Source organism: Jaculus jaculus, chromosome 2 (assembly GCF_020740685.1).
Source record: "Jaculus jaculus isolate mJacJac1 chromosome 2, mJacJac1.mat.Y.cur, whole genome shotgun sequence".
In the NCBI taxonomy this organism is placed as follows: Eukaryota; Metazoa; Chordata; class Mammalia; order Rodentia; family Dipodidae; genus Jaculus; species Jaculus jaculus.
The window spans coordinates 38,738,748-38,882,926 of record NC_059103.1 but is presented as its reverse complement, the minus strand read 5'-3'; the positions used below and the strand labels follow the sequence as shown (position 1 = coordinate 38,882,926).

The following is a 144,179-nucleotide window of genomic DNA, read 5'->3' as shown; positions in this document are numbered from 1 at the left end:
CCTCTTCCGCATTAGACCCTGAGCCTTGGAAGGTGTGATAGAGATATTGCAGTACTGAGCACTTCGGTCACTTCTTTCCAGCACCATGATACCTTCTGAGTCATCCCAAGGTCACTGCCATCTGAAAAGAGAAGATTCTCTACCAAAAGTGAGAGTAGCATTAATATATGGGTATGAACATTAAGGGAAGTGCTTACTGGACAGTTTGATAAGCATAGTATATACATTTAGCCAGACAGCAGTAGATGTTACACCCCTAGGGCTCTATCCATCTTATTTTCATAAGCTTTTTTTTGTTTGTTTGGTTGGGTTTTTTTTGTTTTTCGAGGTAGGGTCTCACTCTGGTCCAGGCTGACCTAGAATTAACTCTGTCATCTCAGGGTGGCCTTTAACTCATGGCAATCCTCCTACCTCTGCCTCCTGAGTGCTGGGATTAAAGACGTGCGCCACCACACCCAGCTCATAAGCTTTTTTTAAAAAAAAATTATTTTTAAGGACAGAGAGAAAGAATGGGTGAGCCAGGGCCTCTAGTCACTAAAACAAACTCCCGATACAAGTGCCACTTTGTGCATCTGACTTTACGTGGGAACTGGGGAATCAAACCTGGGTTGTTAGGCTTTATAGGCAGCCGTCTTAAGCTCTGAGTCTCTCTCCAGCTCCTCTCCATATTATTTTGGGACAGAATCTCTCACTAAAAACAGAGCTCACCAATTCAGTTAGACAAGCTAGCCAGGAAGCACTAGGATCTGCCTCCCAAACGCTGGGATTATAGGCACCCACCACCATACCTGGCATTTTATGTGGGTGTGAGGATCTGAAATCAGGTCCTAATGCTTGCATGGCAAACACTTTACTTACTGAGCCATCTCCCATGCCCCACAACGTGCTACATTTTTGAAAATCTTTCATAGGGTACATGAACCCTTGACAATAGCAGGCTGAAACAAGACTGTGCTGTGATATTGACAAATCACCTCATCCCTTATGCCTCAGTTTCTCCATCTGTAAATCTGGTATAGTAATAATATTCTGATGAATGCACTGTTTTGATGTTTGAATGACTTAACATGTGTAAAAGGTTCAGAACAGAAAATGCAGAAAGTATCACCGGAGCCTGAGGTGTGCCCCATCATTCAGTGAGATTTAATTCATGGTGTCTGGAAACTGCCTCAGTTTTCCCCCAGCCTGGAGGGTGGGGTAGACGGTGCCCATAAGGCCCAGCATGAGGAGGTGTGGCCAGGATGCATTGCTTTCTGTCTGTGGTAAAGCCACTGGGGACTTGGTATGGCTGATCCATAGCAACATGTGTTGTCCATGGAAAACAGTCACTGGATTCCAAAGACACTGTAAAAAGTGAATATAGGACAATTGATGTTTTTTTCATTGGCTACATGCTAAAATGGTACTTTTAGGGCTAGAGAGATGGCTTAGTGGTTAAGGAACTTACTTGCAAAACCTAAGGACCCAGGTTCAATTCCATAGTAGCCATGCAAAGACAGATGCACAAGGTGGCTCATGTGTCTACAGTTCATTTGCAGTGGCTAGAGGCCCTGGGGTGCACAATCTCCACTCCCCCATCTCTTTCTCTCTCTCTTTCTCAAATAAATAAATCAATACTTTAAAATGGTACTTTTAGATATATTGGATTAGATTACAATGTCTACTGATCACACTGACTTTACCTGTGTAGCTCTGTTGTTTGCAGCTGTGGAGCCCAAGCTGACCTCATGATTAATCATCTTTTTTTTTTTATAATCATCTTCTTAAGTTCTTGTGGTAAATATGTTTCAAGCAACCTAAGAATCCAAAGTAATATTTTTTTATGATCAAATAAACACAGAGCCCCCACTGTATATGGGGCTTATCATAAAGGCTGTTATACCGGGTGCTTGATCACGTTAACTGGGGCATACTGTGCTTATAAGAATTAGGCTGGGGAGATGGCTCAGTGCATAAAACACTTGCCATGAAACTGTGAGTCCACGTATTTGGACCGCATGTAGAAGCTGGAAGCTGTGGCAGGCTTCGATAATGCTAGTGTTCCTATGGCGAGAAGGGAGACAGAGACAGGATAATTTCCCAAAGCTCACAAACAAGACAAGCGACCTTGCCTCAAAGGTGGAAAGTGAAGACTGACCTGACAGTTGTTCTCTGACCTCTGCACATGTGCCATGGCACATGTACACACACACACACACACACACACACACACACACACACGCATGCACATACACACCAAATAAGTAATTGTAAAAGTTAGAAATAAGCCAGGTGTGGTCACACATACCTTTAATCCCAGCACTTGGGAGGCAGAGGTAGGAGGATCATTGTGAGATCAAGGCCACCCTGAGACTCTATAGTGAATTCCAGGTCAGCCTGAGCTAGCGTGAGATCCTATCCTGAAAAACAAAAAACAAAAAGAAAAAAAAAAAATGTTAGAAACAATTTTGGACAAAAGTGGAAAAATTAAAATAAAAAAAAGAGTATTGTGGTGGCTTGAACATAAAATGCCTTATGTGTTTGAATACTTAATCCCTAGTTAATGGGGCTATTTGGGAAGGTTGGGGAGCCCATAGATGGTGAAGCCTTATTGGAGGAAGTATGTCACAGGGGGTGGCTTGAGGTGTTACAGCTCAGGTCACTCTCTGCTTCCTCCCTGCTGATGCAAAAGCTCTTACACTAGAATCCAGCACCTAGTAAGTCCCCAATCAGTGTTACCAAAATTTATTATCTAAATTATGAATTCCTCAAAAGCAGAAACCCTTGAGTTATTTGTAGCTCTGCTAACATGTACAAACTGCTTGAGACTTTTTTTTCCTGGCTGGGATTGGCAGTATTAATTTATGAGCAGATGTGGGCATTGTCTTGCTTGCCACTCTCTCCATCTGCTCTAAATTTAGTTCTTAATAAAGACAGTTGTGCAGGAGGTTGTTTGAGCTATCTGTGATACAAATCCATTGGGCTTTCTGTTTTGTTCAAAAGCTGTAATTGAGAGCTTGGAAGCATCTGCTGAAGACCTTGTTTTGCAGAAGTTTGCAACATCTGTTTAGATCATGTGCCTCCTTATGTTGACTTGTCACTGATTTGCAACTAGCAGTATCCCTACATTGTTTAAACTTTGATACTTCTCTGTATGTGAGCATGCATAATTCCTAACTCAGATATTAATATATAAAAATATACTCACTTTTTCAATCATGGTGAGTAGACTAACCACAATCCCAGTCCCAGGTTGAATAAAGCTATTCAGGATCAGGGCATCATAGCTTTATCTTACATTTGTATATTCTGCTTAATTCTTGCAACCACTCAGCCAGCTAAACAGGCAGGGGAGTATCATGAGTTCCATTTTACAGATGAAGAAATTAGAAGCAAGAGTGTTCACTGACTTGCCTAAAGTTGCTCAGGGGTAGTACAGATACGCTCCTAGTTCCTGCTGTCCACCAGGTACTGGCAGAAGCTAATGATATGATTTCTGTTTTACCTCCGCTGTGTTTGTTTATTTCTTTATTTTTTGTGGTGCCAGGAATTGAACCCAAGGCGTCATGCATGGCAGGCAAGCATCCACTAAGTAGCATCTTCTACCCTTCCTCCAAGTTTTACAGCCTAATTCTGGGAAGGACTTGACAGTACTTGCCAGTGGCTGTCTGTGAGGAGCCTTTAGCAAAGTCTGTGCTCAGTCTCACCTTGTGAGTGCTGTCACCCCACCTCCTTGGAAATGGAAGTGAAACTTTCAGGTAACACTGCTTCACTGAATGTTCTAGAGTTGAGAAACTTTAGAATTGGAAGTCAAGCAAGGGTCTTCACCTATGAGAAATCAGCAAATCTTGTTCTTGTTCAAACTCACTGAACTTGTTGTAAGCCCCTTGAAATATAAAGATGTTTAACTATTTTACTAGGGTGCTATCTATAGTAGCTAGCTGAAGTAACTGGAATTATGGAGGAGAATCTTTTAGTAAACACCTAGCCTCTTTTTTCCTCATTTCAAGCTAAACATGCCTATAAAACTCTGCATAATATAGCACTTGCTTACAAGGCCTGCTGGCCCAGGTTTGATTCTTCAGTACCATGTAAACCCAGATGCACAAAGTGACATATGCATCTGGAGTGTTTTTTTTTTTTTTTGCAGTGGTAAGAGGACCTGGTGCATCCATTCTCTCTGTGTGTAAGATAAACCTACACATATGGCTGAACAGAAGTTATTTTGTACAAAGGACCTTGAACAAAAGCAATCATGGGTTTTACAGCACTTGTGTTCATTGAAAGAGAGAGCTGCTACTTCAGAATATTTCTTGCCATTACTATAAGGGAGGGAAAAGGGATCATACAGAAGAGATTCATCTAGAATGTAGAGGTTCTGGAGAATGAATGACTCCATGTTGGAAGCAGTTAGTGAGAGAGGAAGACACAGAATGCCAAAAGTCTCTGTGTAATTTGTACATAAATTCTGATCTTACCAGGGTAAGCTGACGAAGACTGGGATGGAGCAGTCAGCGTTGGGCTTGGAAATGAGTAAAGAGTAAGCAGACAATGTAAAGGGCCCATTCTCTAGCTGCTATAGATAGCACCCTCGTTAAACAGCTAAATGTCTCTATATTTCAAGGGGCTAAAAACAAGTTCAGTGAGTGTGAACAAGAACAAGATTTACTGATTTCTCAGAGGTGAAGAATGAGGATGGGCCCAACCACAGAGTCAGTGGCAGCCAGGGGCCCAGAGGAGCAGGGCTTCCCTTCTTTCCTGACGATCAACTCTTCTTCGCTCTGTTTCACATTTTCCCCTGCCACAGATATGTCTCCTTCATCCAGTCAGAGATGTCTGCCGGCCTTGGAAGCCTGAACTTCATTTTATTGGCATCTTTGGATCTTCAACCAAATTGTAGCACAAAGAATCGATACTCTTCTGGCTCCCATGCATGAATTCCCATGGCAAATAGCCAACATGGGGCATAAGTCCACCTGAGCTCGAGCTCTTGGACAATAGAGTGCCAGGCCTGGGAAACCCTCACTCATGTCTCCACACCTATGGCCAAAGCCAGTGGAGTTATCAGGAAAGTAGCTATGATGTCTATAGCCATAAGATCTTGAAAGCTAAGAGGGTCAGGCAGGCCTGGTTAGGACTTGGATGGGAGAAAAGTGGCAGTGAGACTAGTGGGCTCCCAAGTAGACCTGTGGAATCAGTAACAAGCGCCCCAAGTGCACTAGTTTCCTATTGCCACTGCCACAAATGGACACAGCGTGGCAACCTGAGACAACATGAGTTTATTATCTTTCTGTTCTGCAGATCAGAAGTTCAAAGTTGTTTCACTGGGCAAAAGTCAAGGTGTTATCAGGGCTGGTTTCTTCTTTAGGGAAAGAATCTACTTTCTTCCTTGGCTTGTGACTCCGTCTTTAAAGTACAACACACAGCCTAGCATGTGTGAGGCCGAGTTTTACACACACACACACACACACACACACACACACACACTTTAAATGTACCAACTCCACTCCTGTCGTCCACATCATGTTCTTCTCCATGCCCTTTGCATGTTCGTGTACATGGTGTGCCAGAGGACAACTTCAGATGACATTCTTCAGACCATACCCACTTTTTTTTTTTGAGACAGGGTCACTCACTGGCTTGGAATGTGGTAATTAGGGTGGACTGGCTGGCCAGCAAGGCCCAGGGATCCATTTGTCTCTGTCTCTCCAGTGCTAGGTTTCAAATGCCTGATGCCAGGATATTTTTTGTGGTTCTGGAATCAATCAAACATAGGTCATTGTGCTCATAAGACAAGCATTCTGCCTACTGACCCATCTCCTCTGCCCTCCTGTACTCTTTTATTTATTTATTTATTTATTTTTGAGGTAGGGTCTTACTCTGGCTCAGGCTAACCTGGAATTAACTATGTAGTCTCAGAGTGGCCTTGAACTCACAGCAATCCTCCTACCTCTGCCTCCTGAGTGCTGGGATTAAAGGCGTGCGCCACCACACCAGGCTTTGTACTCTTTTTTACAAGAACTGTTCCAGAATTTCCCACTTTGTGTACATGAGAACTGGCTGGAAAGTGCCGTGAGACTGAAGAAAGAGACAGACCATCCAACTTTAGACAGAGTGAAATGTTTTGGAAAATTAATGACAGAAGTGGCAGCCATCCTGCAGTCAAAAGAGAGGCTTACATAGTGGTCAGCATAAAATTGCATCCATGCTGAATGTTCTTGGTTTATCTTGACCTAATTTTCAAGATGCCAGGCACATTCCCGGCACTGATGACACTGGGCCAGTTTGTAAAGCTCCACACGCCACTCTAATGGCTCTCTAATTTTTGGTACACTGAGAAAGCATGTATGGAGAAAGAGACATGGTTACTCAGGGGTAGTCATGGTGGTCACAACTCAGCATGGCAGCCACTAGGTCAAACTTCCCACATCCTACCACTGGGAATTAATTCTTACAAAGTCACACCCTTCCCTCTTCTGCGATGTGTATGAAGCCTACAAAGGGGTTTAGAGCTGTAAGGGTGTCTGTTTGGCTTGTGAACAGTTCACAGCAGAAGTACAAGGACACATATGGAAAGAGACAAAGCAGTTATACAAATGAAAATAATCAGTTTTTCCCACCCCAAGATCCAGAAACCAAATCAACAATTTCATATGTCTCCTATAAAAGTGGCAGGATCAGACAGGGAATGAACTTGGGTTTTCTTTTTATTTATTTATTTATTCTCAATTTTTATTAACATTTTCCATGATTAAAAAAGTATCCCATGGTAATACACTCCCTTCCCCCCCCCCACTTTCCCCTTTGAAATTCCATTCTCCATCATATCCCCTCCCCTTCTCAATTAGTCTCTCTTTTATTTTGATGTCATGATCTTTTCCTCATCTTATGATGGTCTTGTGTAGGTAGTGTCAGGCACTGTGAGGTCATGGATATCCAGGCCATTTTATGTCTGGAGGGAGCACGTTGCAAGGAGTCCTACCCTTCCTTTGGCTCTTACATTCTTTCTGCCACCTCTTCCGCATTAGACCCTGAGCCTTGGAAGGTGTGATCGAGATGTTACTCGGCACTCCAGTCATTTCTTTCCAGCACTATGGTACCTTCTGAGTCATCCCAAAGTCACTGCTATCTGAAAAGAGAAGATTCTCTACCCAAAATGAGAGTAGCGTTAATTTAAGGGTATAAATATTAAGAGAAGTGCTTACTGGGCAGTTTGATAAGCATAGTATATATACTTATCCAGACATCAGCAGATGTTACACCCCTAGGGCTCATAACTACCCCTGTTTTAAGTTTTCAGGATCAGGGATGTGTTTCCCCCCATGGAGCGGGCCTCCAGCCCAATTGGAGGGCAGTTGGTTTCCAGCATGACAGACGTGCCACTACTGTACCCGTTGGCTCATTTGGCCTGGCTGGCCAATTATAAGGCTTGCAGTGTCCACTGTTGAGTATCTTCACTGGTGATTTCTCTCTCTCCCATCGAACTGCATGCAGAATGGCTTCTTCCAGCTTTCTGTCAGCTGGTCTACATGGAGGAGGTTATCAGCTCAGTTCCAGCAGGATTTCTCAGTGGTCTTGCAGCTGAACTTGGGTTTTCATTTGTGGTAGGAGAGTAGAAATATTAGCACTTGTATCAAATTCAATTTTCATGAAAATCATTATTCCTAATGAGGACATTTATACCCCTCCCCATAAAGCTCAAGGAGCATCCTGAAGAGTGGACAGAAAGAATGTAAGAGAGGAAGAGTGGGAAGGAGTGCCGTGAAATGCTGTCTCCTGGGCAAGTCGTGGCCATTCCACTCAGGACCTGACAGCAGGTGTGGCTTCCTGCACAAGACTGAGCCTTTCAACATTTCATCATGGGTGTGGAAGAGCTCAGGAGCTATTCCTCTAAGAGGAGCTATTGGCAGTAAATAGTAAATAGGAAAACAGAGTCATGTTCTTCAGTGGTGTGGTCATGGTGAGTTATGCATGCTAAATAACCCCCACCATGCTCATGCAAGCAACCCTAATTTAACTCAGTGGGTCACAAAAGAAGGCATGCAAATAGAAAAGAAATTATGTGAGAAGGGTTTTAGTGGAAGGGGGGAGGATAAGAGAGAGCAAGGGCGTGATAATGATAAAAATATGTCACACAAATACATAAAATTATAAACAATTTTTAAAACCTAAAGTATTTAAAGCAAACCAATAAATCATGAGTTACAAAGAACACAGAAGACCCCAAGTATAGATAGAAAAATAAATGCTTGGTAAGGACATTTAAAGGCAATGTACACCATTCAGCATGGTAGTAAGGCCTCTGTTAGGCAATACAGCCTGCCACACATGGTGAACAGGATGGGGGTTTGTCTCAGTTACTGCTTTTCTCATTGCTTTGGCAAAAAATACTTGACAAAAGCAACTTAAGAAAGGGAGTGTTTATTCTGGCTCATAATTTTTAAAAATTAATTAATTTGCACGTGTGTGTGTGTGGGGGGGGTGATGGTGGTTGGCATGGGCACACCAGAGCCTCTTGCTACAAATGCATACCAGATACTTGTGCCGATTTGGGGTCTGGCTTACGTGGTTGACAGAGAATTGAACCAGGGCATACAGGCTTTGCAAACACGTGCCGCTGGTGGTTGTTACCTCACAGTTTTGATTCTCCACCATGGCAGGGAAGGTGTGGCAATGAGAGTGGCTCTAGCTTGGTGGCAAGGGTGTGAGGTAGCTGCTGCAGTCAGGTTCGCATTGCTGGCAGAAATCACCTGACCAGGAGCAGCTGGTGGGAAAAGAGGTTTATTTTGGCTTACAGGTTTGAGGGGGAAGTTCCATGATGGCAGGGGAAAACGATGGCATGAGCAAAGGATGGACATCTCTCCCTAACCAACATCATGTGGACAACAGAAACTAGAGAGTGCCAAACACTGGCAAAGAGAAACTGGCTATAACACCCATAAGCCCACCCCCAACAATACACTGCCTCCAGGAGGCATTAATTCCAAAATCTCTATTAGCTGGGAACCTAGCATTCAGAACACCAAAGTTTAAGGGGGACACCTGAATCAAACCACCACAGTAGTGGTAGCTGGTCACATACCTCTGCGGTCAGGAAGCAGAGAGATGAATCCTGATGCTCAGCTCACTTTCTCCTTTTTATTTATCCAGAGATGCTGGTTTATGGGATGGTGCCATCTACACTCAGAGTAGGTCTTCCCTTCTGAGTTACACCTCTGAAAATGACTTCATAGATAGACCTAGAGATGTGTCTCCCAGGTAATTCTAATTCCTGTTAAGATTGACCACAGGCCTATAAATTCTTTTTTTTTTTTTCTTTGTGATGCCAAAGATTTCTCCCAGTGCCTGTATATGCTTGGCAAGTGCTCTACCACTGAGCTCCATCCTTATGAGTGATTTTTAAAATTGACCATAAAATGACATCCAAGACCAGGAGGCAATGACGCAGTGCCTGGAAGCATTTTTTTTTTTTCAAGCCCATGCAGGCTTAAGGTATGACTGGAAGTCCAGAGTCCAACAGGATCAATGAGGTCCAAAAGGGTAGGGCTCAAAATTCCTCATACTATAGTAAGAAACACTAACCTTACTGCAGGGAATAAGGCACTTGACCCCCACTGAGCTGTCCACTGTCTGGACTTTATGTGGTGCTGTCTGCCTGTGTGTCGGCTGTGGCAGGCTGGCACCTGGATGAACAGCTAGGACGTGGCTGGTCTTTGGCAGGGCCCGAAACTCCAGTGACTTCCTAAGGGGCAGGTATGCTGGCTGTATGCATATTTAATTTTTTATATATTTTATTTATTTATTTATTTGAGAGAGAAAGAGACAGAGAGAGAGAGAGAGAGAGAGAGAGAGAGAGAGAGAATGGGCTTGCCAGGGCCTCCAGCCACTGCAAAGGAATTCAGACACATGCACCCCCTTGTGCATCTGGCTTATGTGGGTCCTGGAGAAATGAACTGGGATTCTTTGGCTTTTCAGGCAAATGCCTTAATTGCTAAGCCATCTCTCCAGCCCATGGGTATTTAATTTTATTGGTGCTTCCCCAAGGAGCACAGTCTAGCCAGGAAAGTTGGGTTTGCCTCACAGATACTGTATCTTTCTGTATCATTCTTTCTCACTATCAACCTGTTGTCTGAGGGATGGCAGATTAAAGTGCCACAAAATATCCAATGTTCAGGCCCAATCTTATGCAGTGGGTGCCCTGGTCACTTCTCGAGACCTTTGACATGTCAATCTAGGAATGGCTTGTGTAAGGCCAGTCATGGTGTCTGTGTAGGTCACAGCATATTTATGTGCTTTGCTACTTGGCAAAGGGCCAAGAAACCAACCTGCCAACAGGGCTGCAGACAGGGCAAAGCTGAACTTGGGTGTCAGCCATCACCAAGTGACTACATTTATGTGTAAGAAGAGACAGAGAGAGAAAATGCAAATGAAAGGGCATCTTGCCATTGCAAATGAACTCCAGGTGCATGCGCCACTTTGTGCATCTGGATTTACATGGATACTGGGGCATGGAGCCAGGGCTGTCAGGCTTATAAACAAGTACTATTAACTACAGAGCCATCTCCCCAGCCCTAGTCACTATATTTTGAAGACAATCTTGTTCCTTTAGCCATGTTCTATTCTCCTTCAGCACTTTTCTGTCCACTCTTCAAACTTATAGGAAAAGGTACAGTGCCTGGGGCCAAGACCCACACTCAGAAAAATACATTGCCTCTGTGTTTCCAGAGGTGATCTTAATGTGAGTGGGTGCAGGATACACTGTGAATTTTTCTAAATAATGCCCATATAAATGTTCATTTGCTTAATTCTCCCATTCACACCATCAGTCCCTGAATATAATACCAAAACTTCACCAAATGTAGTTGATTCTGTCTGTCTATCTATCTATCTATCTATCTATGCTCAAAATTCTTTTGCTTTGGATATGTGCCCCCTAGGAATGTAAGAGCCAAATTATTTGTTTTTATTTTTTGTGTGTTGGGGATTAAACTCAGTGCCTTACCCTTGCTTAACAAGCAGTCTTTCACTGAACTACACACCCAGCTCCTAAAAGATTTGTTTTAGGACTGGAGAGATGGCTTAGCGGTTAAGTGCTTGCCTGTGAAGCCTAAGGACCCCGGTTCGAGGCTCGGTTCCCCAGGTCCCACATTAGCCAGATGCACAAGGGGGCACACGCATCTCGTGTTCGTTTGCAGTGACTGCAGGCCTTGGAGCACCCATTCTCTCTGTCTTGCTCTCTCTCTCTCTCTCTGCCTCTTTCTGTCTCTGTCTGTCACTCTCAAATAAATAAATAAAAATAAACAAAGATTTGTTGTGAAGTCTTTTGGAACAGCTCATCTCTGTGTACCACCAACTTGATATAGTAATGTTACATTTGCTTCATTTTGTTTGCACTTTTTAGGGCTTGCTTTTTGGTTTATATTTAATTTTGTACGATAATTATATAACCTTCTTATACAGTTCTAAAGTAGTTTTAAAAATAAGACATCTTACCTTGTGCCCTTCTTCATAAATTGCCTATTACTTTTTTTGTTTATTTTTATTTATTTATTATTTGAGAATGACAGACAAAGAGGGAGAGAGAGAGAATGGGTGCATCAGGGCCTTCAGCCACTGCAAATGAACTCCAGATGCATGTGCCACCTTCTGCATCTGGCTTACATGGGTACTGGGGAATCAAGCCTCGAACTGAGGTCCTTAGGCTTCACAGGCAAGTGCTTAGCCACTAAGCCATCTCTCCCGCCCACCTATTACTTTGTAATAGTTTAATCTCCCATTATTATTTTTATATTATTATTATAATTGTTACCTTTCGTTTATGAGATAAGGTCTCTCTGATATTCCAAACCAGGATGCATGAGATTTTTTTCCCTTAGGTTCACTTAGGATATAAGACTTGACTACAGGTCCAGAGTCCAGTAGGAAAGTCTTGACCTGCCTGGCCTATAACTCCCACTATAGCCCAAGCTAGCCTTGAATTGTCCAACCTGCCTCAGCCTTCTCAGTGCTGGGGTCACAGGTGCATGACATTATGCCTGGATCCTTCCTATTATTATTATTAATAACTTGGTTTGAGATAGGGTCTCTAAACTAGGCTGACCTCAAACTGGACATATAGCCAAGGATGACCACCATCATGCCTGGTTTATGCAGTACTGGGGATTGAACCCAGGGCTTTGTGCATTCTAGACAAGCACTCTACCAATAGTGCTACAGCCCCAGGCTCAATTATTTCAATATAAGTAAATATATGTTTATATATCCTGGACTGGGAGAGATCATATTATGATTTAAAATTATTTTAAGATTATTACTCTCTTCAAAATTTGTTTCTCCTTTTGCTATCTAGATATTTAAAACTGTTACAGTTATGCAGCCCTGTTATTTAGACTTTAAAATAATGAACACAAGGTACTCTATAATATTTTGGGAATGACAAATATGTCTGTAAATTATTTTCTTCTATTTAGTATTGTTTACTTATATATCTGCCTACTTTATCTTTCCAGACACAGTCAATTTTAGTAGTGTTTTCCACAAATCATCTTGTGATTTTGTTATTTTTATTTATTGTGCTTCTCTTCCCTTCCCCACTACTTCAATATCATTGATTTTTGCCTTCATCTTTAGTATTTATTTCCTAGGTATTTCTTTGAGCTTTTAGCATTGAATATTTACCTTATTTAATTTTAACATTGTTGCTTATTAACTACATGTAAATAAGCTGGACATGGTGGCACATGCCTGTAATCCCAGCACTTGGGAGGCAGGGGTAGGTGGGCCACCACGAGTTCAAGGCCACTCTGAGACTACATAGTGAATTCTAGGTCATCCTGAGCTAGAATGAGACCCTACCTCAAAAAAACAAAATAAATGTAAATAATAACAATATAGATCTTTTTTGTATCACATTAAACATATTTGCAGGTGGAAATTTCACAGCAAGAATTTCTTTTATTAAAATTCTTTTATTTTCTTTAAACGGCATCTTGCTGTGTAGCTGAAGTTGGCCTCAACTTTGTAATTCTCCACTCAGTCTCTTGAGTGCTAGGATTATAGGCATGTACCACTCTGACCAACCACAGCTCTCTCTTCTTTTATGTGTATGGCTGGGAATTGAACCTAAGGTCTCACACATGCTTGGCAAGTGCTCTAACACTGTATTACATCCCCAGCCACAAGTTCTTTTATTTTTATTTTTTTTGGTTTTTTGAGGTAAGGTCTCACTCTATCCCAGGCTGAACTGGAATTCACTATGTAGTCTCAGGCTGGCCTTGAACTCATGGCGATCCTTCTACCTCTGCCTCTCAAGTGCTGGGGTTGAAGTCATGAGCCACCACACCCAGCAACTCATGTGTTTTAAATGCTTTGTGATAGTAATTTGGGAGGGGGAGCCTTACTGGAGGAGGTATGTCCTTGGGGCATGGGCTTAGGGGTATTATAGCCAGTTCCCCCTTGTCAGAACTTGGCCCACTCTTCTGCTGTTGTTTTCCACCTGCTGTGGCACAGGTGATGTCCAGCCTCTGCTCATGCCATCTTTTCCCTGCTGTCATGGAACTTCCCCTCAAGACTATAAGCTGAAACAAATCCCTTTCTTGTATGAGTTGCTTCTAGTCAGGTGTTTTGTCCTAGCAACAAAAAGGTAAATACAACACCAGGCATGATAGTACATGCCTATGATCGCAACATTTAGGAAGTGGAGTTGGGAGAATCAGGAGTTCAAAATCATCCTTGGCTACATAGGGAGTTCAAGGCTAGTCTAGGCTACATGCAACTCTGTCTCAAAAAGCCCCTACACATTCACATACAAACCCAAACTGTTTGCCTATCAGTTTCTGTGTAACCACTACACATTGACAAGTTGTGCCAATGGAGCTCCTGATCTACCAGTTTCATAAGAGAATTCATTGAGCTATGTAAAGAGAGTTGGCTCTTCCATCCATTGTTGCTTTATATTTTGAAGTTATGTTATGAGATGGTATAGTTCATTATCTACATGGTTTCTTAATCTATGTTGTATAAAAAGTTTTCTTTTAAATATTTTATTATTTATTTGACAGAGAAAGAGGGAGAGAGAAATAGAGAATGGGTGCACCAGGGAATCCAACTACTGCAAATGAATTCCAGATGTGTGTGCCCCCTTGGGCATCTGGCTAACGTGGGTGCTGGGGAATGGAACCGAGGTCCTTTGGCTTTGCAGGCAAATGCCTCAACCACTAAGCCATCTCTCCAGCCCAAAAGTTTTCTTTTAACCATAACATTCCACCCCTGGTTCTAATAGGTTAATGGCAATCTCATAATGCAAAATGTACTTAGTCTAACTTCAAAACTCTCCATTGGCTTTATCAATCCCAACAGTATTCAAGAGTCCAAAGTCCAAAGTCTCTATTATGACTCAAGACAATATCTTAACTATGAGTCTCTATAATATAATAAAAACAAGTTGCCAACTTCTAAGTACAATGGTATAGAATAAATGTTTCTATTTCAAAAGGAAGGAATTAGCTGGGCATGATGGCTTACACCTTTAATCCCAGCATTCTTGGGAGGCAGAGATAGGAGGATCACTGTGAGTTTGAGGCCACCTTAGACTACATAGTGAATTCCAGGTCAGCCTGAGCTAGAGTGAAACCCTTCCTCACAAAAAAAAAAAAAACAAAAAAAACACACACACACAGGAGGAATTAATAGAGCTGAGGATGGATTTTAGCTGATAGAGTCCCTGCTTACCCCTTGCATGAAGCCATGGGTTCTCTTCTCAGCACCACATAAACTGGGCACCATGGTACACACTTGTCATCCCAGCACTCAGGAGGTAAAAGCAGAAGATCAAAAGTTGAAGGTGGGCTGAAAAGATGGCTTAGCAGTTAAGGCACTTGTCTAAGAAACTAAAGACCCATGTTCAACTTTCCAGATCCCATGTAAGCCATACACACAATGTGACGTAAGCATGCAAAGTTCCACATGCACACAAGGTGGCACATGCATCTGGAGTTCTTTTGCAGTGGCTGGAGGCCTTGGCATGCCGATTCTCTCTCTCTCTCATACAAAAAAAAAAGCTAAAGGTTATCATTGGCTGTAGAGAGAGTTCTGGGTTAATCTCAGCTACATGAGACCCTGCCAAACAAACAAATGCCATAATAAGGAAGATTGAGCCAAAGCAAGATAAAAACTTAACAAGGCAAACAGTAACTTCTGCAGCTTGCATCTGGAGCTCTTAGTGATGTCACTTAGGCTCCAGCAGTCTTGAGCAGCCACACCTCCCCAGTTTTGCATTCGTAGCACGTGATGTAACCTTTCTTTTGACCAGCTCCTGTCTGTGCCTATAGCTTTCCCTGAAAGCTGCAATGATTTGGCATCTCTAACATCCTGGAGTCTCCACTACAATTTGCTTTACCCCATTACTAGTTCACGCAATGCCATATCAGGGACTCCTTCAGGAACTCTGGCCCTGTTACCCATTGCCTGGCCTCAGTGGCTTCTAAAAACCTTGGTGCAGGCTTCTATAACCCAGTAAGTTTTGCATTTTGAACATCTGTATAAACAGCACTATTTGGGTGACATCATCAAGTTCTGATTTCAGCTAGATACGTAACCTGACCTCTTTCAACCACAGCTGTAGTGGCTTCTGTGCATCTTAGTAGTTGAACCCGGTAAAACACTTCCTGGGGGCAATTGTCTTCTAGCAGGAAACCCTCTTCATAGCATTTTCAGTTCAGTCTCTCTCCTTTCAAATGAATTTTCATTATTCATTTATTTGACAGAAAGAAAGAGGGAAAGAGAAAGAGAGCGAATGGGCATGCCAAAGCCTCCAGCCACTAAAAACGAACTCCAGACACATGAGCCACATTGTGTATCTGGCTTACGTGGGTCCAAGTGAACGGAACCTGGGCCCTTTGGCTTTGCAGGCAAGGGCCTTAACCATTAAGCAATCCCTCCAACCCTGAATTTGCATTTTCACAAGCTAGTGCCTTTAATGGGTGAGGTTTTGCTTTAAAGGAATATTTCCTATTGTCCAAAGCTTGAGGTTTCTCTTTAATTAGATTCATCTCTTTAACAATTATAAATGCTTTCTTGCCACTTCACCTGCAACTTTAAACTCATACTCCTTTCCTTCTCAAACTGCACATCTTTCCCCCCACTTCATTTTACCATAAATGGTAAGCAGTAACCATGCTACAGCCTGAACACTATGTTGTGTTGAAATTTCTTCCATTAACAAATTACTTTTAGATTCAGCCTCACTTAAGTTCTGAGGACATGGACAGAATGAAGCCAGATTTGTCGACTTTGCCAGAATATGATATGAATGGCCTCTAGCCACATTCCCAATAGAATCTATACCTACTTCTGAAGCCTCATGAGATGGGCCTTCACTGTCTGCAGTACTGTGGGCATCTGGTCTTCCACACATCCTGGTGGGCCAGGATGGCCCACTAAGGTCTGCTTACAGAATTTTAGGTCTTCTATAGGCCTGTACTTCCAAATACTTACATATTCCTCCTTACACAAACCAGTTCCAAAGGCCTACCAATTACAGGGTCAGGTTGGTCACAGCAATGGCTCCATTCCTTAGTACCTTAGTGTTTTATCGAAGTAGCATCTCTCTCTAGCCCAGGCTGACCTGGAATTCACTATGGAGTCTCAGGGTGGCCTTGAACTCATGGCAATCCTCCTACCTCTGCCTCCCAAGTGCTGGGATTAAAGGCATGTGCCACCATACCCGGCCTAGTACCAACCTTTTGTGTTAGTTACTTTTGTTGCTGCATTACCAAAAATCTGAAAAAAGCAACTTAATGAATGAAAGATTTATTTTGGCTCATGGTTTGAGGGTACAGTCCATTGAAGTGGGGAAGGAGTGGTGGTAAAAACAGCTACAGCTGTGGCAGCAGGAACATGAGGTAGCTGGTCACATTTTGTTCACAAAAGGAGAAGTGAGCACTGGAGCCTAGCCCACCTTCTCCTTCTTTTCCTTTCACCTGTTCTGGGACCCCAGGTCATGGGAAGGCCTTCCTACATTAAGGGTGTGTCTTCCTTCCAAGGTTAAACCTCTGTGAAAACACCCCTACAGGCATAGGCAGAGGTATGTCTCCAAAGATTCCAAATCTAGTTAGGCTGACAATGAATATTAACCACCACACCCTGCATATCATTTTTATCTTATAATATTTAAATAATTTGATAATAAATATTTAATAATGTAATAATAAATATTTAAATAATCACCCACTGAGCACTTTTTAGGTAGTGCTGTACTACAGAATGGAAAGTGTCAGAATGCTGAAAATTCAGCTTTTAAGGTTACACCAAGAGGCCTCAGCAGTCTCTGGTCATTTTCCTACCATTTCTCCCAAATCCATCATGTTCATTATGATATCCTTAGTTGCAGCATAGTGCCTGGCACATGGTAAGCACTCAGTACATGTTTGTTCAGTGAATGAATACACTCGGAGGACATGCAGTTAGGTCCAGTGGCCTGTTCCTATAATTCCAGCTACGTGGGAGGCAGGAGGTTCACTTGAGCTCAGAAGTTTAAAACCAGTGCAGACAACCTAAAGAAACCTTCTCTCAAAAAATCCAACTCAGGGGCTGGGAACATGGCTTAGCAGGAAAAGGTATTTGTTGGATGTCCAGCACCTGTGTTACATATGCCTGTAACTGGTAGAGACAAGAGGATCACTGGGCCTTCCTGGCCAGCCAGTCTAATTGAAAAACTATGAGCTCCAGGTTCAGAAAGACTCTCTCTCAAGGAGGTGGAAGAGTGATAAAGGAGGCTACCTGATGTTTTCCTCTGGCCTCTGTACATGTGCACACACATATGCACATCACACACACACACACACACACACACACACACACACACACGTAAAAAAAAAACCCAAGCCAAATCAAGAGTATGAGCTTTGTTAGGAAGGAAATCCATTACGATTTGTCATTTATGAAGCACTTACTGCATGCCAAGCCTCCTCCACACATACTGTCTCTAGTCTCACCTCCAGCTTCAAACCTTCTCCTTTACTTTGTCCTTTGTAAACCTTACTCATGTTTTGTGAAAACACTGAACTTACTTCTGCTTTAGGCTTTTAATACCTGCTCTTCACAGATCTATGCACATCTCAGGTCTCTGCTCAAATGCTATCTTCTCAGAGAACCTCCCCTGACTGCCCTGTTTTAAACAGTATTCCTTTTCCAAACATATTCACTATGGTCCTTTTTAAAATTTTTTGTTTATTTATTCGTAAGCAGAGACAGACAGACAGACAGACAGAGACAGAATGGGCACGCCAGGGCCTCCAGCCACTGCAAACAAACTCCAGACGCATGTGGTTTATGTGGGTCCTAGGGGATCAAACCTGGGTCCTTTGGCTTCGCAGGCAAATGCCTTAACTGCTGAACCATCTCTCCAGCCCATTATGGTCCTTTTGAAAATAGTTATCTAATTAACTTTTCCATTTGGCTTCATGTTCATCATGTGTATTACTCACTAGAATGTAAGCCCCTCAAGGGCTGGGAATTGCTTTGTATACAATACTACTATATCCCAGTGCCTGGAAAATGGTATAGATTCTTGGTAAACTTTTCTTGGATGAAAATTTCCACTGGGAGAATTAAATATGCAGATTAAATATACAAATGCATTCACTAAACTTATATGAGATAGTATATGAATACTTTGTCCATTTCACTTCAAAGCACATTGAAAATCTTAGCTGCTATGCCACTGCCTCCTATTTAAGAAGAATGCAAACATGTAAGACAGCAAAGTGCCAGAGGAGTGGCTTGTGCTTGTTCAGTGAGGTCAGTGGATATGGAGTCATTGGTAGGAGGAGAGCTGGGCTTTGTGGACAAATGAGACTTAGAAAGATGGGAAAGGGAAGGAGGACAAACTGCCTCCTCCCAGTCTCTCCCAGCCTGGTGAAAGTCTGCTGCATCCTTGGCTTTGGCTGCAGACTCCAGAACAGCAGCAAGGATGGAGAGCAGGCTGTAGGCAGGACCCATAGGTCCATAGTGCTGGTCTTTGTGCCACATTAATCAACAAAGAATGTTTTCCAAGGAGCCTTAGTGGATGGTGGAGTCTTCACCACATTCTAATTTAGGGTAGCCTTGGGAAAGTTCAGACCAAGTGCACAACTGCAGTGTTGCTCATCTGTGGCAGGCAGTGCAGGCCAGAAGGGGTTTCTGCCTTTGTTTTATTTTATTTATTTGAGAGAGAGAGAGAGAGGTTGAGAGATAGAAAGAGAATGGTTGCACCCAAGACTTTTGGTGCTGCAAACAAACTCTAGACACATGTGCCACTTTTGTGCATTTGGCTTTACATGAGTATACAGCAGTGCAAATGAAACCCAGATGCAGGTGCCACTTTGTGCATCTGGCTTACGTGGATACTGGGGAATAGAACTTGGGTCCTCAGGCTTCTCAGTCAAGCACTTTAACCACTAAGTCATCTTTCCTGCCCACCTTCCTTTTTTTTTTTGTATGTGTGTGTATATGTATGTGTGAGTGTGTATGTGTGTGGTGTGCATGGTGTGGTGTGTGAGCATGTAAGTACCTCATGCATGCATATGAGTGCAAAGGCCAGAGAACACTGGTTGTCCTCCTCTATGGCTCATCCCCATGTTACCTTGAGATGTAGTTTCACTGAACCCAGACCTGCTGTTTTTGGATAGACTGACTGACCAGTGAGCCCCAACAATTCTATGGTCTCTGCTACCTATAGGCCTACAGTTAAAGGTGTGTGGGCATGTCCTTCTGTTTATGTGGGTGGTAGGGAATCAAACTCAGAATGAAGCAGATCCTCTTAAGCCCTTATGCCTCTGGCCTTGTGCAGCAAGCTCTCTTACCTCCTAGACCATCTCTCTGGTCCCTAAACCCATTCTTCTTTCAAATTAGTCCTTCTTAGCTGGGCATGGTGATACACACCTTTAATCCCAGCACTCGGGAGGAAGAGGTAGGAAAATTGTCATGAGTTCAAGGCCACCCTGAGACTACATAGTGAATTTCAGGTCAGCCTGGGCTAGAGTGAGAACCTATCTCAAAAACAAAGACAAAAAAAAAAAAAAATTAGTCCTTCTTTTATTTGCATGTCTTCTTTTTGCCCTCCTTCACCATCTATGATAGAATGTTGATAGATCCAATATTGTGTAGGTCTTGTGCCAGTAACAACAGCTGCTGTGAGATCATGAATGCAATGGCCACTTCAAGCCTGGAAGACAGCATGCCAAAGTGCTTCTCCCTAACCTCTGCCTCCTACATTCTTTCCACCTCTTCTGCAATGTTCCCTGAGCCTTGGAGGAAGTGAAATATATAGATGTTTCATTTAGCACTGAGCACTCAACAATCATTTATTCCCAGCACATTAATGACTTTGAGTCTCCCTAGAAGTCATTTCCAATTGCAAAAAGAAGCTTCTCTGACTGAAGCATTAACATATGAGCATAAACAAAATATTTAGAGGCAATTTGATGGGTACAACATATCCATTTAGTCAAACAACAGTAGTAGTTTCTACCCTAAGGTCTATGATCTTTCCAGCCATAGGCTTTTGATTAAGTTTTCAGCATCAGGCATGAATTCCCTCCTGTGGAACAGGCCTCAAATCCAATCACAGAACAGTTGGTTACCCCATAACAGGGATGCCACTACTGGATTGGTGGACATATCTTCTTGCCCGGCTGGTTGCTTGTGTAGCTTGCAGGGCCCATTGCTTGTTAAGACTTAATGACTTTTCTCCCCCAGTAGGCTGATAGCACTTTTCAGCACTATGATAGCTATCCAGCAGGGAGTCAGCTTCCATCTCAGTTCCAGCTTTAGTCCTCAGGGTCCTGCAAATGAAACATGTGCTGTCTTCAGTAATAATGTCTTAACATCTAGTTCTGGTTTAGGGAGACTCAGGGGCTTCTGTGACCAACAATAGAGCATCTTTCTCAAAGAGGACAAGTGACACACTGTGGAACCGATAGGGGGTGACCTGGGCCCAGCATCCCTGGAAAGAGACAGGGAAATAGCTACAGCTAGTAGCTGGTAGGGAGGGATGCTGTGCAACTGAGGGTGTCATCTTCTCATTTCTTTCCTGACTGAAGATCCAGACATGAAGGCCTGCATATCTCAGTCCTGGAAGCTCCCTGGGCCCACGGTATCTTAGGAACCAGCTTCCTGGATGTGGAGGCAATGGCAGCCAAAAAGAAGGGTAGACAGCTGAAAGGCAGCAGGTCTAGCTGTTTGTGTGCATGCTGGAGAATCAAACTCAGGGTAAAGCAGGTCCTCTCAGGCCCTTATGCCTCTGGGCTGGCACAGCAAGATCTTAGTGAAAGAAGCTGGTGAAGCTGATGGGAAGTACCAGGAAGTGAAAGTCAGCCATGAAAAGGAAAGGGAAGGAAGCAGACAAGCAACAGCTGCCACTGTTGGGAGAAAAGGACTGAAAAAAAAATCTCAGAGGGGTCAGTGTCCTGGGAGCCTCAGACAGATGAGGGTTCTGTAGGCTGCCTTGTTGAGGGAGGCTGAGTCCCCGGCCCATCAGTCATCCTTCCCAATCTTTCACGTGGCTCATCCTGAGGAGATGTGAGGTACTGTCTGCTCAAACACACTCAGCATCCTGCTATCCAGGACCCACCTCTAAATGGTGGTTGATCTTAAAAAAAAACAGTAACTGAGTTTTGTCCTAGGAAATAGTAATTATTTTCTTCAAGGTTGATCCCAAGAATAATGTTTTCAAAACATGAAAATAACTTGGCATTTAGGATAGTTTTCCCCTTGAAGCTGAAGGGTAAAAATATGCCACACAAATATTTCAATAGAAGAATTTTTTTTAAATAAACTATTCTTTTGAGAAAGAGAGAAAGAGAATGGGCACCCAGGGCCTTCCACCTCTGAAAACAAACTTCAGATGTGTGCGCCCCTGTGTCACATGTTCAACATTGCATGCTTGCATCACTATGCATCTGGCTTACGTGGGACTTGGAGATTCAAACAGGAGTTCTTAGGCTTTGCAGGTGAGCACCTATACTACTAAGCCATCTGTCAAGCTCAAACTATTCTTTTTTAACATTTATATATTTGAGCAAGAGAGGGGCAGATAGAGAGAGAATGGGTGTGCCAGGACTTCTAGTCACTGCAAATGAACTCCAGATGCATGTGGCACCTTGTACATCTAGCTTTATATGGGTGGTGGTGAATTGAACCTTAGGTTCAATTGGGTCCTTAGGTTTTGCAGGTAAGCATCTTAATCACTAAGCCAGCTCTCCAGCTGTGGAAGAGTCTTTTAAACAATGTCAACTTCCATAATTATAAACAATAAGTTATGATACAACTGTTCCCCCCCCCCACTTTCCCCTTTGCAACTCCACTCTCTATCATATCCCCTCCCCCTCTCAATTAGTCTCTATTTTGTTTTGATGTCATCATCTTTATTTAAGTCTTTTAATGCCATAGCACAAATGCCAGCTTTCTCCCTGCTTTTGATAAACTTGTCATCTCTAGATCTCCTTGTGTGCAATATTCTAACTTGTGCTTGTGATTCTGAAACTGTTAGATGCTACATTCATTTCTTCAACTGAAAATGCCTAGGTTTAAGGCTGATTTGGGGTATCCTGGGAGAAGGGACTGGATAAACTATATACTGGATAAATTATAAGTTTATGTTTGTTGCTCACCAACATCCACTTCTGAATTCTAAAATATGGCCCACAATTGGCTCACCCTGAAAGTTTTCTGAAAGCAAAAGTGATGGATAATCTCCACTGTCAATTGGATTGGTACCAGAATCACTCAGAAGACAAATCTTTGGATATGCCTGTAAGGGAGTTTCTAGATTAGGTTAATTGAGGAGGGAAGAACCATCCTAATTGGGAGAAGCACCACTCCATGGTCTGATGTCCTGGCCTGAATAAAAAGGAGAAAGTGAGCTGAGCATCAGCATTCATCTCTTTCTGCTTCCTGACTTCAGGAGCAATATGAGCAGCTGTCTCTGGCTCCTGCCACTATGCCTTCCCTGACACAATGGACTGTATTCTGATGGACTACGTCCTCTTGAACTGTGTACCAAAAGAAACCTTTTCCCCTTTAGGTTGCTTTTATCAGGTATTTTGTCATAGCAACAAAAAACAACTCATAAAGAAAGCTTGTTTGAATAAAGAAAGCTCAGCTAATCAAAAATCACTTTAATATTTTGATCTATTTATTTATTTGAGAGAGAGACAAAGAGAAAGAGGTAGAAGCTGGGCATGGTGACACATACCTTCAATCCCAGCACTCAGGAGGCAGAGGTAGGAGGATCACTGTGAGTTTGAGGCCACTCTGAGATGACATAGTGAATTCCAGGACAGCCTGGTCCAGAATGAAACCCTACCTTGAAAAACCAAAAGAGAAAGACTGAGGAGGAGGGAGAGAGAAAGAGGTAGAAAGAGAGTGAGTATGGGTGTAATAAGGCCTCCTGCTACTGCAAACAAACTCCAGATGCATGTTCCACTTTATGCATCTGGATTTATGTGGGTGCTGGAAAATTGAATGCAGGCTGTGAGGCTTTACAAGCAAGCATCTTTAACCACATATCCATCTCTCCAGGCCACAGAAAGCATTTTAATTGGGCAGATTTGTGACTGTAGCTTCTTCTAGATCATTCAGTGCTTCTTTCCATTATGCCCCACCCCAACTAATTTTGAATTTGAAGCCCTGCAGATATCAGTCACCCAATATAAGTTTTTGCTTCTTGAACTACATGGTTGAGGGAATAGCAGTATCAACCCACTTGGGAAAATGTTAGAAAGGTATACTTTCTATACAGCCTGACCTCACACCCACCTTATAACAAGATTCCTGAATGATGTGTGTGCATGTTAAGTTGGATAAACATTGCTCAAGACCCCTGTCAGAACACCCTAGTTTTAGGCTACATCTATTTGGGAAGAACACTTAAAGAAGAGAAAAGGAACAGAGAACTTTCAAGGCTCTGCTGTACACGTTGGAGATTCTGGTGAGAATGGAGATGGTTCATGCAGAAAACCCCCAACAAATGTTGTGGTTTGGCTTTCTGAGTGGGTTTTGTGACAATGATCTTCAAAATGTCTTGCTTGCTGGTCTCCTAAAAGAACTCTGAGAAACTGTTTCTTTCTTATACTTTAAAGGTCATCTGAAATGTTTCATCATAACTTGGAATGATGACAAGTTTCATAATTTCTGTCATATTTTGAGTACTAGCATGTAAAAATAAGATTGTTACATCATTATTTAAGTATATCCAAAAGAATTTAAAACTCATAATGCATCCATCATCCATTTAAAAATACATGAACAAGCTTTTCTTTACAAGAAATTTTATATTGCTCTTTTGTCTCCTATCTTGTATTTCCACTACATGCATTTTTGTGTATTTTGGCATATTTTAGGCTGGACAGTCTCTTATTGATCAATATATAATAATATTACTCAATGATTTTTTTGTTGTTGTTTTCTTAGGTAGAGTCTCCTGCTAGCTTAGGCTGACCAGGAATTCACTATGTAGTTTCAGGGTGGCCTTGAACTCTCAGCGATCCTCCTACCTCTGCCTCCCCAGTGCTGGGATTAAAGGTGTGCGCCACCACTCCCGGCTAATTTTTTAAAAATTCTTTTAAAAACAGTTAAGCTTAGAAAACTCATTTCGAATGTATAATTAACCCAATGTTAATACCTAATTGATCTAAACAATATAAAATACTACTTATCTTTTTTTTTTTAAGTCTCACTATGTAGTTTGGAACTGGTTATGCAGCCCAAGCTTGTCCTAAATTCATCCTCTCGAATGATGGGATTACAGGCACATGTCACCATGCCTGGCTTATAAATTTTGATATCCTCTAAAAAACTTAAGTGCTTGCTAGAATGAGGTAGTATTCAAATTCACATTGGTGACTTCTGACCAAAGGAAGTAAGGTGTTAGCAGTGTGAATCTCTAGGGTGTTATATGACAGGTAGAGAGCAAAGCCTGTATGCGTTTTCCAGGGTCAACTGAGGAGGTCAGTGTAAGGGTCCAAGAATTGCAGAAGAAGGACCCCAGAAATAGTACATAAAAACAGTGTTTATTCTGCAGCATCAGCCAGCATGCGGGGGTCAACCATTCATGCAAAATGGCGACCCTGAGAGAAGAACTTTAAGCACAGCTAGAGGAATTTTAGCGGGCTTAGTCTTTTCTAACATGATTGGCTAATTTGAATAGTAACTGTACTTGTATTCTTTTGATTGGCCCTAAGGTTTTAGCGGGCTAGGTCTAGGGGAATTCCAGGCGGGTTATGTAATCTTTAAAATGATTGGCTAGGTAGGCAGCAGTCCAGGAACTGACTCAGCCTCTGGGCAGCTATCTTCCCTGCCACATGTCAAGGCAGGCCCTTTCCAGGAGTCCTGCCTGCCTCTCCAGGAAACTGAAACTTAGGCCTAGTTAGAGTGGTGCATTACTGAAGCCTGTCATGGCATCACTTTGGTCCCTTCAGTCAGGAAGGTTGGAACAGAGTGATCTATAAAAATAATGATAGATGACAGTAGAGAGGGAATGGTCAGTGGTGGGAGGGCCAATCTTACAAAACCCTGTTATAGGACTGGAGAGATGGCTTAGCTGTTAAGGTACTTTCCTGCAAAGCCTAAGGACCCATGTTCGACTCTCCAGATCCCATGTTAGCCAGACACACAAGGTGATGCAAGTGCAAGGTCACAAGGTGGCATGTCTGGAGTTCAATTGCAGTGGCTGGAGGCCACTGTGGGATCTGAAGAGTCAAACATGGGTCCTTAGGGTTTGCAGGCAAGCACCTTAAAGGCTAAGCCATATCTCCAGCCCTAACTTTTTGTTTATTTGAGAGAGAGTGAGAGAGAGTAAGCAAAGGCGTGTCAGGGCCTCCTGCTTCTGCAAATGAACTCTAGACACATGAGCCACTTGGTGCATCTAGTTTTACATAGTGATTCAGAGTCAAGTCTGGGAGACCTAAAACTTAAAGGTCACACAACTGCCCTGCAAGGTTATATTAATTCAAAAATGAAACACTCCTTCCTGTGGGGGTGGGGGGTAGGAAGAAAGTTCCACAGACTCAGGAAATCTACAAGTCTGGGAAAGTGTTGCAAGACCCCATCCTAAGGCTATCTAAGGGAAAACAACTGCTTAGAGAGAGGGACTCTCCCATGGAACTGCTTGCAAATCATGCTGTGTGCTTAAGAGTTCAGCGTGCTCCAGAGATGCAGCTCCCATCATCACCTATGCTGGGGTGGGTTTTTCAGTGATGCAGGTGCCCCTGAGTCATCCATTGCTCCTGTAGGCAACCCCTCACACTGCTCTGTAAGTAACCCCAATAAACTCATTGGTTCACCAAAACTGGTTTTGGTGTAATTATCCTTAGGTCTGTTATCTGTGCCCTACTTATGGAGAAGATGTATGCTTGCGTCACCCCCAAAGGAAAAAGTATCCCTCAACATTTGGTGCCCAACGTGGGGCATGACAAAAGTGAGTTTGGGAGGAATAATTTCATGCTCCTGGCCATGGGTAGTAAGGCATGCAACTGAGGCTAAGGGCAGAGCTATCTATGGTGTATGGTGATGTGCCTTATGGCAGTGGTGGTTGGTTTTATTGATTTTTCTACAGGTAGTGAGACATGTAACTAAGGCTGTGCCATGAGGAAGAAGAGTGTTTGTGGGAGGAATCCCAGGGAGACCATCTTGTATGTGTTATGAGGTGGCATGCATGCTTGAGGATTGGGGTCTGCTGTGGGACTATGGTGATACTCTGAAAACTGTTGGAGGGTTAGGGGATGCATTGAAGTCCCGGAGTGTGGCACATAAGGAACCAGAGTGTCAGCAAGCTGCTGCCATGGTAAATGACTGTTGTTATGGGTTATAAGGTATGCAGCTGAGGTAGAGATGGCTGCACAGAGAGAACTTGGTTGTGTAAGGGAGGAATTACAAAGGGAGCTAAAGTCTACTGTGTTAGCTTCTGATTTGGAAGGTATGTTGGATGTGCTGGCTTAACTTCTAGATTGAAAGATGAACAAAGCACAGATTAGATCTGTGCTGAAGAACCCTTCATGGGATACAAAAACTTGGAATGTGTAGGAGGAGTCAGATAGTGAGGGTGAAGAGAATGAGGTCAAGGTGATCAACCGAGTTTGATCTAGAAAGGATGAGAGGCAGCTCAAACAAAGGGATCTTATAGGGTCACTTGAAGGCAGATGTGGCAAGATTTGTATAGCACTGGAGTTGCTAAAGATAAAACTGACAGACAGATGTGCTACTGAGCTTCTTCAAGGCTTTAAGGCCCGAAGAGCAGTTCTCAAAGAACATGCATGATAGGACACAGAAGAGAACTAAGCTTGTCCCAGGGGTGGGCAATTATGCCCCCAGAGTGAGCCATGTGCATTTCCTGAAAAAAGGTGTGGTGGTGATGGAAATAGATTACTAGGCTGAGACTAACAGCAGCCAGGTGTGGCTGAGGAAGAGACAATGACCAAGGCTGCAGCTTCAGTGCCAGCCCCTTGGAGCCTGTCAAAAGAAGGGGAGAGGGGAGGCCAGTCCAAACAGCTGATACCACAGCATGCAAAAGAGCAATCTTCCTCCAGCACCCTCTCCCCTGCTTGGCCCTGGGTTGTGTCAAGCAGCTTGAGTGAGTCCCACTGAAACCCTTGGGGATGGGGTGATGCAAGGAAGCCCTATGGAAATATCCTAGGATAACAGGAGCACTCGTGGAAAATGTCTGCCTCCCATTTATGGTTCTGTCCCCAATATTGCCCTTTTGAGGAAGCAGCTGATACAAACAATGGACCCTTTTCATACTGTTTTGAACCATGCTGATATTCTCCTTTAGGATCTGCTTAGCTGCTGACTTCTGAGACCAACTGATGTTTGCTTGGAATGAATGGATGTGGGTCTTCAGAGATCCTGTCTACCCACTTGTTGCAGTCTGGTTCACATTGCTGGTAGAAATCACTCAACCAAGATCAGCTTCTGGGAAAAATAGGTTTATTTTGGCTTACAGGCTCGAGGGGAAGCTCCATGATGGCAGGGGAAAATGATGGCATGAGCAGAGGGTGGACATCACCCCCTGGCCAACATAACGTGGACAATGGCAACAGGAGAGTGTGTCAAACACTGGCATGGGGAAACTGGATATAATACCCATAAGCCTGCCCCCAACAATACACTGCCTCCAGAAGGTGTTAATTCCAAAATCTCCATCAGCTGGGAATAAACAACTAAATCAAACCTGAATCAAACCACCACATTCCACCCCTGGCCCCCATAAACTGATAACAATATGTGAAATAAAATTCAATGCATTTTATCCAAATTCCCCATAGTTTTTATCAATTCCAATGAGGTTCATGCATACCCATAGTCCAAGATGTTTTAACTGAGCCATAATACCAAAAAGTCCCCCCAAAACCCACAATGGCACAGAATACACATTCATACTGCAAAAGATGGCATTGGGCATAGCAAAGAAATATTCAACCAATACAAGATTTAAAACAACTAGGGCAAACATCAAACTCTGTAGCTTCAAGTTCAACAACTGTAGCCGGTGACAAATCTCCAAGTCTGATAATTCTAACCAACAACAAGTCTCTGGAGTTCCAATTCCACCCTCCAGCTAGGCTACTTATGGTCCTGGAAAACTTCACTGGGGCCAGCAGCTTTCCTTAGCAGCCATCTGGTGGTCCTGGCATCTCCACTGGGCCTCCACTGCAATTCACGGTTCACCCTCATGGCCCCATGGGGTCTCCATGCAGGCATCCAGGAAACCTGCTTCAAACTGCCCATGGCCATTTCCAAAACACCAGACTGTGTTGCAAACTCAATAACCTTCTCTTTCCTACATTTCTTATGCTCCACAGTACTAGGTAGAGTGCCAACTTGTTAATCCATGGAGGAATAAAGCAGACTTTGAAAGAACAGGAGCACTCAGGCCCCTTCAAAAGAGTCTACATTCTTCTGTTGCCCCAGTGCAGGTCAGCTGGCCCATTCTCAAACATTGTAATCTCTCAATTGCAGGTGAATGGGCAGCAGTTCACCCCAAAATTTTTTTTTCCTGTGCCATATCCCTCTGCTCACACCAGTTTATTTCTATGCAAAGCAACCCTGCACAACTTCTCAGGACACAGGAATAATAGCAAGTCTCACACAAACTGCTAGCTCAGTCCAAGTAAAGCCTTTTCTCACCCTCATAAGCCAAACCTCACGGTCCATAGTTCTTACTGCATTCAGGTCTTGCAGCTCAGACCAGAATAGTCAATCAGGTTGTACTTACAGCACTGCAAGGCATCTCTTAGGCCAAGGTTTCAAATCCTTCCATATTCCTCTTGAAAATCAGCTTCAAGAGGCCAAAGCCACACAATCAGGTGTCTAGCAGCAACCCCACTCTTGGTACCACTTTACTGTTGCAGTCCAGTTCACAATGCTGGCAGAAATCACACAACCAAGGGCAGCTTCTGGAAAAGAGGCTTATTTTGGCCTACAGGCTCAAAGGGGAAGCTCCACAATGGCAGAGGAAAACAATTACATGAGCAGAGGGTAGACATCACCCCCTGGCTAACATAAGGTGGACAACAGCAACAGGAAAGTGTGCCAAACACTGACAAAGGGAAACTGGCTATAACACCCGTAAGCCCGCCCCAACAATACACTCCCTTCATGAGGCATTAATTTCCAAATCTCCATCAGCTGGAAACCTAGCATTCAGAACACCTAACTTTGTGGGGGACACCTGAATCAAATCACCACACCACTACTTTTACTGCTGCTGTCTGCCTTGGTCGTGGAGAACTTGCATTTGGAACAGTGGTTGTGAAGGAAAAAACCCCAGCAGGGGGTCCCCCACGCTCTGCCCGGATATGACAACACCCCAAATCACTCACGAGAAGCGGTCTTGATGCAAACTGCAAGAGGATTTTATTCCAAGCGTGCTGGGGCCCACAGTCGTACACCTCACAGGGGTAGAGGACTGCAGAGCCCCGAATGCAGGAACAGGACAGTTTTTATAGGGTTTCTAACAAAGCCTGTGCATTAGACCAATCATTTTTTTAATATCAGGAGCCCGCAGGGTATTAGCCAGTCAGTTTGTGCCACCCCATAATTTCTAAGCCAATTAGTTTAATTTGTTGAAGCCCCTCATGGACCAATCATTCTCTTATGACCTTGGTGGTCAGCATTTGCGCAGGTCCTTGGGTGGGAGTAGCAGAGTGTGGTACCAGTCTCCTATGACCTTGGAGGTCAGCCTTTGCGCAATTCCTTAGGTGGGGGTAGCAGAGTACGGTATCAGCCTCCTATGACCTTGGTGGTCTGAGGCAGGCTGCTACGGCTTATGGTGCGGACTACTAAGGCTTACAGTGTGGGCTATTAAGGCTTATAGTGCAGGCTATTTACAGAAACCAAATAAGTGGTTCACTTCATTACTCATTTCCCATCCTTGAGGGCTATCTCATGCCCTTTTACCTAGTTTTATATTAGGAGCGGGCTCTGATATAATGAGAAGGGGGATTCTTCATTGCTTCCAACAGAGAGTAAAGCCTGGAGTTTGAGGTATGCAGGGAGCCCGCTTAAGCTCCCCTTGGAGCGTGATAGTATTTTTGAGCTTCTGAATTCTTGGGCCTTTCATTTCCCACTTTTTCTCTTGTTAATAGTTCTAATCCTAGAACTTGGAAGGACTAAATGTAACCTTTCTCTCTGCCCTGAAGGCCCTTATATTGTTGTCTAAGCATCATGATCTGGACCGCACTCACTCGTTCTCTAACAAAAGTAAAAATCTTATTAAGTATGCAAGGCCCAACTGAAAGCATCAGGAACAAAACCATTAAGGGTCCCATCAGGGTGGAAAGCAGAGTAGTCATCCAGGAGGACTTGTTAAACCATCCCTCAAACCATCCTTGGTCAGTTTCCCTCTCCCTTTGATGCTTTTCTAGTCTTTCCCTGAGTTTGCTCATGGAGTCTCTGATAGCTCCTGAGTGATCTACATAAAAGCAACATTTTTCCTTTAAGGCTGCACATAATCCACCTTCTTTTAGGAACAGTAGGTCTAATCCCCTCCAGTTTTGTAAGACCACTTCAGATAAGGAGGTCAGGGACTCCTCTAGATTATTAACAGATTTCTCTAAAGCTTGGAGATCCTCATTTATGACAGCATGTAGTTCACCAAGCCCTCTTTCTAATTGTTGTGGTCCCGTGACCAGGGCTGTGGTCCCCATCCCCACACCGGCGGCTATCCCTAAACCAAGTATGACTGCTAGGGTAAGGGTTACAGGCTCCCTTATGGATCAGGTGGGATGATAGTCATATTAATCGATGACTACTTCCTCAGGATGGTAGTAAACCCGGGGGACAAGCTGGACCATTATACAGAAATTTTTGAATGGGTTAAAAACTGAAGTAGAAACACAGGGAGTTAGCCCAGTATCACATGCCCACCACCTGTTATACCCTGGCACTAGATATTGGTTGTCTGAAGTCTGACTATAGGTCAGAGTAACATTACAAAGATGTTGGTGGGACAGGGGGGCCTTTCCTATACATGCCCCCCTTCCTGAGACCTCGGGGAGAGTCAACTTGTTTTTGGTCCCCCATGAACACCGGCTATTATGTTCTTTAGTCATATTAAACTCTCCCATAGTTGCCATCCCCTCATAGTAGGGTGGTCCTGAGGATAAACAAAGCCAGCAGGCAGAGGTAATGTTGGGGTTGGTGGCATTTATGGCGAGGAAGGCCCCTTGGATTAGGTTAAAGAGCCTCTGTCCTGTCCCATGTGGGGCTTGCGAGAGTGGGCTAGTTAGAGGGGTTCTAGCAGTCGTTATGTGATGGGTCTTGGCTGCCACTGTGGGTGGGAGCTTGGGTAATGCCACTTTAGGGGGTCCCTGTTCTACTAGAACTTTATTAGGTCCTACTGGTCTTGGGGTGGGAGGCTCTATCTTAAGTCGTATAGTAAAGGTTAGGCCCTTATCCCATCCTGTCATATGAAACCTGAGTCCCCAAGTTTTTTCTTTTATCCATTCTCAGGACTCTCAACCTTGGGGGGTGAAAGAGATGCTGAGAGGAACTGCTTTTTTCCCATCTAATCCTTCCTGCACAGTAATCAGGTCCCAGGAGGAAACTGGGTGCCAGTAGGTATTGTCTGTAGTTTTACAACCCCAGTATTTACAGTAGAACTGTTTTATCCCTCCACAACTTCATTTAGAAGTTCGGGGGCAGACATAAAATGGAGTATGCTGCATCTTACGTTGGGCTGGCCCAGAGCTGCACCCCGGGTTGTCTGCCATGTATTGGCCTTGGGAGATGACCCCTTGCATGAGTGCCCACTTAGCCACATGAGAGTGGACTTCTCTAGAGACCTCCTCTGGGGTGAGCTCTGGGATATCCTAAAATTCTACCCCGGCTACCAGGGCACATATGTCTGGGGTCAGGACAAGCCACCAAGTCCAGGGGGGGCGCTTCCCTAGTTGCAGTCCATATTATATCCCCTGTTTGAGAAAGCACTTGCCAAGTCAACTTTTGGGGGGCATGGGGATTGGAGGCATCACCTAGCTGGAGAAGGAGAAGCCACACGGCGAAGCCTAAGTTTAAGGGGATTGTCTGTCCTCTCGGCTTGCCATTCGGGGCCCAGTGGCAGAGCAGGCTTGACGTGAGATGCATGGATCCAGGCGGGTATTCCTTTAACTTTCACGGCCATTGGAGTGGTCAGTAGGACAAGGTAGGGGCCCTTCCACCGAGTCTCAAGGTTTCCTGCGCGGTGGCGTCTGACATAGACCGAATCTCCCACCTGGAAGCAATGTGGGACCTGTAAGTCTCCTTCTCCTGAGTAAGCCTCCCGGAGTCGCTTCCACACTTGTTGTCTCACCCACTCGAGCGCCTTGAGCCTAGAGAACAGAGGCTGGGAAAGCGGCACATCAGTACTATGTATAGAGGTTATTTCTACCAGTGGAGGAGGCCCCCCGTATAGCAATTTATAGAGGGTCAGTCCAAATTGTCCGGGTGTGTTTCTGACCCTAAAGAGCACAAAGGGTAGGAGAGCTATCCAATCATTAGCGCCAGTCTCTGCGGTCAATTTGGTGAGGGTCTCTTTAATGGTTTTATTTATCCTTTCTACCTGTCCTGAGCTTTGGGGTCTGTAGGCACAATGTAATTTCCAATCAATCCCCAATATTTTGGCCAGTCCCTGACTTACCTGGGAAACAAAGGCTGGACCATTGTCTGATCCTATTACCTTGGGTATCCCAAATCTTGGGAAAATTTCTTCCAGTATCTTCTTAGCCACCACGGTTGAGGGTTCTTTCTTGGTAGGATAAGCCTCTACCCATCCTGAAAAAGTGTCTACAAAAACTAGTAAATACTTATTACCATACTTAGCTGGTTTTACCTCAGTGAAGTCCACTTCCCAGTGAGCACCTGGGCTGTCTCCCCTTATCCTCTTCCCAGGAGGCATTCTTGAGGGATTAGCATTGACCATCTGGCAAGGTACACAATGCTTGACTACTGAGCCAGCTATCTCTGGCAACCTCAGAATATGGTAAGGAGACGTCTGCAGCAGTTTTTGTAGATGTTTGGCCCCCAGATGGGTTAGGCGGTGTATTTGTTGAACGTACTCTAGTCCCTTTGCTTGAGGTAGAATCTCTTTTTCCTCTGAAGTAAAACAGGCCCCCTCTGGAGTTTTAGAGAACTGGCCTAACTTTCTAACTTCTTGCCAGTCACCTGGGGTATATCATTGCTCACTTTTTTGGTTCTTTGGCTTTTCTATTATGGGCAGAAGGTTGACCCCCTGGGCAGCCTGCTTGGCCACTTGGTCAGCCATCTTTGTCCATCCCGCAAGGAGTACCCCAAATATGTTACCTCTCTTTTGAATATTTGGGCCTTCTTAGCCGAGGCGCAGTAACCAAGGTCAATCAGCTCCAGTAGTAATGCTTTTGTACCTTTTAGACAGTCCTGTTGGGTAGCTCCTGCCAGGAGTAAGTCATCAACATATTGAAGGAGGGTTACCTGTGGGTGTTGAACTCTAAAATTGGCTAGGTCCCTCTGTAGGGCTTCATCAAAGATGGTTGGGGAGTTCTTGAATCCCTGGGGCAACCGGGTCCAGGTGAGCTGCCCAGTCCTTCCTGTATCTGGGTCTCTCCATTCAAAGGCAAAAAGAGGTTGGCTGTCCAAATGTAATCTTAGGCAGAAGAAAGCATCTTTTAGATCCAACACTGTATACCAAATCCGCTCTGGTGGGAGGGCACTAAGGAGGTTGTAAGGGTTTGGGACAGTTGGATGTATATCCTGTACTCTTTTATTGACTTCTTTCAAATCCTGTACTGGGCGGTAATCATTGTTTCCGAGTTTTCTAACTGGCAGTAAGGGGGTGTTCCAGGGGGACTGAACCGATACCAGAATACCTTGTTGAATCAGTCTTAGGATATGGGGCTGAATTCCTTCTCGGGCCTCTCGGCTCATGGGATATTGTTTGACTGATACTGGTGTAGCACTGGCTTTTAGTTGAATGACCTGTGGGGGTACTTGTTTCGCCAAGCCCATGCCCGCAGTTTCTGCCCAGGCTTGGGGAAATTGTTCTAACCAGGGCTTTAGGTCTTGATTAGGCTCTTCCGGGGGAGAGTATAATCGATACTCATCATCTAGTTGGAGAGTCAACATGGTGATGGGTCGACCTCCAGCAGACACTTCTGGTTTTTCTGATTTGAAGGAAATTTGAACACCCATCTTGGTTAATAGGTCCCTACCAAGGAGGGGCGCTGGACATTCAGGAATGACTAAGAATTAGTGGGTTACCCGTCCCACTCCCAGGTCAACGGTTCTTTGGGTAGTCCATGAATATTGCCGTTGTCCAGTAGCACCCAGAACCCAGGATTTTTTATCTTTTAGCCCTCCCAGTGGTTGCAAGAGTACCGAATGTTCAGCACCAGTGTCCACGAGAAATTCGACTGGCTTCCCCTCCACCTTCAGAGTTACCCTGCACTCGGGGAGGGGCTCCGAGCCCCGTCCTCCCTAGTCTTCATCTTCTCCAAGGGTTAGGACCCTAGGTCTTATGCTGTTCTTCTTAGGGCAGTCTCTTGCCCAGTGCCCTTTCTCCTTGCAACAGGCACATTGATCTCTATCAAGTTGGGTCCTGTTGCCCAGGTTCCCTATCTGCCTAGGGCCTGTTCTAAACTTTTGAATATTTCTCTCCCTTTCTCCTTTTTTTTCTACCACTGTGGCCAGGATCCTGGTCAGATTTTTCACTTGTTGTCTATTGCGCCTATCCTCCCTTTCTTCTCTCTCTTTCTCACGTCTCTCCTCACGTTCTTCTCTCTCTCTCTTTCTCTCCTTTGGTCCTTTTCCTCTTCTGTCTCCCTTTTGTAATATATCTTTTCTGCCTCTTTTACTAAATCACGCAGCTCAGCTTCCTGTAATCCCTCCAATCTCTGAAGTTTCTTTCTAATATCAGGAGCTGACTGTCCTATGAAAGCTAATGTTATTGAGCCTTTTTGAATCTCAGAGGTGGGGTCAAAGGGTGTGAACCTCCTAAATGCTTCCATGAGCCTCTCAAGAAACACTGAGGGAGACTCCGTCGGCCCCTGCATCACCTCTCTTACCTTGGCCAAATTGGTGGGCCTTCTGGAGGCACCTCGAAGACCCGCCACCAGAGCCTGGCGATAGATTTTTAAGCTCTCCCTACCTTCAGCCGTATTGTGGTCCCAAACAGGGCGAGTCAGAGGGAACCCCATGTCTATCTCATGCTGCAGTTGCGTGGGCCGCCCGTCGGCCCCAGAGACATTTTTTCTGGCCTCTTAAAATTCTCTCTCGTTCCTCGGTTGTGAAGAGTGTCTGCAACAGCTGTTGGCAATCATCCCAGGTAGGCTGATGAGAAAACATAAGAGACTCCATCAGCCTCGTGAGGTGTTGGGGTTCCTCTGAAAAAGGGGGGTGATTAGCTTTCCAGTTATAAAGATCTGCAGAGGAAAAAGGCCAATATTGGAGGGGTTGTAGTTGGCCCCCCTGCACGGAAGGACCTGCCTCGCGTAGTGGCAGTGTTACAATTCCATTTGCTCCCTCTGTGGTAGCATCTCTCTGGCTCCACATCCTTGCAGCCAGCCCTCCCATTTCCAGGAGCTTGGGAGGGGCAGAGCGAGGAAGCCCGGGCAAGCTTGGAGGCGGAGGCTCAGGGGTGGGGGATGGAGGCTTGGGAAGGGTGGAGGAGGGCAGTGTTTCGGGAGGGGCGAGGGGCGGAGCGGTCATGGCAGAGCGCGGAGTTTCGGGAGGGGCGAGTGGCAGAGGAATGGGAAGGGCGGAGGGCGAAGCTTCAGGAGGGGCAAGGGGCAGAGGCATGGGAAGGGAAGAGGGCGGAACTTCGGGAGGGGCGAGAGGCCTCCCATCAGCTCCCAGGACTAGGTAAGTGGGGGGAGGGGCAGGCTGAGTCTCCGGCCAAGCTGGAGGCTCTTCAAAGGGGGAGGTCTGGCTCCCTCAGGAGAGGGCTTTTTTGCATTTTCAAGAGTTAGGACTCTGGGGATTGAGTTCCTGGGTTTATTCAGCCACAGCCTGACCCATGGCGGGGGGTTGTCCACCAAATCCTTCCAGGTGAGGATATAAGCCTCTTGGTTGGGACAGGAGCCTGGTCCATTCTGAAAAATAATATCTTTAACAGCCAGAATAGTCTCAGAATTAAAGGTTCCTTCTGATGGCCATCTGACCTCATAAGTTGGCCACTCAGAGGCACAAAGCGTTTGCCAGGGTCTCCTTCTAACCTCAACTGACAAATTATGGGCCCTAGATTTAACTTCAGTCCAATGGTCAAGAGTCAAGCTAAGGGGTGTTGTCACCGTCTGTCCCATTTTAGAACTATAGACAAAGACACAAAGAACAACAACAACACACACAACTGAGACTAACAAATCCAGACACCAGCGACCCGTCCGCGTCTTCCACAAGCAGGCAAAAGAACCGGATGGCCGTGAAGGAGGAAGCTTCCGCTCTAACAACAGTACCCGGTCCTCTGACCAACAGTAGGAGACTGCCAGGCGTCCCTGGCTCTCCTCACCTCCCAGGGCGTCCCCCAGGGTGGCAGCCGGTGATCCTCCTAGCACGTCTGCTGATCACGGTCCTCTGGTCCTTTACAGCCCTAGAGGACGGCTGCAAATCAAACCAAGCCAAAAGCGCACGTCCCAGAAACCAGATACTCAGAACGAAAACACCGGCCGGCACACATTCACTCCAGAGGGGGCCCCCTTACCTCCAAGTCAGTTCTCGGGTGTGTGGGGGGGCCTTCACATCCTGGACGAGCCCCCAATGAAGGAAAAAAACCCAGCAGGGGGTCCCCCACGCTCTGCCCGGATATTACAACACCCCAAATCACTCACGAGAAGCGGTCTTGATGCAAACTGCAAGAGGATTTTATTCGAAGCACGCTGGGGCCCACAGTTGTACACCTCACAGGGGTAGAGGACTGTAGAGCCCCAAATGCAGGAACAGGTCAGTTTTTATAGGGTTTCTAACAAAGCCTGTGCATTAGACCAATCATTTTTTTAATATCAGGAGCCCACAGGGTATTAGCCAGTCAGTTTGTGCCACCCCATAATTTCTAAGCCAATTAGTTTAATTTGTTGAAGCCCCTCGTGGACCAATCATTCTCTTATGACCTTGGTGGTCAGCATTTGCGCAGGTCCTTGGGTAGGTATGTGCGATCTGGTACCTGCCTCACCTTTGTGCATTTGGCTTATATGGGATCTTCAGAGTCAAATATAGGTCCCTAGGTTTCACAGGCATGTGCCTTAACCACTAAGCAATCTCTCTAGATCTAGAAAACCTTTTTTAAAAGCTTTGTTGTAAAAAATGCAAAGAAATGGATTTTATTTGACAGTAAAAATGGGCAGAGGGCTTCTCTTCTTAATGTTTTAAATTTTTTATCTATTTAGTTGAGAGAGAGAAAAAGAAGCAGAGAGAGAGAAGGAGAGAGGGATAGGGAGAATGAGCATACCAGGACCTCCAGCCACTGCAAATAAATTCCAGATGTATGTACCACCCTGTACATCTGGCTTTATGAGGGTACTGCGGAATTGAACCTGGGTCCTTTTGATTTGGTTTTGCTGGTAAGTGCCTTAACTGCTAAGCCATCTCCCAAGGCCTATTTTTTAAATTGGTTTTTCAAGGTATGCTCTCACTCTAGCCTAGAGTGACCTGGAATTTGCTGTGTAGTCTCAGGGTTGTCTCTAAAATCACAGTTACCTCCTACTTCTGCCTCCTAAATGCTCGGATTAAAGGCATGCGCCACCATGCCCATTTTCTTTTCTTTTCTTTTTTTTAAAAAAATTTTTTTTTAATTTATTTGAGAGCGACAGACACAGAGAGAAAGGCAGATAGAGGGAGAGAGAGAGAGAGAGACAATGGGCGCTCCAGGGCTTCCAGCCTCTGCAAACGTACTCCAGACGCGTGTGCCCTCTTGTGCATCTGGCTAACGTGGGACCTGGGGAACCGAGCCTTGAACCAGGGTCCTTAAGCTTCGCAGGCAAGCGCTTAACCGCTAAGCCATCTCTCCAGCCCCCATTTTCTTTTTTTAAATACAAAGCATTTTTATTTGAGAGAGAGAGAAAGAATGCCAGCACCTCTTGCCACATCTGATTTTACATGGGTGCTGGGGAAATGAACCTGGGTCAACAGGCTTCATAAGGAAGCATTTTTCACCAGTGAAATATCTCCCTAGCCCCTCAAAAAGAAGATCTTATAGGAGTAGGGGAATAATAGCTGGTTTTTAAGCTTATGATAACCAGAATGATTGGCAGATAATACAAAAGAGATGCTACAGTGATGTGGTGACTTTGATTAGGCAAGAAGGGATAGCTATACACTAGGAACATGGAAATCTATGTCATGAAGGGGAAGAGAGAGATGAGGCTGAATGTGGATGACAGGTAGGATTGTGTCTCATTGCTTCATTTTTCTTCAAGAAACTAGGAAGCAGGCTTATTCAGTGCAGAGGTTGTATAGATTAGAAGAAAGAGAAGGTATGAATCTACAAAGAATGGCAGGGAAATAGGGTTGCTGGGTAACATCTAGCACTGAACATTGACCTGAGTTGAAATTAGTGTGACTGTGTTTTTCTCTAGCCATATTCAGATACATGGGTGCTGGGATGGAGATAGAGAGCTGGCTTGAATCATGCTTGTGATTTTGCCAAGCAAAAAGAAAAAAAATGGGAGCTGGGGCATGTGCCAGAGTAACTATAAATATTGGCTAACTATTTAAGTTGAATAAGGGCATGAGGGAAGACAAGGGTTGAAGAACTGGAGTTAGAGTAATTTGTAGAGTGACCTGAAAGCAGGGAACGACAATCAGAGATGGTTGAAGCTTTCATTATAAAGAAACCCTCAAAAGTTTGATAAAATGGAGCTGGAGAGATGGCTTAGCAGTTAAGGTGCTTGGCTACAAAGTGTAAGGACCTGGATTCAATTTCCCAGATGCACAATGTGGCACTTAAATGCATCTGGAGTTCATTTTCAATGGCTAGAGGCCCTGGTGTGCCCATTCTCTTTCAAAAAATAAATAAATAAAATATTTTTTAAAGTTTGATAAGACTCCCAGGTTCACCACATGTGGCTAAGTTATAGCAGAAAACAAGCTCTTTTAGGGGGAAGTCAAGATTGAAGAGGCTAGAGTACTGGAAAGGTCACCCAAGTATATAACTGCCCTATGATTAGTACAGAAGTGGAACTATGATTATTGGCCCAAGTAAATGGTGAGAAAAGTAAAGGGAAAGATCAATGGTGGGTATACTAGATAATGAGACTTAAAGCTGCTGTTTTATGGTGAGTGTGGGATGGTAGTGGTGATCTGGAAGCATTTTGAGGCTTAAGGGCACCTCCTCTTAGTGTAAGATGGTAGAAAACACAACTGCATCTACTTGAAGAATGAAAGGGAAGAAGTGGAAGAAGAAAATCAGATTTCCCCTAAGAAAAAATGTGAGCAAACCTCAAGTAAATTCTGAGAAGAAGCTAAGCATGTATAAATAGGTGGTGTGGCTGACAGGGTAAAATGTAGAGCCACATGGTCCTCACTTCCTGGTATTCATGCCCTTATGTAGTTCCTTCCCCTTTATAAATGATACCTGTGCTTTGCTCGGAGGCCTGTGTGCTTCTGTGTATGTAATTATGTTATGATTGTAATAAGTGAGTTAGAGAAAGATGGTTTACTGGTTATGAGCTCTTGCTGCTGGGAGTCTTGCTGTATGGGGGTCTCTTTGGCCTGAGCCCTCTTGAGTTTAACTTAGAACTCATACAAAAAGCTGGGCTTGGCCATGCATGTGTGTAACCCCAGTCTGAATGTGTGTGTGGGTGGGGGGAAGGGGAGACAGAAAAGAGAATTGCTGGGGACCACTGATAGAAAAATTATAGCTATGTTGACGGAGAGACCCCATTTCAGGGAAGCACATGGATGAGCAATATAGAAGGGCACCAAAAGTTCTCTGGACTTCGCACACTTTTGCATGGCCTGTGGGCATCAGCACACACACACATGCCCATGCCACACATAATACACCATACAATACCACATATACTGTATGCATAATGCATGTGAACAAAAGAAAAGATTGAAATAAGCCAGGAGCCTGTAGTCACCACTACTAAGGCTCAGGCAGGAGGATCACTTACCCCTAGAAGCGTAAGTGACCAGCCTTGACAATATAGTGAGATACTGTCTATTAAAAAACAAAAACTGTCAGGCATGGTAGCGCATGCCTTTAATCCCAACACTCAGGAGACAGGGGTAGGTGGATCGCTGTGAGTTCAAGGCCACCCTGATACTACATATTGAATTCCATGTCAGCCTGGGCTAGAGTGTAACCCTACCTCAAAAACAACAATAAAATATGGTCTGGAGAGATGGCTCAGTGATTAAAGGCACTTTCACACAAAGCTTGACCTCCTGGGTTCAATTCCCCAGTACCCATCTAAGCCCAGATGCACAAAGCAGCACATGGGTCTGGAATTGTATGCAGTAGCAGGAGGCCTTTGTACAACCATACACATTCTCTCTGTCTCTCTATCTCTCAAATAAATTAAAAAATATAATAAGGAATAACACAGTCTGGATGAGACTCTTGATGAGACTTTCCCCTTTGCTGGATTGAAGAAGCAAGGGTTGCCCTATTGTGAGCTTCCTGTGGAGAGGACCACATGGCAGAGAATTGATGGGGCCTGCAGTAAGCAGCCAGTGAGGAACCTGAGGCCTTCCGTTCTGAAGTGTGCAAGGAAATTAATGTTGCTAACAACTGTAAGGGAACAGATTCTATTTCCCAGTGGAGACTTATTTTGCAAAGAAGCTATAGCTAAGCTATGCCTGGACTCCACAGAAATAGCTCTCTGTGGGGGAATCCAGTTCTGGCACTAGGATTTCCCAGTAAGAACCTATGGTTTTAGAGTTAAGTTTTCTCCACCTGCTACAGGGCACTTCTGCCTGAAAATCCTCCCCTCCCCTTATTAAGAGATTGTTGCAGTCAGGTTCGTATTGCTGGTAGAAATCACCCAACTGAGAGCAGCTTGAGAGAAAAAGAGGTTTATTTTGGCTTACTGGCTCAAGGGGAAGCTCCACGATGGCAGGGGAAAATGATGGCATGAGCAGAGGGTGGACATTGCCCCCTGGCCAACATAAGGCGGACAACAGAAACAGGACAGTGTACCAAACGCTGGCAAGGGGAAACTGGCTATAATACCCATAAGCCTGCCCCCAACAATACACTGCCTCCAGGAGGTGTTAATTCTCAAATCTCCATCAGCTGCGAACCTAGCATTCCGAACAACTAAATTTATGGGGGACACCTGAATCAAGCCACCACTTTCTGGCCCTGGCCCCTATAAACTGTAACCATCCATGATGAAAATGCCATGCATTCAGTACAACTTTAAAAATCTCCATGTTTTTTATCAATCCCAATGATGTTCATACATCCCCATAATCCAAGGTCTTTTAACTGAACCATAATACCAAAAAATAGCCTCAAAAAACCCATAATGGCACAGAAAAACATTCACAGTGCAAAAGATGGCATTGGGCATGGTACAGAGATACTCAAGCAATACAAGATTTAAACAGGGAAAACATCAAACTCTGTAGCTCCAAGTCCAACAACTCTAGCCAGTGACAAATCTCCAGGTCTGATAATTTTAACCAGCAACAAGTCTCTGGAGTTCCAATTCTGCCCCTCCAGCTAGGCTACTCACAGTCCTGGAAAACTTCATCGGGGCCAGCAGCTTTCCTTAGCAGCCATCTCATGGTCCTGGCATCTCCACTGGGTCTCCACTGCAATCCACAGTTTATCCTCACGGCTCCATCGGGTCTCCATGCAGGCAGTCCTGCTTCACACTGCCCATGGCCATTTCCAAAACAAACTCAATGGCCCTCTCTTTCTTGCATTTCTTATACTCCACAATACCAGGTAGGGTGCCAATTTGTTAATCCAGGGGGGAATAAAGCAGGCTTTGAAGACCGGGATACTCCTTGAGCACTCAGGTCCCTTCAAAAAAGTCTACATTCTTCCTGTTTACCCCAGTGCAGGTCAGCTAACCCAATATCAAAGGTTGTAATCTCTCAATTGCAGCTGAATGGACAGCAGTTCATCCAAAGATTTTTCTTCCTGTGCTATATCCTTCTGCTCACACCAGTTCATTTCTATGTAAAGCAACCTTGCACAACTTCTCAGGACACGAACATAATAGCAAGCTTTTCACACAAACTGCCTCTAGCCCAGTCCACACAAAGCTCTTTCTCACCCTCATAAGCCAAACCTCACAATCCATAGTTCTTACTGCATTCAGGTCTTGCAGCTCTGACCAGAATAGTCCATCAAGCTGTACTTACAGTACTGCAAGGCATCTCTTAGGCCAAGGTTTCAAATCCTGCCACATTCCTCTTGAAAATCAGCTCCAAAAGGCCAAAGCCACACAGTCAGGTGTCTAGCAGCAACCCCACTCTTGGTACCACTTTACTGTTGCAATCCGGTTCGCATTGCTGGTAGAAATCACCCAACCAAGAGCAGATTGAGGGAAAAAGAGGTTTATTTTGGCTTACTGGCTCAAGGAGAAGCTTCACGATGGCTGTCTTAACCTTCTCAATTTGAGGAAATATTTTACACACCGATATGTAATTAATGATTCAACTTTAAAGTACCTCTTTCTGTTTGGGTGGGGGGGGCAAATTCTTTCAGGCTTATAGGGGTTTTGTTTTGTTTTTGTTGTTTTGAGGCAGCTTGATGTGGAACTCCACTCTATAGTCAGGGTTGGCCTTGAATTCATTGGAATTCTCCCACATCAGCCTTTTTCTTTTCTTTTTTCCCCTGAGGTAGTGTCTCGATCTTGCCCGGGCTGACCTGAAATTCACTATGTAGTCTCAGGGTGGCTCTGAACTCACAGTAATCCTCCTACCTCTGCCTCCTGAGTGCTGTGATTAAAGGTGTGTGCCATAAAGCCTGACACCTCAGCCTTTAAAAAAATATTTATTTATAAGGAAAGAGAGAGAGAGAGAGAGAGGAGAGATAGACAGTGAGAATGGGCACACTAAGGCCTCCAGCTGCTGCAAATGAATTCTAAACTCATGGATCACTTTGTGCATCTGGGTTTATGTGGGTACTGGGGAACTGAATCCAGGTCATTAGGCTTTTCAGGCAAGTGCCTTAACTATTGAGCCATCTCTCCATCCCTCACCTCAGCCTTTGAGTACTACGCTTATACCACCATACCTGGCTTCAAGCAACTTTTAGTAACATATGAGTAGTAAGCAACTAACTTAGGAGACAACTGAAGTACAGGCTAGATCTCTTGAAGTGCAAGGGTTAAAACAACTTAATTGTGGTTTCTTATTTTACAACGGAGAGTTATATTGTGTGTGTGTGTGTGCACACGCATGCACTTGTGCATGGGCACACACGTGCACACACGTGGAGACTGGAGGTCAGCATTGTCTTCCTCAACTGCTGCCCATCTTGTATTTTGAGAGAGTCTCTTGTTGAATCTAGAGCTCACAGATTTGGCCAGATTAGCTGTCCAGCAAACTTGAAGAATCCTCCTGTTTCTTACTTGCCCAGTGCTGGAATTAAAGACATGCACCACTATGCCTGGGTTTTTTTTTTTTAATATCTTTTATTTTATATATATATGTGTGTGTGTGTGTATACATATAAATATTTATATTTATACAAATATATATGCATATATATATATTTGAGAGAGAGAGAGAAAAATAGGCAGGGAGAGAGAGAGAATGGGAATATTAGGGCCTCCAGCCACTGCAAACAAACTCCAGATGCATGTGCTCCCTTATGCATCTGGCTTACGTGGGTCCTGGGGAATCAAACCTGGGGCCTTTGGCCTTGCAGGTAAGCGCCTTACCCACTAAGTCATTTCTCCAGCCCTATGCCTGGCTTTTAAGTTGGTACTGGGCATCTGAACTCAGGTCATCATTATTGCATGGCAGGGACTTTACCCACTAAACATCTTCTCAGCCTATGCTCACTCATTTTATAGTGCAAATATACTGAATAGTATGATGAAGGTTATATATATATATTAGTTTTAAAATAAGCCAAGTAGTGACATTGCATCCACTTATGCATTGTTCATTTGAGTATTAAAATATTTTAAGGCCACTCTGAGACTACAGAGTGAATTCCAGGTCACCTTGGGCTGCCTTGAAAAACCAAAAAATGTGGGTTCTATAACATAACCAAAAGAAAGCCCATCACAAATCTTAAATTTGTGTAACAAATATCCTTCTCCTGTGTAGTATGGAAGTTTTATTCGTGCTACATTAATAAAAGTAATGTAAATAGTAAGCTGGGGATGGTGGCTCATGCCTTTAATCCCAGGACTCGGGAGGCAGAGGCAGGAGGATCGCCTTGTGTTCAAGGCCACCCTGAGACTACATAGTGAATTCCAGGTCAGCCTGGGCTAGAGTGAGACTCTACCTTGAAACACAAAAACAAACAAATAAACAAAAAAGTAATGTAAATACTAAACTTAAAATAAACTAATGACCTGCATATTTCTATATGGATGAATGTCAATGTATCCAAGTTGGAAATAAATGGTAATCCTTTCTATCTATATTTAACAAATAGACTATCTTTCCACATTTTGCATACCCATCACTCTAAGAAGAGGTATATATGTTTTAAGGCTTCACAATAATTGTCAGGAAAGAGCAGCTCTTGTTCTGTAGTATCTCATCAGCATCTGACTCAATTATTTTTAGATCACACAGTTTAGAAGACAATGAAATCCATCTAAAAATCTGTAATTATTCCCAGAAGGCTTCAATGTTAACCCTAGAATCTGTCAGAAAGAGCAGTAATGCAATGCAGAAGGACAGCTAGCTAATCCACGTGACTGCACATGTGCACACTCAGAAAACCCACCTGATCACATGGGGGAAACCACAGGCCACCCGGGGAATGCTCCGTATGGGATTCTTATCAGGCCAAGGCAAAGCATTTACAAACATGAAACCATGGAATCAAGGAATTAGGCCACCTCTAGACAGACCCTTCCTGGGCAGCATGACTGGTCCAGTCCCTCTGAACTAGTCTATCCTCCTCAAACCAAAAGGGCATAGTGGAGCAGATGTGTAAACTCAAGCACATCCCTACTGCTATCTGCGTTTGACGATCTACACACCCGCCATAGCAGTATTGTTCCAAGGAAGCAGAGTAGCAGTTGTGGTAATGAGAAAATACAAAATCAGACAATCAATAGAAAAGTAAAAATGTTTCAAAATGTACTGGAAACCTGTATCTCAAGGAGGCTTCTAGGTCAGTGATGTGTGAATGTTGACTCTGGTCTGACTCTGGTCATGACTCTGCCATGGACACGATGGACAACTGGCACATCTAGGGCTCGTTTCCTGCCTGTTGAAGGTGAATATGGTACTCAGAGCTATGACCATTTCCACTGAGTGTCGCATTCTCAGAAGTTACAGGTTTTTCCTATCAGGTGCATTCCTTGTACAAAGTTTGATGTAGATGAGGACAGGGTAGTTTCTTAGTTGATAACTGCAATTTCTTTTGAAGTCATCAAGTTTCTTGTAGAAGTCTTAATTACAATTGACCTGGGTTTAACTTCATCCTTCTCCATGGAAGCAAACCTTGGTATTCTGAGACTGCTCAGCCTGGGTTAGAGCTAGATCCTACCTCAAAGGGGGAAAAAAAACCCTTAGGTGTTGATAAGCCTTATTTTAAGCATGTAGGGTATAAATTCAATGAAGATAGCTGTACTTGTGGTTAAGTTTTCAACATGCTTCTGGAGCTCAGTGTTTACATGAAAACGAACTTGTATCTCTTCTTGAACTTGTGGTACCTTGCTGAGTTAAGATCTGTGCCATTCAGATCCTTCATGGTAACTAACACAGGGTCAGATCCATGGCTCAATGTCTTTCAGGCTAGTTTTATCAATTCTGATACTTATGCTGATTATTTATTTATTTATTTGACAGCTACAGACAAAGAGGCAGAGAGAAAGAGAATGGGCACCACTGCAAACAAACTGAAGATGCATGCGCCATCTTGTGCATCTGGCTTATGTGGGTACTGGGGAATTGAGCCTCAAACCAGGGTCCTTAGGCTTCACAGGCAAGCACTTAACCGCTATGCCATTTCTCCAGCCCAGTAATGCTGGTTTTGACAGCAATGGTGATAATAAAGATTGGGAACTCTAGAGTGAAAAAAATCAGGAAGAAGCTACAGAGATGGCTTAGCTGTTAAAGGCACTTTCTTTCAAAGCCTGATAGCCTGGGTTTGATTCTCTAGTACCCACGTAAAGCTAGATGCACAGAGATGCATTTATCTATAGTTTGTTTGCCGTGGCAAGAGGCCTTGGTGTACCCATTGCCTCCTCTCTAATTCTCTGTAAATAATTAAATAAAATATTTATTTTAAAAATTAGGAGACAGATTCTGCCCCCCCTTCCCATCCTCTTCTTTATTGTCTTCAGATTGTCTTCACCAAGTGCTAAAATTCTTCACAAAGGGACAGGCTGAACATCAAAGGGAACCTTAGGATGGGTTCTAGCTTCCTCAGGTCCTCCAGCTGAAATTCTTCTTGGGACTGTAGACTGTGAAGCCTCATTTTGTAATTCTGAGCATGTTGCAATTTTGCCTGTGGTTTTGTTTTTCTGCAAGTTCACAATTACTTTGTTGAGCTTGGTCCTGCTTTTATAGATGTCTTATAGTATCTTGTCTATGGCCTCCATCAGCTGGGCCCAAGAGTTGAAGTTGGCACTTCTCCTGAAACTGGTGCCCCAGTCCTGAAGCAGATTCCAAGTCACCTTTCATATAGCTGGTCCCCACCCTATCCCCCTCCTGCCCCTACCTCAGCAAGACCAGACTGTAAGGTGCCATCCTACAGGGGCCTAGTCTCCACATTATTAGGACCAGGAGGAACCACTTACCTGTCACACTACAACCAATCAATTTCAGTGATAGGTCAGGTGCCAGGTTGTCCTTCAATTTTGTTGACGGAAAAGAATTGGAAACTACCTGGCTTGCAAAGGAATTTAATACCCATTCATCAATGTCATTTATAGCACAGACACCAATTTTTGAATTGTCCCTTTGGATTGTCCTGGGACTTTTAACATATTGGGTTACCTTAGTCATGGGTGAGGATTTTGATTTCTTTTGTTAGATGTGAGGACAGTTTTGAAAGGCCATGCTGTTCTCAACTGCTTTATCAAGATGGATACTTTTAGAAAACAGTACATTTTATAATGGAGGTGATAGGAAACAGAAATTGGCTAGGCAGTCAGGGTAACAGAACCCCAAATGTAATTATTTTTACAATTTTTTTTCTTTTAAATTTCAGAGAGCAAGTGAGCAAGAGAGACAGAGGCAGAGAGAAGTGGCATACCAGGGCCTCAGCCACCACAATTGAACTCCAGATGCTTGTGCCACCTAGTGGGCATGTGCAACCTTGCACTTACTTCACCTTTGTGTGTCTGACTTACATGGACCCAGAGAGTTGGACATGGTTCCTTAGGCTTCACAGGCAAGCACCTGCTAAGCCATCTCTCCAGCCCTAATGGTTGTTTTAATTCCTTGACTAAAAGCAGGAAATGTCACTAAGCTTGTAGAAACCTGGATGTTGCACCCTCCAGGAAAGATTTCTAGATTAAGCTTGCACCCTTCCTAGGGGACAGAAGTTCTGGTCCTTACTTAAGATTACTGACAAAGCTGTAAAATCTGGTCTTTGTCCATAGTAACCTGCCGACCTGGTCTTCCTCACACAGCTACTGCCCATAAAAAAAAAAACCCAAAAACAAATAAACAAACACAACATAGCTGAGTCTCAGGGTGGGTTTCTCAAACCCCCTCTTGTTTCTCTGGACAAGAGCTCTGCCCTCTTCCCTCATGGGAATTCTCACCCCCCCCCCCCACTTAGTCTCTCTGGACAAGAGCTCTGCCCAATTCCCTCACGGGAATTCTCAACCCCCCACAATCTCTCTGGTCAAGAGCTCTGCCCTCTTCCCTCATGGGAATGCTCAACCTCCCCCCGCCCATCTCTCTGGACAAGAGCTCTGCCCTCTTCTGTCATGGGAATTCTCAACACCACCCCCCACCCCCGTCTCTTTGGACAAGAGCTTCATCTTGCTTCCTTCTCTTATGTTCTAGGCTTAAGCCCCCTTCCCTTCATCCTTCTTAAGCTTTAAATTGTAATAAAATCTTTCCGAACTTTATCCTCTAGTCTGTGGATTTCATTCTTTGAATTCATAGAACACCCCAAATTACTGGTGCATTTTGGCATATGAGGAACCAAAAATTCCTGTATCAGAGAGTCTGGACACGAATCCTCTTCAAAATAGTCTTGGAAAGTCTTCATAAACCAACCTCAGGAGTAAGAGAATATCAGCCTGTAGATGACAGCTTCCAGGCTTGTAATTAGAAGAATTGACTAGGCTATGGTCTCATGGACTACAGAATGGGACAAGGGGTGTTAATGTCCAGGTGTGTGTAATTAAATTTTGGACAGATGCATCAGACCTGTCTACTCTCGAGTCTTGGAGGAACTCTTAAGAATTTATTGGCTGGTGAAAACTAAGTTTCAACACAGAGGTAGTGTATTTTTTAAAAATTATATTTATACTTGTGTGTGGCGTAAGAAAGTAGAGACATGGGCATGCCAGGGCCTCCAGCTGCTGCAAATGAACTCCAGATGCATACACCACCTTGTACTTCTGGCTTACATGGGTCTTGGCGAATTGAACCTGGGTCCTCTGGCTTGTATCTCTCCAGCCTGCGTGTGCGTGTGTGTGTGTATTTAATGCGGGACTCACTATGTATCACTCACAAACGTTGGGATTACAGGCGTGCACCACTATGCTCAATGAATTTTCTTTTAAAAATTATTTACAGTGCTGGGAATCGAAGTTAGGGCCTTGCCTATGTAGGGAGGCCAATATTCTAATCAGTAACTACACTCCAGCCAAGAACTTTCAAATTATCAATTGAACAAATTGTGATAAAAGTAACAAAGAAAAGAAGTATAAAGACACAAGCAGAGAGCGACTTTCACCACCCGGTGCAGTGCTATTTACATTGTTTTGTTTGAGCTTTGCTGAGATGCTCAAGGCTTCCCGCACCCTGGGCAAGCACTCTTCCACTGAGCTACATCCCTAGTCCCCGGCAACTCCTCTAACAGGTGTGTGGCCGGTCTTGAAGTAGCTTCTTAACTAGGAATTACCCTGTTTTCCTACTGGACACACGCAGTCACTATATTTGGCCAAGCTCTTGATATCGTGATTCCAGGCCCGTCCGGTGCGCCTTGGGAGCGCTGGATGCTGGACTTGGGGAAGAAGGGTCCTGCCACCATGTTTCCTTCCGAAGTAAACTACGGTTTCCCAGAGTCGGTGCTAGGCGGCTAAAGCGCAAAACTTGTGTCCATGTAGGTCCTTAAAACAAAAAGCCCAGCCCGTGGGACGCCCCTTCCTGAGAGGACACCGCCCAGCCCGCGCGCTCCGCCCGGGGCAGGCGGGGGCTGCAGCGCGCGGGCGCCTGCGCAGAGCGACTCTCTCGTCCCAGGGCGGGAGGCGGGGGCAGCCTGGAGAAAGGAGCGTCGTGGGGGAAAGGGCCAAACCCTGAAGTTACCCGGATGTGGTCTCCGCGCGCGCATGCTCAGTGTCCTCTCGACAAGTTGGCAGCAACAACACGGCCCCAGGTCGTCGTCGCCGCTGCGGTAACGGAGCGGCTCGGGCGGCGGAGCCCGCGTCGGCGCCCACCGGCTCTTGTCGCGAGGCCGTTCCCGTTACTCCGCGGACGTCCGAGGGGCGGAGCGGGAGAAGTGGAGCCTGCGGCCCGCTGAGAGAGGCTCTTCCCCCACCCCTCAGCGGGGCGGCGCTGGAGCTCACGGCGGCCCGGCGCCCCACAGCGGCCGCCGGGCCCGGACGCGTCGGGCGGGGGCCGAGGAGCGGCCCGCGGAGCGACGAGCGGCGGCGGGAGGGCGTCCCCTCGCCCGCGCCGAGCCCAGGTAACGCGCCCCGCCCGCCCGCCGCTTCCCCGCCCTCCGGCTCGGGCTCCGAGGACGGGGATCGGCCGGGCCCCGCTCGGCTCGGCCCGGCCCGGTGGGTGCCGACGGGCGGGCCCTGCGGCCCGAGCGCCGCGCAGTTGGCCGGACTTGAGCGGAACTCGCGCGGCTCCGGTGCCGCAGCGCCGCTCCTCTTTGTTGTGGAGTTTGGCCGCGGCGGCTCGCGTCGCCTTGGGGTGTCAGTGAGCGGCGGGGGTGCCCGGTCGCTCCCCTCGTCCGGCGGAGTTCTGTCTTCTCTTTGTCCCCCACTTTCCCTTCCTGGTGCTGGCGCCCCGGCCGCTTCGGTCCCAGCTTGCATTTGTTTACTTTCTCGGGCGCAGTGGGCGAGGGCGGCGTGCGGGACACGTTCTTTAGCGCCCCACAAGCCTCGCCTGCTCCCAATAAAACGTGTGTCCTAATAAAAGACGGAGTTTATTTTATTGTGAGGGCGACGTGTAGGGAGCGTGAGATCGGCGTGGGGTGCTGGCCGGCGGCGTCATCTCACGCCCCTCGCTGCTCCGTGTTCAAAGGTGTGTTGAGTCTGTTAACTTGAAAAGGCTCCTTTGCGGGCAGGGGCGGGAAGCCTTGTGAAGGTCGGTAGCTCTTCCACGAAAGCCGTAGTAAACCTGTTTTTAATTATTTTTTTAGTTGCGTTTTAGTTTGCTTGAAGTTACTCTTTGAATGCCTTTCGGTTTTGACCATAGTTCAAGGTAGAATTTGCCACTTGTTTAGTCTTAGCAAGATAACAAGGGAATTGACATTCTGCGGGTTTGTAAATCTTAACTAAATTTTAACCATATCTGGCTTTTTTGGGACAGATTCAGCATCCTTTTCGTCTCAGTAGCAGCTTGTTGATTTGAATGTTGGAAAAAAAAACAAGTTCTCTATTTTCTGCTAGCTGAATCAGAGTCTTAATTGAACATACAGAAATGCATTAATTTTATAAAGTAATAGACTTAGAACATATTTGAGTTATTTTATTGTAGATGAATGGTCTTTCCCATTTAGTAGCTGAAATACTTAAGTTGAAAAGTAGTTTAGAGGGTTGGGAGTATAGCTCTGCGATACAGCACTTCCCTAGCGTTTATGAGGCTATGAGTTCAAGTCCCAGTCCTGGCTGAAAACAAAAAGCTAGTGGCAAAAAAAGTCTACTTGAACGTTTTTGTTTTTCTGCAGGGGACTTATTTTGAGGACTAAATCTGGTATGATTTGTATGTGATATTCCAAATTGTGACTAATCGATTGATACAATTAACATTTGAAAATTTAAATTTTCATTTGTGTTTGTTCTGTAATGCTATAATAGTAGTCTCTACCCGTCCTCTGATTACAGACATAGGACACCATGCCCATCTGTTCATAATTTTTTCTTTCTTTCTTTTTTTTGGTTTTTCGAGGTAGGGTCTCATTCTCGCCCAGGCTGACCAGGAATTCACTATGTAGTCTCAGGGCGGCATTGAACTCATGGCGATCCTCCTACCTCTGCCTCTCAAGTGCTGGGATTAAAGGCGTGCGCCACCAGACCCAGTAATTCTTTCTTGAATCACTTTGCTACAAACACATGTAGAGGCAGGACTGTGTGCAGTCATTTTGGAGGAGCCTCTGGTCTTGGTTGTGATGAATTATACAGGTTTAAGTCACTAGTTAAAGCTTTTCTGAGAAATTGACAATCTTTTTTGAATATATTAATAAAAGTGACTTTTTGCTTTTTAGAGTTTTCCCTAAAGAAGTATTGCATCTTAATTTTTTTTCTTTAAAATTTTTTCTTATTTGAGAAAGAGAAATAGGTGGGGGGGGGGATGGGCACCCCAGGGCCTTCAGCTACTGCAAACAAACTCCAGATGTGTGCATCCCCTTGTGCATCTGGCTTATGTGGGCCCCTTACATGGGTCCTGGGAAATTGGACCTGGGTCCTTTGGCTTTATAGGCAAGTGCCTTAACCACTAAGTCATTTCTGCAGCCCCCCCTTTTTTTTCTTTTTCTTGTGTGTGTTTGTGTGTGAGTTTTTGAGGCAGGGTCTTGCTCTAGCCCAGGCTGGTCTCAAACTCACAGCACTCTTACCTCAGCCTGTCCAGTGCTGGGATTAAAGGTGTGCACCACCATGCCTGGCTATAATTTTTTCTTTTTGAAGCAGTGTACTTTTGTGTAGTTAAATACCTTTTGTATATAAGGAAAAAGAATTGCAAATCTGTTTCAGAAATAATAAAAATTTGTGCTGAGCAAGTAAGTCACCTTGAAATGCTTTGAACTAAGTTTTTTATTTTAATATTTTTATTACTTGCAAATAGGCAGGAGGAGAGGGAGATAATGGGCACACTAGGGCCTCCAGCCACTGCAAACAAACTCCAGATGTATGTGCCTCTCTGTGCATCTGGCTTTACATGGTTACTGAGGAATCGAATCCCTATCATTAGACTTTGCAGTGAAGTGACTTAACCACTGAGCAGTCTCTCCAGCCCATGGACTGAGGTTTTTTTTTAATGTTTTTTGTTTATTTTTATTTATTTGAAAGCGACCGACAGAGAGAGAGAAAGAGGCAGATAGAGAGAGAGAGAGACAGAATGGGCACACCAGGGCCTCTGGCCACTGCACATGAACTCCAGACGCGTGCATCCCCTTGTGCATATGGCTAACGTGGGTCCTGGAGAACCGAGCCTCGAACCAGGGTCCTTAGGCTTCAGAGGCAAGCGCTTAACCGCTAAGCCATCTATTTCTCCAGCTGGACTAAGTTTTATATGGTCTGCTCACCACTCATGTTAGCAGCTGCTTGAGTCAGTTCTGCTTTGTGTGGGGATGCAACATACCTATATTTGAAAATCACTTAAGCTACATCTGAGTTGAGGTATAACTTTGATTTGTGTGGGAATTTTTTTTTCTGCATTCTCCCCACCCTGTGCAGGACCAAGCATTAAACTAATTTCAACAGACCAGTCACACTCCAGTTCTCTCCCTTGGAAGTTGTTGTTGTGTCGTTGTCGTCCCCCCATTGATCCTGACCTATAGCAACTTTAGTAGACACTATTCTAATGGAGCTGTGAAAATTGCTGGGGGCTTCTGGTCAGGCAGTTAACCATATAGAATCTGCAGGAGCAGGGTTGGAACATTTAAAATGCATGTTTAGGCTTGTTTAAATTTTTGCCTATTTTGGTGAGAACATTATTTTTCTGCTGTTCGGACATTACCTAGTTCAGTTCTGTTTTCTACCCCTCTCGTTGATGCCCAGGCTTTTTTTTTCTTTCTATTTTTCATTCATCTAGAGTGGATGGGTCTTTTAAACTAGGGTCTCATTCTGGTCCAGATTGAGCTGAAATTCACTATGTAGTCTTCAGGGTGGCCTCAACTCAATGGTGATCCTCCTACCTCTGCTTCCCAAGTGCTGGGATTAAAGGCATATGCCACCAAACCTGGCAGATTGTGTTTTCTTAAAAAAAAGTGATGAGGAGGAGTGGGACCCTGAAGGTGATCCTTAAATCTAATCTGACTAAAGTGGGTTCATTGATTTCACTGTATGATAAATGAAAGTTAACAGACTAGCATAACAGTACAATTTTCTCAAATTATCAGATTTTAGAATTTTGCTCAGTAGTTAAGACTTGTTTAAAATAAGGGATTCATTATGGAATTTGTCAATAAAAAATAAATAAAATAAGGGATTAAAACAGTTGACAAATACATGTAGATATTGATTGTTCATTTGAACGAGTTTTAGTGTGACATTGTGCTCATCATACAAACATACCATGAGTCAGATTTAGAATTGTTGGAATTTATTTTATTTTAAAATGTGTAATTTTGAAGATGGGAAAGTTGGCTGAATTCCAGCTTCTCAGGAACAAGATATTTTAGGTTGTGTTATCTTGACACTATTCATGGTGTAATTGGCATCCAGGGCAATTTATTTTAAACATGAGAGTGAATGGAAGATTATGGTGGTATTTACATATGTAAAATAAAATGTAGGTGATCAGTTTCCTTTTAAAATTTTCTAAGAATACTCTTATTTATTCTTAAGAGAAGAAGAGGCAGATAAGAGAAAGAGAGAGTAGGCGTGCCAGGGCCTTTAGCCACTGCAAATGAACTCCAGAAGGGATGTGCCACCTTGTGCTTCGGGCTTATGTGGATCCTGGAGAATGGAACCTGGGTCCTTAGGTCTTGCAGGCAGGTGTCTTAACCACTAAGCCATCTCTCCAGCCATGATCAGATTCTTATAAGGTTCTTATAATAAAGTTGGCCCTGGCCCTGCAGATTATATGGTAGGTCAGATAGATAGCTGCTAAAGTCTTTCTACATTAAAAAAAATTAATATTACTTTGTTTTTTTATTTGAGAGAGATCGAGGCAGAGAGAGAGAGAGAGAAGGGGCATGCCAGGGCCTCTAGCCATTGCAGACAAATTCCATATACATGCACGACTTTGTGCATCTGCCTTACGTAAATCTTGGGGAATCAAACCTGGGTCCTTTGGCTTTGCAGGCAGGTGCCTGAACTGCTAAGCCATCTCTCCAGCCCAAGTCTTTTTCAGCTGCGATGATTATAAATACCTCTCAGCACCAGGACTGTATTATTTATATTTTGTGGGTTTTTTTTTTCTTCCTGAGGGTCTTGCTATAGCCCAGACTGACCTGGAATTCACTATGTAGTCTGAGGCTGACCTCAAACTCAAGGTGGTCCTCCTACCTCTACCTCCAGAGTCCTGGGATCAAAGGAGTGTGTCACCACCCCCAGCTGTATTGTTTATACTTTAAATGAGTTTTTTTCCAGTTTGGAAGACCTGTTGCTCTATGGATTTTATGGTTTTTGTTTGTTTTTGAGGCAAGCCCAATAGACTGCCCCCCCCCTTTTAAAATACATCTTTATTTGCAAGCAGAGAGATTGGGCACTTACTTTAATGCGAGAGAGCAAGAGAGGATTGGTGTGCCAGAGTCTCCAACTGCTATAGTCAAACTCCACGTGTGTGTGCCCCCTTGTGTGCATGTGCGGCCTTGTGTGCTTGTGTCACTTGGTGTGTCTGGCTTATGTGGGACCTGGAGAGTCGAACGTGAGTCCTTAGGCTTCGCAGGCAAGCACCTTAACTGCTAAGCCATCTCTCTAGCCCATGTTTATACAGGCATTGCAACACCCTAATGTTGCTAGGGATGGAATCTAAGCCATTATCTTTGCTATCATTGAGTTATATCTGCCAGCCCTTTTTATTGCTTTTTTAATTCCAAGGTTTGGGCAGTGGTTTTTAAGCTTACTTGCACATTGAGATTTCTTGGAGAGCTTTGCACAACAATGATGCTTGCTTCTACACACAGAAATTTTGATTTTTGTTGAACTAGGATGTAGCTAGGTTACAGTAGGGTCCTGTCTTCTTTGAATTTCATTGTGTCTACTTTTGTGTTTGCGTGTGACAGGATCTCACTGTGTAGCCCTGGGTGGCCTTGAACTTGGGGGCATTCCTCCTGCCTCTGCCCCCAGAGTGCTGGGATGATAAGCATGCACTAGCATGCCTGGCCCAGATTTACATTCTTAAAAAAATTTTTTTTGTTCATTTTTATTTATTTATTTGAGAGCAAAAGAGACACAGAGAGAGAATGGGCACGCCAGGGCCTCCAGCCACTGCAGACGAGCTCCAGATGTGTGTGCCCCCTTGTGCATCTGGCTAACGTGGGTCTTGGGGAATCGAGCCTTGAACCAGGGTCCTTAGGCTTCACAGGCAAGCATTTAACCACGAAGCCATCTCTCCCGCCCCAGATTTACATTCTTTAATACAGAGATAGATACATGTACAATGTAATCACAAATCTAACTTAATGGGTATTCTGAAAGTTGATTTTGCTTCAAGTCTTTCTCTGCTTTCCTCTCCTTTTCACCATACTCTCTGTCTCCTTTCTTTGTTTCCTGGTTTTTCAGTTCATTTGTACTGTTTAGTAGCAAGTTTTAGGAAGCTCTATTTCCCATGATGAGAAGTAGGTATATCATTTTAATTAGGAAGGTGGTCTTTTTAATTACTGTACTCTAAGCTGGACAGTGGTTAAGAACACTTCCTGTGCAAGTATGAGGCCCTGAGAAACCACTTGGGTTCCATCTCTAGGACCCACATAAACAGCTGGGTCTAGCCACTTTTGTCTATAACCCTGTCCTGTAAGAGAACAGATGCGACCAGGGAATGATGGCTTCAGGATCAGTAAGAGACTCCTGCCTAAGAAAAAACTGGTGGAAGAGTAATGGAGCAGGATGCTCATCATTCTGCTCTTGCCATTGCAGGCAAGTGCCCTACTACAGTGGGCACATGGGTTCATATGGGTGCATGCATCAGACATACACAAACATTAAAAAAAAAAATACAGTACTCTTAAATGCTGATTTATGCTCCTTTTAGGTGGTGGTGGGGTCTCTAAATTAATATCTAAATTTCTAGTGGAATTTGGTTTTCTTCAGGAGTTAATCTGCTTATAAGTTAAAAACTTTTCTGTCTACAAGTTTACTGTTTACTGGAGAGGAAAGTTGCATTGATTTAGCTTTTGCAGTTAGGGTTTGATCACTGAGAAGTTACTTAATTACCCCACCTTGGCAGTTCTATAGAGATCCTCTGAGAATGTTATTTCTCTTTCTTTATTTTCTGGTGGTGGGGGTTGAACCCAGGACCTCATACATGGCTAGGCCAGTGCTCTTCCCCTGAAATGCCCCCAGTCTCAGCTCTATATCTACATCACCTGTGTACCTCCCACGTGCTGCTCTGTAGACTTAGCTGCAACTCTGTTTCTGGAAGAGCTGTTTTAAAATACACATCACATTGGTCTGATCTGGCACACTGCCCCAGAGTGGGAATGGACCGGGAGGCATGGCAGTCTTTTAAGAAAAGGCCACTTGATTGTACAGGTTGTGGTTATTTATATTTCTCATTTCTTATTTCTGCATTTGTTTGTGCATTTTGATCAACACTCAAGTATTTAAAATCTATCAAATTCCAGCTTACGTTATTATTTGGTTTTTCGAGGTAGGGTCTCACTCTAGCCCACGCTGACCTGGAATTCGCTATGGAGTCTCAGGGTGGCCTCAAACTCACTCACGGTGATCCTCCTATCTCTGCCTCCCGAGTGCTGGGATTAAAGTGTGCACCACCATGACTGGCTTTAAGCTTAGTTTTGAATCTTAAAATAGTGGTTCCCAAAATATGCTGTATAGACTAAAGGTTCATGAAATCAAAATTATTTTCATAATAGAACTGAAGTTTTCCCCTATGTTCCCTATGTGCAGATTGCACAGCTGCTGTAGGAGCAGTGGTGGGCTCTTTGACAGTGTAGTTGAACCAAACCTTGAATCTTTACTGTGCTGTGCACATCTGGATACATGTTAAGCATTTTGAAAGTTGCCAATTTTACTAAGAGTGTCCTTAGTGAAACAGTAAACAGCTTTAATTTTTAAAATGTCTACCTGTAGTATTCAGTCTGATAAACTAGGAAGTGTGGGAAGCATTTCTTTGTGCTGAAGTGCAGTGCTTGTTTCCAGGAAAAGCACTCTGATGGAGCTGCACGCTGAACCAGCTGCTTTTTAAGTGGAACATCATTGTTATTTTTACTTTACAGGATGACTGATAGCTACACTATAGTCACTCAGATACAGATATTTGAAAATGAAGTGGGCCCACTGCTTCAAGGAAAATAACTGTGTTGCCAAAGAAAATATGATCTTGCAAGGGAAAATTAGATTTTTGGAAAACTTATTTCTATCGACATAATTTTGCCAGTTTTCTATACTTGAATAATTTTCTAATGAGATTGGTGGTAGTTTTTAAGAAATGCCATTTAAAGCTGGGTGTGGTGCCCATGCCTTTAATCCCAGCACTTGGGGGAGAGTGGTAGGAGGATCACCATGAGGTCAAGGCCACCCTGAGACTGCATAGTGAATTCAAGGTCAGCCTGGGCTAGAGTGAAACCCTACCTCAAAAAAAACCAAACAACAACAACAAAAAAAGAAATGCAATTTTAAAAAATATGTATTTCAGCTTGGCCTGGTAGCTCACACCAGTAATCCTAGCACTCATGAGGCTGAGACAGGAGGATCACAGCAGGTTTGAGGCTAAACTGATCTATATAGTAAGTTTTTTTTTCTGATTTATTTTTATTTATTTATTTGACACAGAGAGAGCGTGAGCAAGTGAGCACAAGAGCAGTAGCCACTGCAAACGAACTCCAGACGTGTGCCCCACCATATGCATCTGGCTTACGTGGGACGTGGAGAATTGAACCAGGGTCTTTAGGCTTCACAGGCAAGCGCCTTAACCACTAAGCCAAACCCATAGTGAGGTTTAAGATAGATTGGACGACTGAGTGAGAGAGACCCTGCTATTTTAAGTAACTAGCATTAGTATTTTTTGACTAGGTTACCCATGTTTTATTACAGTGTCCATGATTTTTTAAAATTATTTTTTATTTTTACTTGTTTGAGAGTGAGAGAGAGAGAAAAAGAGGCAGCAAGAGGGAGAATGGACGCACCGAAAGGGCCTTTATCCACAGCAAACATGCATGTGCCACCTTGTTCATCTGGCTTACGTGGATACTAGGGAATTGAGCCATCTCCCCAGCCCAGGTTCATGAGTTTTGTATTATATGCATGCTTTTTGAGACTGTTAATTTAATTTTGTTCAGTTTTTTCATGTTTGGGAATGTGCATATAGCTTGGCTTGAGATTGCTGGATTCAAGGTCTCAACCAGAATTGTCAGGATTGTCTCTTGGCTGTGCTTTAGTTTGCTTGCAGGTCAACTATTCTCAGCATACAGGTTTAGCATGGTGTCTCTGCTTCTTCCCTTTCCTTCCTCCATCCCTTTTCTCTACCTCCTCCCTGTAGTTCCATTAGAAGGCCTGGAGCTCTTTTCCATCTCTGGGACTACAGTATGGAAAGAGGTTAGTTCTGGATAGTCAGGCTGGGAATTGTCTTATCTGCCCATCACAAATACCTGTTGTAGACAAAACAGATGTTGGGTATGGTGTTTTATCAATCCTTCTCTTGACTATTCAGACAGGGTCTCAGTGTACCCCAGGATGGTCTCTACCTCCTGAGTGGTAGGATCACAGGTGGTGTGTCTCACCATACTGAAATACAACTTCTAACTTACTAATTAGGAAATGTTTAATTCAGGTGGAATTTTGTTTTTAAGTATTTTATTATTATTTGAGAGAGAATGGGCACACCAGGACCTTCTCCAGATTCATGTGCCCTCTTGTGCACATGTGCAACATTGTGTGCTTGTGTCAGTGTGCACCTGCTTACGTGGGACCTGGAGATTCAAACATGAGTTCTTAGGCTTTGCAGGCAAGCGACTTAACTGCTAAGCCATCTCTCCAACCATGTTTAAGTATTTTAATGTATTTGCAAGCATAGAGAGATAGACAGAAGAGAGCCTCCACACAAAATTCCAAAGACATACACTGTTGCGAACCCAGGCTGGCAGGCTTTGCAAGCAAGCATTTTGAGCCGCTGAGCCATCTCTTCAGCCACCGAGTTTTTGTTTTTTTGAGCCAGGGTATCACTTTATAGTCCAGGCGGGCTGGAACTGACCATGTAATTCAGAATGTCTTGAACTCTTGGCAATCCTCCTGCTTTCCAACTGCTGAAATTGCAGGCATGAGCACCTGGCTTCAGAAATGCTCATTTTGAAATAAGATTATTATTGCTATTACTTTATTATTATTATTATTATTTGTTTGCTTGTTTTTTCAAGGTAGAATCTTGCTCTAGCCAGGTTGACCTGGAATTCACTATGTAGTTTCACAGTGGCCTCGAACTTGTAGCAATCTTCCTACCTCTGCCTCCCAAATGGTGGGATGAAAGGAGTGTGTCATCACGCTCAGCTCTTCTCTTTCCTAACATAAACTTACTCCAGGCAAAATATTTGTGATCTTGTTCCATCTCTTTTTTTCCTTCAACCTGGAAAATTCTTCCCACTTTAGTGCTACTCTACCTACACTCTGATACTCTCCACATGAGGTAGATGTTAGTGCCGCTCTACCAGCACTCTGATATTCTTTATATCCCTTCTGGTCCCCTCTACTTGAAATTAGGCTTGCCCAGGCTGTGTAACCATTAAAGATGTCTCTAGACATTGCCAAGTGTCCCCTGAGTAGCCAATGATTGGCATGGCCATGTGATTGTGGCCAATCAAGGTGAACTTAAGTAATAGCTTTTAAAAGATAGTGCCTGTGCCGGGTGTGGTGGTGCACACTTTTAGTCCCAGCACTTGGGAGGCAGAGGTAGGAGGATCACTGTGAGTTCAAGGCCACGCTGAGACTATATAGTGAGTTCCAAGTCAGCCTGGCTTAGAGTGAGACCCTACCTCAAAAAACCAAAAAAAAAAAAAAAAAAAAAAAAAAAATAGTGCCTGGGTTGCCCCATCCCTTTCCATGCCGCTTAATACATGTGTAGAGATAGAGCTTCTGTTTGCCAGCGTCATCTCTAAAAGATGTTTGCGGACAGTGACCCTGGATGGTCTGTGAAGAACAAATAGCTGAAGCAGAAAACATCTTGGTTTTAAGCTATTGCTATTTTGGTGGTCATTTGTAATTGCAACATAGTGTATGCCAATTTAACTTAAGTATCATGGTAAAAGCATGGACACTCTAGAGAGAGCTTAGCAGTTAAGGCACTTGCCTGCAAAGCCAGAGGACCCAGGTTCAATTACCCAGGACCCACATAAGCCAGATGCACAAAGGGGTACATACGTCTGGAGTTTGTAGCTGATGAATGCCTGGCATGCCCATTCTCTCCATCCAACATAAACTTAACTCTTTTTGCTCTCAGATAGATAAATAATAATAATAATAAAATAAAGATTTACCTTGTTCATATATGTCACACAGCCAGGTATAAAGTATCTTTAACATTTTTCCAAGTTGGTCAGTATTTTGATTTTACCATTAGTTCTGAGAATACTGTTTCACATAAATACTTAGTATAAAATGGCAGAAGTATTTTTAAGGTCATTTCAAAAATTGTTGGAAATTCTGCTCTAATCTTAGGCCAGAATTCATTGAATGACTTTTTAAAAATAAAACTTGAATCAGGACCCCCATTTCCCTCCACAGTGCAGGTTTAAAAAAATAAATTTATTTGCGTGTATGTTTATGTACACCAGGGTCTCTTGTCACTGCAGACAAACCCCAGACACTTGTCACCTTATGTTCAATTTTAAGAGGATGCTGGGGAATCATATCCAGGCCAGCAGGCTTTGCAAGCAAGGTCCTTTAACCACTGCAACATCGTTCTAGCCCCTACTTACATACATACATTTATTTATTTATTTATTTATTTATTTATTTATTTATTTATGTTTTGAGGCAGTGCCTCACTAGCACTAGCCCAGGTGGACCTGGAACTCATGCTGATACTTGTACCTCAACCTTTTAAGTGCTGGGATTAAAGGTATGAGCCACCATGCCCAACTCAAACAGCAATTTTTAAAATCAAACATTCTAACCAGGCATGGTAGTATATGTGCCTGTAATTGTAGGACTTGGGAAGTAGAGGCAGGAGGATCAGGAGTAGTTCAGGGCCAGCCTGGGATACATGAGAGATCTTGTTGGCAAAAATAAAAATAAATGAACTGTAAAATAATAAAAATAAAAAGGGATTAAAGTCAAATGCTAACAATGCAGTCTGAAGATATCCTGATTTTAATATATGCTGAGGAATTATAGGAAAATATTAAAAGCCTTTGTTTTCTGTAACTAACCCATTGTGTTTCTGTAAGAGCTGGAGACTGCAGTAAAACCTGCAGTTCATAACACTCAGTCATCTTGCATCTGAATGGCCATGTTGATTGGTGTTGACAGAATGGCCGCCTGTTAGTGCAGAGTGCATGCTGAACAAAACCAAGATTGCTGTGAAGTCACACATTGCAGCATGCAAAATGGTGAGCCCTGCCAGAAGCACCTCATTATTATGTGTTTGATTTTAAACTCATTTTTGATTGTTAGGCCTTTAGGAACTTCACTGTCAGTATTTTTTTCTTTCAATTATAGGACCCCATATGGGGTCTCAATCCTCAATTTAAGTAGATGGGGCCTGGGTGCTTTACCGCCTTAGTCTCTGCTGTACTTGGGGCTACTGGTGTGCACCACTGTATCCAGCCAAGAACAGTAATTCTTTTATAAAAAAATATTTTTTTATTTTATATATTTGAGAGAGAGAGAGAGAGAGGGAGAGAGAATGGGTGCGCCAGGGCTCTAGCCACTGCAAACAAACTCCAGACACATGCATCTTGTGCATCTGGCTCATGTGGGTCCTGGGGAATCGAGCTGGGGCCTTTGGCTTTACAGTCAAACGCCATAACTACTAAGCTATCCCTCCAGCCCAAGAACAGTAATTCTTGATTAAGCATTGTTCTTTTCGGAGTAGAATGGAAATTTGTGAGAGAGCCTGGGGGTTGGGTCCAGGGATGTCATCCTGGGAGAGACATTAAAGAACTTTCTGGGAATTCCACAAAACTTGGGAATCTCTAAGAAATTATTTAAGTAGAAGAAAAGCCCAAGGTATTTAGAACCCAAGTTCATCTTAATTAGGCATTAAATCACTACCTGATTTCTTTCCTTACTTTTTTAACTTTTCTATATTTTATTTATTTGAGTCAGAGAAAGAATGGGATCCCCAGGGCCTCCAGCCACTGCGAACGAACTCCAGATGCAGGCGCCACTTTGTGCATCTGGCTTATGTGGGTACTGGGGAATTGAAACTGGATCCTTAGGTTTCGTAGGCAAGCCGCTGAGCCATTTCTCCAGCCCTCTCCTAATTTCTTTTAAAAAAATAAGTAAAAAGTGCTGGGCGTGGTGGTGCATGCCTTTAATCCCAGCACTTGGGACGCTGAGGTAGGAGGATCGCCATGAGTTTGAGGCCACCCTGAGATTCCATATTGAATTCTTGGTCAGCCTGGGCTGGAGTGAGACCCTACCTTGAAAAACCAAAAAAATAAAAATAAAAAATATTGGGCTGGAGGGATGGTTTAGCAGTTAAGGCGTTTGCCTGCAAAGCCAAAGGATCAAGGTTCAATTCTCCAGGACCCACGTTAGCCAGATACATAAGGGGGTGCACACGTCTGGAGTTCATTTGCAGTGGCTGGAGGCCCTGGTGTGTCCATTTTTCTCTCTCTTGCTCCCCACTTCCCCGTCAAATAAATGAATAATATTATTATTCATATATTTGAGAGGGGGGGGGAGAGACTGGTCACTCCCAAGGGCCTCCAGCCCTGGCAACAAACTCCAGATGCATGTGCCACCTTGTGCATCTGGATTATGTGGGACTTAGGGAGTCAAACCTGGGTCTTTTGGCTTTGCAGGCAAGCACCTTAAGTGCTGAGCCATCTCTCCAGCCCTCTCTTAATTTAATTGAAGCTTTTTTTTTGGAGTGTTATTAAGTTTACCAGGAAAATCTGTCAACAACATGTTTTTAAGCTACCAATGTGAATTTGTAACTGTCACATTTATAATTCTACGTAGAAGTACGAACATTTAGTATGTAAAAAATTTATATGGACGTGTTTGTGTTCATGCATGCACATGTGCACACCAAGGACTCTTGCCACTGCAAATGAACACCAGTAACTTGTGCCACTTTTTGCATCTGGTTTTATGTGAGTGATTGTGGAACTGAACCCCAGGCCAACAGACTTTGCAAGCAAGCAAGCACTTAATTGCTGAGCCATATCCCTAGCATGTAGTCGACTGCTGAGCTGCATCTCCAGCCCCTAACTTCTATATTACACATTCTAATTTGATGTGTCTGAGGGTTTATATATTTAAATATGCATTTATTACATTTTGGTCTTTTCCTTCTTTTTTTTTTTTTGAGATAGGATCTCACTTTTACCCATGCTGACCTGGAATTCTGTATGTAGTCTCAGGGTGACCTCAAACTCAAAGGTAATTCTCCTGTCTCTGTTTCCTGAGTGCTGGAATTAAAGGCGTGTATTACCTTTGCCTAGTTCCTCCTTTATCTTATAGCTAGGCAATGTTAAAAATTTTAAAATATAGGTGAGTAGATTATATATAATTTTATTTCAGAATAGCTAAGGAGATGAGACAGATTTATAGAAATGGGATGTTCTGAGAGTAGAATGCCACTTTCTAATTATATGTCTACTTGGTTTTGTATCTGTGTGCTTTGTAGTAACAGTGTATTGCTTTGGTTAGTTTATGGCTCTCAATTACCTTTTTTTGGGGGGGGTGGTTAGAGGTAGGGTCTCTCTTTAGCCCAGACTGACCTGAAATTCACTACGAAGTCTCAGGGTGTCCTTGAACTCATGGTGATCCTCATTTGAGAGGCAGATAAATATATATAGAGAGAATGGACATAACCAGGGCCTCCAGCCACTGCAAATGAACTTCAGATGCATGCGCCACCTTGTACATCTGGCTTACATGGGTCCTGGGGAATTGAACCTGGATCCTTTGGTTTTGTAGGCAAGCACCTTGACCACTAAGTCATCTTTCCAGCCCTCAGATTGCTTTTATATACACTATTGTATTTTATTCTCACACTAAGTCTGTATGGTTGGCAGGGAAGACAAGTGTTCCCATTTCATAGATGAGAATATTGAGACTGTTGGTAATACAGTTATTTATGCTGCTAGAGCTTTAATTGGAACCTAATTTATATTAACACTTTTACCCATGTCTATAACATTCCCATAATCCAAATACTACTGCTGGAATTATTTTTTTCATTTAAGAAATTTCAAAATTACATTTCAGGCCATTGTGGTCATGGGGCTTCAACAAAGACCAATAGGAGAAGGCTGTGTTTAAGAAAACAAAGTCAACCTTTTCAGTACTGTCAGACCATTAAATACTGTATGTTTTAGATGACCTTTGTTATTGAGAAGTAGTTACACTTAAACACATTGAATTTATAATATAATAAAGTGCTACAGATTTATACCAGTTGTATATCATGAATGGGTTCAACAACAGTATTTGCAATTTCATATTTGCTATAAGAAAATTCAACAACATAAAAGTAATGTAGGACTTCAGCTTAAGATGGCGGCATAGGTACCACGCCAAAGCAGCCTGGGGGGGAAAAGACTAAAAAAACTCAGCAAAATACACACTTTTACTAAAAAGTGAGGTGTATAGGAAATTGAGGCGGCAGCAGAGAAGTAGAAGAGTTATAGAGCATCCAGAGCCCGCACAGGCGGGATAAGCGGCTCCAGCGGCTCAGGCAGCTCGGCCAAACGCCGCAGCCGTGGCGCAGCAGAAAACCGCCAGACCAGCTCGAGCCGCAGGAAAAGCCAGGTGCGGGATTTTCCCCTCACACCGTGCTCTCCGCAACTCGGGAAACGTGAGGGGAGAGCAGCAGTGAGCAGGGGAGGAGAAGACCGCAAAGTAGAACACGTGGAGCAGCGAGACAACCAGAGCAGCCGCGGCTCCCTCCCCTCCCCCACCGCCTGAGCCCAGCTCCAGCGAACACAGCAGCGGCCCGGGACCCGGCCACGCCAACTTGGGCTGACAGCGGGACCCAAGCAGGAGCAGAGTTCAGCAGCAACTTCAGCGGCTCCGGCACCGGTACCAGCGGCCCCAGCAGCAGCGGACCCAGGAGCGGCAGCAGCGGCAGATCCCGCAGCAGCGGCTTCGGGGGGAGCAGCGGCGGTGGTCACGGCAGCTGCAGCTTCAGCAGCGGTGGTGGCTCCTGTGGTGGCAGCTATGGGAGCAGCAGAGGCAGCAGCAGCGGCTCGGTTTGCCCCTCAGGAAAAGACAGTGCCCAGCTCCAGAAATCAGAACAGCAGCCCGACGACCCAGGCAGCAACTTGACTGAGACCAAAATCACCCAAGGTAACTGGGATTGCACCAGGGAAGGGTCTCACTTGGTCACAAGCTGACTTGGATACCTCAACAGACCAGAAATCTAAACCTCTTTGTTGATAGAAGATCTGGTCATTATAATACCTACTCTTGCATAAATACTGGGGGCGGTTTTTGATTGAATGTGTACAGTGTTTAGTTAAATTTTAGAATCTACCTGTATTTTATTCCACTCAGCCTGCTTGAATACTCCTATAGCAGGGAATCTCAACCCCTAAGAACATCTTTGTAGATACTCTGAGAGTCTTAAGAGCCACACCTAATACCTTAAGGTCCTACCCTGAAAATATATTACATCAAATCAATTGATACAGCAAAGAATACACAGCTAGCTAGAAAATCCAAGCATAAACTTAATCCAAGATGCAAAAATATATACATTATAACACAAGAAACACTAAAAAGCAAGATGATATAAATCCACCTAAAAGTATTAATGCATCAGAAATGTCCTCCAGAGAGAAAGAGTTAGAGGAAATGCCTGAGAAAGAGTTCAAAAGAATAATTATAAATATGTTCAAAGAGGTCAAAGAACACATGAAAACAATCAAGGAAGAAATCAAAGAGGAAATCAAAGGAATCAAAGAAGAGGCAGGACACCAATTTAATGAAATAAAGAAGGCAATACAAGACATAAATAGGGAAATAGAAATAATAAAGAAAAACCAGTCAGAATTACTAGCAATGAAGAACACAGTTAATGAAATAAAATACTCTGTAGAAAATCTCACCAGTAGGATGGATGAGGGAGAGGACAGAATATCTAAGCTAGAAGACCAGGTGGCAGAGCTAATGCAGTCCAACAAAGAGAAAGACAAACTTATAGAAAAGTATGAGTGGGAATTTCAAGATATTCGGGACACTATGAAAAGATCCAATATAAGAATTCAGGGCATAGTAGAAGGAGAAGAACTCCACTCCAGAGGCATAGTAGGCATCTTCAACAAAATCATAGAGGAAAATTTCCCCCAAATTGGGAAAGAGGTGCCAATACAGATACAGGAAGCCTTTAGAACCCCAGCCAGACAAAACCCAGAAAGAACCTCTCCTCGCCATATTATAATCAAACTTCCAAACACACAAACCAAAGAAAAATTATTGAAAGCAGTTAGAGAGAAAAATCAAGTTACCTACAAAAGCAAGCCCATCAGGATTACAGCAGATTATTCAACACAAACTTTTAAAGCCAGAAGGACTTGGAGTGATATATTCCAAGTTCTGAAAGATAACAACTGTCAACCAAGGTTACTTTATCCTGCAAAGTTATCCATTCAAATAGATGGAGAAATAAAGACATTCCATGACAAAAGCAGGTTAAAGGACTATTTGAAGACAAAACCAGCTCTACAGAAAATACTTGATAGAATCCTCCATGCTGAACAAAAGGAAAAGCAGACATATAAGGAACCTAGAAAAAACAAGCTATACTCAAATACCAGTTAACAGAAGAGAGCACAGGTAGAACCAGTAACACACACACACACACAAAAATGGCAAACATAAATACACACCTTTCAATAATATCTCTTAATATCAACGGTCTCAATGCCCCAACGAAAAGACATAGATTTGCAGACTGGGTTAAAAAGCAGGATCCTACAATTTGTTGTCTCCAAGAAACTCACCTTTCTACAAAGGATAGACATTATCTTAGGGTGAAAGGTTGGAAGACGGTGTTTCAAGCAAATGGGCCTAGAAAACAAGCAGGGGTTGCTATCCTAATATCAGACTGGGTAGACTTTAGTCCCACGTTAGTCAAGAAAGATAAGGAAGGTCACTTTATATTGATTAAGGGCACACTCCAACAGGAGGACATTACAATCCTAAACATATATGCACCTAACATGGGGGCTCCCAAATTCGTCAAACAAACACTATTAGAACTAAGGTCACAGATAACACCAAACACAGTGGTGGTGGGTGACTTTAACACCCCACTCTCATCAATTGACAGGTCATCCAGGGAAAGAATAAACAGAGAGGCATCTGGACTAAATGAGGTCATAGAAGGAATGGACCTAACAGATATATACAGGACATTTCATCCAAAGGCTGCAGAATATACATTCTTTTCAGCAGCACATGGAACATTCTCTAAGATAGACCATATATTAGGACACAAAGCAAATCTTAACAAATTCAGGAAAATTGAAATAATTCCTTGCATTCTATCTGACCACAATGGAATTAAACTACAAATCAGTAGCAAGAAAGGCTATAGAGCATACACAAAATCATGGAAACTAAACAATACACTACTAAATGATGAGTGGGTCAATGAAGAAATCAAAAAGGAAATCAAAAAATTTATAGAGTCAAATGATAATGAGAACACAACATACCAAAATCTCTGGGACACAATGAAGGCAGTTCTAAGAGGTAAATTTATAGCCTTAAGTGCCTATATTAAGAAATTAGAAAGGTCGCAAGTAAACGACCTAATGCTTCGCCTTAAAGCCTTGGAAAAAGAAGAACAAGGCAAACCAAAAATTAGTAGACGGGAAGAAATAATAAAGATTAGGGCAGAAATTAATGAAATAGAAACAAAAAGAACAATCCAAAGAATTAATGAAACAAAGAGTTGGTTCTTTGAAAGGATAAACAAGATTGATAAACCCTTAGCAAATCTGACCAAAAGAGAGAAGAGACACAAATTAATAAAATCAGAGATGAACAAGGCAACATCACAACAGACTCCAGAGAAATTCAAAAAATCATAGGGACATACTACAAAAGCATATACTCCACAAAGTATGAAAATCTGAAAGAAATGGATGATTTCCTTGATCTATATGACCTACCTAAATTAAATCAAAATGAGATTAATCACTTAAATAGACCTATAACAAACATGGAGATCCGAACAGTTATCAATAATCTCCCAAGTAAAAAAAGCCCAGGCCCGGATGGATTCACTGCTGAATTTTACCAGACTTTTAAGGAAGAGCTAACACCATTGCTTCTTAAGCTTTTCCAGGAAATAGAAAAAGAAGGAATTCTACCAAACTCCTTCTATGAGGCCAGCATCACCCTGATACCAAAACCAGGCAAAGATAGAACAAAAAAAGAAAATTACAGACCAATCTCCCTCATGAACATAGATGCAAAAATTCTCAACAAAATATTGGCAAACAGAATACAAGAGTATATCAAAAAGATCATTCACCCTGACCAAGTAGGCTTTATCCCAGAGATGCAGGGATGGTTCAACATACGCAAATCTATAAATGTAATCCATTACATAAACGGGTTGAAGGACAAAAATCACATGATCATCTCATTAGATGCAGAGAAAGCATTTGACAAAATCCAACATCCCTTCATGATAAAAGTCCTACAGAGACTGGGAATAGAAGGAACATATCTCAATATAATAAACGCTATTTATGACAAGCCTACAGCCAACATATTACTAAATGGGGAAAAACTAGAAGCTTTTCCACTAAAATCAGGAACAAGACAAGGGTGTCCACTGTCCCCACTTTTATTTAATATAGTTTTGGAAGTCTTAGCCATAGCAATAAGGCAAGAGACACACATAAAAGGGATACAAATTGGAAAGGAAGAAATCAAGTTATCATTATTTGCAGATGACATGATTCTATACATAAAGGACCCTAGAGACTCTACTAGCAAGCTGTTAGAGCTGATCAAAACCTACAGCAATGTAGCAGGATACAAAATAAATACACAGAAATCAGTAGCCTTCATATATGCTAACAACAAACACACAGAGGATCAAATCAGAGAATCACTCCCATTCAAAATTGCATCAAAAAAAATAAAATACCTTGGAATAAACCTAACCAAGGAAGTAAAGAATCTATACAATGAGAACTTTAAAACACTCAAGCGAGAAATTGCAGAAGACACTAGAAAGTGGAGAAACATCCCTTGTTCCTGGATTGGAAGAATCAATATTGTGAAAATGGCAATCTTACCTAAAGCAATCTACACATTTAATGCAATCCCTATCAAAATTCCAAAGGCTTTCTTCATGGAAATAAAAAAAACAATCCAAAAATTCATTTGGAATCACAAAAAACCTCGAATATCTAAAATAATACTGAGCAACAAAAAAGAGGCTGGTGGTATCACCATACCTGATTTTAACCTATACTACAGAGCCATAGCAACAAAAACAGCATGGTACTGGCACAAAAACAGACATGTAGATCAGTGGAACAGAATAGAGGACCCAGATGTAAGCCCAAGTAGCTATAGCCACCTGATATTCGATAAAAATGCCAAAAATACTCATTGGAGAAGAGACAGCCTCTTCAGCAAATGGTGTTTTGAAAGCTGGATAAATATCTGCAGAAGGATGAAAATAGATTCTTCTCTCTCGCCATGCACAAGAATTAAGTCCAAATGGATTAAAGACCTTAACATCAGACCGGAAACTTTGAAACTGCTAGAGGAAAAAGTAGGGGAAACCCTTCAACATATTGGTCTTGGCAAAGACTTTCTGAATACAACCCCAATTGCTCAGGCAATAAAACCACAGATTAACCACTGGGACCTAATGAAATTACAAAGATTTTGCACTGCAAAGGACACAGTGAAAAAAGCAAAGAGGCAACCTACAGAATGGGAAAAAATCTTCGCCAGCTATATATCTGATAGAGGATTAATATCTAGGATATACAAAGAACTCAAAAAGTGAAATAATAAGGAATCAAACAAGCCAATCAAAAAATGGGCTATGGAGCTAAATAGAGAGTTCTCAAAGGAAGAAATACGAATGGCATATAAGCATCTAAAAAAATGTTCTACATCACTAGTCATCAGGGAAATGCAGATTAAAACTACATTGAGATTCCATCTCCTGTCAGATTGGCCACCATCATGAAAACAAATGATCATAAATGTTGGCGGGGGTGTGGAAAAAAAGGAACCCTTCTTCACTGCTGGTGGGAATGCAATCTGGTCCAGCCATTGTGGAAAACAGTGTGGAGGTTCCTAAAACAGCTAGAGATTGATTTACCATATGACCCAGCTATAGCGCTCCTAGGCATATATCCAAAGGACTCATCTCATTTCCTTAGAAGTACATGCTCAACCATGTTTATTGCTGCTCAATTTATAATAGCTGGGAAATGGAACCAGCCTAGATGTCCCTCAACAGATGAGTGGATAATGAAGATGTGGAACATTTATACAATGGAGTTCTACTCAGCGGTGAGGAAAAATGAAGTTATGAAATTTGCAGAAAAATGGATGGACCTGGAAAGTATTATACTAAGTCAGGTAACCCAGGCCCAGAAAGCCAAGCGCCACATGTTCTCTCTCATATGTGGATCCTAGCTACAGATGACTGGGCTTCTGCGTGACAATGAAAATACTTAGTAGCAGAGGCCAGTAAGTTGAAAAGGAGACATAAAGGGTGGAGAAAGGAAGGGAGGAGGATACTTAATAGGTTGATATTGTATATATGTAATTACAATGATTGTAATGGGGAGGTAATATGATGGAGAATGGAATTTCAAATGGGAAAGTGTGGGGGTGGGGAGCGAGGGAATTACCATGGGATATATTTTATAATCATGAAAAATGTTAATAAAAATTAAAAAAAAAAAAAGTAATGTAGTCATCCACAGTCATTTGCCTGTTATATGGCAGCAATCATGCATGGAGCATGGTGCTGAAAATTTATTTTTTAATTTAATTTATATATATTATATATAAATACATATATATATTATATATATATAAAATATATATATTATGTATATAAAGTTATACTTTTTTTAATCTCTTCATCCCAGCTCTGGTTCATTTGGAGGCCATCCTCAGTGGGGATATGGTGTTCATTGTGGGGTCATGAAGGCTTCAGTCAGTCCATATGTGGCGGGGGGTGGGGTGGGGGTGGGGACTATGGCCCAGGGTACTCCTACATCCTCTGTGGCTCTGACAGTCTTTCTGCTCCCTCTTCCACAGTATTCCCTGAGTTATGATAGGTCTGTTGCTACTCTGGTTTAATGTTGAGTTCTTTGTAGTCTCTGGATTTCTGCTTTCATAAGTTTTGATTGATCACCATGCCTGTCACCATTGTCCTGGTTGTCAGGCTAGCAGTAAGAATAGTATTCATGTTGCTGCTTCCTCTAATTTCTCTTGGGTCCGGAAGATGTGGTCCATCTCATGGTGGGCAGTGTTTTTTTTTTTTTTTTTTTTTTGTCTTATCAATGCATGTTTGTTTACCTCCATTTTTCTCTGCCATCTGTAAAATAAAATAGGTTCTCCAGCTAAGAGTTGAGAGCAGCTTGAGCTAAAGGGGATATGAAAAGTTATTTGAGAGACTTTTTGGCAGCAGGGCCATCTCTCTATGAAGTGTATGAGTTTCCTGACTATGAGATTCTGACTTGGTTTCTAGTACCAGATATGAATTCTCTACCACTGAGTAGGTCTCATGTCCAGTCAGAGAAAGTTGATTACCCACAAAGGTAGTGTGTCATTATTGTACAAGTGTGTACTTATCTGGCTGGGCTGGTTGATATCATAGTCTGCAGGGTCCCCTGCTTATTCATGCTGTTGGTGACCATTGTCCTCCACTGGGGAGCTAGTTTCCTTTTAGTTCCAGGTACTGGGAATTTCTAAGATGAGAGAATATTGCTTTTTTTCTTAAACTCCTAGATTTGTAATGTAATCACATAACAAGTAACTGTAATAACAATGTGCTAAACTGTAGTAAGTGTGTGTTTTAAATTTGAGGGAGAAGGTCTAGAAACAACAAGGAACACAGTGATGAGAGTGGAAATGGAATGTTAGGGAAGACTTGCAGAAAATAAAACATTATATTGTACTTTGAAGGATGTCTTTGGCTGCATTATTGAGTGGATAAAATGGCAATGAGTGTTTTAAATCAAAGAAATAACACAGTCAAGCATTTCAAAGCACATGCATGGACATAGAATGGTGACTATGACAAGTCCATTCCCAATCCACTAGTGTTTGTGAATTTGGCTTTGAAAGGTTTCAAAGTGGTGACTCTTGGGTCAGATTTGAAGGTGTTCCCCCTTCCCCCTCACTTCTGAGGACTGAACCTAGGGCTTTCAGCATGTTAAGCAAGTACTTTACCACTTTACATTCCAGCCTTTAAGTGTGTGTGTGTGTGTGTGTGTGTGTGTGTGTACGTACGTACGTATCTACGTACACGTATGAGAGACAGAATGAGAATGTATTTCCCTCTAAGTTGCCCAGGTGAGTATTGAACTTGCCCTCCAGCCTCAGCCTCCCAAGTAGACAGAATTATAAGTGTGCACCAGTATGCATGGCTGAGATTTTTGTGTAAATTTATTTTCTCCATTGGCCCACAGCCCCATTGATATAAATTCTGAGAAGGCTCAAAACATCAATGGCTGGGAGAATAGGAAGGAGTCAGAAATGACTACAATAAAGATTGTACTTTAGAGTGAATCATGCATTTGATAAGACTCGTGTACTAATAAGAAGGCCTAATGTTTTTGGACTATTAAAAATAGCAATGTTTTGGGCTGGAGAGATGGCTTAGTGGTTAAGGTGTTTGCCTGTAAAGCCAAAGGACCCCAGTTCAATTCCTCAGGACCCATGTAAGCCAGATGCACAAGGGGGCATATATGTCTGGAGTTTGTTTGCAGTGGCTGGAGTCCCTGATGCATTCTCTCTCTCTCTGCCTATTTCTGTCACTCTCAAATAAATAAATAAATAAATAAAAACAAAGCAACATTTTGTCATTTTAAAACTTAAAGCCTCTTAAAATTATGTATACTAAGTTTTAATTGGGACAAATCATTGTATCTATCTTATGAAATGTATTCTCATATCTCTGTCTCTCCTTTTTTTAGATTGTCCTGAACACCAGATGTCTGACAGCTTTTCTTGCAACATTAGCCATCATTTTTCACTGCCTCCAATATATCAAAATTGCTCCAGAAATTGGAGACATATTTGATTTAAAAGGAAAAAAAAAACCTGAACAAATGGACAATATGTCGATTACGAATACACCAACAAGTAATGATGCCTGTCTGAGCATTGTCCATAGTTTAATGTGCCACAGACAAGGTGGAGAAAGTGAGACATTTGCCAAAAGAGCGATTGAAAGTCTGGTAAAGAAGCTGAAGGAGAAGAAAGATGAACTGGATTCTTTAATAACAGCTATAACTACCAATGGAGCTCATCCTAGCAAATGTGTTACCATACAAAGGACATTGGATGGTAGACTTCAGGTCAGTTTCAGAGTTTATGCATCTTCCCTGGTGATTGAAAGTCATTCATAAGTTTCTTTTAAATTACGAGATCATCTGCATTTCATTTCTTCCCATACTGAGCATTGTGCTGCCAGTATGCTTCATGGGAGTATGTGAAAGAATATACGAAAGATACATCTGAAGCCTTTTATTTATTATTATTATTATTATTATTATTATTATTATTATTACTATTTAGTTTCTTGAGGTAGGGTTTCACTGTAGCCCAGGATGACCTGGAATTCATTATGTAGTCTCAGGCTGGCCCCCAACTCATGGCGACCCTCCCACCGTTGCCCTCGAGTGCTGAGATGAAAGGCATGTGCTACCATGCCCAGTCATTTTAAGCTTTTCATGTTCCAAAATAAAAATAGTTCAGTGAAGAAAACCTGGAGACTGAATCACAGAAGAAACCCTGTTTTCTGAGAGAACAACCTTTGTAGCACTTTGGTATTCATCCTAGTAGTCTCCTCCTGCCCTCCTGACCTTTTTTGGTTCTGTTGTACACATTTGCATAGCTGTGTACATGCTCCTTTTATCATTTGCAGATCTGATACCATGTTTTGTTGGTATCACATATTTCATTGATCATATTTTTCTACAGAACCATGTAATATATGTGAAGAACCTCATAGAAAATTTAAACATTTATATCTTTGTATGAGTATGTGTGTGTGATGTAATGTATGTATAGATAGATGGATGGGTATGCTGGCCTGATCCACTTTTTGCATCTGGCTTTTATGTGGGTGCTAGGGAGTTGAGCACTGGGTCAGTAAGGTTTGCAAGCAAGCACCTTGAACTGCTGTGCCATTTCTGTAGCCTGAAACTTGTGGAAATTTAAAAAAAGTATTCATTTATTTGACAGAGAAAGAGGAAGAGAGAGAGAATGGGTGCACCAGGGCCTCCAGCCACTCCAAACGAACACCCCCTTGTGCATCTGGCTAACATGGGTCCTGGAGATTCAAACCTGGGTCCTTTGGCTTTGCAGGCTAAGCCTCCAGCCCAACTTGTGGAAATTTTATGTGGCTAGATTTTATTTTAGAGTTTCATTTATAGATTTTAGTCATAATTTCTTTAACAAATTCATATATTTTACATTTAAAAAACCTGAGTACAGGCCTTGAAGTTATACTTAGGTTCAAATTGTAGCTGTAATGGATGACCATGACTAAGGTTATATATTTTGTAGTACAGCCTAGCCTGGAATTTGGAATCTTCCTGTCTTAGCCTCCCAAGTGCTGGATTACAGATCAATACTGCCGTGCCCACCTTAGGTTAGTCATTTTGAGCTTTAATTTCTGAATCATTTATAATATTCTGAATGCAGGGACAGAAACTTTCAAGCCATTTTTTTTTCTACTCTATGCTAAAGGTATCAGTTTTGTGACTCCAAAAATGTGTGAAGATTTCTTTATAGCAGTAAATCAAGTTTGAATGTAACATCAGGTGAGTGTCCTGCAATTCAGTGCTGGCACATTCACTACCTGGAGATAGCGTCAGATCCCACAGGTTGAGGGCTCAGTCCTCAAGACTACTATCCTCTTCAAGACCCAGTCACAAACTTCAGGTTTTACCTGCATTTCTGATCAACCAGGTATAAATAGGACTTTAAAATCTACACTTCAGGTTAAGTTGATTTATTTACTCACTATAAAGGGAAATCTTTAAATTTGTAAAGGGAAAGACCCTAGTAGTGTTTAGTGTTTTAATTTTCCTAAGTTAAAGCTTGTATTGGGTAATTACCAAGGATTTCAAATGAGGTAAAAAATTGGTTGGGCATGGTAACACAAGCCTTTAATTCCAGCGCTTGGGACTCAGTGGTAGGAAGATCACTGAGTTTGAGGCCAACCTGAGTTGAGGGAAGCATGTTTGCTAGTTTATTATGAATGATATTGTAAAGGATACAGATGAAGAGATTCACAAGGCAAGATTCACAACCCTGCTCTTCCCAAGACTGCTAGCCTCCAGAAACATCTGCATGTTCAGTTATCCCAGAACTCTCAAAACCATGTGTGGGATCCCCTACCTCAAACTTCATCACATAAACACAGTTGATTAAGTGAATGTTCATTGGTGATCAAGTCTACTAATAGCCCTGTTCCCTTCCCGGGAGTTTGGAGTAAAGTTCCAGCCTTCTCATTCTACCTTGGTCTTTCCTGTGTCCCGCCCCCTCCTGAAGGTGCCTGGGGGCTACCATCCTTCATTCAACTTATCCCTTAGAAAAAAAGGCATCAAGGCCTGGAGATGACGGCCATGAAAAGCCAGACGCACAAAGCAGCTCATGTGTCTGCAGTTTGTCTGCAGCGGCTGGGGGCCCTTGCATACCCATTATGTCTCTTCTATCTCTCTGCTTGCAAGTAAATAAAAATAATTTTTAAAAAAGAAAAAAAGATCTGGGCATGGTGGCAAATGCCTTTAATCCCAGCACTCAGGAGACAGAAGTCCCTTGTGTAATGTCTAACATAAAATTGATGGTTGATAAGTGGTTGTTTATTTTTCCCAGGTGGCTGGTCGGAAAGGATTTCCTCATGTTATCTATGCTCGTCTGTGGAGGTGGCCTGATCTACATAAAAATGAACTAAAACATGTTAAATATTGTCAGTATGCATTTGACTTAAAATGTGATAGTGTCTGTGTTAATCCATATCACTATGAACGAGTTGTTTCTCCTGGAATTGGTAAGTAGATTGTCATAGCAAAGTCTTCATAGATCTATAAAGGGAAAGACCCTAGTAGTGTTTAGTGTTTTAAGTTTTCTAATTTAAATATTTGGTAATTACCCAGAATTTTGAGTAAGTTTAAAAACTGGCTGGGCATGGTAGCACATGCCTTTAATCTCAGCACTTGGGACTCAGTAGGAGGAGGATCACTGTGAGTTCAAGGCTAACCTGAGACTGCATAGTGAATTTCAGGTCAGCCTGGACTAGAGGGAGACCCTACCTCAAAAAAAAAAAAAAAAAAAAAAACAATAAAAAAATAAAATCAGACCTTCATTTATTTAACATATTGCATAATGGTCATATTTTCATTAGGTTAGGTGTTCATGTTCCCTCCTGTTTCCTTTAGGCAGCGTCCACCTTATTTCTTTTTTAGTTGTTAATCATCATCATTATTTTGAGGGAGGATCACTTGATGTCCCAGGTTGGCCTATGTAGCCAGGGATGACTTTGAACTCCTCCTGATCCTCCTGCTTACATCTCCCTAGTACTGGAATTACAGGTGCACACTATCACACCTGGCTCAAGAGTCAAGGCTTTTTTTTGCCTGTGCATGTGTGTGGTATGTGTGATGTGTATTCCTCATGTGTGCCCATGTGGCAGTTACAGGAGAAAGTTAGGTGTCTTCTCTGATGCTTGTTTTGGGTCAGATTGGCTGATCAGCAAGTCCTAGTGATTTTCCAGTCTCTGCTCTTTATGGGATGGGTTATAGGCTATGCCCAACTGTTTATGTGGGTGATGGGGAATTGAACTACTGATAAATCAGGCCCTTTCAGTCCCTCATACTCATATGGCAAGCACTCTTAACTGCCGAGTCTTCTTCCCCCTTTAAGAATCAGAACTTACCGGGTGTGGTGGTGCATGCCTTTAATCCCACCACTGGGGAGGCAGAGGTAGGAGGATCGCACTGAGTTCGAGGCCACCCTGAGACTCCATAGTGAATTCCAGGTCAGCCTGGGCTAGAGTGAGACCCTACCTCGAAAAACAAACAAACAATCAAAAATAAAGAATAAGACATATTTAATGAGATTTGAATACTTAAATCTGAAGTTAGGAACAAGTTTGTGTTTTTTTGACTGCTAAAACTAAGTGTATAAAATTGATACTTTGCCCACTTAGCACATTATTTTTGAAAAGGTATGATAGAAAGTACTATAAATGTTAGCACTTACATTATTGTTAGACAGTATTTATTCCTATTTCTAAGTCTAAATGGTTCATGAAGTTTTATAATCTCTAGTTTAAGTTGGTGTTCTATAATTTAAAATGTAAGGGAAAATTTTTTCATGGTAATGATTGTTTTATTTTTTTTTCTCTTAAAAATTAAGATCTCTCAGGATTAACACTGCAGAGTAATGGTAAGTAATCTGATTCTTGTAACTTTATTTTCTTGATCCTATCCCTTCTATTTTTTGATAACATTCAAGTAGTTTGTAGAGGTTTTGGTAACATTAACAGGAAAAAACTACTATGGAAATATGGATTCAGGGAGGAAATGTATTAATATTTCAAACTGGATTTAATTAGCCATTGGCTCTCTGGATTTGAACTGTCATTTATGAACAAAAGTATTTTGCAAATATGATAGAAGAATATTTAGGTTAATATTTTTTGAATTGATTAAAAATAGCTATTTTAAGAAAATCAACAAAGGTAGTTGAAATTGGTGTCAATATCCAATGAATAATTTGTTATTGTGTTTAACATATCCTTAAAAAAATCAGTATTCTTAGCCGGGCGTGGTGGCGCATGCCTTTAATCCCAGCACTTGGGAGGCAGAGGTAGGAGGATTGCCATGAGTTCAAGGCCACCCTGAGATGACAGAGTTAATTCCAGGTCAGCCTGGACCAGAGTGAGACCCTACCTCGAAAAACAAAAAAACAAAAACAAAAACAAAAATCAGTATTCTTGATTTTCTTTATTTCACCTTTGTTTTAATAAATGATCATGTTGAGATGGTTTAAAATTATACATGATAGTTATTTTTTATTAAGCTTTTATTTCAAGTAAATAAAACAAAGCTAAAGTATTTGAGGTGAGAAAGTAAAATCCAGTTGGGGTGATTTTGGTTTGTTTTGGTATTATTTGTGAGAATGGAGTTCTTTAAATCTTTTACTCTGTTACTTAGAACTTGTTAATGAACTGAAATCACTGTACAAACATTAACCTGTAGAGATGCTCTGATATTGTAATCTTGAAAGGAACATTAATGTTTAGAGGCAAGTGAGTAGCTTGGTGCCTCTTGCATTCTGCAGAACTGCAGAGTTGTGTCAAATATATAAAATTAAAATTTAGGAAGAGCCTAAAAGCATTCTTGTTTTCAGTCTCCACTTTTCTTTCACATGATTAATACTAGAGGAAGACCAGCATCCTATGGCACCCACTGATAATGGTGTACTGATTTCTAGGAACCATGGGTTGGTTGTGGGAGCTTTAGTGGCTTGAAAATAATAGCTTTAAGATTGCTGGAGGGCTGTTGAGATGGCTTAGTATTAAGGCACTTGCCTTCAAAGCCAAAGGACACAAGTTTGATTCTCCAAGACCCACATTAGCCAGATGGACAAACAAGGTGGTACATGCATCTAGAGTTTGTTTGTCATGGCTGTGAAGGTCCTGATGCATCCATGCTCACTCGTTCTCTCTTTCTTTCTCTCTCATCTATCTGCCTCTTTCTCCCTTCCTTCCCCCCTCTCTCTGTTAAATAAAATAAAAGTAATAAAGATTAATTTGGTTATAGTGATGCATGCATGCCTGTAATGTTAACCTAGCACTTGGGTGGCAGAGATAGGAAGGCCACCCTGAGACTACGTAGTGAATTCCAGGCCAGCGTGGGCTAGAGCAAAATGCTACCTTGAAAAACAAGACAAGAAAAAAGATTGTTGGAAGCCCTGCCTTTGCCACACTGACAAGTCACTTCTTTACTTTGACGATAAACATCCTTTAGGGTTTTCACCATTCTCCATCCATTATTTTTGAGAATGCATTAGCATTTAGCTCAGTGGGTATTATAGTTTAGGAGATAAGAGATCATTTTGTAATTCTTATATGCAGATGATGAGGAGGAGGTTCACATTCTAAGTGTATTTACATCCATGTCCCCCCCCCCCCAAAAAAAGTAGGCTCTCACTCTACTCCACCCCAGGCTAGACTTGAATTCACAATGCACCACCTACCTCAACCTCCCAAGTGCTGAGATTAAAGGCATGTGCCAGTATATCTTTTACTTCTTTAACTTTGCTGTTCTCAGTACTTGTTACTGATTGTGAATTGATAGTCTTTAGTGTCTTCAGGATTGTATTCAGCCTCGTAGTCCCTCTAGTGGTGGATTTTTAGACAGTTTTTAAAAAATTTTTCTTCACTTATTTGAGAGTGACACACAGAGAGAGACAGAGAGAGAATGGGTGCTCCAGGGCCTCCAGCTACTGAAAACAAACTCCAGATGCATGAGCTACTTTGTGCATCTGGCTTATGTGGGTCCTGGGGAATCGAGCCTCGAACCAGGGTCCTTAGGCTTCACAGGCAAGCATTTAACCGCTAAGCCATCCAGCTCCTTTTTAGACAGTTTTGAGTGGTTTATTCAGAAAACAAGTTTTTATTTCTCACAGTTTCTTCTAGATTTGGACAAATAATGTAATGTCAAGTACCTGAAAGTTCAAAACAAGAAACGCTTTCAGTTGAGAGCTGGGATCTTGTGGTTATCATTTCCAGCTCATCTTTCTCATGAAACTTTGACCACATTGACCTCTGTATTCATTTTACAGGTATTTAGTGAGCATATATTGCCCAGTACTGTGGTAGGGTTCCAGGTTCCAAGATAAATATGGCATGTTTTCTCCACTCAGTGAATTCCTGGTCTTGTGGTGGAAAGAAATGCAGTAGTGTCAGTACCATCAGACAAGTGCTGGTGGCCTGCCTGCTGGCAGTGATTGAGCTGCCACCTAGGATTAAGCCTGTGGCTTTTTTTTTTTTTTTTTTAATTTTGGTCAGCTCTAGAGAGTACATTCATTCTTCTTCATAGAAAAATTTATAATCTCAGTGTATGTATGACAGCTCTAAAAGTATGGTTTGAAACAGGTAACACTAAGTGCTCATGGTGTGTCTAACACTTAGTAAGTATTTACTGAACTTAACAATTTGTGAGCATTTTAGTGCTTTTACATGGTAGATGGGAGATGAACAGACTAGTGCATGGAGAGATCAAGGAAATTGTCTAATGTTAGGTACCTAAGAGGCATTGGAATAATGTTGGCTTACTCTTATATATATTTTGGTTTTTTGAGGAAGGGTCTCTGGCCCAGGCCGATCTGGAATTCATTATGTAGTCTCAGGGTGGCCTCCAACTCATGGTGATTATCCTACTTCTACCTCCTGAGTGCTGTGATTAAAGGCATGCACCACCACGCCCGGCTTTACTCTTAAATATTTAAACAACAGAGTATTACAGATGCTGTAATCTCCATGAGGCAGGCACATTTGTTTTTGTCCATTGATGCATCTGTCCTACTTAGGATAGTACCTGGGACATGGGTGCTCAGTAACTGTTTTTCAGTGAGTGAATTTGTTGAGTTTTAGCCCGGAAACAAATATTTCACAGTTTGGTATTTGCTGTCCCAGGAGAGGAAGAGGGAGGGATTTATTTATTTATTTTCTTTTTCAAGGTAGGGTCTTCAGGCTAGCCCAGGCTGGCCTTGAACTCACAGCAGTCCTCTTAACTCTGCCTCCCAAATGCTGCCCAGCTTATATGTACTTTTAATTTAATTTTTTTTTGAATAGGAAATATATGGTCCATAAATCAAAATGTTATAATAGGGTATACAGTGGGAAGTGCTCCCACTCCTGTCCTTTTTCAATTTTACTAGTTTCTGGTGTTTGCTTTCAGGATTTCTTGATCAAAACTCCTTCCTTGTCTTATTCTCTGCTTACTTTCACAGAAGTATACCGTGATTACTGTTCTGGACCTTTTTTGTTTTTTGCCAATAGTATTTGAGTTTTTAAGTCATATATGACCATAGTATGCAATAGTATTTTGTAACTTGTTTCTTTTCTCCTAGCAAAACTTTGTTTCAGATATCTGTCCTTGTTGGTATCAGCCTTTCCTGACAAGTATATATTTTAAGTTAATTGATTAAAATAGACACAAACTGGTAGTGGTTTCAATACCCATTTGGGAAAGTTTAGACAACATAAGGGAGGAAAATTTAGAAGAATTAACTCTTTCTTTTTAAATTTTTTTGTTTATTTTATTTATTTATTTATTTGAGAGCAACAGAGAGAGAAAGAGACAGATAGAGATAGAGCGAGAATGGGCGCGCCAGGGCCTCTAGCCACTGCGAATGAACTCCAGACACATGTACCCCCTTGTGCATCTGGCTAACGTGGGTCCTGGGGAATTGAGCCTCGAACCGGGGTCCTTAGGCTTCACAGGCAAGCGCTTAACCGCTAAGCCATCTCTCCAGCCCAGAAGAATTAACTCTTTAAAAGTAGACAGCAGTTGGTTTCTTTAAGCCTTTTTGGAGTCAGCCAGACTGACAAGCAGTAACAGCATCAAATAACGAGATATATCCTCAAGTCAATGGACTTTTCCTTTTGAACTTGCAATACCAATCTGTGAGTAAAATCTCAGTCCTTTAGTAGTCAACCCCTAATATGTCCAAGAATTAAATAGAATGTCAGATTCTATATGGAAAAAATTGCAGAATTTTGTTATAAGTATATAAATTAGTGCAGAAATACCCACTTAAATGCCCCAAACATTTTGTTTGGTATTTTTATAATTTGTCTAATAATGATATGTTAAGCATCTTTCATTATCTTTTTCTGTCTGTAGAGTTTTTTGTTTTGTTTTCGAGGTAGGGTTTCACTCTAGCTTAGGCTGACCTGGAATTCACTATGTAGTCTCAGGGTGGCCTTGAACTCAAGGTGATCCTCCTACCTCTGCCTCCCAAGTGCTAGGATTAAAGGCGTGCACCACCATGCATGTCTTTTTATTTATTTATTTTTTAAGAGAAACATTGAACTAGAAGCTTTGGTTCTTCAAAAAAAAAACAAAAAACAAAAACAGCAACAAAAAAAAAACACACCCTGGAATTCACTGTGTACTCTCAGGCTACCATTGAATTCTCAGTGGTCCTCCTACTTCGGCCTCTTGAGTGCTGGGATTAAAGGTGTGTACCACCTTGCCTGGCCTTTTGGATTAGATTGCTGAAAAGGAAATTTCAGGTTGACACGTGATCTTCCTGACTCATCATCTGAAGCCCAGCTTCAATTTGACATTCTTAGTGGTCTTTCACTATGCATCAGTTTCAAATAGTATGTTATGTAATTATAATTCTAGATCTTGGCATTGACCACCTCTCAGATCCCAGTCACATATCTTCATAACGTGAAGTTCAGAGAGATTGAGCTAAGTAATTCAGTCTTAATTTGGATTAAGGAGTAATTAGTTTTCTCAGCTGAGAAAACATTTTGCTAGGAATTTGGTTTTCATTTACTCCATGTTCTGTGTTTAGATGGTTTACTTCTAGATATATCAGGAAACAGTACTATTTTAGGGGGACCATTGCTGGAGGCTCTTGGAATATAGCTTAGCTTTAAATTTCAGTCAGTCAGATTGAAAAAGGCCTTTTTTTGTTCGTTTGTTTTTTGAGGTAGGGTTTCATTCTAGTCCAGACTGACCTGGAATTCACTATGTAGTCTCAAGGAGGCCTTTAACTCATAATGATCTTCCTACCTCTGCCTTCCCAGTGCTGGGATTAAAGGTGTGCGCCACCACGCCCAGCCAAAAAAGGCTTTTTTTGTTGTTGTTTTTGGTTTTTCAAGGTAGGTTTTCACTCTATCCCTGGCTGACTTGGAATTCACTATGGAGTCTCAGGGTGGCCTCAAACTCACAGGGATCCTCCTACTTCTGTCTTCTAAGTGCTGGGATTAAAGGCATGTGCCACCCTGCCCGGCAAGAAAGACTCTTAACTTTTTTTGTTTGTTTGTTTTAGAGAAAGAGAGAGGCAGAGAGAGAATTGGCATGTCAGGGCCTCAGCCACTGAAATTGAACTCCAGATGCTTGTACCATCTAGTGGGCATATGCGACCTTGTGCTTGCCTCACCTTTGTGCATCTGGTTTATTTGAGATCTGGAGAGATGAACATGGGTCCTTAGGCTTCACAGGCAAGCGCCTTAACAACTATTCCATCTCTACATTCAGAAAAAGACTCTTAACTACATAGATTTAACTGATACGTTTTTTACAACAATATGAAAATATTCTGAATTAGGATTATTTGTACTGTGATTGGTTTTAAGTGTTGTCTTATAAGACTTGCATGTACTTTTGTGTGAATGGAAGTGTATAAAAACTTAAAAATGTATTTACTTTTTTTGTATAGCCCCACCAAGTATGTTGGTAAAGGATGAATATGTTCATGACTTTGAGGGACAGCCATCGTTACCTACTGAAGGACATTCAATTCAAACCATCCAGCACCCACCGAGTAATCGTGCCTCCACGGAGACATACAGCACCCCAGCTCTGTTAGCCCCATCTGACTCTAATGCTTCCAGCACCACCAACTTTCCCAACATTCCTGTGGCTTCCACGAGTAAGTTACATAATCAGCTGTGGTCATAAGTTGACTTTCCTAATCATTGGATATTTATGTGTAGCCATCTGGAGAAAACTCCGAGTAAGTAAAAATTAGGTGTTGTGTTGATCTTTCATAGATAAATAAGTTTTTGTTATTTTGGTGGTGCTGAATGTGGTATCCAGGGCCTGGGACATACTAGGCAAATTCTCTATCACAGAGCCATACTCTCCAGCCTGTAGGCAGACATACATTAATTGCTTGTGTTAGATAAAAATGGTGTTTGTTGGGCTGAAGAGATGGCTCGGCCGTTAAGGTGCTTGCTTGTGAAGCCTAAAGACCCAGGTTCAATCCTCCAGGTCCCACATAAGCTAGATACACATGGTGGAACGTGCATCTAGACTTTGTTTGTAGTGGCTAGAGACCCTGGCGTACCCATTCTCTCTCATTCTCTTTCACAAATAAATAAAAATAAAAACTTAAAACTGCATAAAATTGTTAAAAATAGTGTTTGTTATATCTCTTTAAGAGCTTTAATATTGGCATGTAGTCACATAGAATTTAGTGACTGATTGTAGTCTTAACCTTAATGTCTGATTTATACTTACTATTTTACATACAGAAATAAGAAACTTCTTATATTTTCTAGGTTTTGAGAAACATATTTAAGTAGTTAACAATAGTTTTGATATAATATACTTACAAAGGTCTGTGTTAATACAGCTGCAATTGTTCTTCTGGTCCAGTGTATTTATTTTATTTGAGAGGATCTTACTGTATAATAGTCATCTTAAGTTTTTCATTGTGAGCATTTAGGAAAAAATGATCTTGATTAACTCAATTATATCTGTTATCCTCCTAGATAGACATTAAGTATTTTAGTCAGTTTAAGCATGAAGCTAAATTCCACATCCTTCAGAAAGGTTCTTTCTGTGGTAGAGTATTACTTTTCCTGCCATGTCATGAAAGTTAGAAGACTGTTAAGTTCAGTCTGTCTGTCCCTTCCCCTTTACTCCCCTCTCTTTTTGGGTCATATCAGTTGAACCTAGGACTTCATACTTGCTAGGTAATCCCTTTACCACTGACTACATCCTTAGTTCACTGTGGTTCTCTTACATTGCTGTTTATTCTCACCATCACCAAAGGTGAACAGTTTGCAACCTGGCAAGTGATTACACATACACACTTTCTTTTTTTAAATTTAATTTAATTTTTCCTTTTTTTTTTTGGTTTTTCAAGGTAGGGTCTGACTCTAGCCCAGGCTGATCTGGAATTCACTATGAAGTCTCAAGGTGGCCTCGAAATCATGGAGGTCCTCCTACCTCTGCCTCCTGAGTGCTAGGATTAAAGGCATGCGCCACCATGCCCGGCTTTTTTTTTTTTTTTCAATTTTTCAACTTCCAAAATTATAGACAATAAACCATGTGTAGCAGACAGCTTCAGGTTCGCTGAGATGAACTTCCAGACCAGGCACAGTTATGGAGGAAGGGATATTTATTGAAGCTTACAGATCCAGTGGAAGTTCCATAATGGCAGAAGATGGCCTGCCTTCACAGGTCCAAACACAGAGAGAGAAGCACAAGCCTAAAAACTAAAAGCCACACAACACAGCACACTTCAGGAACTTTAGCTGGGCACACTGCATATCTCTAGATTGAAACCTTAAACCCATCACCACACCTTAAGATCCGCCCAGTGCCATCGCCTCCAGCCAGGTGGCTACAGATACAAACTACAAGCTATTAAAACGGTAAATATATTGGGGGCCATCTATTCAAACTGCCACACCATGGTAATCCTCCCTTTTCCCTTTGAAATTCTCCTCTCCATCATATTCCTTCACCATCTCAATTAGTCTTCATTTTGATGTCATAATCTTTTTCTCCTATTATGGTCTTGTGTAGGTGGTATCAGGCCACTGCAAGGTCATGGATATCCAGGCTATTTTGTATCTGGAAGAGTGCATTGTAAGAAATCTTACCCTTTGGCTCTTACATTCTTTTTGCTGCCTCTTCCGCAATTGACCCTGAGCCTTGGAAGGTGTGATAGAGATATTTCAGAGCTGAGCATTGCCTTCTTAGTCATCCCAAGGTCACCACCATCTGAAAAGAGAAGCTTCTCTAACCAAAAGTGAGAGCACTATGAACATTAAGAAAAATGCTTACCAGGCAGTTTGGTGAGCATAGTGTATATACATTTAGCTACACACCAGCAGACATTACACTCTTAGGGGTCATGACTTTCCCCATCACAGGTTTTCAGTATCAGGCAACACATTTTCTTTTTTTGAGATAAGGTCTCACTATGTAGGCCAGACTGGCCTTAAACTCAGGATCCCCTTGCCTTATCCGCCTGAGGGCTAGGATTACTGTTGTGCAACAGTACATCTAGCTTACATCTACCTTACTTTATTTATTTTTTACTAATTTAGGAATAAGGTTGACAAAGAGAAATGGTAGTGATGGAAAGATACATGACAGCTCTCTGAGCATAGATGAATGTTGAGAGCTCAGACACTTGTCTCTGCTTTATATTATCTGGAGATTTATATTATCATCTTTGTAAAGTGACTTGATTTTGATTGTCTGCCACCCCACCCTGGAGCAGAGTCCTCTTTGAAGAAAACCCAGAAAAAGTAATATGAATGGAATATATGTAATCTTGTCTTGGTATTTTTTGAGGTAGATAATCCTAATCGAAGAACAAATACTATAGGTTTTAGAACTTTAGACAAAGTGTTTCCTAGATCTCAAAAAGGGAGGATATTGATAGGTTTCAAAGGTAGAAAAGAAATTAAACTAAAATTGAGGAATTGGAAGACTTTTTTTTTTTTTTTTCCCAGCAAGAGTGAGAGAGAGAATTGGTATGCTAAGGCTTTAGCCACTGCAATCAAACTCCAGATGCTTGCACCACCTGATGGGCATGTGCGACCTTGTGCTTGCCTCAACTTTGTACATCTGGCTAATGTGGAATCTGGAGAGTAGAACATGGGTCCTTAGGCTTCACAAGCAAGTGCCTTAACCACTAAGCCCTTTCTCCAGCCCTTATTTTTCTTTTTTAAAATTAATTTCGTTTTTTTACATAGGTTATAGTCTTTTTTAATTTTTTAAATTTTATTTGAAAGAAAAAGAAAGCTATGGGTTGAATTGGTATACTTCTGTGGTTATTATGGTAGTCTAGACAAAGATGGCATTTGAAGAATATCTAGGAAGAAATAGGTCACTAAAGTTAGGAAGACATTACTTAAATTGTGAACATTTTGAACAATTTCTGAAGGCTTGCTTTTACAAGTGTGTTTTTTTAATAGGCAAGTTCCACTTTTGACCCTTGTTTATAATTGTGGATTATTGGATGTAATTGGTCCTTTATTTCTTGTATAAAATCAGAATTGCATCTGTGCCTGCACTGTTTAATGTCTTCTTGTTTCTTTAGGTCAGCCTGCTAGTATTCTAGCGGGCAGCCATAGTGAAGGACTGTTGCAGATAGCTTCAGGGCCTCAGCCAGGACAGCAGCAGAATGGATTCACTGGTCAGCCAGCCACGTACCATCATAGTATGTACACACTTTCTGAAACGTTTAAGTAGTTGAGAAAAAAATAGGCAGCCTTATGAAAGCAAATTAATCCATGTGGGCCTTAATTTTTAGACAGCACTACCACCTGGACTGGAAGTAGGACTGCACCATACACACCTAATTTGCCTCACCACCAAAACGGCCATCTTCAGCACCACCCGCCTATGCCGCCCCATCCCGGACATTACTGTAAGCTCTTGTTTCTGTTGTAAGGGCATTTTCTTTTCTAGGACTTTTGATTTCTTTCTCTCTTCTTCTTTCTCTCTCTTTCTTTCTTTCAAATAGTTTTGCATACTTTATTCATCCTACAATTTAATTTCATTCAATAGTGCTGTGCACTATCCTTTTCAGTACTTTTTGTAAAAGTATATTTTATAATTAACATAACCTTTGTTTTACAGTTATATTTGTTTCTCTGTTGCTGATATTTCATTAACACCACATTGATTTCCATTCATTTGTTTGTTTGCTTTATGTGTGTTTTGGATCTCATATTTATTTGTATGACCACCCATCCTTGAGTGCTGTATCTCAAGGCTTCCCTCACCATAGCACTCAGTGCCGTAGGTACTCAGCTAGTGGATCTGTAAGCACTCTGAATGGCATGATTGGGAGGGATAGCCTGAGGTTCAGGCAGATAGGAACATTGTCCATTAACATAGTAAAATCAGAAGCATATGTATACCCCTTTCCTCTCATTTTAAGATTAATAATACCAAAGCTTTAGAAAATACTGAAAAGTATAAATAAAAGTACAGTTACCTAGAATCCTACAACACAGATATGTCTATGTCGAATATTGGCTGTTTTCTTTCCAGTCCTAGAAATACACATATAATTGGGGATCATGTCATATGTATATTGTTATATATCAGTTGTGTTACTATCTTTCCATGTTGTCAAAACTTAATTTTGAGGGGCTTTCTGGCCCTGAATACGGGTTAAGGATGCTGGGGTTGGCTATGTGATCATTGGCAACTTATGTAACCTCAAGAACTCTCTGGGGTAATTAACGATATTGACCTCAAGGAGTGTTGCAGAAAGTGAATGTAACTCATAAATTATGTGAGGATTTTATAAAAATGTCTTAACGCCGGGCGTGGTGGCGCACACCTTTAATCCCAGCACTTGTGAGGCAGAGGTAGGTAGCTGAGAGTTCAAGGCCACCCTGAGACTACATAGTGAATTCCAAGTCAGCCTGAACCAGGGTGAGACCCTACCTCTGGAAGAAAAAAAAGTTTTAACAAATTAGCTTTCAGTTATGTTAGCTATTATTCCTTTATGTAAGTATACTTCATTTAATAAATATAAGTATTTATTAGGATAAGTCAGTTAAAGCAGTTATACATTATGTTACAAATTATACCATGCCATATAAATAGTTCATTAAATAATTTACATTAAATCTTTCATGTCTAATTATTTGTAAATGGCTTAATAGCACTTGACACCAAAAGGTTCACTATTCAGTAACACTAAAGTAACTCAGGCATATTGGCTTATTATAAAGTAATTAAACTAAGCTTTTAAGTTCTTAGACATGGAATAACCAGAACCTAAGGTATGGTAGTTATATTTAAGGTTTACTAAAATTTTTAGTATTAGAAATCTTTTAATAAGTAAAAATGAGATTTTTATTATCTTTTCTTTAGGGCCAGTTCACAATGAGCTTGCATTCCAGCCTCCCATTTCCAATCATCCTGGTAAGTGTACTTCAAAATTGATTCCCTATTTGTAGATTTTCATTGTGGTAACTGGAACACACCCTCTTGTTTTAATTTAATTAGAGGGCAACTTCTCATATAAAGGTGATAGTCTTTATGAGCTAATCAGCTTAGCGTAGCTCATAGTGACACAGACTTTCATTTTTTTCCCCAAACTTTCATTTTTAACTGTTTTAAACTTAATTAAAAAGTACAAAAGTGCTAGGGCTTAGAATTGAATATGTAGATATTCAGCACAATAAAACAAGGCTTCAAATAGAACAGTTGTAATCTGTACTGTAAAAATCCAATGAAAAGTCTTAAATAGATGCTGAAAAGAAAAATAACTCACAACTTCTATGTTTCAGAAGAAAGATGTAGGACTAGAGACTTAACTGGAATTTACAAATGATTTGGTGAATTTATATTCAGAAGAGTAAACTAAGTAGCTTTTCTCTAAAATATAAAAGTCTAAAAATGAAAAAAAAAAAATCAAAGTTCCCCCATAGCCAGAGCAATAAGATTTTGAATTTTTTTCTTTTGTGTATGTGTTTGGTATATGTGGTATGTGCATGTGCCTATACAGCTCCCTATGCTGTGCCCCATTCACTTGCCTGTGTAGAACACTGGGTGTCTGTTATATTGCTTGTCTGCCTGTTGTTGTGAACCAGAGTCTTTACTGAAGCCTGAGCTGCTGCTGCTGCTATGACGACTACTAATGCTATTTTGCAAGTCCTGGTGACATTTGGGTTTTTGCTCTCCTATGGGACTGAGGTATAGACACATGTGGCCACATCCAGCTATTTATGTGTGTCTTGGGGATTGGACTCAAGTGGTCTGTCAGGCTTTAAGACACTCATGTTTGCCCAAGAAGTGCTCTTAATTGCTGAGCTATCACTTCGGTCTTCCTTTTTTTTTTTTTTTTAATAACTTTTTCTTCTCTTAACAAGGTGCACATATTGTTGTCTGTCTGTATTTGCAGGGGTTTGGTTCAAGATGTCCCTTACATACCAAAATCTGTAAACATTCTAATCTATTACATAAAATTATATAGTTTAGAATACGAAGAAACATTAAAAAAGAAGTAAAACAAAAAATTGTATAGTTTGAGCATAACTGATATGCATCTTCTCATAGACTTTAAACCATCATCTCTAGGTTATCTACACATATGATAGTATTTTACATACGAACATCTGCAGACTTTGATGCTGAGGGTTCTCTGGAACCAGTCCCCACATAGCCACAGAAGGACAACTGTATGTGTTTTCAATAAAGACTTGAAGAATCATAGCTACAGTGACTGTAATAATTAAAAGTTATCAAATAAAGTAATTCTAAATAGTTGTACATTTTTGTGTGTAGAGTTATAGTTTATACTAATTCCTGTTTCTCTTCTAGTTTAAAAGTTTAAGGGAAGATCTTATGCTTATAACTTCTCATACTTTAACAGATTAACAGAATTTCTAGTTCAAGAGGCTAAGTGACTTTAAATGATAATATTAGAAGGCTTAGAACCAATTTTACCATGCTTACTAACAGCAGATATAATTGTTCAATGTTGCTGATGAAGGAGGCAAATAATACTTATTTTGAGCTGGGCATGGTGGTGTACGCCTTTAATCCCAGCACTTGGGAGGCAGAGGTAGGAGGATTGGCGTGAGTTCAAGGCCACCCTGAGAATACAGAGTGAATTCCAGGTCAACCTGGGCTAGAGTGAGACCCTACCTTGAAAAACCAAAAAAAAAAAAAAAAAAAAAAAAAAGTATACACACAAACACACACACAGAGGTTTTGGAGAAAATTGCTTTAATAAATTTCTGTATGGAATTATTGTATCAGGATCTTAATTTATATGTGAACAAATAGATTATTTTAAAGGGAAACTGTAGAGTTACAAGATAGTGTTTTTGGGTTGGGAAAATGGATTAGTGTTTAAGGCATTTGCCTGCAAAAGTCTAAGGACTCTGGTTCAATTCCCTAGGACCCAAGTAAGCCAGATGCACAAGGAGGCGCATGCCTCTGGAGTTCATTTGTAGTGATTGGCATGCCCATTCTCACTATCTCTCTGCCTCTTCCTCTAATAAATAAATAAACAAACAAATAAATAAATATTTTTTAAAAAAAGAATAAGAGTTTTTGCTAGCTCTGAGGCAGCATTCTTGAGAGTCAGTAGTAGCTCCTTATACCTTAAGAGGACTCAATATTTTTTGGAGCTTACTGAAAGGTACAGGGAATGAAGATGGTCAGGGATTTGAAGAGGGACCTACCTTGAATGAAATGTATTGTGGGGATGGTGGTAGTAGTAGCTAGTCATTTAGATTTTAGTTTAGTTTGTTCTTATGGTAACACTGTTGATGAGGCTGTAGCCCCTGGAGTTCTGCGAGTAGCAGTGACTGGATGGGGATTTGCGTTGGTTGCACCCTGTGTTAGCATTGGTACAGGTCTTTCAAGAGAGTAAGAAAGTGACTTAATCTGAGGCTAGTACTGAGTAGGTCTCTAGCTGGTTGTTGGAAGGAATCAGCTCTGAATATAGACTTCTAATGAAATTGGCAGGTTAGAGCCTGAGTGGTCTTTGTTACAAGATACTCATTGCCTCTCTGGTACTATTATAGTATTACTGAACTAGTGTCTGTAGGAGCTTCCAGTTACAATACCCTCCTTTTCACCAATTACTCTTTACTGGACTTGGTATTTCTGTTAAAGTTTGAATCTAGTTACATCTATTTCTTTGCTGAAGAGCTTCTTTACTGGTTGGTTAGCTAGAGAATAATTTCGTTAACTTGCCAGAAAAGAGACTCTGGTCCTAGTCTCTGCATACTTCTCTAGTCTTACGCTTTTGTGCTTTAATTCCCTGCTCTACTTACTTAAGCCTGCTGAGTATGCCTTCTTCTCTGCTTCTTTTGTATATGCTGTCCCTTTGCATGATGTATCCTATACTCTATGTTAGGAACATGTTCCTGTGCAACAGATTATCTCAGAATTTGGCAAGTTTAAACAATAATAGCAGTGTGTTATGTCACTTACTTCCTGTGGGTAAGAATCTGAGCAGCTTAGCTGGGTAGTTAGGAGGAAAGGTCTGGTGAGGTTATTTATGGGAAGTTGTTAGCTGGAGCTGCCATTTCTGAAGGCTTCTGGGGGCTGGAGGATTCACTTTCAGGGTGATGTATAACATACCCAGCAAGTTAGTGTTAGTATTGTCAGGAAGCTTCTGTTTCTGTTCACAGTGACTTGTCTGTACAGCTGCTTGACTTCTTCACAGCGTGATAGCTAACTACTAACTAGGGAATTACACACCATCTTCTATAAGATCTTTGCCATGCAGGATGGGACTACACAATGATGTGAATATTAGGAGGCAGGAATCTTAGGGGGGCCCATGTTGAATGCACTTTTATACTTCCAAATGCAGCTCAAGAACTCTGGTGTTTTAAAAGCCTCCTGTGCCCCCCCCCCCGCCACTTAGTTGTAAATATAAATTAACAGTTAGTAGTTCATATCTGTTATCCTTAGTTGGGAAACAAGTAGGAAACTATAGTTACGTATTTTTTGAAATGGCAGATGACTCCATTTATTTTTTACAGACATACTCGTCCATCGAATTTGTATCAGTTGCAAGTTAAAGTAAAAGGCATTTTCTGTATATGAAGTAGTGATAAAATTCACAGATGGATTTGAAACAAAATCCTTCTCAACTTCAGGCATATTTTGGTACTGTGAAGTTAACCCATTATTCAAGAGAGTACCTTTATATATTCATGAAAGATTCTCTATAGGGCATTTCATTCAGATTTGAATAATAAAAGGAACAATTCACAGTGTCTCCCAGCATTTAACCCAGGTTTTAACTTTTATTTTATCTTGATTTATTTATTTTGTTTTTTCGAGGTAGGGGTCTCACTCTGGCTCAGGCTGACCTGGAATTCACTATGCAGTCTCAGGGTGGCCTTGAACTCACAGCTATCTTCATACCTCTGCCTCCCAAGTGCTAGGATTAAAAGCGTGTGCCACCACACCTAGCTTTATTTTTTATTTTTATTATTATAAATGCATTTGCAAAACTATTGGAACAAAAAATGATAAAGGGGGCTGGAGAGATGGCTTAGCGGTTAAGCGCTTGCCTGTGAAGCCTAAGGATCCCGGTTCGAGGCTCGGTTCCCCAGGTCCCACGTTAGCCAGATGCACAAGGGGGCGCATGCATCTGCAGTTCGTTTGCAGAGGCTGGAAGCCCTGGCGCGCCCATTCCCTCTCTCTGTCTTTCTCTCTGTGTCTGTCGCTCTCAAATAAATAAATTTAAAAAAAATGATAAAGGTGTATTTTTCTTGAATATGGAGACTGTAAAACTTGAATTTTTTCTTACATTACAGAAAAAAGGTTGCCTACCATGAAACTTTACTTCTGGAATATATCTATTAGTAGAAACTGGGGTATGCACTGGACCTGAACCTTATCATCATCATCATTCTTATTTATTTATATCCATCATTATAATCATTTTGTAACACAATTTTTCCTTTGGATTAACTGCTTAAAGATCTGTTTTAAGTGGCACTACTACTGTTTATAGCTGCCAGAACATTGGGTGGTTACTTATCAAGTCTTTTCAGTTTTGACTTAATTCAGTAGACTTATGAGATGTTGACTAATGCTTCTTGCCCATAGCATGATGTGATGTCATCGATAATAAATATAACTATAGTGGGGCTGGGGAGATGGCTTAATGGTTTAAGGTGATTGCTTATAAGCCTGCCAACCTGAGTTTGATCCTCCTCGATGCCCACTTAAGGTGCTACACACCTCTGTAATCCCAGTGTACCTACAGTTGTGGGAGGTGGAGCTTGGAGAAGCTGGCCAGCAGCAGAAGTGGCAAGATTAGACCTTGTCTCAAAAGGGTGAAAGGAGATGAGGAACAACCTGAGGTTCTCTGACCTACAGACACACACAGTTACATGTGTGCCCAGTCCCATGTACACACGCATACAAATAAATAATAAAAGTAGAAAGAAAGTTTTACTATAGAAAACAACTTCATTCCAAATTGGCTGTTTTTTCAAGATACTTTTACATATTTACTTGCAAGGAGAGAGGGAGAGAATGGGCATGCCAGGGCCTCTAGCCACTGCAAATGAACTCCACATGCATATGCCCCAGCCAAACCTAGGTCGTTAGGCTTTGCAGGCAAGTACCTAAACTGCTGAGCCATATCTCCAGCTCCCAGATTGGCTTTTAAGATATTTAAGCATATCACAATTTTTCCAGTGACCTAAACATAAATATACTCAAAGAATTGTTTATATTTGTAATGAGTTGATTAGATTGATATGGCAAAAAATTTGAGCGTTGCTTGGTTTTAAAATTTTCATTATTTATGCCGGGCATGGTGGTGCATGCCCTTATGCCCTTAATCCCAGCACTTAGGAGGGAGAGGTAAAGAGGATCACTATGCGTTTGAGGCCACCCTGAGATTATGTAGTTAATTCCAAGTCAGCCTGAGCTAGAGTGGATGGGGAGAGAAATAGAAATGGCATGCCAGGTCCTCTTGCCATTGCAATTTGAACTCCAGATGCATATATCACTTTGTGTTTCTGTACATAGGTACAGGGAAATCGAACCCAACTGTCAGGCCTTATAAGCAGCACCTTTAACTGCTAAGCTAGCTCTCCAGCCCCTTTACTTGTTTTTGAGTGATCCCATCTTTTTAAAGACACAGCCTTTCTATATAGCCTTACTGACCTAGAACTTGCTATGTAACCCGGGTGGCCTCATTCACATTCTTCCTGCCTCAGCCTTTTGAGTGCTGGGATATGTGCAAACACTGTCATGTGCTCATGTGCTTTGTTTTATTCACTATTGATGGGGAAGTGTTCTGTTCACAGCATTTTGTAAAGTAATTTGGTATCTAGCCTGTATGTTTTTTTTTTTTTTTTCTCCTGTTTTAAAATCTTAGTTGTAAACCACATTTTTCTTGGGGGAACTTGAAATGACTTTTGTCATTGTATTTTTCAGATTAAGCATTTTATTTAGATTGTATTTCAAAATTGATATGAATAAATGTGTAGACAACTACATCATTTGCATTTTCTAATAAAAGACACTGTCCTTTTTACTTGGTGTGTGTGTATATATGCAGCTACCCCATGCGTACTTATGTGGGTGGCTAGAGTAACATTGTCAAATTGTTTCCTCTATTATTCTTCTACTTTGTTTTCTTATGACAAAGTCTCTCATTGAACCTGGAGCTCATATTTTTTTGTCAGATTGGCTGACCAGTGAGCCTTAGTGAGTTTCCTGTTTCCAATCCCCTCAGGACTGGGTCTATAGGCATGTGTGTCCATTCCTGGCTTCTTACGTGGATGCAAGAGCTGCGTGTCTCCAGTCCCCCTTTTTTTCTGTTTCTTTGTGGCCTGGCTTTTGCTTTCCTTTCTGAAATGTTCTTTCACAGTCAGATAAGATGCCCCCTCCCCTCCAGCTTTCCAGGCTGAAGTGTTCTTCCCAGTCACTTTGCATTCCATATTTTAAAAAAATGTTATTTATTTAGTACACTTAGAGAGAGGAGGGGCGAGGAGGATCTTTTGCCACTACAAACGAATGTCCAAATTTATGTGGCTGGCTAGGGAATTGAACCTTGGCCAGCAGGCTTTATACTTTTAATTGTTCAGCCATCTTTCTGACCTTTCACCTTTTGTTCTTGTTAGTTCTCTTTACAGTATTGCTTATGACCTGAGTTATCTTGTTCATTTGTTTGATCATGTGCTCATCTAGCTCCTTGAGGGAGGTCTCTTCCTAAGGGGAATCACTCAAGAAGTGACTATTTTGTTTACCGCTGTGTATGCAGTGCCAGGGTGTCACTAGATGTTTTGTAGATTTCTGTTAACTAAATTACAAAAGAAAACCAAATAATTTTCGTGCATTCGAGCTCAATGTGATAACTATTCAAACAAAACCAGAAACATTTGACTGACTGTATTCTCAAACCAAACTAAGGGCTGTCTCCCTTCTCCTCAATCATTTTACATTATTGATTGTTCAAATTAATATACTGTCTTCGGAGTTAGAATTGTACTAGCTAACATGAATTGACTTCACTAAAAATATCCCTTGCTATGTATAGCAAATGACCTGTTTCACCTGTGAGATAATTAGCAATCCCCATATACAATAGCTTTGTACTTAAAGTTTAATCTTGATTCAGGGATGTATTGGCTGATTTACATATTTCATCTCAACTAGGGATCTATAAAAATACACTGTGGATTGATGTTATTCAAGATTTCCCTGGAATATGTCCTTAAAATCTTTTTTTTTTTTTAAATTATAAGTGCAGATAACATAGAAAATAGGTCTAGTCAGTGACCCATCATGATAGAATAATTCACTTCAGGTTCTCATTGCTTGTGTTCTTAAATTCTCAGTTGACTTGATTGTTTGGGGTAGGGGCCACATTCAAGATTTTGAACATGACTTCACAGAGTGTTTAAGAACAGGTACTGAGCTGTAAAAATGACTACTTTAAAAAAATGAGTTGTGTTTGTCTTTTGTGTGCTTTAGTTTCTCCTTTAACTTTTCTTTTATGGAAAGCTTTGTTTAATGGGGTGAAAATGAAGGACTAATCTTTGTTACATGGGTGGATGTTTTATTTATTTTCTGTAGCTCCTGAGTATTGGTGTTCCATTGCTTACTTTGAAATGGATGTTCAGGTAGGAGAGACATTTAAGGTTCCTTCAAGCTGCCCTATTGTAACTGTTGATGGATACGTGGATCCTTCTGGAGGAGATCGCTTTTGCTTGGGTCAACTCTCCAATGTCCACAGAACAGAAGCCATTGAAAGAGCAAGGTATTATATAGTTAGATATTTTAAAGAATTTAATATAATTTATGTGTTATTCAAGATTACTATTTTTTCTGTGTACATTATGAGTTACATATGACAGAATAAAGATCATCTTGAAAATTCAGAACTTGCAGGCATCCCATTTGAATCATAGATGTTTAACGTGATTATAAAATTCAGTAAAGTATTTATGGTTTGAATAGTAACTATGATTTATATATACTTTGTTCAATTCAGTATCCATTAACTACATGTGTCTTGGTTTGGGGTACTTAAAATATGAATTGAGTAGCTGAATCTCTTAAATAGCTGGGAGTGGTAGCGCACACCTTTAATCCCAGCACTCAGGAGGCAGAGGTAGGAGGATCACTGAATTTGAGGTCACCCTGAGATTATATCGTGAATTCCAGGTTAGCCTGGGCTAGAGCAAGACCCTACCTCGAAAAAGAAAACAAGAAAAGAAATTACAGAACTCACTTCATTGAGTTGTGTTAAATAAAAATTCATGTTACGTGCTCCTGACATATAGTAAGCTATATATATGTGCTCATTATATTGCATGTGAATAGGAAAAGAAGAAATTATAAAAAATAAAAATGGCTATGTTTTAGTTATTGTGTTATTTTATATTTTCAAATGTCCACTGTGGACTGCAGTATAATCTGAACTAAATTTATTTGTAAGTACTTAAAGATGAAATATAATTCCATTTGTCCTTCCTAAGGTTGCACATAGGCAAAGGTGTGCAGCTGGAATGTAAAGGTGAAGGTGACGTTTGGGTCAGGTGCCTTAGCGACCATGCAGTCTTTGTACAGAGTTACTACTTAGACAGAGAAGCTGGACGTGCACCTGGAGATGCTGTTCATAAGATCTACCCAAGTGCATATATAAAGGTTAGTTGCAATTTATTTGAATATTTTAGGCTTACAAGCCTCTTTGTTGTTTAAAGAATGGAAGTGGTGGTGAGAGGAATTAAAACATTCTTTAATATATTAGTGAAATAAGCCTTTTTATGTGGGTTCTGAGGATCAAACTCAGGTTCTCCAGCTTGATTGGTGAGTGCTTTATCCCCCAAGTTTCTTCTCATCCATCATTGTAGTTTTGGTTTGTATTTCTTTGATGATGCCCATATGTCACATTTATGTTAGGGAAGGAAGCAGAGGATGCTTTTAAAACCACAGAGGGTGGTGTGGCTAGGTTGAACCCCACTTAAGTTTATTCCCAACTATTGCATGTTGTCATTCTTACCATTAGGTCAGTTAACTTGGTAAACCTTTAATATTCAGATGCTCCAACTACCAATAACACCATTGTTTCTCCTTCCAGATTACTATTTCCCTGATGTTCATTCAGGCTGGGGCTCTATCACAATTGGGCCTTGGGAAAGAAATGTCAAAATTTGGCTTTTGACTGAGACAATATACTGAAGATGTTACATCTTGTTTTAATACCTGTGTGAAGTAAAATGTGTATAACTACAGAAAACTTGGCTATAAATAAATGAAAGTGGTTAAGTTGTTGACTAGTTTAGGAGTAATGGTCAGAAGTGTGTGTGTGTATCAGAACCAAAAAAGAGTATTTACAAAAGCCATTATAGCTAGTTTGAATTGCCTCTATCAACAACAGTCATTCTCAAAGAAAGATGCTACCATTTCAGTGATTGCCTTAATTTCACCATTTGGTGTAATAGGTAAAATCTATTATCATAGTGTGAAGTCAGGATACAATTCAGGTCTTGAAAGAGTAGTGCAGCTCATCTGAATAATTTTTTTGTCTTCTAGTTTGAGTGTTGTAAGTATATAAATGATTTCCTATGGAGGAAAGGTTTGCTGAGATGCCTACTGAATCATTTTTACTACTGTTTTAGATAAAGGTCATGTTTCACTTTTGTGGTTACCTATAATTTGGTGCTGCTGTGGTTAATGTGGATTCTGGCTAAAATAAATTGCAAATGTGATTATTTACAACATAATTGTAGAGTGCCCATTTTGAAGGTTACTTTGTTATTTTTAATGACTCATGGTTGTAGGGGGATGTTAAGCATATTTGAACATAAGTTTTTATTTCCTACTCCTAGATAATAAGATTATATATGTATCATATTTGGATGGTATTGGCTAAAAAAAAGAAAGAAAGAAATTCAAGCCAGGCATGGTAGTGCATGCCTTTAATCCCAGCACTCAGGAGGCAGAGGGAGGAGGATTGCTATGAGTTTGAGGCCAGTCTGAAACAACATAATGAATTTCAGGTCAGCTGAGGCTATAGCGAGAACTTACCTTGACACCCCCCCCCCCCCCCCGCCAAAAAAAAAATTCAAATAGTTTTTACAGAATGAAATGTAAAACACAAAACTAAAACTCCTGGGAGCTAGCAGAAAACCTACATGACCCTGGTGATGATTTTTTAGATAATGCTCAAAGACATGATTTGTAGAACCCAATTAATAGGTGGCTAGTCTTATTTATAATTAGCTTTTGTGCAGGGTAGTGTCAGGAGAATAAGAAGACAAGCCACAGGTGGGAAGAAAAAAATTCTGAAAGACACGCTAATAGGGACTGTCACTCAAAATAGACTCTTAAGATGCAACAATAAGAGAACAAACTACTTTATTTAAAAATGGGCAAAATACCTGGAGATATCTCTGTGAAAGATTCCTGGAGACATTTCAGTGGAATATTCTTTTTTTATTTAATTGTAAAAATTTTTTATTTTTATTTTTTATTAACAACTTCCATGATTGTAAACAATATCCCATGGTAATGCCCCTCTCCCCACTTTCCCCTTTGAAACTCCATTTGCCATCATATCCCCTCCCCCTCTCAATCAGTCTCTCTTTTATTTTGATGTCATGATCTTTTGTGTCTGGAGGAGCATGTTGTAAGTAGGTCTACCCTTCCTTTGGCTCTTACATTTTTTCCTCCACCTCTTCTGCAATGGACTCTGAGCCTTGGAAGGTGCGATAGAGATATTTCAATGCTGAGCACTCCTGTCCCCAGCACCGTGATGCCTTCTGAGTCATCCCAAGGCCACTGCCATCTGAAAAGAGAAGGTTCTCTACCAAAAGTGAGAGTAGCATTAGTATATGGGTATGGACATTAAGAGAAGTGCTTGCTGGTCAGTTTGATGAGCATAGTATGTACATTTAGCCAGACAGCAGCAGATGTTACATCCTTAGGGCTCATGACTACCCCTGTTGTAGGTTGTCAGTATCGGGGATGTATTCCCTCCCATGGAGCAGGCCTCCAGTCCAATTAGAGGGCAGTTGGGTTCCACCATGATAGACGTGCCACTATTGCAGCCCTTGGCTCATTTGGCCTGGCTGGCCAAATATAAGGTTTGCAGTGTCCACTGTTGAGTATCTTCACTGGTGATTTCTCTCTCTCCCATTGAACTGCATGCAGAATGGCTTCTTCCAGCTTTCTGTCAACTCAGTTTCAGCAGGCTTTCTCAATGGCCTTGCAGCCCAATAGGATCTTACTATCTATTCCTGGTGGGAAACCAAGGGCCTCAGCAATGGCCTGTAATGTTTTGGGGGCATCAGGAACCTTCCTGGCCAACAACTCACTGGAAGGTATCCCATCCTATCCCTGGCTCAGTGGAATATTCTTGAAGAAACATCTCTCTGAGATTCCTGAAGAGACATCTAAAGAGCTGCACAGTGCTGAAGAGATGGCTTAGCGGTTAAGGTGCTTGCCTGCGAAGCCTAAGGACCCATGTTCAACTCTTCAGATCCCATGTAAGACAGATGCACAAAGTTGAGGCAAACACAGGGTTGCAAGATGCACAGATAGTAAGCATCTATAGCTATATTCATGATCTGCAAGTGAGAAAATCGGATCTAAACAGGTTGCGCACCATAATTCCAATGATATCATAGTTTGGAAAAGTCAAAAGGTTACAGAGAATGAGTGGGGAGGGATGAGGTTGAAGAGTAGATAGAGGTCTTTTTAGACTGTATGGACCTATTCTGTATGATCTTCTACCAAGGTATAGGTATGAAATCAGGTGTAGTGGTACATACCTTTAATCCTAGCCCTTGGGGTAGAGGTAGGAGGATCACTGTGAGTTTGAGGCTACTCTGAGACTACATAGTGAACTCCAGAGCAGTCTGGGCTAGACCAAGTGAGTCCCTACCTCAAAACAGCAACAATAACAGAATTGTAGGTGTGTATCATTATAAGCTTGTGCAAATCAATAGAATACCATATATGACACCAAGAGTGAGCCCTACTTACATAACTGTGGACGTTGGATGATAATGCCAAAGGGTTGATTCATGGCTTTTGACAAGAAAGGCTTATGTGGGGTGGAGTTGCTCAGTTTTTCTGTAAACCTAAAAAGTCAAGTATATCAATTTTCTTAAGAGAAAAAGTATTTGTACAACTATTCCTCTTGTAAAGGTTTTGAACTTGCTTTGTACTGTGCTAGGTAATGCCTTATAAAGGTAAAAACCCAGTGGAAAAGTTGCAAATCTAGTGAGCTATAGAGAACTTGGAAAAACTAGGCTTCTCTACTAGGGTGGGATTTCTGACTTACTAAACCTGACTTGGTCATGCATTCTTTCTTGACGTCTTTAAGGACTTTATAGTTAGTCCAGTTATTTCATATGTACCATATCTCTTTAAAGAATAAGGTAGTCTGAGACTTTGTTGGTGCTAATTGAGAAAGATTTTTGTTTGTTAACATAGGCACAGAATAAAGAGTCAAGAATGTGATCTGTTTGGAGAGTGTATGTTATTGTTGTATAGGGTTTTTTTCTCAATTTATTTTTTTATTGACAATTTCCATAATTGTAGATAATAACTCATGGTTATTCCCTCCCTCCTCTCATTTACCCCTTTGAAATTCCATTCTCCATCATATTTCCTCCACTTCTCAGACTTTTATTTTGGTGTCTTGATCTTTTCCTCCTATTATTATGGTCTTGTGTAGGTAGTGTCAGGCACGGCAAGGTCATGGATATCAAGGCCCTTTTGTGTCGGGAGGAGCACATTGTAAAGAGTCCTATCCTTCCTTTGGCTCTTGCTTTCTTTCTGTCACCTCTTCCGCAACGGGTCCTGAGCCTTGGAAGGTGTGATAGAGATACTTCAGTGCTGAGCTGTTCTCTGTCACTTCTTAGCACCATGGTGCTTCTGAGTCATCCCAAGGCCACTGCCATCTGAAAAGAGAAGCTTCTGTAACAAAGTAGCATTAATATATGGATATGAACATCAAGAGAAGTGCTTACTGGGCAGTTTGGTGGCCATAGTTATATGCATTTATCCAAACACCAGTAGACATTATACCCCTAGGGGCTTATGACTACCCCTGTCATAGGTTTTTCAGTATCAGGGAAGTATTTCCTCCCATGGAGTGGGCCTCCAGTCAAATTAGAGGGCAGTTGGTTTCCCCTACTATAGACGTGTCACTATTGCACCCATTGGCTCATTTGGCCTTGCTGGCCAAATTTAAGGCTTGCAGTGTCCACTGTTGACTATCTCCATTGGTGATTTCTCTCTTTTCTATTGAACTGCATGCAAGATAGCTTTTTCCAGCTTTCTCTCAGCTGGTCTACATGGGGGATGTTTTCAGCTCAATTTCAGCAGGATTTCTCAGTGACCTTGCAGTCTAAGTATGTGGAGTCTTCAGCAATAAGGTCTCACCATCTGTTCCTGGTGGAAAACCAAGAGCCTTGGCGATGGCCTGTAACATTTTGGGGGAATCAGGGACCTCCCTGGCCAACAACTCACTGGAAGGCATCCCATCCCTGGCACTGAAAATTTCCTAGTAACAATCTGTTGCTTCTGAGTGTTCCATTGCCCAAAAATGTAGGTTTCCATATCCTCTTAGATGGTAATTAGCCCTCCCTTTCCTTTACCGAGTCTCTTCCCCTGACCTCACTTAGGCCCTTTCACACCCATTCATCTGTTCTTCTACTTACATATATACAATATCATCCTATTAAGTCTTACCCTCACCCTCCCTTTTTTAAGAAAAATATTTATTTGTTTATTGGAGAGAGAGAATATGGGTGCAGCCTTCAGCCACTGCAAAAAACTCCAGATGCATGCACTACATTCTTGTGCATCTGGCTTACATGGGTCCCGGGGAATCGAACCGAGATCCTTTGGCTTTGCAGGCAAATGCCTTAACCACTAAGCCGTCTCTCCCGCCCTCTCTCCCTTTCTATTTCCTTTATATCACCTTTCTAGCTTACTGTGTTCTGCTACTGAGTTTTGTTTCTCCTCACATAGAAGTCCAATAATTTGTAGCTCGGATCCACATATGAGAGAGGATATGTGACATTTGGCTTTGTATGTTGTTGTTGTATGTTTTTTATTGTGAGCATGTGTGTGGTGTGTGTACATGTGTTCCTGTGGGGGGGTGTACATATATGCGGAGAGGCTAGAGGACAACTTCTGATGTCATCTTCAGGTATGTTGTCCATCACTTTTGAAAAATTTTTTAGAGAGTGAGAGAGAATTGGTGCGTGGGGGCCTCAGATACTGCAAGGCCAAACGTTTGTGCCACCTAGTGGTCATGTATAACCTTGCCTCACCTTTGTGTGTCTGGCTAGTATGGGATCTGGAGAGTCTAACATGAGTCCTTAGGCTTCACAGGCAAGTGCCTTAAGTGCTAAGCCATCTCTCCAGCCCCAATCTTTTTTTTTTTTTTTTTTTTTTTTTTTTTGAGGTAGGGTCTTGCATTGGCATGAAACTCACTGATCCACCCTGGCTGGCCATTGAGCTCCAGGGACCTGCCTTTCTACTTTCCCCAGTGCCACAATGCCCAGAATTTACATGGGTACTAGGGTTTGAACAAGGGTTGTCATGCTTGCAAAAGAAGCACTTTACCAGATAAGCTATCTCCCAGCTCTGTTTTATGTGTTCATGGCTCATGTAGATAGATACAGTGGTTGAAGACAGCTATTTTTTTTGTTTTTAAGTATTTGGAAATTAATGGTTTGGCTTCTAAACCTGTTATCGCCAAGTAGCAAGTTATACATTCTTTGATTTGTCTTGTTTTCAGTGATAAGTATTTGAATTATTTGCATACCAGAAGAACTAGAAATGGCTTAATGTTTAAATAGGGGATATAGTAATATAGTTTGGAAACTAAAACGATTTTAAAAAATAGTTGAGGGCTGGAGATACGGCTTTTCAGTTAAGGCATTTGCCTGCAAAGCCTAAGGATCCATGTTTGACTCCCCAGAGCCCATGTGAGCCAGATGTACAAGATGATGCATGTGCAAGGTCGCCCATGCATACAAAGTGGCACATGCATCTGGAGTTCAATTACAGTGGCTGGAGGCCCTGGTGTGTCAATTCATTCTCTTGTTCTCAAAACAACAACAAAAAACAGTCTGTTGGGCTTGCCTCAAAAGATAAAACAGAAATAGTTGACGTTGAACAGCTTGCTCTTGTTCTCTTTGCCTGCGATGTCTACAGATGACTGACGTGTATCTTCAGAGTGTTCCAGTGCTTTTAAAAAAAAATGCAAACATTGGGCTGGAGAAATGGCATAGTGGTTAAAGCACTTCCCTGAGAACCCTAAGGACTCATGTTCGACTTTCCAGGTCCCATGTAAGCCAGATGCACAAAGTGATACAAGTACACAAGGTTATGTATGTTCACAAAGGGGCACAGGTGCCTGGAGTTTGTAGTGGCTGGAGGCCCTGGTGTGCCAATTTTCTCTCTCTCACATAAAAAAGAAATGGCCAGTCTGTTGGGCTTGCCTCCCCCCCCCCCGCCCGCAAAAAAAAAATGCAAACATTATTTTAGGAAGATGGCTTTTTCTCAGAAAAAGGAAAAGGGTGATTTATTATCCACAATTTGTTGCTTATAGAAATAACATTTCATTGTTTTCATGAGGAACGAGGTAAAAGTGCCATTGACCTCTTCATTATGTTTATCTTTGGCTTCCTTGACATTGAGCTTTGAAATTACTTGTCTTCCTTAACTCATTTTGGAAGAAAATGGTTACTGGGAAGGCTAAAACCAAAATCAATATTTATTGACAACTGGCTTTATATTGTGCCAAGTTTACAATAACCCTATTAAAGTATACCCTGAGCATTCTTTTAAGCAAGAAAATTAAGGTTCCATAGTGGTTAAGAAACAACCTATGTAAAGCAGATGTTAGTTGTATGATTCAAAGATCATCATTCTATTTCCTATCTCTTTCTCCGCCTTCCTCTCTTCCCTCTTTCCCGCATTGTTACCTGTCACAGGCAAAACTGGGTCATTTTATTTTTGTTCTTTTGAGTAAAAAAAGTAGCCCAGACAGGACTCGAACTTGTGTTGCTAAGGCTGGCCCTGATCCTTCTGCTTCTACCTCCCCAGTACTTTTGATTACAGGTGTGCACCATAGCAGGGCATATATAATTAAGGGATTTTTTTTTCCCCCAAAGATGCATATTTTGTGTGTCAGGGAACCAGGATCTGAATACAGTGTATGTTCACATTCCAAAAGTCATACTATTTTGGCAAAATGATACTATCTTTCAGGGTCTGCATTTCTGGAGAAATGCTTATAGCTTAATACCTTACAATGCAGTTAATAATGTGCATCATAAGCAACTATTTATGAGTACCTGCAGTGTGCCTTACACTTTTTACTTGAGTCTCATCCATGTTCACCATGAGAAATCTGGTATTTTAAATTTTTTCTTTGCTCTTTATGGTGTGTGTATATGAGAGACTTTTTTTCATTTTGTAACAATTTCATACATGTACATACTGTATCTTGATCATAATCACTCCTATTATCCTTTCTTACCCTCTTGCTACTACTGCTATAAACCCTTTCTTCCCAACTAGTCCTCTTTCTAGTTTTCATGTTGCATGTATATGTGAATGTGTGACTGAGTTTAATTAGGATGGCTTATATGGGTGGAAAGTTATTTACTGGAGCATAAACAGCTTATCAGTAGCTACACAACTGAAGACCAAGACTCCCTCCTCCAGTGACCATTGACTGTCAGTAGCTTCTAGCAAGAAGAAAAAAAGCTGTGTTGTTTTTTCTTTTAAAATTGTAGACATTTTCAGGCATTCAGGAATATAGAAATAAGTTTGACTAAATATCATACATCCATCATTCAGATGAAATAGTTGAGGCTTTATTTTTGCTTGGTTAACTTTTTTTTTTTTTTTTGGAGTATTTGGAAACAAACTTGTTGTAGTTATTCTTTTCTTTGTGTGAGAACAATGCAATTTGTCCCACTCCCTCAGTTCACAAGAGTGGTAACAGAGCTATCATCTCCAACTTAAAATCAGCAATGTGGCTGGGAAAGGGCAAGGTGATTTCTTAACCATTCATTTGACATGGATGGGTGGCCTCTTACAGATAGTAACCATTGGTCTACACTGAACCAAAGGATTCAGAGTCATGTGGCTGCCAGAGCCCTCCTGGTAGTGACCTCCAAGCTGTCTTCTTGTGTTTAAAAGTCACTTTGTTTATATATATTTATAATGACAGTTATAATCTTTTATCCCCTTGCCCCTGCTTTTGTTTCCATGGGGCTCTCAGTGGGGATTTGGCATTCACTGTGGGATAAGTCCCTGTGGGGTAGTTGGGAACTGTTCCTGAGGGCGCTCCTATCCACTCTGTGGCTCTTACGTTCTTTCCACCCCTCTTTCACAATGTTCCCTGAGTCATGGCAGGCCTGTTGACATACTGATTCAGTGTTGAGCTCTGTAGCTTCTGGATTTTTGCTTTGGTAGGTTTTGATTATCTTAGTTGTCACTACCACCCTGGAGCTGGTTGTCAGGCTAACAGTAAGAGCAGTAGTCATGTCACTGCTTCCTCTGCAATGTCTCCTGGGTCCTGGCAAATATGGCACACCTTGTGGTAGACGGTTTGCTCTCTTTATCATATCAATAGATCTTGGTTTTCCTCCATTTTCCTTGCCTTCCTGGAGCTCAGCCCTGTCTCACAATGGTATCCGGTCTTACTGGAAACTAAACTTCCGTTGGCTTGCTTCCTTCCAGGCAGCTGCCTTTGAATGGCATCTAGAACTGGTGCTTAAGCCAGTGCTCAGCCTCTTCCTGACTATTTTTACACCAATTATAATCTACACATGAAATTTTAAAAATTAGGCTGTAGTGAAGGCTTAGCAGTTAAGCCATTTGCCTGTGAAGCCAAAGGACGTAGGTTTGATTTGCCAGGACCCATGTAAGCCAGATGCACAAAGTGGTAAATGTGTCGGAAATGGTTTGTAGTGGCTAAAGGCCTTGGCATACCCGTTCTCTTCCTCTCTCTCTCCCTTTCCCTCTCTCTGTTTCTCTCTCAAATGAATAAAATCAATATTAAAAATATTTTTTAAAAGAAATTTAAAATTTTAAAGTCATTTTTGTGAAAAGTAAATGAAGCTCTCAGTTTTCAGTGCATTGGCTTTTGACACATGAAGTCTTTGTTTCTTTGAGGCAGGGTCTCACAGCCCATGCTGACCTGGAACTCATGAGGTATTTCAGGCTGGCCTGAAACTCTGGCAGCCCTCCTGCCTCAGCACCCTGAATGCTGGAATTAAAGGCATACACTGTCATGTTTGACTTGAAATCTTTTTTCATGGGCTCCAAACATTAAGCTTCCACTTTTTTTTTAAGGTCTTTGATTTGCGTCAGTGTCATCGGCAGATGCAGCAGCAGGCAGCCACTGCGCAAGCTGCAGCTGCTGCACAGGCAGCGGCAGTGGCAGGAAACATCCCTGGTCCCGGATCAGTAGGTGGAATAGCGCCAGCTATCAGTAAGTATGCTTTTGATTTTTTTTGTTTTAAGTATACTAGTGACCTAATCTCCACGCAGCTTATCAGTTTTTTTGAGCATAAATAAAGATTAAAACTTTCTGCTGGGTGGATCACATTTTGAACTTGTAAAAACTTTCTTCTGTAGTTGTTTCCCTTTGCCTGGGATAGGATCTTGTTTGCATTCTTTTCGTATCAGGGAGCATGGGATAAATAAAGGGGCTATTATTACACTGTGCCGTCTCACCCTTTTAGTTGATGCTGTGTCTCCTGCTTGCTACCAGGCTTGTAGTCAGTCACTGGGTGCCTGGTTTATTCTGCTGAGGAAAGGCTGTTCACTTTCAGAGATGGACACCTCTCCAGTTGTTTTCTAAAGTATGTTGAGCATGGAGAGAAAACAAAGTAAGGGTGGTATCTTGATAACTTGTAGACTTTTTTAAAAAGTTAGCATAAAATTGAACTGTGTGCTAGGTTTCACACTGATGGGGAATTTTTTACTGCAGAGTTAAACTCCTGACTATAGACTTTTATGATGGAAACACGTGGCACCCATCTTCCACGTCTGAAGGCATAACTAGTGATTCATTCAACCCCAGTTCTTAACTTCTTCAGTGTGGTAAGCAAATCACACTGGCTAAGAAAACTGCAGCGGCCCTGCAGGTTTCTCTACAGTATATGAAAATTCCTCCCACTAGTTTCATGGTGACATTGATAAGTAGTACAGATTGACTGTATGATTGTATGTTCTGGACTAGATACAGAGTCTGTGTTGTGACATGTTCAGGAGTTTACAGTTCAAATGTAGCTAAGATGTATTCATTAGCTTTTTAAAAAAATTGCACATTTAAAGCATTTGCTAATTTTAATGTTACAAACATTTTTTTCTAAAGAATTCAATACTAGTATTAAATTTCCTATTGTCATCTACTGCCTCCCTTATGCATTATCTTTGTTAAACTGCAAAACTTGAGAGACAGGCATCATTTGGGTGACCTGAGAAATTTTAGTGAAGATCGGAATGTGGACTGTTTGATTATTGGTCATGTCTTTCTCTGACATGGTAGTTCAGCAGAAAAGTTCTTGGAATCAACCTGTGGATATACCTCCTTACAAGCAGGCTGATTCTTACCCTCACACCTCCACTTCTGAAGAGGACAGTAGGGTGTGGGCGGGCTGTGATGATTTACTTGACCCTGGTTATAGCTAGTCAGACACACATGGTGTGTAAACTGTCCTAACCAAAAGTTTCCAGTCCCTGTTCGTAAGGGTTAGTTTTACTGTTACTTCTTGCACTTTGAAAGAACAGTTGTATGCTAAGGAAAATAAGTAAAGAAAGCAGAATGTAGGTAGGAGGGGAAGAGATCTCACTGTCCCTCTGATCTCTTCCGAACCTCTTCTGTTAGGTCTGTCAGCTGCGGCCGGCATTGGTGTTGACGATCTCCGTCGCTTGTGCATACTCAGGATGAGCTTTGTGAAAGGCTGGGGACCGGATTACCCAAGACAGAGTATCAAAGAAACGCCATGCTGGATTGAGATTCACTTACATCGAGCCCTCCAGCTCCTAGATGAAGTACTTCACACCATGCCTATTGCAGACCCACAACCTTTAGACTGAGGTCTTTCACCGTGGGACCCTAGCCATTTTTAGGATGGTGGACTATGAAATATAGTCCTGTTTATTATCTGAAGATGGAATTCATTTTTGTTCTGCTTTATCTTTTCATAAAGGGTTGAAAATGTGTTTGCTGCCTTGCTCCTAGCAGACAGAAACTGGATTCAAACATTTTTTTTTCCTATTTTAAAACTTTTCAGGCATGGCTCAGAGCTTGAAGGTCAGGAAGAACTGATTGTTACTAAGTCTTTACCAGTTATTTATGAAGGAGTCATTCCACTGCTGGAAAATTTAGCCCTTTAAAATGTCCTAGAGCTTTTTCTATGCAGAACATCAGCGTGTGTGTTATTCTACAGAATAAATTCAATATTGCTGATTTTGAAGGCAGAGAAGTTCTCAAAGTTAATTCACCTGTGTTACTTTGTGTGCAAGTTATTGTTGAACATACTTTACTTCAAAATACTGTGCCATGTGGGTGAGTTAATTTACTAAGAGCAACTTTACTGTTTTAAAAATGAAATAGTCATGTATAATAACCTTTTATCCAAAATATTTTTTGCAAGTTTTAACTATTGAAAATAATTTCAATTTAGATTGTCGCAACTTTAGTTTTCTTTTTGCCAAGGCAAACACTAATATGTATGTATAAGGGCAATTCCTTAAAATTGTCAGACAAAAAAAAATGTCATTTAAAATGCATTTGTTGTCCCTAATGGATAACTATTTATCAGGAAGTATACTTTCACCCTTTTGAATAGTAGATGGATTCTTCTATATTTCTAGGCGCAAAGTTGGTTATTAAGCCTAGAGGAGGAATTTCTTTCCCTTTGTTAATTCATAGGGAAAGGTTTTGTATTTTTAAAAACACTAAAAGCAGTGTCTCTCTGCCTAATACTTCACTGTTCCGCAAGGTGGCAGTGCTTAAAGTAAATGATGAGTATTTTGGAAACTGCTAAATTCTATGTTAAATACTGTGCAGAATAATGGAAACATTGCAGTTCATAATAGGTAGTTTGAATATTTTTGTACTTGATTTGATGTGTGACTTTTTTTCATATACTGTTTAAATCATGTATGTTATGACATTGTTTAAAATTCAGTTTTTGTATCTTGGGGCAAGACTGCAAACTTTTTTATACCTTTTGGTTATTCTAAGCCTTTGCCATCAATGATCATATCAGTCGGCAGTGACTTTGTATAGAGAATTTAAGTAGAAGAGTTGCAGATGTATTGACTGTACCACAGACACAATATGTATGCTTTTTACCTAGATAGTAGCGTAAATAAAACTGAATCTCCGCATACTATGTTGAACTCTAGGTTTGGTTTTTAAATGTTTTCCTCTTGCACTTCTGAGTCCAATCCCAGAGGCGAGACATCCTCTGCTCAATGACAGGCAGAGCTAGTTATGCTGGGCAGCCTTGGTTTCCCTCCCTCTACCAGGACTCCGTGTACACTATGGATCATGAGTAGAGTTGGTTTTTGAACTTTTCCTATAGCCTGGGATAAATAATGTGAACTCAAATCAAGAATCATCATGCTGATGTTTTTAATTCTTTGCTTGGAGGGGTTTTTGTAAGCTTTCAGAGTCTAGAAGGTCTGTCAATGAGCCCTGGAAACTGTATGCATCATGGTTTTCTTTCTCTTGGCTGCAGCCCACTTCAGAAGGTCTTGAATAGGCTGGCCCAGGAATCGTGAATGCTGCAGTGTCTGAGATGGAAATCCCATCCAGGTTACAAACCTTGTTTTCAAAAAGTTTCTAGTCACCCACTGTTACTCTGAATACTTACAGATACTTTTGGCAAAGATCCAATTATTATCTGTATGTTAGGTGATTTTTAAAAAGTATTATTGGCAGAATTATAAAGATACCTAGAAATTTCTGTCTTTAGGTCCATTTTACTATGGATGAGGACTTAGGAGTGAGGGGAGAGAGTTTCAGTATAACAGATTCTTTAAAATCCAGGTTATTTGACTAGAACCTTACCCATGCAGTGGTACAATTTCTTACCTCCTTTTCTACTTTACAGAAGGGTTTCATGTTTCATCCTCTTCAGAAAGTATGAGGAGAATGTATGCTAAGAGGAATCTCTTCAGAGCCAAGCCTTCTGTCTTGGTTTCTTCTTGCTAAGAGCCATAAAATACAGCAGTACTTCTGGTTACATTGATTGTATTTGTACCTAGATTGTCATGTGCTTTTGAGAGTCATCAGTTACTCCTGACAACATGGTTGTTAAACTGTATTTCTGTTCCTTACAGGTGCATCTTTGACGAATAAGACTTAAAAACAAATCTCCCTAGATTTAAAATTCTGTATCTTCTTTAGGGTAAGATAGTTTTTGTCATTCTCAGAGTATGATTATTGTGTGGGTGTGATTCTGGGTGGTTTTTCTGATTCATGTCTTAAAGACACTCTTAATGCTAAGCAGGCCCATCTGGTCTGAGACCCTTTCCACTTCTGTCTTGTGCCTTTCTGTGCATTATCAAAGGAAATCCTTAATGGCATTGCCTTGATTTGCTTACAAGTAGAGTCCTTTGTGGGATAATTTGTCTTGTTCATTATACTTTACTGCCCCAAGTGTACAAAGAAGGTAACAGTTTACTGCCATATAACCTGCTTTTCCCAAAACATGGCTCATTTGTATTGTTGCAGTTGCTGACTAGGTCCTGACCTCTTCCTTCTAAAAGCAGTATAGGTTTACAGACCAGGTGATCTGACTTACATGAAAAATCTAATGCAATATAAGCTGTGTTCTACTTCAGAGTTAGAAATCCATATTTTTGTGTAGTAGTATGGTTCTACCAACTTTGTAGGCAACATTAAAACCTTGGGATTTTTGCCATCTGTGGAAGAAAGTTTTGCATTTTCTCATAATGCTAAATATCTCTGAGGGAAAACATTTCTGCTCCTGGTCTAGAGGGAACTAGTGAATTATCACAAATATTATAGTTTTAAAACTTTATTTAGTTGAGGCCTTTTTGAGAGCCCTTTGGAAGGAACAGTTTTGTTCTCTGGTAAGGTAGTTCTTGATAGTTTCTGTGGGGTGTTCAGGTGCCATGCTAATTCTTCTAGCATTTATGTAATGCTAGCAGAGTGGTTAAGTGGTAAGCTTAGGGTTATCGAAGTAAATGAGTATGTGAAAGCAATTTCCTCTGAAGTCAGAGAGCAACTCTTATAGGTGGATCTTGGCAGAGACAAGTACTTTTCACCTAAAGACAACCCATCTTGCCACAGATAGTGATGTGTAAATGATCCCCTCTGTCTTGCTGCCTGATGATAGAGTAGTGACTTGTGCAAGCCTTCCAAGTTTCCCTCTGATAACCAAGCAGTTTCTTCTCTTGACAGAAAGGAAGATGTGAGAAGCAAGTGGCCTTACTCATGCAGCATCCTTGGCTGAGCCTCATCCTAGCAGTTGTCCCAGTGCTGCTCGGTTGTTACTTGGTGTCACTGTTGATGACATTCCCCACAGTCTTGCCTTATTAAGCAGTAATTTTTGATAGAATTATTTAATATGTATATCAGAATATGCTGAATATAACATTGCTTTTTGTGCTTAGCTGTCTGCGTACTTCAGGGGCTTTTGAGACAAATGAAAAAAACTTTTCCCTTTGCTAAATATCCTATATTGCTGTGGTTTTGATTTTTCTGTCTTTTTAACCCTTCTCTATCTCTCAGTCTTCCTTTTCTGACATCTGCCACTTCTTGTGTGCCTGTTAGGTTACCTCCCCATATATTTTCTTCTTTGTCAGGTTCATTATTTTTAACTGCTTGAGCAAGAACTAGATGAGACTTTCCTTAAAAAATACAAGCCCTGGGGCAGTATCCAAGACTCCTTGCTGTGGCTGAAAAGGACTTCATGCTTTGGTATTGGACATTCATTTCATTGCTTCCAGTGCTCCTTGGTTCTTGCTGAGTTTCACATGGTTCAGATGGAGAGAAGTGAGCTTTAATCACAATTTTACCCTTAATATTTTGAAATGTTTCATTTCCACTTAAGTGCTGCTTGTACAAAATCTGGGGTTACACAGTAAGGTTTGCTAAATTAGCATCAAAAGCCAGAGGTAGTACTGTTGCCTAGAGGGCACCAGCAGAAAACATGCGCACACACCCCCCTCAAGAGACAAAAGGGTCATTTTTGCTTTGCTTTGCTGTCCACTTAGCTCTACTTTTTGGCCTTCCTCCTGTATGGATAATTTTGACCTATAGGTGCCTTTTAAGAATTGAGGGTCTGATACCGTGTCCCAAGGAGTAGCTCAAGTAGTGGCTGATGTTTTCAGGGATTTTAACATCAGACTTGAATGAATGAATGAAAAAAAAATTGAAGCTTTTTGTTTCTTTTTTTAATGGCAGGACTGAGGAGAAAATTTTGGTGAAGACAATCATTTCTCTCTGTTGACGTGGATACTTCACAGTTTATTTAAGATGTTTTCTCAGAAGGCCCAGAGTTCATGTTCTTGATCAACTTGAAGCTAGTGGCTCTGGGACGGGGTCAAACAGTTGTATTGTCCAGTTTGTGCTCTGCCGCTAATTTAACGTGTGACCTTGGGCAAGTCATTTACCTTCTCTGGGCCTCAGTTGCCTCATCTGTAAAATGAGGGAGTTGGGCTAGTTCTTCCAGCTCTGAATTCTAAGTGACCTTGCCTACCTTGCAGCAGTTTTGGGTTTTTTCCTTACCTTTGCTCTGCTGTTTGAAGGGGGCTTTTTACTTATTTCCATGTTACTCAAATGAGACTAGGCTTGATCTTTTATTAGTATTCTCTTGTGGACAAGAAGTTACATAGAATGTCCTTAAGACTTAATTTTAACCAAAGGCCTAGCACCACCTTACGGGTTGCAGTAAGTTTATAAAACAAAAACAAAAACCTGGGGTGGGGGGAGCCTTCATTTTATTTTTCCATCTGCTCTATTCAGAGTTTTTAAAGGCTTTTTCCAAGTCATAACATTTTAGCTTTCAAGTTGATGTATATGTGATACCATCCTTCTAAGTGCTGGTAATTTTTTCACCTAAAATGGATCGAAAACCTATTGTTAATGCCTAGTGATATTAGAGGTCATTTCTTTAGGTCTTTGGTTTGTTTCTTAACTATTATGTTCAGAAAAGGGAAATTTCTCTGCATTTTGTCAGTTGAAGTGGATTCCATGACTTAAGACAGCAGTACCAGTCAATGATGATTCACTTATTTTTGTCTCTTAACGTCCATCTTGATTACATAGCCAGTGGTTGGATCATTCCTTTTAGAGTTTTCTTCTATTCTGCCCTTGGATAAGTCTAGTAAGTGAACGTGTTCTTCTTCTTCTTTTTTTTTCCCAAGGACCTGGAAGCCTTCCTTGGGGGTGGGTTAAGAATAGGTGGGGTTTGGGGAGTCCTGATAGAGACCAGCTCTGTTGTGCCTGAAAAGGAAGGGATGAAACCAGCTGCTCTTGCTAAGGCTTCTTGTCATTGATGGAAGGACTCGTGGGCTTTGGTTGGTTAAAAGATGAAATACGGAGTTAGCATACTTCCTCTAAATATGGGGTCGGTTCAATGAATTGAACATGTGATTTATGGGAAAAGTGTGACTGCTTATAGATGATGAAAACTTGGTATGCTGCAGAACCCAGTGTGGAAGAAATGGCTGGGATGCTGGGAACAGATTTGGTGGTGATAGTCCCAATTCTGTTTTCTTCCCCAAGGTCTGAGGAATGCAGCTATACCAAAACTCATAGAAGAGCCACTCTAACCTTGAGCTTTTGAGAAAACTGGTTAGCTGAAGCTCCAGTTTGTTCCTTTGTGGCTTTCTGTATACTTTTGCCTGGTCGAAGTCTGTGGCTAAACAATAGTTGACCCTATCTTGAAAACTCTGTAACAAAGTATGTTTTTGATTAAAAGAGAAAGCCAACTAAACCTATGTGCTCGTTCTTTTACTTAAGCTTGTGGATATCTTGGATCTGGAATGAGTCCTGATCACTTAAAGAACTCTCAAGCAAGGTGAACATTTTCTTTCATTTCTTTGTAACCTTTAAGGTGGGAAATAATGTCATTCCAAATAAGACCATTGGAATAACAGTCTCCATTATTTTCATTACTCTCTAAAGGAGAGGTTGAAATGGTAGCAATTAGAGGATATTTGGGTGCTGGGAGAATATGAGAAGCCCCAGGATGCTTAAAGGAGAGGCAGGAATTGGGAAACCCTGACATTGACTCTAAGGGTTTCCATCCCAGTTACCACTAGGCAGTGGGAGTCACTGAAAAACTGTGTATCAGGTAAGTGTTTCTATGGCAGTGGCTTATAAACATTATGACCACTTCATTATTTTTCTCTGGGCTCAGTGACATGAGTTTCTGAGATGTTTATCAGACTGAGAGACTTGGTTTCTCCTGTTTGCTAACCTAAAGTTTGCAATAATGTAGAAGAGAACTTAAGCGTTATAGATTGCCATTCAGTCAGTCTTGTTGAGGGAAAAGCAGTCCTTGTGGAACACGACAGGAGAAAGAAAATTGTGTTATGCCTTGCATTTTTGCCCTTTGCTATACACATATATAACTTCTTTTTATTTTATGAGACAGGATCTCACTATGTAACCCTGACTGGTTTTAACACATCATCTTCCTGCCTCAGTTTCTTGTGTACTGAGATTGCAGGTGGGTGCCATCCCTATGTCCAGCAGTTCTTTTTCTCTTTGTTTTTGACCATTGACTTTATTCTTTGTGCTTTCACAAATGTTAATCTCAAAAGTTGGGGTGTTCCCAACCCTCCCACAAACCTTTCCCACTCCATTGCCATTGCCACATTGATAAATTGTACTGTCCTTTCCCTTCAGTCCTCATGTTCTCAATGAGCAAGTCTGTTACTATTTTGGGGTGGTACCCAATTTTATATTTTAGTGTAGTTCTGCTAGGCTGTGACCTCGTCTCAGATGGTTGGACAAGATAGGTTTAAGGAGATGGAGTAGTTTTTTTTCCAGCAGATCTATCCTCAAAGAATGACTAAAAGTTTTCTGAACAGAAAGAAAATAGTGAAAGTGGAGCATTAGAAAGGATAAATTTGGTCAGCCAGAATATGGGTAAGTAGATGTTCCTTTTTATCTTGAATTTTTAAAGTATGCTTGATAGCACAGCATTTCTGAGTCCCTATGTTCAACCCCTAGTAGTGGGAAGGGAGAAGGGAGAAAGAAAGAAGGGAAGGGAGGCAGGTTTTAATAACAGTAAACCACATTTTAGGGCAAAGAAAAATACCCAAGACAGAGCAAAAATTATGGAATGATTTTAAAAGTTTGGGGCTGGAATGATGGCTCAGTGGTTAAGGCACTTGCCTGCAGTACCTAAGGACATAAGTTTGATTTCCCAGTATCTTTGTAATGCCAGATGTACAAGGTGGCGCATGCATCTGGAGTTCATTTGCAGTGGCTGGAGGCCTTGGTGTGCCCACTTCCTCTGCCTCTTTATCTTTAATAATTAAATAAGTAAATAAAGTGTCAGTGGGCAGACATGTGAGTGAACATCTTTTTAAAAAAAATGCCAGGCATGGTGGTACATGTAAGCACTCAGAAGACCAAAGTAGGATCACTGTGATTTCAAGGTAGTGCACACATGTAGTCCCCACTACTTGAAAGGTCGAATCAGGAGGATTAGTTGTACCTAAGACGACTGACATTGATGTGCCGTAATTCCCTCTCCAAGGATTATAGGAATATATACCTAGCTAGGATTATAGGAATACACTACCACATCTAGCATGATTAAAATACATTTAAAATTTCCATGAAGTCAGCTTTATCCTGATAACCAAAATTGGATAAGAACATAACAAAACTATATACCTATTTCCCTGATGAACACAGACACACATTCTCAATAAAATTCTTGCAAATAGAGTTGGACATATTAAGTTCGTACACCATAACAAGTTGTTTTCACTTCAGGGATGCAAGCTTGATTCAGCATTCACAAATCAATAAGTATAGTTCAGTACATAAATAGATGTATGGTCAGAAATTACATGATCTTCTTAGTGGTTTCAGAGGTGTTCAACACAGTTTAATATCTTTTTGTGATTACAGTATAGAAGAAACTAGGAGTGGAAGGAACATAACCTAATGAAGGCTACAATGGGGATATAGCCAAGATTATACCAGATAAAACAGCATTTCTTTGAAATCTGGAACACAAGGAAGCCCATTTTTTCCACTTGTACTCATGTGCTCAAAGCCTTAGAACATTAAGACAAGAAAAAGGAAGAAAAAGTATAAAAATAAAAATGGGAAGCCAGGTGTGATGGTGCATGCCTTTAATCCCAGCACTTGGGAGGCAGAGTAGGAGGAGGCAGAGGTAGGAAGATCACTGAGAGTTTAAGGCCATGCTGAGACTCCATAGTGAATTCCAGGTCAGCCTGGGCTTGAGTGAGACTCTACCTCAAAAAAAAAAAAAAAAAAAAAAAAAAATTAAAATAATGAAATAAAATGGGGCAGGGGGAATGGGGAGTTGGTTTAGTGGTTAAGGTGCTTGCCTGCAAAGCCAAAGGACCAGGTTCGATTCCCTAGGACTCATGTAAGCCAGATGTACAAGGTGGCACATGTGTCTGGAGTTCCTTCCCCCCCCCTAAAAGGAACTGGTCAAATGATCTGTCTTCAGATGACATAAAAGATCCTAGATGGCCACCAGAAAACACTGATAAACACTTCAGAAAACTGGAAAGATAAAAACCAGCAAATAGGGCTGAAGAGGTGGCTTAGCAGTTAAGGTGCTTGCCTACTAAGCCTAAGGATCCATGTTAGACTCTCCAGATCCCACATAAGCCAGATACACAAAGGTGAGGCAAGCACAAGGTTATACATTCCCACTGGTGGTCCAAGAGCCTAGAGTTTGATTGCAGTAGCTGAGGCCCTGGTGCATAATTCTTTCTCTAACTCTATGAAAATAAATAAATTAAAAATCAGCAAACAATAATGAACCAGCTGGGAAAGAAATTGGGGGAGGGGGGATCCCATTCACAATAGCTTTGCGGGGGGGGGGAAGGCTTGGTGTGGTGGTGCATGTCTTTAATCCGAGTACTTGAGAGGCAGAGAGGTAGGATTGTTAGGAGTTCGAGGCCACCCTGAGACTACATAATGAATTCCAGGTCAGCATGGGTTAATGGGCTAGAGTGAGACCCTACCTCTAAAAAACAAACCTAGGAATAATCCTAAACAAGGGGAAAGCCATACATATCTTTCAGACATTGATGAAAGAAATTCAAGATGGAAAGATCTCCCATGCTCATGGATAGCCAGAATTAATACTTCCTGAAAGCAATCAACAGTGCCAATGCAGTCCCCATCAGAATGTCTCTTTTCACAGAACTAGAAGAAAGCATTCTAAAATCCCTGTGGAAGCAGAAAACAGCAAAAACAATCCTTAGAACAACAATGCTGGAGATTAGACCCAATCTCACATTACCCAGCCATGGTAAAAAATAAGTTTCAGGTTAAGATGGCAGAATAGAGGGTTGAGAGATGGGCTTAGCATTAAGGCACTTTCATAAAACCTAAGGAACCAGGTTTGATTCCTACATAAAGCCAGGTGCATAAGGTGGTGCATGGGTCAGGAGTTCATTTGCAGTGGCTAGAGGCCCTGGTGTACCCATTCTCTCTCTGCTTCTTTCTTTCAAATAAATAATAAAATACTTTTTTAAAAATATGGCTGAATAGGAACTGTGTCGTATGAACCACATAAATAGAGGCAAGATAACATAATAATCCCTTGTCCCAGAGCATGAAACTCTGTAAAGTAACTTACAACCCAGAGTCCCTGGCACTGAAGTGGGAGGAAGCCAAAAGCTCTGAGCAAACCACAAAACCAGCGTGGTTTTGGCGCCACTGGCTGCTGGGAAGGGCAGCTGGACAAGTTTCAGCTGAACTTTAGGGAGAGGGAACCAGGCAATACCTGGGGAGGAAGCTCTAGCAGGAAACGTGTGGGTGGGCAAACCTAGAGCAAGCAGGGAACCCTGCCTTAGCGCTGCCCATACAGTACCTAGAAACTAGAGTGGACAGTTGCAGACAGGTTTCTAGTCACCTATCCTTGCCCTCAGCCAAGAATAGCAGGTCTGCTGGGAAGGTTTCTTCCACCCAAACTCCCTGTGTATAACTAATAAGAGAAGTCTGAACAAGGGCAGAAACAGGCCAGCTGCATGCCAGCTCAAGTCTCTAGGACAGACTTAGAACTGATCTCACACCAAGTCCTAGGAAGTGAATACTGAAGAACCTGCAAGGCCCAGAATGGTCACTGAGCAAATCAACACTCCTATGGTCTTAACTAGACCTGTCTGGAGAGGGCACACATAAGGTGTGCCACCGGAGAAAAACCACACAGAGTCAGGAGTCTTTTTCAAAGCAGGAACTCACAAAAAACTCGCTTTATTGCTATGAGCAGTTGCCTATATTATGTTGGGGATTTTAGGATGGGGGGGGGGAAGGTAAGGGCCAATAATAAACTGTAACTATTGAAATGGTAATTACAATTCCTGCATGGAAGTAGCAGGCCAGAAGCCATCAGGCATCTTGCTGAGTCCTAGCTGGCCAGAGACAGGTCGCCAAACTTTAGCTAGGCTCAGGAAGTTCCACTAGGCCTCATGCGTGGGCTTTCAGAGCCCAACAAAACTGGTCTTGAAATACAAGTTAAAGGAGGAAGGCTCACTGAAATGGAAGAAAATGGATGTATAAGATTCAATAAATGGATGAAAGAAATGGAAGAAAATCCAACAAAGACAACTTAATCGATGGCTGGATGAAATCAAAGAGAACTACCAATTTTCACTAGACAGTTCAGTGAAATTGAAGACAATCAAAAAGAGTTTAGTAGATGGCTAAATGAAATGGAGGAGAATCAACAAGTAATGAACTCATAGGTCAATGGAATAAATCCATTGAGGGCATAACCAAATGTAGGAATGCATTTCAAGAGACTATGAAATTGAGATACAGGAATTCAAAAGAGATGGAGACACTGAAGAAAAGCATAATGGAAAACAAAAATGAAAAATTTTAAATTTTTATTAAAAGGCTCCCAAGAGAGTGAGACTTTATCTTGGAAAACAAAACAAAACAAACAAAAAAAAGGGCTCCCAAGAAAGACTCAACAGAATAGACAATGTGGTGGACAGAATGCTGCAACTTGAGGACAAGACAAAAGAAATAGTTTGGGAGTCCAAAAACAATGACAAGTTCAAAAAATGTAAATAGAACATGAGAGAACTGTGGGACACCCTAAAAAGGCCTAATATTGGGATCATGGGCACCCAGGAAGATGAAGGAATACAGGTAAGGGGGATAGGAAATATTTTCAACAAAATTATTGAAGAAACCTTTTCAACCTTACAGAAGAGAAACTCATCCAATACAGGAGATGCACAGAACACCATACAGGACCTGAGAAGAGATTTCCCCATATGTCCCATAATTAAAACACTAAACAGAAAACAAAAAGAATACCAAGAGCTTCAAGAGAAAAAAACAGCTCATTATATAGAAAGGTAAGCTCATCAGAATTACTTACGACTTTTCAGTGGACATTCTAAAAGCCAGAAGAGCTTGGAACAGAGTATTTTCAAAACCTAAAAGACCATGGCTGCCAACCCCAAATACTGTATCCAGCAGAATTATTCTTTTTTAAAATATTTTATTTATTTATTTTATTTTGATACAGAGAAAGAGGCAGAGAGAGAGAGAATGGGCATATCAGGGCCTTCAGCCACTGTAAACAAACTCCAGAAACATGCATCCCCTTGTGCATCTGGTTTATGTGGATCCTAGAGAATCAAACCAGGATCCTTTGGCTTTGCAGGCAAATGCCTTAACCACAAAACTATGTCTCCAGCCCCAGAAATAATATTCATAATAAGTGAAAGAAAAACTTTTCAGGATATCAACCAGCTTTATGATTACCTGAGCACTAAGCCAGCCCTACAGAGAATGGAATACTTCACACTCAAGATAAGAACCATGTACACATGAGGAGAGAAAAAAAATAACCAAAATAGAGTGGACATTAAAGCATACAAAGAACAAGAAAACACCAAACTCCATAAAACCTTTTAATGTGACAGGGATTAACTCAACATGTCACAAAACTCTGAGCATCAGTGGACTCAGCCTCCCACCCCCAATTACAAGACACATTGTATCAGAAAGCTGGATCTATCTATGCTGTATTACAAGAAGCCCACCTTACAATTAAAGAGAAACACTACATTTGGGTGAAAGGATGAAAAGAGATATTCCAAGAAAACGGAAACAAGAAGGTGTGGCTATACTGATTTCTGACAAAATTAACTTTAAATCAAAAGAGATAAAGAAGACCACTTCCTACTCATGAAAGGAACAATTCAACAAAAAGATATTAATATATATATGCACCAAACACAAGGACACCTAATTTTATAAAGCATAATCTCCTAGACAAACTAGATATAAATCCCAATACAATAATAATAGACTTTACTACCCCACTATCATCAACAGACATCTCTTAAGCATAAAATAAACAGAAGGGCTGGAGAGATGGCTTAGTAGTTAAGGTGCTTGCCTACAAAGCCAAAGGACACAGGTTCAATTCCCTAGGACCCATGTAAGCCAGCTGCACAAGGTGGTGCATGCACGTGGAGTTTGTTTGCAGCAACTGAAAGCCCTAGGTCGCCCATTCTCTCTATCTGCCTCTTTCTCAAATAAATAAAAGAAATACAAAAAATTTAAAAAAACAGAAAAATTGTAGTTTAACACCGCCATAGATTAATTGGACTTAATAGACATCCAGAGAGCATTCTATCCTAATTCTCTTAAATACACATTCTTCTTAGCTTATAAAACCTTTTCCAAATTAGACAATATATTAAGGCATACAGCAAGTCTCCACTAATTATGAAAAATTGATACAGCTCCTTGCATTATATCTGACCACAACATAATAAAACTAGAAATCAACAACAGTAACAACCAAGTACACACCAACTCCTAAAGACTGAACAACTCACTATTAAACAGTGAGTGGGTTGTTGAAGAAATCAGAAAGGAAACTAATAAATTTATTGATCTGAATTGACAAAACATTCCAAAATTTACAGGACAAAATGAAGGCAGTTTTTTCTAAGAAGTTTAAGATGCTAACTGCCTACATTATAAAAATAGATCTCAGGTTAATAACCATCCATGTTAAGGCTTTGGAAAAACAATAGTCTAATCCAAAAGTTCCAAAAGGAAAGAGGTTATCAATATCAAAGCAAATATTAATGAATTGTAAATAAAATAATTGAACAATTAATGAAATAAAGAATTGGTTATTTGAAAAACAAGACTGATAAACCCCTGACCAAATTAATGAAAAGAAAAAAAAAAGAAAAAGACCCAAGTCAACAAGATTAGAAATGAAATTACAAATGTCACAACTGATACCAATGAAACTGGAAGAATCATCAGGACACATTTCAATATCCTCTATTCTATAAAATTGGAAAACCTGGAAGAAATTGATGAATTCCTTGATTAATATCACCTATTAAAAAACTAAGCACAGAGCTGGGCATGGTGGCACACACCATTAATCCCAGCACGTGGGAGACAGAGGTAGGAGGATTGCCATGAGTTCGAGGCCAGCCTGAGACTACATACTGAATTCCAGGTCAGCCTGAGCTAGAGTGAGACTCTACCTTGAAAAAACAAACAAAAACTAAAGTACAGAACTGCTAATTAACCTGAATAAACCTATTATTTCTAACAAAGTTGAAAAAGTAATTAAAAACCTCCCAACAATGGCCTGGAGAGATGGCTTAGTGGTTAAAGTGCTTGCCTGCGAAGCCTAAGAACTCTTGTTTGAGTCTCCAGGCCCTGTGTAACTAGATGCAAGGTGATGCGCATGTGAAATGCTACACATGTGCACAAGTGGCATACATGTCTGGAGTTCATTTGCAATGGTTGAGGCCCTGGTGTGCCCATTCTCCCTCCCTCCCCCACTCGGGGGGGGGGTGGAACTCTTAACAAAGATTCACATCTGATTTTTACCAAACCTTCAAGAACTAAAAACATGTCTCCTCAAGTCATTCCACACAATTGAGAAAGACGGAATGCTTCCAAACTTTTTCTGTGAAGCCAGGATTACACTAATACCCAAACCACACAAACAGAATAAGAAATTATAGACTTAATATTTCTGATGAACCTAGATGCAAAATTCTCAACAAAATCTTCACAAATTGAATCCAAGAACACATAAAAAAAAATCATCCCCTGGGCATGGTGACACACGCCTTTAATCCCAGCACTCAGGAGGCAGAGGTAAGAGGGTTGCCATGAGTTCAAGACCACTCTGAGATTACATAGTGAATTCCAGGTCAGCCTGTGCTAGAGCAAGACCCTACCTTGAAAAATAAATAAATAATTCATCCACCTTCATCAAGTTGGCTTCATCCCAAGGTTTCAGAGATTGTTCAACCTATGGAAATCTGTAAACATAATATGCCATATAAACAGACTTAAACATTGCAATCACATGATCATTGCAGTAGATGCAGAAAAGGCCTTTGACAAAATGCAACATCCCTTTATAATTAAAACCCTGGATGGGGCTGGAGGGATGGCTTAGGACCCAGGTTCAATTCCCTAGGACCCACGTTAGCCAGATGTACAAGGGGGTGCACGTGTCTGGAGTTTTGTTTGCAGTGGCTGGAGATCCTGGTGTGCCCATTCTCTCTCTCTGTCTGTCTCCCTCTCCCTCTCTCTGTCAAATAAATGAAAATAAAATATTTTTTTAAAACCTGGATAGAGGGATGATATCTCAATAAAGATGGTATACTGAGCACTTAAGGCCCAGATTATAGTAAATGGAGTAAAACTTGAAGCCTTCTCATTAAGGTCTGGAACAACTCGTGCCACTGCTTTTCAACATAGTACTAGAAGTCTTAGCTCAAGCAATAAGACAAGAGCAAGAAATACAAGGGATACAAATTAGAAAGGAAGAAGTCACCTTAGCTCTATTTGCAGACGACATTATTCCATACTTCAGTGACTCAAAAGACTCTACCAAAAAACTTCTAGAGGTGATAAATTCTTTTAGCAGAGTACCAGATACAAAATATGCAAAAATCAGTGACATTCCTATATGCCAGAGACAAATATCCAGTGAAGTCAAGTATTCTGTCCTGTTTATAATAACCACACACAAAAAGTTCACTAACCAAGGGAAGTGACAGACCTGTACAATGAAAACATAAAAATACTGAAAAAATAAGTTAAAGAGGACATAAGAAGATGGAAAGACCTTTCATGCTAATGGGTTGGAAGAATTAGTATTGTGAAAATTACCAAAAGCAATATACTAATTCAATGCAATTCCAATGAAAATCCCAGTAACATTCTTCCCAGAGTTAGAAAAAAATAGCCTCAACATTCATATAGAAGTACAAAAGGCCTGGGACAGCAAAAATTACCCTCAGCAGAAGTACTTCAAGTGGAATCACCATACCTGGTTTCAAGACATATTACAAAGCCATAGTAATTAAAACAGCAGGGTACTGGCACAAACAGACACGTAGACCAGTGGACTGGAATAGAATACCCATCTCTCAATTCAAGCAACTAGAGCTACCTGATCTTTGATAAAAGGGCCAAAAATGAACACTGGATAAAAGAGTTCAACAAATAGAGCTGGAGAAATTGGATAACCACATGTAGAAAATTGAGTCTAGACCTACTCACACTGTACAAAAGTCAATAAATAGATTAAGAACCTTAACATAAGACTTAAAATCTAAGACATCTACCAAAGAAAGTGGGGGAAGACCACAATATAGGTGTAGAGAAAGACTTCTGAATAAGATCCCAGTAGCCCAGGGAATTAGACAAGACACTCAACCACTGAGACCTCATGAAACTAAAAAGCTATTATACAGACAAACCATCAACAGAGACAATAGACAACCCACAAAATGGGAGAAAATCTTTACCAGCTAAATTTCTGACAGGTCTAAAAGAACTCAGAAACAACAACAACGCTTCCCCTTGAGCCTGTAAGCCAAAATAAATCTCTTTTCCCCAGTTAAACAACAACAACAACAAAAATGACTAAGCAACATGGTGGGCATAGTGGTGCATACCTTTAATCCCAATACTTGGGCCAGAGGTAGGAGTATTGCCATGAGACTAACTACATAGTAAATTCCAGGTCAGCTGGGTTAGAGTAAAACTCTACCTTTAAAAATCAAAACAAACAACAACAACAAAATACAACAACAACAAAAATGCCAGGCATGGTGGCGCACACCTTTAATTCCAGCACTAGGGAGGCAGAGGTTGGAGGATCGCCATGATTTTGAGGCCACCCTGAGACTACATAGGGAATTCCAGTTCAGCCTGGGCTAGAGTAAAACCCTACCTCAAAAAACAAACAAACAAAAAACAACTAAGCAATAAAAAACTCAACAATCCAATAAAAAAATGGGGTAGAGGATTCTCCAAGGAAGAAATACAAATGGTTAATACACACTTAGAGATATTCAACAGCTTTAGTCATTAGAGAAATGGAAATCAAAACTACTTTCAGATTCTATCTTTCTCCAGTCAGGATGGCACTCATCAAAAAATCAAATGACAGGCTGGAGAGATGGCTTAGCAGTTAAGCACTTGCCTGTGAAGCCTAAGGACCCTGGTTCGAGGCTCGATTCCCCAGTATCCATGTTAGCCAGATGCACAAGGGGGCTCACGTGTCTGGAGTTCGTTTGCAATGGCTAGAAGCCCTGGTGTGCCCATTCTCTCTCTTTCCCTCTCTCTCTCACTCTCTGTCTCCTCCTCTCTGTCACTGTCAAATAAATAAATAAAAATAAACAAAAATTTTTTAAAAATACAAATGACAAATGCTGGTGAGGCTGTGGGGAAAGTGGAATGGAACGCTTAGCCACTGCTGGTGTAGTGCAATGTTGTACAACCACTGTGGAAATCAGTATAGAGACTCCCAAATGAAAATGATGAAAATAGATCTAGTGTTTGATGCAGAGGAAGGTCACCACTGTTCTTTGGATAAGAAGAGGGTGCTTACACACCAAAATGTCTCCCAAATAATTATGTACATCTCTTTTAATCCAAACTGCCCTCACTCTTGGCTGAATGATCTGATTTATTCTTGAGATGGCAGAGAAAACTGAGAGCTAAGATCCAGCAATATGACAAGAAAAGATGGTCAACTCCCTACTATAAGACATGCCATTCCAGGCCCAAGAGAAATTACAGGGTGGGTAGAAATATCCCAAGGCACAGACCCCTCCACACCAGAAACTTATTGAGGCCTCAATTACCCCACAGTGAGCACTAATAACCCCACTGAGGAGAGCTCTCAGGGAAAATGGGAAGGTGGGAAACTATAACCTTTAAATACATACACACACACACATTTTCCAAACAGTACTGTGGGCACAAATAGGGGGCCCAGAAATAAATACATGTGGCCTGATAGATGGCTTAGTGATTAAGGCACTTGCCTGCAAAGCCTAAGGACCAAGATTTGATCTCTCTCCAGGTCCCACGTAAGCCAGATGCACAAAGGTGAGGCTAGTGCAAGGTCACACATGCCTACTAGGTGTGGTGCAAGTGTCTGGAGTTTGACTGCAAGGGCCTAGGCCCTGGCACGCCAATTCTCATTCTCTTTCTATTTTGCTCTCATTCTCTCTTAAAAAAAAAAAGAAGAAAGAAAAAAAATTGATGCATGCAGTTTAAACCAGCTATTTTTGTTGTTATTTATTTCAAGATAGGGTCTCACTGTAGCCCAGGCTGGCCTGGAACTCACTCTATAGTTCTAGACTGGCCTGTAACTCACAATGATCCTCTGCCTCCTGGATGCTGGGATTAAATTAGTGTGCCACCATGCCCGGCCCACCTACTTTTTGGTAAAGCTGTCAAAAATATACATTGGAGGGCTGGAGAGATGACTTAGCAGTTAAGGTGCTTGCCTGTGAAGCCTAAGGGCCCAGGTTAGGTTCCCCAGTACACACATAAGCCAGATGCACAGGTGGCACCTGAAGTTCGTTTGCAGTGGCTGGATGCCCTGGCATGCCCGTTCTATTTGCCTGCCTCTCACAAATAAATAAATACATTATATATATTGGAGAAGAGACAGCCTCTTTAACAAATGGTGCTGGGAAAACTGGATTTCCATGTGTAGAACAATGAAACTTGGCCCATATCTTGCATCTTGGATAAAAATCAATTCATGGTGGATCAAAGACCTTAATGTAAGACTAGCATAAAACCTGATAGGGGAAAATGTAGATGAGATATGGGCATAAGTATAGGCAATCTTTGGCTGAATACTTCTCCAATATCACAGCGAGTAAATTCTAGGGATTACATGAAATTAAGATTTTGCATAGAATGAGGCCAGGCGTGGTGGAGGTGCACTCCTCTAATCTCAGCACTCCAAAGGCAAAGGTAGGATTGCTATGAATTCAAGGCCACCCTTGACTACATAGTTAGTTCCAGGTCAGCCTGGGCTAGAGTGAAACCCTACCTCAAAAAAAAAAAAAAAAAAAAAGAGAGAGAGAGAGAGAGAGATTTTGCATAGCAAAGGATAGCCTATGGGATGGAAAAATTCCTTACTAATTATGTGTCAGATGGGATAAAATCCAAGCTATAGAAATAATTCTAAAATTTGAATGTCTACATACCAAACCAATCGGTAAACGTGTTAATGACCTGAAGAGACATTCTTAAAGTAATACAAATGGCCAATATGTACTTGAAAAAGTGTTTAACATCCTTGGCACCAGGGAAATACAAATTAAAACTGCTTTAAGATTCCATCTTATCCCAGTCAGAATGGCTGTTATCAAGAAAACAAATGACCACAAATGTTGGTGAGGTTGTGAAGAAAGAGGAACCCTTGTTCACAGTTGGAGTGTAAACTTACAGTAACTATGGAAATCAGTGTGGAGGCTTCTGGGGAAAAAAATAGAACTATTATATGATCTAGAAATATCATTCCTGGGCATATACCCAAAGGACTTGTAACTCCTTCCACAGAGATACTTGCACACCCATATTCATTGTATTATTCACAACAGCTTGGAAATGGACCTAGCCTGGATGTCCATCAATAAATTAATGAATAAAGAAAATGTGCATATACACAATGGAATTTTATGTAGCCCTAAAGAAAATTGAAAGCATGACATTTATAGAAAGAAGGTGCAACTGGAAATTATGAAGAGCTAAACTTAAAATTATATGGAATGGGCTTGATGTACAGCCCACGCTGTCCTCGAATTTGCCACTTTCCTGCTTTCCCTGTCAAGTGTTGGGACTGCAGGTGTGCACCCAGACAGGAATGTAGCAAGGGGATAGAGCATACGTTACATGCCAAAGGGCCTTGGGTTCAATCCTCAGTAAAAAAATAAATAAGTCCAGGGCTGGAGGGATGTCTTAGTGGTTAAGGCTTTTGCCTTCAAAGCCAAAGGACCCAGGTTCAATTCCCCAGTACCCATGTAAGCCAGATGTACAAGGCGGTACATGCATCTGGAGTTCGTTTGCAGTGGCTGGAGGCCCTGGCGTGCCCTTCCCCCTCTCTCTCTCTCCTCCATCTTTCTCTCTGTCAATAAATAAAAATGAAACATTTAAAAATAAATAAATCAGGACTGAAGAGATGGCTTAGCAGTTAAGCACTTTCCTGTGAAGCCTGAGGACCCCTGTTTGAGGCTTGACACCCCAGGACCCACGTTAGCCAGAAACACAAGGGGGCGCACGTGTCTGGAATTCGTTTGCAGTGGCTTGAGGCTCTGACGCGCCCATTCTTTCTCCCTCTCTCTGTCTCTTTCTATCTCTGTCACTCTCAAATAAATAAATAAAAATAACAAAAAAAGAAAAATAAATAAATCAAAGATGGGTGTATAGCTCAGTGGTTAGAATACCTGCCTAGTGTGTACAAAGCCTTCAGTTTAATCCCTAGTACCACATAAAACTTGGGCATGGTGGCACAAGCCTGTAATACCACCACTCAGGAGGTGGAGATGGGAGGATCAGCAATTCAAGGGCATCTTTGGCTACATAGAGAGTTCAAGGCTAGCTTGGACTAAAGGCCCTCGGTCAAAAAAAATTAAAAGTAGATATGTGCATGTGAGGGTCACACGAATTAAAACTACATGTGCTTTTCAAGTACTAACATATCTACCATGACAGATTACCCAGGTTACCAAACTCACAGTGATCCTCCTACTTCTGCCTCCTGCATGCTGGGATTAAAGGCGTGTGCCACCACACCTGACTCCAAGGGTCTTATTTTTAAAAACTCCTGAACTAATAAGTCTAGCAAAATCATAGGATACAAACCCCATATACAGAAACCAGCTGCTTTTAGAAATGAACATATGAGCATGTATTAAAATCAGTACCATTTATAATCACTTGAGGGTACTTAGGTGTAAGGTAATAGAATCAGGATTTACAGTGTTAAAAGCTAGACAATGCTGATAAGGATGTTCAAAGAGGGGTTGGAACTATAGAGATGTCAGTTCTTAAATTTAAATTGATAAGCTTAATGAAGTTTCTACTAAAACCTCAGCAACAATTTTGATTATGTAGATAAGATTATAATAAATGTATATGTAAATACAAACCAGAATAGCTAAGACAATTTTGAAAAAGAAAGAGACAGAAATCAGTTCCATTATATTGCTAAAGTAAACACATGGCATTGACAGAGGGATAGACATGCAGATTAATGGGTCAGAAGAGAGAATGCAGACCCCGGCCCACATAAATGTACACATCCTTGGCAAAGGTACAGAAATTATTCAGTTATGGAAAGCTAACCTTTTCATTAAGTGGTGATGGAGAAACTGAAGACATAATTACATAAGGAGTGGGACTGTGACCCATCTTACACTTTATACAAAAATTAAATATGGATAAAGATGGATCATAAAAACAATCCAACATCCTGGCCTCTCAATTCCTTGGACTCCTAGTCTTTAAGTTCCTTTCCCTCTGCCATCCAGTAGCAATCCATTTTGACTGTAGATATTAACCTCATTGGCACTGGTAACTATACTGCTGCCTTGGCTTTCCACGCCTGATTCTTCAACCACACGCCCATCTTCCTCTCTCGTTCTCATGGCAGCCATGCTTTGACTTCAAGTCTTCTGTGTCATCAGTCTTTACTTTGGTTCAGCAGTCATGCTCACTTTTCATTTTTCCTCACTTCACCAAGAGTGCATATGACACCATGTCTTAAAAATTCAGTAGTTCTTTTCCTGCTTTTACTCCCCATCCTCAAACAAAACTGACGATCCCACCATCTCTCATTCCACCAGGTAGCTGAACAGCCTTGGAGAAAAAGATGGATTTCTGATTGATCCCCAAATTACCCTTAGAATAAATGCTGAATTTTTAATGCTGCTTGGTTATCAAAATACTTTTGTATATGCTCATTTTCTCCTCCCTCAAATGAGACTATGTTAGAGTCTTTGTATCTCTTCAAGCTGTCAACCTCTGTGTGCTGCATCCCTGTTTCCTTCAAGCCAGCATCTGAGCGCATGCTCCGACCCTATGCCTCTCCGCTATCCATGCTGGAATACTCCATCTATTTCTCAGCTTATACCCCCTACTGACTCATTTCCACTAGCATGAATATGGTCTTTTGATTTCTTCCTTCAATTCCTGCCATTTTGCTCAGCAACCTTTTAGAGAAAAACTTTTCTAAAGGGTTCAATAAGTTTCATTTCAATCTTTCCTCAGACCACTCCCATTGGCCTTAATCCTCTTTTCTCTCAAACTGTGCATCGTTGGGTCTGCAATAACCCACATCCTGCCATATTTAATGGTCACTTCACTGTCCTTACCAGATGTCTCATAGGCATTTGACATAGCTAATTGCGTCTCTTTACAGAAACATTTTCCACTCTTGATTTTCCAGCTTCCTTTCTGGGCGCTGCTCTAGACCTGCCTGATGGTTGGCATCCAGGTTCCTCTTCACCATCAATGCTGAACTTCTTGAAGACTGCTTCCATAGGACCACATGGTACACAGAGAGGTGTACGGCATGACACCTGCGTAAGCTGCCAGTGAAAACCTGGAGAAATGGGCAAAGCTGGAAACATCTGCCAAACAGGAACTCCCCAGAAGGGACAGCAGGGCATGCAAACTAGGGTGACCAAGCCTCTCCACAGAATACCACATGGTACCAGGAATCAGAGCCAATCCACTATTTAGCATCAACATCAGGTGGAAGGAAAAAGAATAACCTGGTGTGACTTCCATCCCTGTCCCCATCCAGCAGTGGAGGACAGGCAGTGAGAGAGTCCATCCAGAAGCTTCTGGAACACATGGAAGGCTCAGTGCTGAATAGTAAACATGCTTTTTAAACCCCTTATGACTTTGCAAACATCCTGCTGTGCTTTAGTTCTGGACAGTCACATTATAAATTAAAACAATAACCTAACCCTATTTATTTATTTGAGAGCAACAGACAGAGAAAGAGGGAGAGAGAGAATGGGCGCGCCACGGCCTCCAGCCACTGCAAACGAACTCCAGACACGTGCGCCTCCTTGTGCATCTGGCTAACGTGGGTCCTGGGGAAATGAGCCTCGAACCGGGGTCCTCGGGCTTCACAGGCAAGCACTTAACCACTAAGCTATCTCTCCAGCCCAATAATTTTTAGTATTTGATCAAAATATACAAAATAAGTAAGATGTTCACTGTAATAGTAAGCAAATACCCACAAACCCAGTCCCCACCGTCAGAGAATCAGAACCGTTTTGACAGTAACAATCTCTGACAGGTACCCACAGCTGCTGGAGGAACCTTTCTTTGAGGAAGACCTGCAGAGCAGCCTGACAAACAGCAGGGTGCAGAGAGCAGATATACTCAGGTCTTGGGAGCATAAGGCCAGGGCAGGACTGGGCCACCCATGATCACTGCTGTCCCCATACAGGCATGAGCTCTAGGGTACCTCTTTCTTTCTTTCTTCCTCCTTTCCTTCCCTCCCTTCTTCCTTCCCTTCTTTCTCCCTTCCTTTCTTTTCCTTGTCAGTGCCTCTTTCTTTAGGTCTTTAGCTCTTTTGTGTACTGAGTGGTTGTCAGGTGGGCCAGCTCTCTCCCCAGCCCACAAGAGCATGGAGTGCCATTTATACTCATATTTAAAAAAGGATATATTTTTCTGTCTCCACTCACACAACACTTATGACACCAGATGTGTGGGTTGTCCACACTAGTTTTCCATTTCTCTGTGGAAACCAATGTGGCATCACATACTTCATGCAGTTCTGAGGCTATGTACTTGGAGTTAGTGCAGACCCCACAGGTTAAAGATTCAGTACCATAAGCCTGCGCCCAATTTCAGATGCAAGTAGCAGCTCCCTATTTTCAAGTCACTCTGCCACACAACATAGCTTAGTGCAGGAGCAGATTTGTCATATTCACAGTCCTAGGATTTAGGCATCATGAACATAGGAATTCTTTGGAGCTCTGCCTCCCACAGTACCTGTCAGGGAGGCAAAAGAAAGGCCTTTTACATCAGAAAGGAAGATGTGATTGAGGTGTGTGTGTGTGTGTGTGTGTGTGTGTGTGTGTGTGTGTGTTGTGTATGTGTTGGCATTTGTGTACATAAAGAATCTAGAATCCAGGAAGTTTCCAGAGGGAGCTCACAGGCTGATAGAATCCTAGCAGTTGAGGCCCTTGAGTGCCAAAATACACCTCTTTTCCAAGGAAACTCCCCACACCCTCAGCTGTTTCTTCAGTGAGTGGCCTCCAGACTTCTCTCCATTCCTGATTAGGGAGAGAAAGTGGGAGGAGAAAAGGAAATTTAATTCAAACCAAAACCAACCTTGGGCAGTGCTTCATCAGAAAGGTAACCATTAGGACCACTAGCCATCTGAGAGGGAAGCTGGGTGATGGGGAAGGCTTTCAGGAGAAGGTAGTCCTTGAAGCTTGAGGAAAATTTCAACAGGAGGTCCTGGATACAGGTAGGACGTTTCAGAGACACAGACATCAAGCTTGAGGAGCACTTCAGTGGCAGGCATGCCACCAGTACATGAGGCCCCTGGGAGTTTGAGAGTGGAGGAGCAGCCAGAAAGGGAAGCTGCGGTTAGACTCTGAGGCTTAAGGGTGAGAGTCAGAAAAAAGTCAAGGGCAGCTTGACTTGCTTTTGATGTTAGAATATTCTCGCCATTGCCCAAGAGGGAGAGACCATACTCCAAGTTAATATTCCATTTAACACCTAATATAAAAGAGAGAGCAACACGGGCACTTAAGCCTGGAGTAAACACAGTCATTACTGTGACCACAAAGCATCACTGATGGACCAATAAACAGGGAAAGGAGTCACAGGAGAAATGAACCCATCTCTGTAGCGTGTAAAGCCACACTAACCGTAAACCTGCTGACCTTTCCCATAACAAACCAAAGCCTTCAGAGCTCTCTGGTTGCACTTAGTTGATTGTTAGGGGTTAATTGAATCGCCACAAAAGACAGGTTGACATTTTATCCCCTTACACCTGTATATGTGACATTGTTTGCAGATGTCATCAAGTCATGATGAAGCCAATCGACTGATGTCCTTATGGGACAAGGAGAAAGACACAGACTGCATGAAGATGGAAGCAGAGCTGCGAGTGCTACTATTACAAGCCCAGCAACGCCCCCCCCCCCCACCCCTTGGGAGGAGCCTCCTCACAGGCATCCACACCTGGATTTGGGACCTCTGCCCTCTAGAATGTGAGAGCATGTAGTTCCCTTACTGAAGCTATCCCGTTTGTGGTACTTTATTATGGAAGCCACAGATAATTAATTCAACATTCATTCATTCATTCTTCACAGCTATTTCCTATGTGACCCGTCTGATCCAGACTCTGTGTTGAGGGCTTTAGGGCTTCCGTGAGATGCTGGCCAGGTTAAGGCACATTGCAGTGTCCTTGTCTCATGGAGAAGGTGGAGTGTGTGGCCTCAGACTAAGAAGACCAAGGCTGAGGGGCGTGTGGCATGGGGTCAGAGAGCAAGCCTTTGAAACACAGTGCGGGCAGCTGAGGTGCAAACTAGGCTATTCAAGGTTGAAAAAATTCAGATAGCTGTGTCATACTTGATCTCTCCTTTTCCTTTTTTTTTTTGCCCCCGAGGTGGGGTTTCACTCTAGCCCAGGCTGACCTGGAATTCACTATGTAGTCTCAGGGTGGCCTCGAACTCATGGTGATCCTCCTAGCTCTGCCTCCCGAGTGCTGGGAGTAACGGCGTGCTCCACCACGCAGGGCTCTTTTTCTTTCCTTTTGGGGGGCTTAATTGACAGGTTTTTTAGAGACTCCACGATGTTATGGCCTGCTTGCTCTCCGGGCTTTAGCACTGGGGTCCACATGAGAAGCCCTGGACAGCTCGGGAGCTGGCTGGGGCGGAGGCCGGGCCGCTCCGCGCTCCCGCGGCCGCCGCCGGGTGTCGCCGTGGTCCCGCGCTCGGCCGGGAGGTGGCCGGGATCGCGGTCCGGCGACGCGCCTGGCTGCCACAGCAGGGCCGCGGGGACCTCGGCCTGGCCGAGCGGCCACGCCGGGCTCACAGCCGGGGCCGGGTGCGGACAGTCAGCCACCCGCGCAAGCGAGGCCCGGCCGGCCGCACCCGGAGCTCCGGGCCCGAGCCCTGACGTCCTTGCTCAGCCCTGCTGCGCCCTGCGCGCTCCTTCGGGTAGACCCAGGCCGGTGAGCAAGCTTCCCGGGTGTGGTCCGTTCTGGGGCGCGGAGGCTGGGAGGGCAGCAGGGACAGAGATGGGGGTTGACAAGTGAGAAACGGAGCAGCACGGTCCCCCAGAGGCCACGTTCTCGGGTTAGCGGTGACTGTCCTTTTCCTGTCTGCGCAGGCTGGCTGTGCATTACTTGTTCTTGGGGCACAAGCACTTTAGTCCATGGCTGGACAGATCCTGATGACCTGGCCTCGAAGAAAGCTCACACCTTAGGGTCAGGGTCCACAGTGACCCCAGCTGCATGTCGTCAGTGGATGGCTGCTTGTCACTGCCTCCGTTTCCACATGGATAATGGCTGCCTTCTTTTTTGTCAGGGGTGCAACAACAACAAATTAGATCAGGGGCAAATTGGTGTCTGCAATGACAGAGAAACTGCTGGGTAAAAAAGAAAACCTTCTGGGCTGGGGAGATAGCTCAGCAGTGAAGATCGCTTGCCTGCAAAGCCAAAGCACCCAGGTTCAATTCCCCAAGACCTATGAAAGCCAAATGTACAAGATGGCACATGCATCTGGAGTTCATTTGCAGTGGCTGGATGCCCTGGTGCACCCATTCTTTCTCTCCCTTCCTCACTCCCTCTTTCTGCCTCTTACTCTCTATCAAAGAAAGAAAGAAAGAAAGAAAGAAAGAGAGAGAGAGAGAGAGAGAGAGAGAGAGAGGAAGGAAGGAAGGAAGGAAGGAAGGAAGGAAGGAAGGAAGGAAGGAAGGAAGGAAGGAAGGAAGGAAGAAAGAAAGAAAGAAAGAGAAAGAAAAACCTTCCTTCCAAAAACATGGAGCTCTTTGGCTTTAATTGGTTTTGAACTCTTTTGGTAGAGGAGGAAGAACACGAAAAACGTCTTGGCTTTGCAGCTGTGTTGTAAGAACACAAGTTGGTGACAGCTGCGCCTTGCTCCAGGTGGCCTCTGTAAGAGGAGGGGATTAGCCAGTGGAATGTGGGGAAGGGGGTGGGTGATGCCTCTGCCAGCTGCCAGCAGCAAGGGAGTCCAACAGGACACTGCCAGACAAGAGGGCAGTTTCAGGCTACCGGATCTACTATTTCAAGGGAAGCCGGAAATCCATATTTTTATCCATGTTTCCCAATGTTTAATTATTGGCAAATGATCCAAAAAATTTGTCCAACCCCAAAAGCCAATCCAAACAGGTCTGATGCCAGATTAAGGGCTCAGGCAGCGAGTTGGTTGACCCCAGATCTCTTCAGGATACGCGCTGTCTGCTGGCTCACTACCAGGCATTTCCACAGGCAGTGTGAAACCCTCCCACATGGGCTCTCCCTGCTCCCAGCGGTTGTATTGCAGGGGATGTGGAACTGTTTCATTTTGAGACATAGATGAATTTTCTGGAGGCTTGCATTTGCCTTGGTTTGAGAATGAATTTGAACTTGATTTTTCTCCTTGGCTGGACTTATTATGAATCAAGGTCAGTTTTTAGGACTCATCTTTAAAAAAAAAAAAAACAACACCATTTTATTTATTTATTTGAGAGAGAGAAAGAGGCAGAGAGAGAATGGGGAGAAGAGGGAGAGGATGGGAGTGCCAGGGCCTCCCTCCAGTGGATAAAGTGCTTGCTGCTGAAGTTTTGTACCTGAGTTCAGGTCTTCAAAATCCACGACAAAGCCTAACACTGTGGTGGGCATCTTAATCCTGGAACACCTATGGCAAGAAGGAAGGCTGAAACAAAATTTTCCAGAAGCCTGTGGGGCCCCTAGCCTGCTGAATACAGTGGTGAAGAACAATGTAACAATGAGAGACTCTGTCTCAAACAAGGTGGAAGGCCAAAAATAACATCCAAAGATGTCCTCTGACCTCCACAGGTACTGTGGCACCTGTGTGGCCCCCACACTCATATACTTATACCAAAAACTTGACAAACTGGGAGTGAGCAGGAGAGGTGCAGAAGCTGCTGGAGGTTCCATTAGGGCTTGAGCAGAGCCCTTAAAACAATCCAATTGTTGCCATTTTCTGAGCATACTCCATGACATCTTCTTGTCCAACATACCAGTTTTCTCTGGGTGGCTGGATGTTTATGTTCCTATCCTGGAGCATGCCTCCTAGCTGACCTTTCCCCAGCACTCATCCAACAGGCCAGTGGAGCCTAGGTGTATCAGTTGCTCCCCTACTATTTGTTGGTGACTTGATGGCACAGTAACTCTGTACCACAGACACTGTGATGGATGTTCTGGAGTGCAGAGTCCCTGAGGCATGGAAGGACAACCTCTGTGACGATATTGTGCATAGCAGGGGCCATTTGTCACTGGGGATCATTTGACAATTTGAAATGAACTCTGGGTCTCTCATAAATAAGCTTGAACACTGAATCATACTGAGGCAGCTGGCTGTGGGTGAGGTTTGGGGACTACCTTTTTGAGGTGCTGGGAGAGGCTGGGAATAACATTTTAACACATGGACAAGGAGCAGCAGAGCTGTGAATGAGGAGTCAGCTAGAAGTTCTGATGTTGAAGCTATAGCTCCGGGCAGCTGGAGCTCTGTGGGTGATTTCTTTAGGAGAAGCCTTGCGGAGTCCTCTACAAGAATGTAACCACTGAGCATCAGCCAAAACTTCATGTCCCCTTGAACCTGAGGCCTGGGCCCAGAGCTGTTGTCTGTGGAGAGATACTACCATTCACACCGAAGTAATTTCTGGTGCCAAAGTTCACAAGAAGGCCTACCCAAGGAAACTTTGACCTTTGTTTTCTTTATGTTCCCTGAGTGTAGTAGGGAATATTTCATGATGTAGGAATTATTTAATCCTCTTGTAAGGAGGGAATTGTCATTTTTCTGTTGTATAGATAGGAAAGGGCAGCTTTGAGAATACATGATGAATTCCAGATTAGCCTGGGCTAGAACAAGACCCTACCTTAAAAAAAAAAAAAAAGCTGGGTGTGGTGGTGCATACCTTTTCTTGCCACTGCACATGAACTCTAGACACATGCATTACTGTGCATCTGGCTTTGGAATGTACTGGGGAATTGAACCTGGACTGTCAGACTTTACAAGCAAGCACCTTTAGCCACTGAGCCATCTCCCCAGCCCAAGAATAACTTCTGATGGGATCACATGTTTCTTTTGAGATGCCAGGGAATGGTTTTAATCTGAAGCTTTCTGCTGCTCTGGTGTTTGCACCCTTCATTTGTTTGGCAAAATTTCCCAAGGATCCAAGAAGCCTCCTCCTTTAGGACATTAATGAAGAATGCTCAACCCTCTTGAGTTTGCAAAGTGCTTCCTGTAGGTGACTTTGCTTGGATAACTTAGCAGGATTTAGTCCCAAAATTCAGAGCCACCAGAGGGATTAGGAAGCAGAAGCCCATGGAAGACAGAGCTTTGGCTTGGCAGCTCAGATGAGCCTGAAACCTCACACATTCTAAATTGCACTTGCCAATAGGAAAAAAAAAAAAAAATGGAAAAGAAAAAGATGCGAAGTTGGTGAGATTTTATTAAAGCCAGCCTCTGTATCCTAAGGATGCTGGAGCGTGGGCTGTTTCACCAAGTATACGTCCTTTTCTTGGGACCAGTTCTCAGTGCTTCCCTGTCCTGCACATGGATGTCCTCCTCTGCTCCCAGGCGTGGACACTCACTGTGGACACAAGGGCCAGCATTGCAGCTGGATGAGTCAGTGTGCACAAGCAGAGGTCTGCATGAGCGGCTGCAGGATGGATCTGAGGTCGATGAAGCTCGGATCCTCCTTACAGAGATCTGAAATACCTCACAGAGAGAATTCACAGCGTCCTGCTCATGGAAAGGCCACAGGATCATCCTGTAGCCCGTGGGAGCGGGGTGGTTAGAAGTTCCTGCCAAGCAGAAAACGTCTCTTCTGCCTGCTTTCTCAGAGGTCTTCTGTGGGTTCTTCTGTCTTTTCCTCCTCTGCTGTTACCTGCTGTTGCCCCTCCTACTGTAGGAGAAGGGCAGGGTGCCAGGAGATCTACAGGACTCTAGGAGGGGGCAGGGTATACAAGGATTTGGCCCAAGCTTATGAAGCATGACTGAGGAAAACTAACAAGCTCCCCCGGCCCATGAGGACATGGGGACATGGAAAGTTGTAATTACCCCTCTACAAGGTCACCTAAAGCCTAGATGTAAACCTTGGTATTCTTATAAGCCCCAGTTCATTCAACTGCTGCCTGGACACAAAGGCCGTCTTCCTTTACATCTAAGGTCTGTAATGTCTTTAAGATTCCTTGGCAGCAAGAATGTTTACCAAGAGTTCTTAGACTTTTGCTTGCAAACATACATCTCTCCAACTAGACTTGAAGACCTTTAAATAAACTCATTATATTTTGAACAATCAACAGAAACTGCAAGCAGGCAAAAACCAAACAAACAAAAAACAGTGCATCTTGGATGGAGGGACTTTTTCAAATCTCTTGACCTCTGTGATGATACGTTGGTTGTCAACTTGCTAGTACTTTGAATCACCACGGAAATGACTCTCTGGGAATGTGGGGATTTTCTAGACAAGGTTCATTGAGTTGGGAGGACTCAACAGGCTGGGTGCCTGGGCTGAGTAAAAGCTGAGCAGCAGCACTCCTCTCTCTCTGTTTCTCCTCTGTGGACCGAGCGTGAGCAGCTGCCGCGAGCTCCTGCTGCCGTGCCTTCCCTGCTGTGGTGGACTATGACCTTGAACTCTCAGCCAAAATAAACCCTTTCCTTAATTTGCTTCTTGTCAGGAATTTGGTCCCAGCATTGGGACAGTAACTAAGACAACCTTCAATGCCCATCGCACTCCTGTGCAAGCACAGGCTGGGGTTGGAGGTCCTGTTTCTATATGCCCCACAGGTACCTGCTGAGGGTTAGCTTAACACTAACACCCCAAACCTAAGGAATCCTCATCTGTTTGCTCATTTAAAATTCGTGTTTTAGACAACACAAAAATATATGATAGTCATTTACAGACAATCAAATCTAGAAAAATGCCAAGTCATTAATACTGGTCTATCTTGGGGCAGAGTCAAAATGTCATTATAGGCATTTCACTCTTTTTGTGCATTTGTAGCTTTTTCCAACAATGCATTAAGAATAAGACATTGGCCAGGTGTGGTGGCACACCTTTAATCCCAGTACTCAGGAGGCAGAGGTAGGAGGATCACCGTGCATTCAAGGCCATCCTGAGATTATATAGTGAATTCTGGGTCAGCCTGAACTAGAGTGAGACCTTACCTTGAAAAACAAACAAACAAACAAACAAAAAACCACTGGGGGGCTGGAGAGATGGCTTAGAGATTCATTTGCCTGTGAAGCCTACAGACCCAGGTTTAATTCCCCAATACTCATGTGAGCCAGATAAGTGGGATCATATTATAAGTACTTTGCTGTGACCTGTGGAGATTACTCTGTGTTGTTGTGTGTAAATCATTCATTTTTTTGGCTTTTTAAAATTTTTTTGTCCATTTTTATTTATTTATTTGAGTGTGACGGAGAGAGAAAGAGACAAAAAGAGAGAGAGAGAGAGAGAGAGAGAAAATGGGCATGCCAGGGCTTCCAGCCACTGCTAACGAACTCCAGACGTGTGCGCTCCCTTGTGTATCTGGCTAATGTGGGTCCTGGGGAATCGAGCCTCGAGCCAGGGTTCTTAGGCTTCACAGGCAAGCGCTTAACCGCTAAGCCATCTCTTCAGCCCAAATCATTCATTTCAATGAGTGATGTCCATTCATTTTCAGTGCTACACAGGATTCCAGTGTATAGACATATTATAGACATATTATAGGTTATTTAACTATTTTATCATTGTTGGGCAACTGTTTACAGTATTTTTTAAATTTGAAAACAGGTATGTTCAGTCTTTAAAGGTACTTGCTTTGCTGTGCAAGCCTGCTCACCAGCATTTGGATCCCCAGCACCTACATAAAGCTGCATGCAAGCCGGGCGTGGTGGCGCACGCCTTTAATCCCAGCATTCGGGAGGCAGAGGTAGGAGGATCGCTGAGAGTTTGAGCCCACCCTGACTACAGAGTGAATTTCAGGTCAGCCTGAGCCAGAGTGAGACCCTACCTTGAAAACTCAAAAAAAAAAAAAAAAAAAAGAAAGAAAGAAAGAAAGAAAGAAAGCTGCATACAGAAATGGTGAATGTGCCTATAATTCCAAGGGTCTACAGCAATGGAATCAGGAGAATCCCAGTGGGAAAAATAACAAGACAGACCCTATCTCAAACAAGGGGGAAGGAGAGGACCAACCCTCCAAGGTTGTCCTCTGATCTCCACATATGCTTGTGGCATATGTGCATGTACACACACCATCATATACATACATACATACATACACACATAGATAAATAAGAAAATGGCCGGGCGTGGTGGCGCATGCCTTTAATCCCAGCACTCAGGAGGCAGAGGTAGGAGGATCGCCATGAGTTCAAGGCCACCCTGAGATTACATAGTGAATTTCAGGTCAGCATGAGCTAGAGTGAGACCCTACCTTGGGGGAGGGGGGGAAGAAAAGAAAAAAAGAAAATGATAACAGGGTTACAATGAATATTTCTGTACGAATTTCCTTGTATTGCATTTTGGTATCAGGAAAGTATACGACAGAAGACTTGCTAGTCCTGAGATATATAAATATTTAATTTTAAAGATAATATCAGTTTCTGAATGGTTTTACAAATGTATTCTACATGAGTATGGAAGTTCCCACAGCTCCTTTTTCACACCCACACTCAGAATTCCATATTAGACTTTTGTTGTTTTCAGTGATGGAGACTGAACTCAGGGCTTCTCATATGCTAGGCAGCTATACTGCTGATCTAAATAAACCCCAGCCCTTCTTGTCAGACTTTTTAGTTTTAGCTCCCCACCTCCACTTTTTCTTGAAGCAGGATCTCACTCTAGCCCAGACTAACCTGGAACTCACTCTGTAGCCCAGGCTGGCCTCAAACTCACAGCGATCCATCTGTCTAAGTGCCGGGATTAAAGGCATGCACCTTCTGTTCCCCCTCCCTTCTTCCCAACTAGTCTCTCTTCTATTTTGATGCCATTGTTTTTACTCTTCTATGATGCAGGTCTTCTATAGGTAGCTTCCGTCACTGTGAGGACATGAGTGCTAGGGCCACGTTGTGTCTGAAAGATAGTATTGCAAAGCACTCCTCCCTTCTTTTGCCTCTTTTCCATCCATTCTTGTTTGAGGTGGAGTCACTTCTTGATCCTGTAGTTTGCCATTTCCTTCCTTCTTCTTTCTTTCATTCATTTTTTAAATTTATTTGCAAGCACAGAAGGAGAGAGAGATATAGAGATAGAGAAGAGAGAGAGAGAATGGGTGTGTCAGGGCATCTAGCAGTTGCAAACAAATTCCAGATGCTTGCAGCACTGCATCTGGCTTTACATGGGTACTGGGGAATCGAACTCAGGTCCTTAGGCTTTGTAGGTAAGTGCCTTAACTCTTAAGCCATCTCTCCAACCCTTCCTTCCTTCCTTCCTCCCTCCCTCCCTCCCTCCTTCCCTCCCTCCCTCTCTCTCTCTCTTTCTTTCTCTCTTTCTGCACCAGCTCTGGCTCTTGGGTCTCTGCTCCCCTGCAGGGCTGGAATTACAGTAATGTATAGTGACACCTAGTTTATGTGGGTTTTAGAGATTCAAACTTGGGTGGTCTTAGGTCCCCTCATGCCCTCATGCATATGCAGAAAACACAATCACTGAGCCATCTCTCTAGCCTGTTTTTAAAGAATTCTTTTTATATTTTAAAATATTTTTTGTCCATTTTTGATTTATTTATTTGAGAGCAAAAGACACAGAGAGAAAGACAGATAGAGGAAGAGAGAGAGAATGGGCGCGCCAGGGCTTCCAGCCACTGCAAATGAACTCCAGACACGTGCGCCCCCTTGTGCATCTGGCTAACGTGGGACCTGGGGAACCGAGCCTCGAACTGGGGTCCTAGGCTTCACAGGCAAGCGCTTAACCGCTAAGCCATCTCTCCAGCCCTCTTTTTACATTTTAAACATGTGCTCTTTATTGGTTATATGTGAAGTGACTGTTTTCCAGTTCCATGGTTTGTCTTTTTATTCTCTTGAATGTCTTTAAATAAACAGGAGTTCCTAACTTTAATGTATTCAAGTTCATAGACTGTTTCCATTATGTTACTTTTGTTATTGTTTTCCAAAGCAGGGTCTCACTGTAGCCCAGGCTGACCTGGAATTCACTATGTAGTCTCAGGGTGGCCTTAGGGTAGTCTTAGGGTAGGCGAGATACCTACCTCTAAAATGTTTAGCCCAGGCTGGCTTTGAACTCCTGATCATCCTGCCT

At 42.0% G+C, this 144,179-nt stretch overlaps 2 protein-coding genes across 3 annotated transcripts; one reads left to right on the top strand and one right to left on the bottom strand.

Moving 5' to 3' along the window:
• Positions 1 to 50,048: 50,048 nt before the first annotated feature.
• LOC123458644 (translation initiation factor IF-2-like) lies at positions 50,049 to 50,786 on the bottom strand. Its single transcript, XM_045143498.1, has one exon. The coding sequence runs from the start codon at positions 50,784 to 50,786 to the stop codon at positions 50,049 to 50,051; it is 738 nt and encodes a 245-aa protein (XP_044999433.1).
• Positions 50,370 to 116,148, top strand: Smad4 (SMAD family member 4). Of its 2 annotated transcripts, none has more exons than XM_045142713.1 (12): positions 50,370 to 50,431; positions 74,126 to 74,509; positions 77,037 to 77,211; positions 78,579 to 78,608; positions 84,630 to 84,842; positions 88,257 to 88,376; positions 88,470 to 88,586; positions 90,050 to 90,100; positions 97,751 to 97,934; positions 98,656 to 98,824; positions 108,515 to 108,653; positions 110,055 to 116,148. In XM_045142713.1, the coding sequence occupies exons 2-12, from the start codon at positions 74,261 to 74,263 to the stop codon at positions 110,264 to 110,266; spliced, it is 1,659 nt and encodes a 552-aa protein (XP_044998648.1). In that variant the 5' UTR covers positions 50,370 to 50,431; positions 74,126 to 74,260; the 3' UTR covers positions 110,267 to 116,148. The 2 variants fall into 2 exon arrangements, 1 of the variants encoding a protein (XP_044998648.1); XR_006635711.1 differs by lacking the exon at positions 50,370 to 50,431 and adding an exon at positions 109,155 to 109,267 and having other exon boundaries at positions 110,055 to 110,167.
• The last annotated feature ends 28,031 nt before the right edge of the window (positions 116,149 to 144,179 follow it).

Bases quoted from the DNA above. Each gene is read 5' to 3' on its own strand.
- LOC123458644 (XM_045143498.1), bottom strand. From the start codon at position 50,786: ATGCAAGCTGGGACCGAAGCGGCCGGGGCGCCAGCACCAGGAAGGGAA.
- Smad4 (XM_045142713.1), top strand. From the start codon at position 74,261: ATGGACAATATGTCGATTACGAATACACCAACAAGTAATGATGCCTGT. The intron at 88,587-90,049 runs GTAAGCTCTTGT...TCTTTTCTTTAG, and splicing joins GCCCCATCCCGGACATTACT to GGCCAGTTCACAATGAGCTT. The intron at 90,101-97,750 runs GTAAGTGTACTT...TATTTTCTGTAG, and splicing joins TCCCATTTCCAATCATCCTG to CTCCTGAGTATTGGTGTTCC.